The sequence below is a fragment of the Delphinapterus leucas genome, chromosome 16 (assembly GCF_059928025.1).
Source record: "Delphinapterus leucas isolate spDelLeu-1000000601 "Yukka" chromosome 16, BTC_Dleu_Yukka2, whole genome shotgun sequence".
In the NCBI taxonomy this organism is placed as follows: Eukaryota; Metazoa; Chordata; class Mammalia; order Artiodactyla; family Monodontidae; genus Delphinapterus; species Delphinapterus leucas.
The window spans coordinates 17923228-18066900 of NC_143144.1; the positions used below are offsets into that span (position 1 = coordinate 17923228).

The following is a 143673-nucleotide window of genomic DNA, read 5'->3' on the forward strand; positions in this document are numbered from 1 at the left end:
GAAACAAATGTTTGTTTTGGTAATCGACATTTGGACTGTTGGAACATTACCACTTAAGATATTGGTTTGAGAAATATACATTTAATTTGGAAAGCACCAGTTAGGATCAAGCATGTGACACAAATCTAGGCTGTAAGGAAATGAGGTTGAAATTGGACCCAAATTTTTCACTTTCCCTTGTCAGATCTGACTAGGAAAATGGTGCCTTGTTTTACATGTTGCTGTATAATGTTACTGAGTAACAGCATAAAAGAAAAAAGTGATTTACTTCCTTCTAGAAGTGTATGACTTATAAATTATCAAAGATAGCAGCAAGAATGTATTTATCTAGTATTAATATTTAAATGCCATTTTCCTGTTGAATGTACCACATGCTCCATATTAATCTTTTAGATTAGACTTAGTACAAATTGATGTGTTCTAAATGGAAGATTTCTCCTTACGGTTCGCTTCTGATTATCCATGCTAACTGGCAGGAAGGAGGAAAGGTACAGATACTCCAAAACGGCAGGTGATATAGAAATAAGCTTTGGCTTCAGAGAGCGTTAAATTTTTTAGCAGCAGAAAGAAACTAATTACATTTTAAGGGAGAGAGGTGTTCAGAGGGAGCTTGGATGGCAAGAGGGTCATTTATATATTAAATATTGTATTTGGTCATAGATAATCCATAAATAGAAAATCAAACTCTAGTATACTATGGCCAAGGCTGCACACTACAGCAAAAGTTTTTAAAATTAAAACACTTTATTTCCTGTACATCTTAAAGCATATTTTTAGCCCTGGTGAAAGCCAGAAGTATATGTAGATGCATTTGATTTTTCACCATTACGTTTGAGTTTTCCTTTTTCATGAAAATAAACTGCAGGATCCAGGTTCATCAGAAAATTTATGAGCCGATACCCATAATCAAATCACTATGCACTTAACAATAAAATAAAATTATAGCCCAAATTCTTTGCTGCTGGCCTTAGTCCTATTTGATCATTAGCTGAAAAAAATCATATTTTGAAGTGGAAAAAGAAGCCAGTATCCATTCAGAATAGCCCAATAGAAGAAATACTCATTTGAACATTGAGAAACGTGACTTTGTATCCTGAATCCACCCATTGCTGTTTCCATTTGTAAATTTCATTCTACCGTTGAGAAAGATAAATGATACAATTCATGTGAATTTGAAGTACTTTGAGCTCCTCAGAACTTAATAATTCAAAGTATTACAGTAAATTCCCATTTATTCTGAATCCAAACTACCAGAAAGCTGAAATAATGAGAATTTTTTTGTGCAATTTACAAAATGGTAATGTCCCTGGAGCATTAAAAGATTCTAAATTCTTTTGAATCACAGAAAGACTAAATTTTGTTCAGCGTAATTTTGTGGTAAGAATGTTGGATAGAGTCCTAATTCTTTGAAGGTAGGAATTAATCCATATGTAGCCTATGCTAATTATTCCTTTTAATTTCAATATAAAAATAGTACATTTGCATTTCCAGGAAACTGGCTTTGTGTTTCTAGCCTAATATACTCTGAAATGTATAGCAGATCATAAACTTTATAAAGTTTGATAACAGATCACGAGTCCTACTTTATTAGCTATAAATGATTCATGTGGTTTCAAGAAAGAGAAACCCACTCAAGCCGGCTAAAGGAAAAGATATTATTTATTACTATGATACTGGGCTCTTTCATAGAACCCAAGCCAGTACTCAGCCATAAACTGGAACCAAGCTGGAGGTCTGTGGGAAACCCTAGGAATTTATGTTTTTGCTCTCCCTCTCATCTCTACTTCTCTTTGTCTATCTGCTTCATTCACTTCTCGGTCTGCAAACCAATTTCTGCTCTTATTTCCTCCACTAGGTGGAAAGTTGGGCCCTGTGTGGTAACTGACATCATGTATTATGGGATCAGGCACTGGAGAGACACCAACACTCTTTTAGTCCCACTTGAACTGTAAGAGAACAAGACAGGCCTTGCTGGAGTCAGGTATCCATTCAGTCTCCCCATTTCCTCCTGGCCCCCAGTACACTAGAGAGGAGGGGGGAGGAGGGGAAGAATTGTAGCTTAGGTAAATAAACAACTGCTGTGGATAGAGGGAGGGTCAGTTGTCAGAGAGGCAGGCTCAGTGTGAGCTGGAAGATCTATATCGTCAGTGCTCAAATGCTTTGGTCTCAAAATCCCTTTAGAGTCGTAAAAATTATTCCAAGACCCCAACAGTGTTTATGTGCACTGTAGCTATAAATATTTACTACTAGAAATTAAAACTGAGAAATATAAAAATATTTAATTTCTAATTCATTTAAAAAAACCCATTATACATTAACATCGTTAAAATTTTTATGAAAAATAACTATATTTAAAAAAATAAAAAATTAGTGAGGAAAGTAGCATTATTTTACATTTTTACAAGTCTCTTTAACGTCTGGCTTGATAAGAAACAGCCTGATTCTCATACCTGCTTTTACGTTTAATCTATGTTATTTCGGCTAAAGTGTATGTAGAAAACTGGCCTCACATAGCTATGTACGTAGTTAAAAAAAAAAAAAAAAGGAGTATTTTAGCCTTTTAATATAATCGTAGATCTTTTTTGATACTATGCTAAAATCTGACAAGAGATAGATGCAATCTAGAATCTGAAATCATATCAATGGAAATTTTGTACTCTATTACAATAGTATCCATTGGTTTATCTTGCAATTTTACCTGTGCAGGATTTTGTAACATTATGCATGGGTCATTTGGAAAATATTGGCTGACAGAGTTATGTAGATATTCCAAATGTTGATGAATTTCATTATACAATATACAAAAATCACAGCTTCTAGTATCACTACCAATCTCTTCAGAAAAGTTTTTAAGTATTGGGAAACTGTCACATTCATGGTAACAGATACTAGTTTTCCAAAATTCTAATTTTCACTTGAAAGCTTAAATTTCAGCATTGGAAAAAAATACTGTCAATTGCATGTCTTGTAGAAACAGACTGACTTCATCCATTTTTGAGAAAATGTCTGCCAAATAACCAAGTCTAAATAACCACAATTTGCCTGTCACTTGTTCTCTTAAGTAAAAATGTTCCATGAAAAAAGTCTAGTTGAGCTCACAACCCAAGCAACCACGTAAGTGCTTTTCCTCGAGACAACTGTCATACTTTGGTACAGAGAAGTGCTTTATTCATATTCCTAATTATGAAATATAGGAATATTCATAATTCCTATTTCATCAGACAGAACACTAAAAACACATGTAACCAAGCATCAGTGTTTAATAAAATTAATAATTTTTAACTGATCCATCAAGGACATTTAACAAAACTGCCTTTTTTCTCCCACATGGTGGTGAAGAAAACATGACTACTAAGTATAGTCTGTTATTCCCGCTAAGGTGCCAGCAGTTTTATCCATTAGTGCTTTTTTTTTTTTTTTACCATCAGTGTAAATGTCAACAAAGTCAACAAGGCAAATTATCTTTTTAGTGTTATTATGAAAATTGTTTTGTTTTCTCATATTGCTGAAGGGGTCTCAGAGATACCCCTATTACCACTACTGCCAAGGATTTGCGGACCTTGGCACATACTTAGAAAATCAGTTATATACCAACCTGCTAAACATACATTCATATTGGCTGAAATCATTCAGTAATGGAATCTTATTCTTTTGGTATAACATCTTCTTGGCAACAAGAAAATGTACATCCATATTAAATGGGAAAACACCAAATTTAAAAAATTATAAACAAGTTATGATTTTTAAGTAATTAGTTCTTGGGAGAATTTTTAAATGCAGACTGGTAAAGCTGGTAAACAACCTCAGAAATTATGGAGTTCAATATAACCTCCAGTGGAAGAATACTTACAACAATAAATGCTCTGGTTTCTGTTTGATGGATTACTTTGCAGGAACTGAGAAGGCCATGGCTGGAGCCACGTGGTATGGCAATTTCCCAAATCACATAAAATTAAAAATGCAAGGAAACCCTTAATTGTTAAGCTACCACAAATAGATTTGTGAGTTAAAATAATAAAAAATAAAAATAATCATATAAAACTAAATTTTCAAAGGAAGCAGTGGTGATCTCAAATCAGACAGTATTGATTTGAGATCACCACTGTGAATTTACTAAGACTCAGAGATACAGGGCTAAGGAGAGGGTAGGTTAATCCAGACTCAACAATTTACTCGCTGTGTAACCTTGAGCAAGTGAACCTCTCAGGCCTGTTTTGTAAAATGAAAGCAACAGTCCATACCTCACAGTCTTCTTGTATTACATGAGCTAATTACAAGATATTACAAGTGCTGAACAGTACCTGGCACATAGTAGATACTCAAAAATGTTATTTCTGTTTTAAAAGTTAGGCAGTAATATAACAGAAATTCAACTGCTAATCTAACAAGTCGGTCTTTATTACAGTATAAAAGAACCATTAAAACGATAAGAGTTACTAAGAGTTAGTAAGCCAACAAAGGTGACAAAACGTAATAATAATAATAATAAGCCAACAAAGGTGATAAAATGTAATAATAATAATAATACTCTGTTAATCTAAAAGAAGGCAAAAAAAAAAAAAAGAAAAGAAGAGAGGAACAATGAACTGATGGATGGCTTAAACAGAAAACAATAGCAGGGACTTCCTGATGGTCCAGTGGTTAAGAACCCACCTCCCAATGCAGGGGACATGGGTTTGATCCCTGGTCGGGGAACTAAGATCCCACATGCCGCAGGACAACTGTGCCTGCATGCTGCAACTACTGAGCCCACATGCCGCAACTACTGAGCCCGTGCACCACAACTCCTGCACGCCACACTGAAAGATCCTGCGTGCTGCAACGAAGATCTCACATGCCGCAATGAAAACCCAACGCAGCCAAATAAATATTTTAAAAAAGAAAACAATAGCAAAATGAAAAATTTACACTTTATCATATAAATAATCACCTTAAATGTAAATGATCTAAATAAACATCCTAATTAAAAAGCAGAGATTGTCAGGTTGGATTAAAAAGCAAGCGCTTAACTGTCTAATCCTATAAGAAACTCACTTAAAACATAAAGAACAAATGGGGTTAAATGTAAACTGATGTAAAAGGCTGAAATGAGAGGTACCAAGCTAACATCAATCAAAAGGAAGTAAGAGTGGCTATGTTAATATCAGATGAAGGAATTACAGAGCAAAGATAGTAATAAGAAGAAAAAAAGTCATTTCTCAAAGATAAAGGGATCAGTTAGTTCATCAGGAGGACATGAAAATCCTAAACTTTTATGAAACCAATAACAGATTTTTAAAATACATGAGTAAAAACTGATAAAACTGCAAGGAGAAATAAATACATCCACAATTATAGTTAGGGATTTCACTATCCCTCTCTCAATAATTGACTAAACAGGTAGACAAAAGGTGGATAACAGGTACATAGAAGAGTTAAACAACACAACTGGACTTAATTGACATTTATAGAACACTCCACCCAATGACGGTAGAATATACATTCTTTTTAAGTGTATGTACATGCAACACTCATCCAGAGACACCACATTCTGGGCCATAAAACAAAACTCAACATGTTTAAAAGAATTCAGGCTATACAAAGCATGTTCTCTGACACAGTGCTATTAAACTAGAAATCAATACCAGAAAGATCTGCAGAAAATCTTAAAATGTTTAGAAACTAAATAATACTCTTCTAAATAACCTACGATCAAAAAAGAAATAAAAAAGGAAAATTAAAAGTATTTTGAACTGAATGAAATGAAAACACAGCATTATCAACATTTGTAAGATGCTGGTAAAGCTGTACTTAGAGGGGAATTCATGCACTAAGTGCCTGTAGTAAAAAAAAAAAAAAAAAAAAAAGAAAAGCAGTCTCAAATTAGTGACCTTAGCTTCCACCTTAAGAAAGTAGAAAATGAAGAGCAAATGAAATCCAAAGGAGAAGAAGAAAAATAATACAGAATTAAGTGGAAATTGATGACCTTGAAAACAAAGAAGCAACTAAAAAAATCAATAAAGTAAAGGCTGATTTTTAAATTTTTTATAAATTTATTTATTTTTGGCTGCATTGGGTCTTTGTTGCCGTGTGCAGGCTTTCTCTGGTTGCTGTGAGCGGGGCTACTCTTAATTGCAGTGTGCGGGCTTCTCACTGCAGTGACTTCTCTTGTTGCGTAGCGTGGGCCCTAGGTGCACAGGCTTCAGTAGCTGTGGCACACAGGCTCTAGAGCGCAGGCTCAGTAGCTGTGGCACATGGGCTTAGTTGCTCCACGGCATGTGGGATCTTCCCAGACCAGGGCTTAAAACCCTGTCCCCTGCACTGGCAGGCAGATTCCTAACCGCTGTACCACCAGGGAAGCCTGGAGCTGATTTCTTTAGATCAATAAAATTAATGGGGCTTCCCTGGTGGTGCAGTGGTTGAGAATCTGCCTGCTAATGCAGGGGACACGGGTTCAAGCCCTGGTCTGGGAGGATCCCACATGCCGCGGAGCAGCTAGGCCCGTGAGCCACAACTACTGAGCCTGTGCGTCTGGAGCCTGTGCTCCGCAACAAGAGAGGCCGTGATAGTGAGAGGCCCACGCACCGCGATGAAGAGTGGTCCCCGCTTGCCACAACTAGAGAAAGTCGTCGCACAGAAATGAAGACCCAACACAGGAAAAATAAATTAATTAATTAATAAACTCCTACACCCAACATCTTCTTAAAAAATGTTAATAAATCTCTAGCCATACTGATCAGAAAAAATAAAAAAATTAATAAATCTCTAGCCAAACTGATCAGAAAAAATAAGAAATCATCAGTGTTATGGCAATAAATTTGACCACTTAGATGAAATGCACAAATTCTTTGAAAAACACATACATATGTTAGTATATACACATACATTTTCTTATTCTGTCAGCAGAGAGAGCTAGAAGCAAGGATACGTCAGTAACAATGAGCACAGTGAGCAATCAGATCTTGGTTTCTAAAACTATTCCCCAGTAAAAGGAACCAGGGCTCCTTGGAGAAATCGGTGATTCTAGGATTGGGGCCGGAAATACACAGATGAGCCTGGAGAATTCTGTAGTGCCAGAAAACGAGGAAGTACTCAAACAAAAATGCAATGTATGAGGTATGTCAAAGGAATACTGGGCCAAGTGAAAGAGCTCACCTAGATGAGGTAGTGTTTATCACATCTCACCACACTTTTCTTCCTTCTTTCCATACTGTACTCTTTGGAAGGAGGTCACTATGTGTAGCCCCAGTTCATGGAGTGGGGAGTTATGCCCCACTTCCTTGAGAAAGGGGTATCTATGTAAATTATAAATATAACGTATATAAAGGTATATTGGAATTCTTCTCCCTTGTTATTTACTCATTCTTTTATTTTTGTCAGTATGAATTCATGAATAGTTATTTTATACTGTGTGTTATAATCCAAGACTACTTTATTTGGTTGCTCAAATGGTTCCAGCTTGACTACTGGGAGCACTTTCTTACTTTCTGGTGCGTTAAAATGTTCCAGACTTATCTTGTGCCGTCCCTGTGCCAGCAACAGACTCACTCATTTCTCCAAGGAACTCTGGTTCCTTTTAGTGGAGAATAGTATTTAGAAGCAAGATCTGAGCACATTCATTGCTACTGGTATGTCTTTATATCTAGGCCTTCTCAGTGGACAGAGCTAAGATATAGATATGTAATAAAAATGAGTTCATAGTGATACTTCCAATTCCAATCTAACATGAAGGGGTATATTCTACTCTTTCCCTTTCCATACTTATAACTCCCTTCCCCAATAGTGGGAAACCTGGCTCCCATTACCTTCAATATATTTAGTCATTTGCTCAAGCCTAAAATGCACAAAAGATTGTGTCAATGGAATATAACAATGCAGAACTCGATGAGTTCCATCTCTGCAACACAGGCGGTAGAGGAAGGAAGTTAAGCATAGCTCTGGAGTTAGACCTTGAATCTATCATTTCCAAAGTGTTTAACTTTGGACAAGTTATGTCACTTATTCAAGCCTCAATTCCTCCATCTATAAAATGATATTATCTAACTTACTGGGTTGTTGTGAGGATTAAATGGGCCATTGGATGGTGGCTATAGTAGGTATTCAGTAAATGGGGGCTAAATGCTGTTTTTGGTACATTTAGGGAACCTTCTTTAATATACTGTGTAGAGTGAAAAAAGCAAGGAACAGAATGGGATAATCTTTAGGCCTCACTTGTGCCTAGATATTTTCTAGACTATTACCAAATGAACTGTTAACACGGGGATAAAAATGAAACTCACTTTTCATGGCACAAACTTCCTGTGATGTTTAAAATTTTTGCCATGTATCTGTGTTCCTTTTATATTTAGAAAGACAAACTTCATCTTAAAAGTTTATTTGGTTAATTAAAAGTTTGATTTAATATCTCAAATAAAAAGTTTGAAGACAATGTCTGTGAACCTGGTTTTCCTGAGATGCAGTGCTGAGCACCCTCTGTGTCCTGGCCAGCCTGGGAAGTTGGCCCTGTGGGCAGCATCATGGCCATAGTTAGGACCCATATCCTACTGTTTTATGGCATTAGAAAGAAATACTGATCTGCTAGTAATGTTCCCTTCATTATGTTCTCTCTCTCTTTGATTTACTTATTCGTTCACTCAACAGATGTTTACTGAGCACCTAACTTGTTCCAAGTACTACTGGATACACTGGGGATACAGCAGTCAACAAAACCAGTAAATATCCTTGTCCTCATGGAGCTTACATTCTAGTATGGGAATGTTTCACATATCTATTGTTGCTTAATAAACTATCCCAAAACATAAGTGTCTTCAAGCAAACTTTTTATTTCCTCACAATTCTATGATTTAGGAATTTAGGGCCTGGCTTGACAGTTCTGTTCATATCGTGTCGGATGATGGGTCATTCACTTGACTCCGTTCAGCTGATGGCTATGATGGGCTAGAAAGTTCAAGAAGCCTTTGCTCAGTCTGGAGTAAGACTTTACCCATGTCTGGAGCCTTGGGGTCCTCATCCATATGTGGCTTCTCTCCACTAGCTTGGCCTTCCTTAAAGCTTGGTGGTCTCAGGGTAGTTGGTTTTCTTATGTGGCCACCGGCCTCCAATGGAAGCATTCCAAACATGGAAGACGGAAGCCCAGAATCAAGTGGAGGGGAAACAGACTCCATTTCTTGAAGGGTGGGGGGAGCAGCAGTGTCACATCAGAAAAGAGTATGTGGGATGGAAGTTAATGTGGTTATATTTGGAAGCCATCTATCTCAGAGGGATTGACAACTAGTAAGACAAATAAGTAAAAATGAATTCTAAGGAGAAAACTGAAGCAAGGAAGGGTGTAGAAAGTATGAGCTTGGGAATAGAGTAACAATTATAAGTAGGGTGGCTAGGGAAGGACTCATTAAGAAAGTTACATTTAAATTAAGACTTGAAGGAAGGGAGGATAAGTCGGGCAAGAACATTCCAGGCAAAAGAAACAGCAAGTGCAAAGGCTCTGAGGCAGGAACATGCTTGGAATGTTCAAGACAGCAAAAAGGGCCAGTATGTCTAAAGCAAAGAGAATGAGGCATCTCAAGAAGAGCAGGAGATAAAGTAAGAGAGGTAAGGGGTCAAGATATCATGTAGAGTCTTACAGGTCATTTGGCTTTTACTCTGAATTGAATGGGGAGCCTTTGGATGTTTTTTTTTTTTTTTAAATAAACTTATTTATTTATTTATATTTATTTTTGGCTGCGCTGGGTCTTTGTTGCTGCAGGAGGGCTTTCTCTAGCTGCGACAAGCAAGGGCTACTCTTCGTTGCGGTGCCTGGGCTTCTCATTGCGGTGGCTTCTCTTGCTACAGAGCAGGGGTTCTAGGCACGCGGGCTTCAGTAGTTGTGGCACATGGGATCTTCCCGGACCAGGGCTCAAAGCCATGTCCCCTGCATTGGCAGGCGGATTCTTAACCACTGCGCCACCAGGGAAAGTCCATGGATGGTTTTTGAATATGGAAGAGATATAACTGAGTTGTGTTTTCACAGGATGTCTGCCTGCTATACTGAGTATAGACAACAGGAAGCTAAAGAGAAGTGGGGAGAACAGTTAGAAGACTATTGCAACAACTCAGGCAACAGATGACGGTGGTTTGAACTAGGGTGGAAGCAACAGGGATGGCGATAACTGGTTGGATTCTGGATATATTTTTAACATAGACTCAATAAGATTTGTTGATGGACTGGACATAGAGTAGGGAGGAAAGAGAGAAGCTGAAGATGATTTCATGATTTTTGACCCCGGCAACTGGAAAGATGAAGTTGATATTCACCAGATGGAGAAAACTGGGAACATCAGGTTGGGAGAGAACAGCAGAAGGTCATGTTAAGTTTGGAATGACTATTACATTTCCAAGGATAGCTATTTAATAGAAAGTGGAACATACAGTTGCATGTGTGTGTGTGCACATGTATACACGCACATACTTTAAAATGCTTAGAAAATTTTTTTGAAATATATATTAAAAACTCTTAATAACTACATCTGGGTAATGAGAATCTTCAAAAGTGGCACTGAGATGTGAGAGGAGGGAGTAATACATATCTTTTGTTTGTTTTTAAAATTTAATATCCTTCTATACCATGTATTTATATATATATATATATACACACACACACATAAAACTATGTTCTATATTATTTTTATGATTTAAAAATTACACAGAATTTGTGTGGTTGGTGAAATGAATCAAGTCACCACAAGTACGTATCATCAGGAAAGCCCATGTTGGGCCAGGTTATGAACAATGTCCTTTCAAGCTCTGATATTGATTTCTACGACTGGGAATTAACTGCTAATTCTTACCCTCACTTCCTCCTTAAGTTTCTGTGAAATTTGGAGTGTGTAAACAGTCTCTCTAATTCACTTGCCTCATCTTGAAAACAGTACCAAGAGCTCTCAGCGCTTACCTACCTCACAGGAAATTTGAGGTTGGATTAGATAAGGTGTTCAAATACTCTGAATTACCACAAAGACAGGTGCTCACGCAGGCAGGATATTATGAGTCCTGGGATATTAAGAGACACAGTAAAAAGAAGCTGTTTCTGCCTTTTGATCACATAGGCATTTTGATACTCTTGAACTATTACTCTTCATTTAGTCTGCTGTAGAAGGGGGATTTCTTCCTAAACAGTATTCATTTTAGCATTTTTGTTCATGACTTCTGTCAAACAAGATTTCCTCAGCCTTTGATTTTTATCAAGATTTACTTGAGTTTATTCTTCAAAGTATTTAAGTCAGTTCACTCTATCAGTGGGTGGATTAGTTGAGTAACTGAAATACCAGTATTGAATGCCGTAATAATTTGTTACAATATTTCTCTTCACAGGAGATACGCTTACCAGAGTGATGTACTAATGAACAATGAAGCGGCTATGTAAATAGCAGACGTCTTTAAAAGAAAGTTACCTGTAAATGCTGAATGGAAAATAATAAACAGCGACAGCTCTACAAAACGTTCATTCAATGCCTCTTAAGAATTGTTCTAAAGCCATTATTATGTGTCAGGTACTGTATTAGGTGCTAAGAATACAAGAAGAAAACAGATGTCTTTTCCCTTATGAAGCTTATATTCTGCCAGAGAAATGCCATATTGTATTTTAAATTTTGTGCAGCTGTTTTAATATAGTATTTGAGATACTATGTGAAGAGGAATTTGAAGACTGCTGGCAGTATCTCTTTCTGGAGATTATGTAGTTGATTATTAATATTTTGAAAAAAATCACCTTTACTCCCATAAAGGTGAGAAGAAAACTAGAAAGGCACTGCCAGTCAGAATCACAAAGGTGAGTCAGAGGAAAGCTGCAAGTTTCAAGAAAAATGAGCCATCAAAATATGTAAGACGACCTTTCTTAGAACTGGAACTTACAAGAAATCAGTCTGAATATTCTAAACACAAACAATCTAAAAAGTAAAAAACAAAAAAGTCATGTCAACTAGAAGCTGGCACACATGGATATTATGGGTTAGGGGAGTGCTTCTGCCTTGGGAAGGAGGTTGGAGTAGATTGCCTTTGAGGTTCCTTTCCAGCCTAAGGAACTTAAAATAAGTACAGCGATTGTGAAGTTATATATTCTCTAGAGAAAGATTTCTCAAAAACCAAAGACACCCAAGATGCTAGCACTCTGTTTAAATTTTATAATTATTTAATGATGATCTCAAACCAGAGATGAGTAAAGAAAACAAACAGGCCTTGTTAATTACTGAAGAGAGAATAAGAGTATAGGTTTTACCAGATATTCTCTTGCCTCATAGTGAATCTTACCATTCACTGGCCAAACGCCTGTCAGATTTAATAGGTAAACCACTGGTCAATGGTCAGTCCAGGCTCCCCCACCATCACCATCCCCAACTCCCCAGAAATCTTGCTAAAATCTTTCCCATTGCTTTTGCCTCCATGTTCTAATTAATTTTGCCACCGACATATCTGATTTAAGTGTCAACTTCAGATGACTCTTGTTTTGTCTTATGATAGTTTAACTTGCCATTTCTTGCTTCTAAAAGTTATCATAAATATGACCTCCACAGTAAAAATAAAAACTCACATTTTTGAGTGGCAGCCTCTCCAAGTTGACGTAGGCACTGAGTCCTAAGCTAATAAGCATTTGATTCCATCAGTTCCTCCACCTCTGATTCCAACACTGCTTTTGGAGCAAAAATAAACAAATGGGACCTAATCAAACTTACAAGCTTTTGTACAGCAAAGGAAACATAACATAAACAAAACGAAAAGACAACCTACGGACTGGGAGAAAATATTTGCAAATGATGCGACCAACGAGGGCTTAATTTCCAAAATATACAAACAGCTTATACAACTCAACAATAACAAAAGACAAACAACCCAATCAAAAAATGGGCAGAAGACATAAACAGACATTTCTCCAAAGAAGACATACAGATGGCCAACAGGCACATGAAAAGATGCTTCAAATTGCTGTTAGAGAAATCACCTCACATTCATCAGAATGGCCATTATTAAAAAGTGTACAAATAACAAATGCTGGAGAGGGTGTGGAGAAAAGGGAACCCTCCTACACTGTTGGTGGAAATGTAAATTGGTGCAGCCACTATGGAAAACAGTATGGCAGGTCCCCAAAAACCTAAAAATAGAGTTGCCATGTGACCCAGCAATCCCACTCCTGGGCATATATCCAAACAAAACTATAACTCAATAAGATACATACACCCCTACGTTCGTAGAAGCACTATTCACAACAGCCAAGACATGGAAACAACCTAAATGTCCATCAATGGATGAATGGATAAAGAAGAGGTGGTACATATATACAATGGAATACTACTCAGCCATAAAAAATAATGAAATACTGCCATTTGCAGCAACATGGATGGACCCAGAGGTGATCATACTAAGTGAAATAAGTCAGAAAGAGAAAGACAAATGCCATATGATATCACTTATATGTGGAATCTAAAACATGACACAAATGGAACTATCTACAAAACAGGAACAGACTCACAGACACAGAGAACAGACTTGTGGTTGCCATGGGGAAGAGAGGGTGGAGGAGGGATGAATTGGGAGTTTGGGATTAGCAGATACAAACTATTATATATAGAATAGATAAACAACAAGGTCTTACAGTAGAGCACAGGGAACTATATTCAATATCCCAGGATAAACCATAATGGAAAGGAATATAACAACGAATTTATATATGTTTATAAATGAATCACTTTGCTATATAGCAGAAATTAATACAACATTGTAAATCAACTATACTTCAATTTAAAAAAATGCTTTTGGTAAAGACTTGCCTCACTTTCAAACTGTAGTGAGACTTCAAAGGACGAGCTCTTGGGCTGGTTTTCAAGGAGTCGTCCAGGTGAACCTAACAAGAGAAGCCATGGTACCTGACCAGTGGCTCCTCACCTTGCAGCCACCCCAAGCCGTGCTGTTTCCTAAACAGTGTATCAGGTATTGTTCGCGCTCAGCACCACCTCAGTGGCTGCCATACTAATAGCCTTAGTAGCTAACATTTATTGGACACTTACTATTTTCCTGGAACTTTACAGATAGCTTTACAATTTCTCATTGAATGCTTGCAACGACACTCTGAGGAAGGTTCTATTATTACCATTTTACAGGGTCTGAGGCTTAGCAGAGTTAGGTACTGACCTAAAGCGGGTCGGTGAAGGCAGCACCTTTGGGACTGGAACCCAGGGTGGTGCACTTTTAGCACTGCAATGGAAGGAGACTGTAAAACGTGACTAACTACAGGAGGGAGCTGGGCCATCACACCTTTGCTTTTCTCCCCTCCATGCCTGACTGCCCTGCCTAGGGGATCTCACTCTCACCTATTCTTAACATATAAACTTTTATTTTGTGCTTGTTTTATTTTACGTTGGAGAAATATTTTATAATTCAGTGAAAGTTTCTACTTAATGCATCTAGATATTGAGAAGTTCCCCAAAAGGTTCCTCTCTACAAATCCATGTAAAGTTTTGCTTAAAGGACAAGTTAAGTGAGTGATTTACGAGAAACAGAATTGATGAGGGAAACTGTTCTTGACTTGACGGGGACAAATATGGAGACTTTGCAACCATGGAGGCAGACAGGGCACAGTGAACATCTTTGCATTCTTCTGTCTGCTAACTGGAATGGGCATTGGTACAACAGGGAATGTGGCTACCAGCCCCGACAGAGAAGGACCTGTGTGGTTTAAGGAGCTATGTTCTCTCCTTGATTCATGGCCCCGGGAATCAGTTGACGGCTACTGAGTGGGGAAGGAAGCCTTTGGAAGACTTCAAGCACTGAAAATTTTGGTGCCCTCTTCCCGCCACCCTATATAATTAAAAAACAATACTATACCAACCCATAAAATATAAATATTATACTTGTGATGGAATTAATATAGTTTCTTTTTTTCTCATTAAAAAGTCTTGTCTCTTTCTTCTGTGTGTGTGTGTGTGTGTGTGTGTGTGTGTGTTTTGTTGGATTGAGCATTGCTTATTTTTGCCTACTGAGTAATCCAGTACTGAGCAGTCAAAATGTAAGGTTCTAAAAGGCCAATTAACTGCAAAAAGAAAGAAGAGTTAATCTATAGCTCATCAGCTTCTAAACTGAATGTCCAGCAATACTTCACCAAGACTCAAGCAATGCACTGGATCAGCAGTTTTCAAACTGTTCTGGGAAACCCCAAGGTCCTACAGAGAAGATTCTGGGACTGCTAGGAGGTGAAATGGGTGACAAGGTAGGATAGGAAGCCAAGGGCTCCTCACTCCCTTCCCACTCCAGACTAGTTCCACTTTGACCTGTTTTACGTATTAAAAGGCCTACATAAAATTTTATTTGGAAACAGGGCTCTGCTGCTGAAACAAAAGTAAACCATTGTACTGTTGTCATTTCAATGCTGGTTACTGATCAGAAAAATACTTGTTTTTTTTCTGACACTGGAACTAAACCGCATGAATCAATCCAACTAATCGATACACTCTGTGAGGACAGACTAGCCTTCATCCTCGTCTTCACACGCCCAGGCAATGAGCAGAGGTCTACCTATGACGGCGATTAGCAAAGTGTTGGCTGAATACATGTTGTTTTCGTCCCCAAAATAATATATAAACAGAACAAGTTATCAACTGCTTCCCAGGAAGTTCACGGCAGAAAATTAAACAGACTATTTTACACTGGAGTTGATAAGACTTGTGGTACATTTAGTCCTATACTGTCTGAGTTCTCCAGTCTCAGTTTTTTATTTTAGCAATTGATTTGGATTGAAATCCATCTCAAGTGTAATCATATCTCCAAATTTTTACTGAATTTAATTTCTTGGGATGTTTGCTACATGACATAGTAAAGGTGTTGAAGTACACCGGGCATGCTATTCTAATTTCCCTGAGAAACCCTGAGTGATTGATTTTGGGATGATAACAGCTCCGCTCTCATAATTGACTATTTAAAAAACACTTTTGGTATTACAAATGATAAAAACAAGCAAACAAAACACCACCCAAACCAAACAAAATACACAGTTGAATTTCCCCCAGCCGGAAGGAGGAATCATGGAATCCACTCAAACCCCCTGGTGTGGACGCATGCCAATGAGGTTTGCTCTGGGCCCCTGAATGTTTCCTCCCTTCAATCTGTTCACCCCTCTGTGTCACTCTTCACAGCCCTTCAGGCCTCTCCTTCCTTCTTGCCTACTGAAAAGAGAACTTGATAAACCCAGCCATGCTAAGATGCTGCAGGTGGAAGCAATTTAATGTTCCACCCTACCCTTGCAAAAAGGCTGGCAGGTAAGAAAAATCAACTCAATGGTGTCACATTAGTGACCTGGACACCTGTGAGAGGTTTCTCTCTTCTTCAAAAAATTTTTTATAAAGCCAGGGGAGACTTGATCTTCTCAGTACCTTTATATTGACAAAGCATGACAGATAAAATGGCCCCTGCCCTCCATGAACTTAACATGTAGTGGTGACATTTATAGGCTGTTTTTCTTCTAGAGACAATTTAATGATGCGCATGAACCCCAATACTAATTGTAGTTACTTCTTCCCTTGCTACTCTAACAGAGAATAAGCCAGATGTGATCTGGATATACTACGCCCATATGGCAGATTTCTTCAGCTACCAAACAAAAGGTAAATTCTTCAGCCTGACATTCAAGGCCTTCCATGACCTGAGTTGACCTGCCTAGTCAACCTTATTTCTCACTAATTCCCAACCATACACAATTAAACCATTTCAAGCCCTTGGCATACCCTATATTTTTATGCTTTTTAAAAATATATACTGCCATGGAAACAAATACCCCAAAACCTACTGGTTAAAATAATAAACATTTGAGAGACTTTCAAGATGGCGGCAGAGTAACATGCGGAGATCACATTCCTCCCCACAAATACATCAGAAATACATCTACACGTGGAACGACTCCTACAGAACACCTACTGAAGGCTGTCAGAAGACCTCAGACTTCCCAAAAGGCAAGAAACTTCCCCACGTACCTGGGGAGGGCAAAAGAAAACAGAATAAACAGAGACAAAAGAATAGGGACGGGACCTGCACCAGTGGGAGGGAGCTGTGAAGGAGGAAAGGTTTCCACACACTAGGAAGCCCCTTCACTGGCGGAGACGGGGGGGGGGGGGGTGGTGGGAGGGGGTGGGGAGCTTCGGAGCTGCGGAGGAGAGCGCAGCAACAGGGGTGCGGAGGGAACAGCGGAGAGATTGCCGCAAAGAGGATTGGCGCTTACCAGCACTCAGCAGCCCGAGAGGCTTGTCTGCTCACCCACCGGAGCAGGCGGGGCTGGGAGCTGAGGCTCGGGCTTCGGTCGGAGCGCAGGGAGAGGACTGGGGTTGGCTGCGTGAATACAGCCTGCAGGGGTTAGTGCGCCACAGCTAGCCGGGAGGGCGTCCGGGAAAAAGTCTGGAGCTGCCGAAGAGGCAAGAGACTTTTTCTTCCCTCTTTGTTTCCTGGTGCGCGAGGAGAGGGGATTAAGAGCGCTGCTTAAAGGAGCTCCAGAGACGGGCGTGAGCCGTGGCTATGAGCGCGGACACCAGACACTGGCATGAAACGCTAAGGTGGCTGCTGCTGCAGCCACCAGGAAGCCTGTGTGTGAGCACAGGTCACTATCCATACCCCGCTTCCGGGGAGCCTGTGCAGCCCACCACTGCCAGGGTCCCGTGATCTAGGGACAACTTCCCCAGGAGAACACATGGCGCGCCACAGGCTGTTGCAACATCATGCTGGCCCCTGCTGCCGCAGGCTCACCCCACATTCTTCTGTACCCCTCCCTCCCCCCGGCCTGAGTGAGCCAGAGCCCCCGAATCAGCTGCTCCTTTAACCCCGTCCTGTCTGAGCGGAAACAGATGCCCTCAGGCGACCTACACGCAGAGGCGGGGCCCATCCAAAGCTGAACCCCTGGAGCTGTGCAAACAAAGAAGAGAAACAGAAATCTCTCCCAGTGGCCTCAGGAGCAGCGGATTAAATCTCCACAATCAACTTGATGTACCCTGCATCTGTGGAATACATGAATAGACAACGAATCATCCCAAATTGAGGCGATGGACTTTCTTGTGATTTTGTCTGTATAACTTTGCTTTTACCATTTCTCCTAGGGTTCTGTTTTTTTGGTATAGTTTTTTAGCACTTATCACTGGTGGATTTGTTTTTTTGGTTTGGTTGATCTCTTCTTTCTTTCTTTTCTTTAAATTACTTTTCAATTTTTTTTAATTTTTAATAATTTTTTTATTTTATTAATTTTTCCTTCCTTCCTTCCTTCCTTGCTTCCTTCCTCCCTCCTTCCTCCCTTTTCTGCTGAGCCGTGTGGCTGACAGGGTCTTGGTGCCCCACTTCGGTGTCAGGCCTGTGCCTCTGAGGTGGGAGAGCTGAGTTCAGGACACTGGTCCACCAGAGACCTCCCGGCTCCACGTAATATCAAACGGCGAAAGCTCTCCCAGAGGTCTCCATCTCAACGCTAAACCCAGTTCAACTCAACAACCAGCAAGCTACAGTGCTGGACACCCTATGCCAAACAATGAGCAAGACAGGAACACAACCCCACCCACTAGCAGAGAGGCTGCCTCAATTCATAATAAGGTCACAGACACCCCCAAAACACCAAGGGACATGGTCCTGCCCACGAGAAAGACAAGATCTAGCCTCATCCACCAGAACACAGGCACCAGTCCCCTCCACCAGGAAGCCGACACAACCCACTGAACCCACCTTACCCACTGGGGGCAGACACCAAAAACAACGGGAACTATGAACTTAGAGCCTGTGAAAAGGAGACCCCAAACACAGTAAGTTAAGAAAATGAGAAGACAGAGGAACACACAGCAGATGAAGAAGCAAGGTAATAACCCACCAGACCTAACAAATGAAGAGGATATAGGCAGTCTACCTGAAAACGAATTCAGAGTAATGATAGTGAACGTGATCCAAAATCTTGGAAATAGAATGGAGAAAATACAAGAAACGTTTAACAAGGACCTAGAAGAACTAAAGATGAAACAAACAATGATGAACAACACAATAAATGAAATTAAAAATTCTCTAGAAGGAATCAATAGCAGAATAACTGAGGCAGAAGAACAGATGAGTGACCTGGAAGATTAAATAGTGGAAATAACTACCACACAGCAGAATAAAGAAAAAAGAATGAAAAGAATTGAGGACAGTCTCAGAGACCTCTGGGATAACATTAAATGCACCAACATTAGAATTGTAGGGGTCCCAGAAGAAGAGAAAAAGAAAGGGTCTGAGAAAATATTTGAAGAGATTATAGTAGAAAACTTCCCTAACACAGGAAAGGAAACAGTCAATCAAGTCCAGGAAGCGCAGAGAGTCCCATACAGGATAAATCCAAGGAGAAACATGCCAAGACACATATTAATCAAACTATCAAAAATTAAATACAAAGGAAAAACATTAAAAGCAGCAAGGGAAAAGCAGCAAATATTATACAAGGGAATCCCCATAAGGTTAACAGCTGATCTCTCAGCAGAAACTCTGCAAGCCAGAAGGGAGTGGCAGGACATACTTAAAGTGATGAAAGGGAAAAACCTACAACCAAGATTACTCTACCCAGAAAGGATCTCAGTCAGATTCGATAGAGAAATCAAAACCTTTACAGACAAGCAAAAGCTAAGAGAATTCAGCACCACCAAACCAGCTTTACAACAAATGCTAAAGGAACTTCTCTAGGCAGGAAACACAAGAGAAGGAAAAGACCTATAATAACAAACCCAAAACAATTAAGAAAATGGTAATAGAAACATACATATCAATAACTACCTTAAATGTAAATGGATTAAATGCTCCAACCAAGAGACATAGACTGGCTGAATGGATACAAAAACATGACCCATATATATGCTGTCTACAAGAGACCCACTTCAGACATAGGGACGCATACAGATTGAAAGTGAGGGGATGGAAAAAGATATTCCATGCAAATGGAAATCAAAAGAAGGCTGGAGTAGTAATTCTCATAGCAGACGAAATAGACTTTAAAATAAAGACTATTACAAGAGACAAAGAAGGACACTACATAATGATCAAGGGATCAATCCAAGAAAAAGATATAACAATTGTAAATATTTATGCACCCAAAATAGGAGCACCTCAATACATAAGGCAAATGCTAACAGTCATAAAAGGGGAAATCAATAGTAACACAATCATAGTAGGGGGCTTTAACACCCCACTTTCACCAATGGACAGATCATCTAAAATGAAAATAAATAAGGAAACACAAGCTTTAAATGATACATTAAACAAGATGGACTTAATTGATATTTATAGGACATTCCATCCAAAAATAACAGAATACACTTCTCAAGTGCTCATGGAACATTCTCCAGAATAGATCATATCTGGGGTCACAAATAAAGCCTTGGTAAATTTAAGAAAATTGAAATCATATCAAGTATCTTTTCTGACCACAATGCTATGAGACTAGATATCAATTACAGGAAAAAAATCTGTAAAACATACAAACATATGGAGGCTAAACAATACGCTACTAAATAACCAAGAGATCACTGAAAAAATCAAAGAGGAAATCAAAAATTACCTAGAAACAAATGACAATGAAAACACGATGACCCAAAACCTATGGGACTCACCAAAAGCAGTTCTCAGAGGGAAGTTTATAGCAATACAATCCTACCTCAAGAAACAAGAAACATCTCAAATAAACAACCTAACCTTACACCTAAAGCAATTAGAGAAGAACAAAAGAACCCCAAAGTTAGCAGAAGGAAAGAAATCATAAAGATCAAATCAGAAATAAATGAAAAAGAAATGAAGAAAACAATAGCAAAGATCAATAAAACTAAAAGCTGGTTCTTTGAGAAGATAAACAAAATTGATAAACCATTAGCCAGATCATGAGAGATTACTACAAGCAACTATATGCCAATAAAATGGACAACCTGGAAGAAATGAACAAATTCTTAGAAAAGCACAACCTTCCACAACTGAACCAGGAAGAAATAGAAAATATAAACAGACCAATCACAAGCACTGAAATTACAACTGTGATTCAAAATCTTACAACAAACAAAAGCTCAGGACCAGATGGCTTCACAGGCGAATTCTATCAAACATTTAGAGAAGAGCTAACACCCATCCTTCTCAAACTCTTCCAAAATATAGCAGAGGGAGGAACACTCCCAAACTCATTCTACGAGGCCACCATCACCCTGATACCAAAACCAAACAAAGACGTCACAAAGAAAGAAAACTACAGGCCAGTATCACTGATGAACATAGATGCAAAAATCCTCAACAAAATACTAACAAACAGAATCCAACAGCACCAGGATCAAGTGGGGTTTATCCCAGGAATGCAAGGATTCTTCAATATATGCAAATCAATCACTGTGATACAACATATTAACAAACTGAAGGAGAAAAAACATATGATCATCTCAATAGATGAAGAAAACGCTTTTGACAAAGTTCAACACCCATTTATGATAAAAACCCTCCAGAAAGTAGGCATAGAGGGAACTTACCACAGCATAATAAAGGCCATATATGACAAACCCACAGCCCACATTGTTCTCAATTGTGAAAAACTGAAACCATTTCCTCTAAGATCAGGAACAAGACAAGGTTGCCAACTCTCACCGCTATTATTCAACATAGTTTTGGAAGTTTTAGCAACAGCAATCAGAGAAGAAAAAGAAATAAAAGGAATCCTAATCAGAAAAGAAGAAGTAAAGCTGTCTCTGTTTACAAATGACATGATACTATACGTAGAGAATCCTAAAGATGCTACCAGAAAACTACTAGAGCTAATCAATGAATTTGGTAAAGTAGCAGGATACAAAATTAATGCACAGAAATCTCTTGCATTCCTATACACTAATGATGAAAAATCTAAGAGAAATTAAGGAAACACTCTCATTTACCATTGCAACAAAAAGAATCAAATACCTAGGAATAAACCTACCTAAGGAGACAAAAGACCTGTATGTAGAAAACTGTAAGAAAGTGATGAAAGAAATTACAGATGATACAAACAGATGGAGAGATATACCATGTTCCTGGATTGGAAGAATCAACCTTGTGAAAATGACTATACTACCCAAAGAAATCTACAGATTCAATGCAATCCCTATCAAACAATGGCATTTTTCACAGAACTAGAACAAAAATTTTCACAATTTGTATGGAAACACAAAAGACCCCAAATAGCCAAAGCAATCTTGAGAAAGAAAAACGGAGATGGAGGAATCAGGCTCCCAGACTTCAGACTATACTACAAAGCTACAGTAAACCAGACTGTATGGTACTGGCACAAAAACAGAAATAGAGATAAATGGAACAGGATAGAAAGCCCAGAGATAAACCCACGCACCTATAGTCACGTTATTTTTGATAAAGAAGGCGAGAATACACAATGGAGAAAAGACACCCTCTTCAGTAAGTGGTGCTGGGAAAACTGGACAGCTACAGGTAAAAGAATGAAATGAGAACACTCCCTAACACCATACACAAAAATAAACTCAAAATGGATTAAAGACCTAAATGTAAAGCCAGACACTATAAAACTCTTAGAGGAAAACATAGGCAGAACACTCTATGACATAAATCACAGCAAGATCCTTTTTGATCCACCTCCTAGAGAAATGGAAATAAAAGCAAAAATAAACAAATGGGACCTAATGAAACTTAAAAGCTTTTGCACAGCAAAGGAAAACATAAACAAGACGAAAAGACAACCCTCAGAATGGGAGAAAATATTTGCAAATGAAGCAACTGACAAAGGATTAATCTCCTAAATTTACAAGCAGCTCATGAAGCTCAATGTCAAAGAAACAAACCCAATCCAAAAATGGGCAGAAGACCTAAATAGACATTTCTCCAAAGAAGATATACAGGTTGCCAACAAACACATGAAAGGATGCTCAACATCACTAATCATTAGAGAAATGCAAATGAAAACTACAATGAGGTATCGCCTCACACCCGTCAGAATGGCCATCATCAAAAATCTACAAACAATAAATGCTGGAGAGGGTGTGGAGAAAAGGGAACCCTCTTGCACTGTTGGTGGGAATGTAAATTGATACAGCCACTATGGAGGTTCCTTAAAAATCTAAAAATAGAACTACCATACGACCCAGCAATCCCACTACCGGGCTTATACCCTGAGAAAACCATAATTCAAAAAGAGTCATGTACCACAGTGTTCATTGCAGTTCTATTTACAATAGCCAAGACATGGAAGCAACCTAAGTGTCCATCATCGGATGAATGGATAAAGAAGATGTGGCACATATATACAATGGACTATTTTTACTCAGCCATAAAAAGAAACGAAATTGAGTTATTTGTAGTGAGGTGGATGGACCTAGAGTCTGTCATACAGAGTGAAGTAAGTCAGAAAGAGAAAAACAAATACCATATGCTAACGCATATATATATGGAATCTAAAAAAAAAAAAGGTTCCGGAGAACGTAAGGGCAGGACAGGAATAAAGACGCAGATGTAGAGAATGGACTTGAGGACACGGGGAAGGGGAAGCTGGGATGAAGTGAGAGAGTGGCTTGGACATATACACACTACCAAATGTAAAACAGATAGCTAGTGGGAAGCAGCCGCATAGCACAGGGAGATCAGCTCGCTGCTTTGTGACCACCTAGAGGGGTGGGATAGGGAGGGTGGGAGGGAGATGCAAGAGGGAGGAGACATTGGGATGTATGCATATGTATAGCTGATTCTCTTTGTTATAAAGCAGAAACTAACACACCACTGTAAAGCAATTATACTCCAATAAAGATGTTAAAAAATAATAAATATTTATTATCTTATTATCAATTTCTGCAGGTCAAGAATTTAGGAGGTGCTTAGCTTGGTGGTTCTGGCTTGGAATTTCTCCAGAGGCTGCCATCATGCCTAGGTTTGTGGATCCGCTTCTGAGTGCTCATTCGAAAGTTGGTGCTGGTTGTGGGGCAGAGGTCTCAGTTTCTCTCCACATGGGTCTCTTCCAGGACTGATGGGAGTGTAGTTGCTGGCTTCCCTCAAAGTCAGTGATCCAAGACAGAGTGCTTAGGTATAAACTCTCCTTCATATCTTAGCCTCACAAGTCACACGGCATCATTTCCACCATACTCTATTCATTAGAAGTGAATCCCTAAGTCCAAATTCAACGGGAGGAGAATTACGTTCTACGTTTGAAGAAGTGTGAAAGAATCTGTGGACATATTTTAAACCACGGTGATCCTCCTGCTCCACTCTTCTTTCTGTTCCCTGTTCGGAATGCCCTTTCCCATATCTGCAGAGCCCAATCCCACAAGACTCAGCAGCATCCCTGGTCTCTTCCTACCAGATTCAAGCAGCACTCTGAACCTCCGTCGGGGCAATCAAAAATGTCTCCAGACACTGCCAAATATTCCACGGTGAACACAAATTACTCCTGATTTAGAACCACAGTTCTAGATGTTAAGTTCTGTGACTCATGTTTTCACCCCAGTATTAAAAAGTTTTAATATGTTGATGTAGTCACTACTCTAGGAGAATAAAACTTTATTCTTTCAATCTTTATGTTGCTGAGGACCCTGACTTGTCCTGTCCAACCTTCCTTAGGCCCCCCTTCATTCCTCTGGATGATTCTAATAGCCTTTCAATAAAGTCCCCCACCAGTTTTGCTATTGTTGCTTTTGCTTAAGTTATCACCTGTTGCTTTTTTACCAAAAAGAAATGTAATTAATAAAAACCAACTCATACTTCAAGCCTGGCTCAAATACCCATCCTCCCAGATGTTCCTGGATGGAATTTATCTTTTCCTCCCTTTCATATTTCTATTATAATGCTCTCCACGGCCTGCTAGTAGAGTCAGGTTTACATATACCCAAACCTCCCCTCCCAAATACCTCCCAGGGCCAGACATGATGCCCAGAATAGTACAGGCTGGATGTAACTGTGAATGAAACCGATTTTCATGGGGGGCTTTAATACAAAGAGATACTCCAAGGGATCACATCACTAGGGAAAAACAGTTTTCAGGCTAGGCTGGCAAAACTTGCTCTCAATGTTTTTTTTGTTATTTCACGTTTATTAGAGGTTGTAGTACAATGAGGAGGTTGATCACTCACTTTGGACGATGACTGATTACTTTCAAATCCTGTCTCATTCACCATGAGACCTTGGGCAAGTTACTTCACTGTTCTGTGCCTCAAATTGCTCATCTGTAAAACGGTGGCTGTTATAATACTACCTCATGGGGTTTAAAATTAAACAGATCAACTTGGAGCTGCTCTAGCTGATTCAGGAGGTTTAGGAGAGGGAGCCCCAGAGACTCACTCACTTGGCATCACCCCCACTGGTTGCAGCCTCTCAGGGCATCAACTCAGGAACCTAGGGCTCTCTAGATGAGCTCGAGACAAACACCAACAGCCATTTCAGTGGTTCTACTGATAATGAAGTTGAACTGGTAAATAATAGCTTACCCAAGGCAAGATGGCTAGTTAATTGTAAACCAGGGACTAGAATCCAATTCTCCCAATTCATAAGCTGCGTGCTCTTTCCACTAACTCTGCCAACTCTAGTCCTGTTGTCAACTACTCCTACTTAGTTTAACTTATTTTTTTGAACTGGCATTAAGGTCCTGCATGTGGTCCAACATACCCTACCTTTCCCCTACTGCCACTTTTACTTCAGCCATGCTAATCTTCTTGTTGATTCTTAACAATAGGCTAACTGCCTATCCAATCCATTCCTTTCCACAGACTTCCATGACAACTAATCTCCCTTAAATTTGAATGGTATAAAATTAAACTCCTCCAGGAGCCTGTTGGATAAATTGACTTCTATTTCACTTATTTCCCCTAGATTTGAAAAATCTTCCTATTATGACTTGTTCTCACAGCAAAGATATTCATAGTATATAATTCTGCACTGCTTAATTCATCATTTTAGTAATAAAAAGATACAAGGCCTTTTGCTCTTGTCAAAAAATTGCTGTGTAAAAGTTCTCATACCCCTCACAGATCTCTCATAGCACTTAAAATCAGATGCTTAATTGTGTTACACTGACTGTTTTTTTATATTGCCCACTGTTATTTTATGTATTATTTAACCTTTTCAACTAATTTTTTAAGTTCACTGATGGTAGGTAGGGATTGTTTTAAATGTCTGTATACAGATACATCTATGTTATATATACAGGAGTCAAGTTTAAGCAGTAATCCATATCAATATTCTCTAATACAGCTGATCCCACCAACTACAATGTGAACTTCTCCGGAATAAGTATTCTTCTTCTTCTTCTTTTTTTTGTTTTTTTTGCGGTACGTGGGCCTCTCACTGCTGTGGCCTTTCCCGTTGCGGAGCACAGGCTCCGCGGCCATGGCTCACGGGCCCAGCCGCTCCGCGGCACGTGGGATCCTCCCGGACCGGGGCACGAACCTATGTCCCCTGCATCGGCAGGCGGACTCTCAACCACTGCGCCACCAGGGAAGCCAAAGTATTCTTCTTAATCTTATAAACCCCAGGAGTGCATAACATAGGGTTCTTATATTAGGACAGTGAGTATATGGACATATCTTAAGTATCTCTTAAATTCTTATGTACTGTAATTCCAGTATGTTCTCATCAAGCAAAAAATAAAAATGGGACAAGGGTTATAATTTCTTTTAAGAATATATATGTATGTATATACACATATCACACACATATATATCAGCTGTATCTTCTCATTCCTTTTTTTCTGCATTTGTTTCATGCTACATGTCAGGTCATGAAAACAACTGAAGGCCCTGGGCTATGTGTTACATGCATTATCTTTCTGAGTAATCACAACTATCCTATGAGGTAAGTACTATTTCTAGCTTAAAGATGTAAAAAAAAACACCAAAAAAACCCCCAAACTTAGATGAGGTTAAAAAAAAACCCAGCACCATCACACAGCTAGGTCATGGCAGAGCTAGAATTTAATCAAGGTCTAATTCCAGAAATCACACTCTTAACTACCACGCAGTGTGACCCAGGGCAAGTCTCCTACATTACATTTGTTTAGTGGGGTTACTAGGAGGACTCTTTTAAGGATTAAATGAGTTAATTCATGTGTTTAGCAAAATACCTTACACATAATAAATACACAATAATCCTCCCTCATTACTATTATGACAGGGTTAAAAGTCAAACAACACATGCTCCCTGCCCTTGAAAAATCTAACTTGCGGTAGGTGGCAGAATTTTTAAATGGCCCCCAAGATCTCCTGTCCTATGAATATGATATCATGCCTATGACTATGTTACATTATAGTCAAAAGAGATTTTTCCAGACGTAATTAAGGTTACTAATCAGTGGACCTTGAATTAATCAAAAGGGAGATTATCCTGGTGGGCTACATCTAATCACATGAGCCCTTAAAAGGCAGTTTTCTCCAGTTGATTGTGGATAGAAAAGTCAGACAGATTCAAATCCTCCTTAAGGAGAATTTGGATGTGTCAGGTTTAATGAGCTATTACTGGCTTTGAAGAGTGAGGGGGCCACGTACAAGGACTGGAGGGTGGTCTCTAGGAGAGTGACCCTTGGCCAATCAAAAAGCATGAGAAACTGAATTTTGCTGACAACCTAAAAAAGACTGGAAGCGGATTTTCCCAGAGCCTCCAGATTAGAGCCTAGCCTGGCTGACACCGTGATATAAGCCTTGTGGGATCCTAAGCAGAGAACCCATTGAAGCCCATCCAGACTTCTATTCCAAAGAAATGTGAGATAATGAAAGGGTGCTGTTCTAAGTTGATGGTAATTTGTTACGCAGGAGCAACAAATTCATAAAATTAATACATAGGGGAATACAAAAATACAAACAAGGACTTCAGGCTATAAATAGAGGTACATACAAAGCACGAGGAAGGAGTATAACTTCACCTAGATGGAGAGGTTGAGGAGGGTACAAAGTCTTTGTGAATTTAGTGGTGCTACCATTTTGAAGAATGAATAAAATTTGCTGACTGTGGGTTGAGAGGAGAATGCATGAAGAAGAGGAGCAGAAAAGATATCCTAGGCAAAGAGAGGACAGCATAAGAAATGAAGAGCAAGTAGAAACAGCACAGATTGTTGAGACAACGTCCAAAAGATGAGAGCCATAAGAGGAAAGCGCCTAGAAGGGTATGGCAGTTGAAGCTGGGTTGTGATGTTTCCTGTGAACTGTGGAAAGAGGTTTGGACTTTGACTCTGCTAGCACTGGCAGCACATTTTAAAGGAATCTTTTAAAATTAATTGAAAATATCTGGATTGAAGATTTGACAGGGTACATGTATGTATATGTATGTATACACTTCTACTTTTATATGTAATAAATATAAAACATATGTTTTAATACTTAAGGTGAATAGATGGATAACTCTTGATACTTTTTCTCCCCTTTAAGGTAAAACTAAAATTGCTGCAACTAATTAAGTTGAAAATATGTTTCTCAGTTGGCTAAATTCAACAAAAATATATCCATTCACACACACAAAAAATTGTCTTCTTTTGAGTAAACAAAAATAAAATATATCTTGATACAACACTCAGAAAAGTATTCATTTTCAGCAAAATGACCTATTTGGATATCTTGCAACATGTTTATGATACAGCATAATTATGTATATATAAGATCTTTTCAATCTCTCTCTCCTTTAGTAGTTACATTAAGAGATTACCACATCTCTCAAAGCAAATTGCTGCAATTTAAAACACAATTTTACCAAGATTTGGAATGACTTTGCCTATCAAACATGCCAGGATTGGTATTTTTTCCTATCTTGAGATAAATAAAAATGTTAATATTTCTTTAATAGTTAAATTTATGTTATTGGAAACTTAAGGTATTTTGCTTCTGTGAGCACATTGATTAGCAGTCCTCTCTCCTTAGAGAAAGGGACGTTTCTTCTAAAAAGGAATGTTAAATATTTCCGGTCACACTACAGATTTAGAAGTAAAATGCTGAAATAATATATTTGAGCCAGGATTGCTCATTTCTCTCCCTCTTCCCTGAGGTGCTCCATGGGAATAAATTAAGTACTGAGGGAGGTGCATTAAAATGAGTCTCCTTGTGGCTAACAGCAACTGAGTATCCTAGGTCCCTAATTTATTATAAGAGTAACTTAAGCTCTGGGGAAATTATGCACCACTAACCTAAAAACTAAGGATACTTCAATGGATTTTCAGAAGAATACAGTGTAAGAGAATTATATACAACATTGTAATAAATGTAAGTTATACCAAGGCTTGTGAATATTAGTCTTACAATAATTAGCACCAGCTGCTGGGTAGTATGTCTTTCTCTGTTTAACCCGATTTCACAACACTGTTTACTTCTACCAGGCTATAGCCCAGAGGGGGTACCTAAAGGAAAAATCTAGAAAATGCTTTCATGAATCACTTCTTCTAAAATATAGAAGTTTTAATCACATGACCTTGGCTTCCTTATCAATCTCTAATACTTAAAAATATATATATATGTATCCATGATATAATACTTTCTAATCCAGAAGCTTGACCTGCATTTAATTAAAAAATAAAAATTATAAACAATGCCAATGATATAAGTATGTCATAGAAAATAACATATCTGACCATATTTTCAACTGAAGTCTCGTCTCTTAAAAATTCAAAGGGGCTCCCCTGGTGGCGCAGTGGTTGAGAGTCTGCCTGCCGATGCAGGGGACACGGGTTTGTGCCCCGGTCCGGGAAGAAAAATCAAAGGTAACACTTTTCTAGTATTAACTTAGAATATGCATGATACAGAATAAACCATTTTTATTATAACTATTATTAGCAATGAAGCAGTTACACATAAACATGTAAACATTTACAAATAGTAATGTCTTTGAAATGTAAATGCAAAAAGTCAACTCTATCTACATTATAGTTTAAGACTAATAGAACACCAAAGACAACTATGAGAATATAAATGGTCATCAGTTAAAGTTTAATTACTGCTCAATAATTCACTCTTTAAAAAGACAATGACTTTTGATAAATTCTAACCACAGGGACAGATATTTTTCCTGCCAAAGCACTTCTCTTGCTCATGGTGCAGCATTCTATCTCTGTCTAGTATGGTTGTTCCTCGTTCAAGGTAACACAGGTGATTACATTCAAATGGCATTTAACATAAACTGCACCAAACTGCCCTATAATTTCATTTTGTACTGAATTAATTAACTTCTCAGTAGGTGGCTGAGGAGCTGAACATAAGCCTAAAGAAGTACTTGACTGCTTACCTACCTTACATGAACTGTCTCTAAATCAAGGAAGCTTCCATTTTAATAAACAGTACCCGGTAAAATACATTTAGTAGGAACCTAAAGGGTAAAGATAAGGCATTTATAATAAATGGATTTAGTTTTCCACATACATGCACGTCCATTTAAAAGAAGTCAGGGGGGCACTGCAGAGAGTTAGGGAGGATTTAACAAAACTAACCACGAGTTGGCATGTCTGATATTTTTAAAGACTGTTTACCTTAGGAGGTGTGCATTTATAGTAACAAAATGCTTTCTTTGTCCTTGCAAGATGTTTAAATAAAAAGCTCATTACTTTGTAGCAATTAAAATACTATCTTAATGATGTTTTAAGTAATTTATATCACAGAGCTTGAAATGTAATTTTCTAAGATATTATTATCAGATCATCTGAATTATAATAAAATACCTATTCTTTCTATTATGTATCTCCAATTATAACATTATTATCAAGATCTGACAGCTAACTCCTTGTTTCAAGTTTATTAGTCTTCATATATCAAGAAACAAATGAAAAGGACAAACAAGGAATGTAAAAAGCCAGCTCATAAAAAGCTGAAATGTTTTTATTACATGGTATATTTTTCTCTGTCATAAACTTCCGGTTTAGGAAATGAGAAAACAAATAGTTCTTTTGACAAACTCCTTGACAAAGTGTTTAACTCAGTATTTTTAGATTTTTGTTTAACTGTGGAAGGAAGGGAGAGGGAGGGAGGGAAGGAGGGAAGGATCCTTAACTTTTTATTATACCTTTCGAGGGGAGTGGAGAGTGGGGAGAACTAACATCTAATGAGTACCATGTCAAAAGAAGTACAGCTGAAGACTACAGTCGGATTTTAAAGGCTTTGTAACATACAGTAAGATGGGACCCCAGAAACAGCCTAAATAATTTTGGGGGGAGGTGGTCCTTGGTCAGGCTTCGCCTAAATGTTTCTAGGAAGATGGGCTTCAGGCTTGTTTCAAAGTGCCCCCTAAGGGCACAACTGCTAGGTAATTTCTCTAAGAACAAATTCTGTTTCCTGTACAACTTAGATCCTTCTTGATATAATACGCATAAGGAGAAACGACAAGCATATAATTTAGAAGTTTTAACACTGGTTGGTTCTAAGGAAGGCTTTAACTAAAAAAAAACAAAAAAACAAGAATGCTTAGATGCCAGTTTCAGAAACAATTTTTCCTGCAGCATCTTCTAGCTCAATAATTTAGTGGCAACGACAGTTAAAATGCTGTCAAAAACAGCAGTGAGGTTTAAAAAATAAACAAAAATAATACCCATTAGATTTTTAATGTCATTTACTGAATCGGCAATCACAACTGAGATTTACGAGAGCCTTCTAGTTAGAAAAAACAAATTAATCCTACCTTTTTAGGTTTTCATACACTTGATTGTCTCTAAATTCTATCAGGCAAGCATATAGGATTTCCTTCTCATCAAATGCTATGTCTATCCTGGTGTCGCCAGTCACAAGAGACCTTTTGTATCATTACTCCCTTGAGTCCCAATTCTTACTAGGAGTCCTGGGTAAACACAAAAGTAACCTGGCAGTTACATCATTCTACATAAATAAAAAAAGACTCTGCTATCTAAAAATAATGAAAGGCTCCATTTAAATTAATGTTATTTTTTGTCAAGTGTTCATTTTACTTTAAAATAATGTAGTTCCGATCCAAATAGAGTTCTTACAAGCTTTAAAAAGATCTCTAGAGATTATACACAGGGCAGTAATTTAATTCTTATATTTTCATTTGTTGCAATGACATTTAGGGTTCAGTGTGAATTGAAATTTTTAGTGCTGTTGCTGACACCTTAAGGAAACTGTTTTATTTTACTTGGAAATTCTGATTAGATTTTTTAAAATTGTCTAGCTGTTGTTTACAAGAAGCATAATTACTAAGAAAATGGATTTTTTAGTTCCTTTGAGGTATTCATTCTGTTGCTATTTATTCATCACTTGATTTCATAATCTTGTTTGTGTCACTATGATTAGTTGCTATGGAAATTACCTCCTATGGAAATGATTCCAATGTCATTATTGAAAGAGTATGACTTTTAATGACAAATATCAGTAGCAGACATGAACCCTTACTAGAAAAAGGAAATCTAATTAAAAATTTTTAGGTGGATTAATTCTGAAAATTATTATCATGGCCAACTTTTCTGATATTTTGAATCGGCCACGTGCTTTTTAAATAAGTACTGAATGAATCTTAAGGTGTTAATCAGCTACTCACTTCCCCAAATGCCAATGTCACAATAGAAATTAGTACCATGCATAGAAAAGTGGAAGTAAAGTACATTTCATCTACCTGTTCCTTAAACTAAAAAATGTTTTGCTTTACTTATGAGAGTTAATGTCAACAGGATTTCAGGGCTCATCAAGGAAACAACTTTGAACAGCACATTACATATTCCCTTCAAAAATGAAGAATTTAATATTCAAAAATGTATCTCAGGAATCTGAAAGGTCACTGAGTTAACTAGTGAGTTAAACAACAGATGAGAGCCAGTGGACCATTAGATGAGAATTCCAGAATGCTAAGAAGAAATTTTCTTGGGTGGATTCTATAATTTGTGGTTTGAATAAAACTTTTGAAACATTCCATTAGTATTAAAATCCTCATAATGAGAATATGGCTCTTATTTAACACATTTTAAATTACTAGACAATCCCTCCCCAAAGAAATTTTAATGCTTTCTTCTGCCTAGTGCTTGTTCACTGCCTGGTACTAACTTAGGAATAAATTAACCCTTCCAATAATTGGGATATTGTCTAGAAACTGCCTCCTGCACTCTGCTAGAGAAATCCATTTCTTCATTATAAAACATTTTTTTTACAACTAATAGCTTATTAATTATTGATGTAAATCACTGTCATATTTACCTACATAATTACATATTACTACATCTATAGTGCTTCTGAATTAAGCCTCACAGTTACAGATTTTGTTAAATGTCTTAGACATTAAGGGTTTTCTACACGTGTGCCTGCAACCATGATCTAGGGTCCAAAATGTCTTTCATAGATTTCTGCCGTGAAGCTGGCACTGGCTTGGCTTCAAAATTGGTTCTAGTGTCTGTGTGCTCACCATCAGTTAAACTATTTCTCCTGGCAGGAAGAAGTTTTCGAGGAGCAGCCATTGGTTTCTGTAAGTGATGCATTAGGGTCGATAATTTGGTATCCAAAGGTGAGGTCTGAGATACACTTGTCTTTTCCCAGTTGTCCTTAACCAATTGATCTGTGTTGCTCTGTGTTTTTAAGCTGAATGCAGCTTTACCAGAAGGAGGAAGGGGAGCTCGTCTCTTTTTCCCTTTCCCATCATGTAACTGCTTGCTTGCAGGAGATAATACCTTTTTCTTGATGACAACTTGGTGATTACCATCAAAGAGTGTGGCCCAAGGAGGTGGTGAGGATTCTTCATGCTGACCAATAAGGAACTCTCCATTTGTCTGTTCAATTTTTTTTTGTATTATATCAGTTAAACTTTCAAGTTTTATAGGTGAATCAATGCCTGTAATAATTTTAAGAAAAAATACATGGAAAAAAATTCAAAAGCAGTATAAGCTTTGCCCAAGAAAGTTATTACAATATGTTACCTAAAAATAGTTATCAAAAACAGACTAGGATAAGCAAGTTTTTTTTTTTTTAATGTGTTTACTTGTAAAAATAACCGAACTAATGGAACCAAAAAATAAGGAGATCGGGCTTCCCTGGTGGCACAGTGGTTGAGAGTCCGCCTGCCGATGCAAGGGACACGGGTTCGTGCGGTGGTCCGGGAAGATCCCACATGCCGTGGAGCGGCTGGGTCCGTGAGCCATGGCCGCTGAGCCTGCGCGTCCGGAGCCTGTGCTCCGCAACGGGAGAGGCCACAACAGTGAGAGGCCCGCGTACCACAAAAATAAATAAATAAAAAAATAAGGAGATCATGTACTGTGCACTGCACACACACACACACACACACACACACACACACACACACTTAAAGATATTCCTAAACAAATGTGTAAAATCCAGCTTTCAAAGGAGTGGAGCTACATCAGAATTTTTTTGAATTCTACAGGTTAAGTATTTATAAAATATCTTTTGTTGGATTTAAAATCTATTCTGACTTCTAGGTAAGAGTGGATTCCCTTTTATAAAACCCTGATATGTAAACTAGGAAAATGTAACTGGATTAGTATTCTTTCCTGTAGACCAGCAGTCTCTGTAATAGGGGAAAAATCCAAAACAAAAAACCCATGGAAACAGAGTGAAGCCTTAATACCATTTTGGTTATGATCCTTGGGAAAAACAGAACACAGATAAACGTCTATTACATGATATACTCAAATGTGTAAACTCAAATGTTTCATTTTAAATCCAACATTTTAAGGTATACGTAAGTGCAGGGACACTGGTGGAAAAATACACCAGAATTTAGCTCTGACTTGTGCTTATTCACAACACTATTCACTGAGGCAATCCCACAAAGACAAATAACCTTCAAAGTGTGGGAAAATGGAATATTAATGAGTCTAGAAATTTAAAATTTTCCTAAGTATTAAACTTAACCAATTTTTTGGCCTGAGATGAAAGGGTCCATTTATTAATATTCATTTATCAATGCTACTTTAAAACAAATTTAATAAAATATGGAAAAAAATTACTGAACATAATTATATTTTAGAATCTCAAGTTTACACTTCAGAATTTTCATCAGCTACTTAGCTAATATTTATTTTCAGTGCACCCTTATTCATTTTGAAGCCTTAACATTTTTGTTTGATCTTAAGAATTCAAACTACGAAAAATGTGTATTCATTAATTTTGTATTAATTCATCTATTAAACATGAGTTCCTTAGACTATAATCATAGTCTTTTTTCATTCATTTTGACTGTGCCCTGAAAATTTTAGCATTTTAATGTCAACAGAATAAGCTGCTTGAGTAAGGACAATGTTGTTTTTGTTACCCTGCAGCTTAGAAAAGACAAACCCCACTTACTCATATCATGGTAGACTGAGGTTGCCTCTTTTGTCAAGAACAAAGGTGGTTTCCGTGGTGACATACTCTCAATTTTCATAAGTTCTTCACAACAATGCTTCCATTGGCCTAAGAAAGACAGAAAAAGGCACGCTAGTTTAAAACATAAATGTGAAGATGTATATTTAATTTTCAACAGATATTAACACATTTTTTGATTTGAAAAGTAAGTGAATTTATAAAGCATTATCTTAAAGAAGCTATAAAATCCTAGTACTTCCCATGATTTCAAAGTCTAAGTCTAGACATAAAAGTACTCTATTTTAAATATAAATCTCTATGAACAGATATTAAGCTAAGATCTGTAGGCTATTAAATACTATACTACTTCACTAGATGGTCAATAACTAAAATCTCTATTTACAGCAAAGGTTTGTATAAATTCTCTCATTTTAAATATTAAATAAAAACATCCAGTATTTAAGACAGTTGAAAGGTAAAAATTAACTGAAATATAGTTACCTAGCAGGAAGTAGGAAAAAACGTAAGGAGTTAGTGGTTCTCAAAAATGATTTTAACTTTGAAAATTTTAATTAAGAAATAAGAGTTGCTTATATAAAAATGATCTCTTAAGATGATTATCATGCCCTTTCAAAAATCAGGAAACTAGAAAAATGCTGTATTTTCATTTTAGTTAGGATATATAAAAACCTGTTACTATAAAGACAGATCACTCAAAATTCTAACTGGATCTAATCTGTTTTAGGAAGGACACGTTAAATAAAGCCATTAGGCATTCAGAATAATAATAAAAATACTCTTGAATAAGTTGTTTCAATTAAGTTAAAATTCAAAAGTGTGGACAACATTAATTTTTCTTGTAATTATGTTTTACTATGTTCATCTCAAAATAAAATTCTCAGATTTATTTCTCCTGAGTGGGTGTAAAAAAAATGTAACCTTTCCGTCTTTATTGTGGACCTGCACGCTGGGTAACAGCTGTGCTAGAAACTATGTGTCTATATATTCATTATAAAAGTAAGTTATGGAGGTTTACCATTCTTATATTCTATCTTACATTAGCAGAAAAGTAAATGTAATATACACGTGCCTTTTTATAATGATTTATGATCTATATTTCTCTCATTAATTCTCAACCTCCATATTCAATATCCAACTTATTTTCCATGGCTTAAAAATTAAAGACACTTCATGTTTAGTCAAATTATCTATTTTTGTTGATTTAAGTCTAATTTACTGTCATGTTAATAAGGTAATATATGCATAAATTTAAAATCCACCACCTAATAGTTAAGAAACATAAAAAAACCTTTCAGTATGCTTAGAAACATAAAAAATAGTTAAGAAGCATGAAAAAAACCTTTCAGTATGTTTTATTACAATACTAAGTATAGAATATGGTAAAAATTTCAAAATAACTCACACAGCAATCTATAAAGGGAATAAAATCTTGAGTTTGAGGCTTCAGAGGTTGCCCTGTAGAATTTAAATCTAGTAGGATCTGAGATCTGATAACTTATTCCACCTTTCTACTTTTTTAGATGAATATGTAAAAGCCAGCCTTTCCTTCTTGGGGGCAGGAAAAAAAGGCCTTATCTACTGGGAAAGTAATGAAACACTTTAAACCAGCAAACAATTCTCGGTCAAACCTTAGACAAGTTATGTAGTGCAGTACTTTTTTCTATATTGATAGATGAAAGCTTTTCATTGTTAAACTGATAGCAGAATACTAATCATGTTGAAAACTGGAATATAAAGCCACATTATCCCATGTATTACAGTCATAGGTATAAATGTGGTATGTTCACTGGTCAAGATGTTACAATTAAACATTTACTTTACCAGTAAATAAATTTTACCATGCACAGTTAAATGTAATACTAATATGCTAACATAAAAATAAAGGCCCAATATGAAATATTAAATGGATACATTTTGTTCACATAAAATCTGTATATTGAAGATGTTTCCCACCATATTTATTGTTACAGTGTTCCCAGTCAAGTTAAGCTGCTTATTTAACTCAGTATTTATATTATTAAATATTTGAAAAAATTTATCTTTGACTCACCATTCCTAGCTCTACCCTATTTGATCGTCCAAAGCAAGTGTCATTCCTCTTTTACATGTTTGTTAGCTCTCCAATATTAAAAATTAGCTATTACGTCCCCCTTGCCTCCCAACCTTCACTCCTTAGGCTGTTCTTCCACAGGCTAAACACACCGAGTTCCATTAGTGTTTTCTCATGATTTCCAGTTATCTCACCCTCACAATTTTATACACTTAAGCTAAGTCAAGTAATTGAAATTTGTTCTAAGTATTAAATTACTGTTACTTTATTCTGCCCTGGATATCTATCCTTTACTTTGTTCTACACATCATATTTCACCTAAGATCATAAGAGGCTACACTTATCACTAGGAGGGTAAAAATTTTAAAGTACAAGTCAATCTTCAGGATAGTATAAACCCTTCCATCTTTGCTTCATACCTTCATATCTTACACAATGAATTCTAAACAGCAAATGTAATAGAATTTATACTTTAAAAATTAGACAGATTGGCAGATTTTATCCCCAAAGCATTAAATACTAAAAAAGTAGCCAGACCTGAGAACCTAATCGTCATCACTTTCTTATTACTTTGACACTATAAAAATGTCATGAGATTCTTATCCCTCTAAGTCCCTCTTTTAGCATGATAAATTATTTTACATAATTTGGGGAATGAAAACATGAGATCATCTAATAGTAGTTGATATCCAGACTATAATATTCTGGCACTTTTACTTTCCTTTACTCCTCCTTCCTGTTTTTGTCCACATAAAAATTATAAAATACCAGAATCATTTTTAAAAGTAACACAGTCTTTTTTATAAGACAGACTCTCTAAATCAGAGCATTTAGGAAAGCGGTTAAAATTTTAGCTGTGATCAGCAAATGAAAGGAAGTTGCTGTCTTTTAAGTTACACACCTAAGATCAGCTGAAATTTTAAAATAAAGAAATGTAGCGCATGCTAATAAGCCTGGAAGAAATATTTAAATATCTACTGAGTGCCAAAGGACAGTATTTAAGGAAAACAAGTTATAAAGAATCCAAGAAAGCCATGCAGAGAGTCCTCTGGTTCCCTGCAATAAACCTGTAACCTTTTCAGGCCTCAATTTTCTCATCTTTAGAGCAGTGGGAAAAAATTTCTACCTCACTGGGTTGTTATGAAAAATAAATGAAGCCATATGGTATGTGGAAGGTAATCAATAAATTTAGATCCCTTTTCTTCCCCCTCCTCAACCATCAGTGTAATAACTGACCAGGCCATGGATCAGAGAAGGCTTATAAAAATTAATCTGAGGACTGCAGATATTAACTGTTTTTAGAGTTCTCGGTAACAGCTCCTAAAATGTCCTAAAATATCTCCAGGATTATTTCTAGGAGTTGCAGAAATAACTTCCTATTGTTTGGAAATGGCTCTACTTTTCAGTTCTGTAGAAAAGTATTCTAAAGACATAAAATTCTGATTGAATCTACAGTAGGCTTAGTTTGCTTAGAAACAGCCATTATCAATAGTCTACATCTTCAATATACAATTTTAATATTTTCCTGTTGATAAAATTCCTCCTTAAATTGAGAATATTAGAACTTCACATATTTTACATACTAGGACTCTATTACATTACTATCACATTGTTTTTATAATCCATGCCATTGAACTGTATTATTGAAACTGGAAAACCATATGTGCAGTTAAAAAAAAAAAATCTCTTTGGATGATGTCCAAAATGATATAATAATGAATTGAGAGTTAACAGAAGCCTACATAAAAATGAATCTCCTTTTGAACATTTCAATATTTTATGATCATCACTACCCTAGAGAAGTTTTTTACTCCTCATGTAGTTTATTATTCCTTTGATCAAACACACTGCCTTAAGTAGTTTGACCGAATATTTTGGAAAAATGTGGTCTAGTTGTTTTAGAGACCAGAACTTAAAAGTAACAGGTAAGTATACTAGGAATTCAAAGGTATACTATACTATAATCAGTCATGCACTGGGGAAAGATGGAGAGAAAAAAGCATCAATGCACTGATGATATACTACCATTTTATTCAAGAGCATAACAAATTCTTGATACAAGCTATACAATTATAATATAATCTTAATATTTAGATTGCTATGTACATCCCTTCATGCGACATGAATATACTACTAGAAAATCCAAATGTCAACTTACTAAGATCAAAGAGATGCTGCCAGAAGGCTTCCATCCACTTCTGAAGATCTTCTCTGTTGTCAGCTGCAAAAATATGAGTTGTAGCCTGTCCAGCAACAGGGTTGATGACAGAGAAATTATGGATTCTTTTCTTTTTATCCTTATCCATTGCCCGAATTCTGGTTTCCTAAATATTAAGACAAAACTGTTGTTTTACAAGAGACTATTTCTGTAATGATCGAATAAATGTTTTATTGCTTAGCTACCATATTTATACCAGATGTAATTACAATCTTATTGCTGATTGTCTGAAATTTAAAATATGTAATTTTGAGAATTTTCAATATTCAAGCTCATATCTAGAAGGTTATTTTAAAAATGCTTGATATTAAAAATACTGAGTAATATTTCAAAGTATACTACATATAGCACTTATGTTAAATTACATGAGATTAAAACATAGTCTCTGTGTCTATCTCTTAGTTTAAGTAGGAGTTTGCTGTCTTTTATATACGTCTTAAAATTTGCAATAAAACAAGTACAGTATGTTATAACTCTGAGTTATGTTAACTGTGTTTTCAACAGTAATAAAATAGAAGAATCAGTAAAGTATGTTTCTTATTCTAATACTCATGCATAGTATACAGTGTTATCAGTTAAAGCAGTAAAACCATAACTTAATGTTTACTACAGTAAACAATTAGGCTTTCATCATTAACACTTATTTCATATGTAACATTCATTTACAAAGCTCACAGGTAAAGATCCATAAAGTAATATAACCTTTATAATGGTAAAAATTATTTTTTTAAATGATGAATGCAACACTTTACAACAAAGGCAATGGTTTCATACACGGTGATAGTCTAAACCTTTTTTCTGAGTGGTACTAGGTATGACATTGTGTGATCCTTCTTGTGTCTATGTGTAGAAGAGACTATTCCCAAGTCACACACAGGCACTGCTAAGTCACATGATAAGCGAGCAACTACATGTAGTTTCCAAGGAATCGTGGAAAAGAAAGTTTGGAATAGACCTATCTATTAAGCAAAGATAGTGATTTGGCTGCCTGGAAAATGACTGACATCACATTTTCTACAGCAATGCTGTTCGTTAGAAATACAATGTGAGCCATGTAAGTAACTTAAGATTTTCTAGTAACCACATTAAAAAGGGTAAAATGAAACTGGTGAAAATAATTATGTAATAATTAATTAATATATTATTTTAAAATAATGTATTTTTTGTAACCCATATATTCAAAGTATTATTTTAACATGTAATTGATTAAAAAAATTTGAGATACTTTACATTCTTTTTTCACACTACGCCACCAAAATCCAGTCTGTATTTTATACTTACAACATATCTCAACTTGGACTGGCCACATCCTAAGTGCCTAACAGCCACTGGTGGCTAGTAGCTACTGTATCGGGTAGAGCAGCTCTACAGCAGTATGGTTAAGCTTACTGTAATGCGTGTAGAAGAATACTTGGCTGGCAGTTACAAAAGCTGATTCAGAGTGGGAAAAAATTCTTCACTTCATCGAGTTTAGAGTGAAGAAAGTCTGTGTGCAGAGTCACACACCAAAATACACATTTAATGATGTCTATGTGGACATTATACAAGTAGGAAAGAGTTTGGAAGAAAAGCTGTTCACTCCCTGAAAAACAGGTAAATATGGGCAGGTGAACACCATACAGGCTACATAAGAAGTTCTTTTCTGAAGGAAGGAACTCCTATTCAAAAATCACTTGAGAAAAAATGTATGCTATATAAAGTAGCAACATAACTTTGAAATTTTCAAGTATCTCAAAATATAAGGATTGATAACTTAGAGACAGTCTATCCTGTCATTTTTTAAAAAGCAGGAATGCGAGTGTCTTCAGAGGATTGTTAACACTTATGGCCGACACTGTAATTTTATCATAAATAGGGTCTTTTTATACTCCTTTATACTTTATACTCCTTGGTAATAAACTTTGTGAATTAACTTTTTAAAGTAATTACTTATACAGTATTTAAAAATGCTGCCTAAATGGCATCTTTGGAGCCTGATAACATGTAATCAACCTCTTTAAATATAAAAGTTTATTATCACTAGCAGAGAATGACTTAAGCTCTCAGAAGAATCTTTGGTATGCTTCTTTCAGACTAAATGAAAGCTGACTCAGAGACGGAGGGCTGGGGGGACAACCCTCTATTGCTGTATTGAAAAAAAAAAAACCTGAATGATAAAATATGAAGTATTCTTGTTGCTGAAATTGTGATTCCCTCCACCCAAATCCATTTTAATACAAATTTCTGACTACTTTTTGTATGTAGAATTAAAATAGATTCAGCTTTTAAATAAGTTGAAATTTTTACAGATGAATAGGTACAATTATTAATAATACCAGGATACCATTTCAAACAAAAAGTTATGTAGAAAATCTGACAAACTGGGTCATTTATATCCTTCTAATAGAAAATAATACAATAGTATATAAATACTGTACACTCCGTTAACTCTGGTAACCATAAATACTGCTAAATTTTTACAACACGAGAGGTTTTTAAAAGGTGCAAATGAAACACAGATCATCTGAATTAACCTCTATATTTTATCATCCAAAATAATTTAACTAATGGGAAATTTTTTCAACCAAAAAAACTGCATGTCAAAGAAAAAGTGAGTAAACAAAGTTTCTGATAATGTCAGAAAGTTCGTGCAATTTTTTTTTTCACTGTGGGCAAAGTATCAATCATAGTGCTCAGGACTTCACTTCCCAAACAAGGAATAGATTAGAAAACACGAGATGAATTTTAGGACTGTTATCATTATGGGCTCACACAATGTAAAGATAAGTATCTCCTCTCAGCAGGGTATGAAATCAAAAAGCAACTTGGTATTCTTGCCCCCATTATTTACATCAACTAAAATACTGCCTGGTACCCACTAAGTGATTGAAAAATATTTGATGAATAAATGAATAACAAAACAATAACTCAGATAATGCTAAAAAGTTTTACACTGATAGACTCAGATCCTAGAGATAATCCGCTCTTTAATTTATAGATGAGGAAACATGTTCTGAGATAAGTGTTCTCTGCAAGGTCAGTTTCTTGTTTTGCTTTTGCTAATTCCAAACCTGTTTAGTTGATTTGGGAGGCTTCAAAATCAACTCCTGTTGATACGTAGATAGATTTGAGATTATTCACGATGAAATTTTCATCCTTGGCTGGCTCTACTTTTGTCAATTGGCACATATTGAACTACAACTTTCCACTGCATGAGACGATGGTTACCCCGAGAAGGCCAAGTGAAGTCAAGAAAAGTACAATCTGAGAAGTCAATTTTGTAACAAAATATAATTAACTCTGAAGTCAAAGGAAAGTTTCTTTTAGGTTTTTCATTATTTTTGAATTAAAACTGTACTTCAACCTCTCCATTTCTGTAGTAATGGAAAATTACCAGATCAGAACTAGATTTATAAATTGTTTCCTACTTTACTTTTGACTATATGACTTTAAAAATGTCTACTACATACCCAGATTATAGTTTCTAAATACTCTTTCCTACTAAAAGGAATCAGAACTCTTTAGAGAAATGGCCTATCCCAAGCCTGGGCCAGGAAATATATAGGATGAGCCTGGAACATCTTGTCCTACCAGAAATCAAAGATTACTAGGGTTGTACTAAAAGGACTCAAAAGTAAACTTGAAGAGGCTTCCAGTAGCCAAGGATGGGACAATCTGAACATCAATAAGAATTACAATGGTAATGGACTGATGCATGAAAAGTCTTTAAATCCACAAATTCATAATGATATTTAAAAACTAACTCATTGGTCACCTCTGAAGGATGCTAGGGAACCGCCTCATAGATTTGGTAACTAGTATATAAATGCAAAAAATCAAACCTTTATCTTGGGTTTCTTGTAAAAACTGTCCTTCAACCTAACAGCTGATGAAGTAGAGGTGTCCCAGCTAATAAATGAAGAAAGAATGTTAAAATAGCAGCAGTTTGCAATCCCTAATGAAATAAAGAATCTAAGCAATGTTCATCAGTGGATGTTAACATGAGTGGAAGACCCAGATGTTATTATACACCTCCTGATAAAAGTACTAAGACATATCCTTACTAACCAACCAACCAACAAACCTAAATCTGATTCAGAAATAGAAGAAAAAAGACAACTTGAAGATGCAATCAGGAAATTCTAGACTCTGAAAAACTCTGTAGGATAAATGACCAAATTTCTTCAACAAACAAATTGTGTGTAATTGTGTGTGTATATGTGTAGGGGAAAGAGAGAGCGAGAGAAAGAGGGGGTTAGAATAAAAGCCAACAGACTAAGAGATTTAAGAGAACTAATCAATCAATGCAATGTATGGTCCTTATTTGGATCCTGGTTCAAAAAGTTGTTTAAAAAATTACAAGACTGAGACATTTGAACACTGTCTGGATTTTTGATGATATATTGACTTTATGTACGGCTATAAATTTTAAGTACGGCAGTTGTAATATTTACAAGTAAAATGATATGATTGCTAGGATCTGCTTCAAAATAATCCAACGGTGGAGGAAATCTGTGAGGGTACAGATGGGTTCGTTTATACCATTCTTTCTATAGATTATCTTGAAATTTTTCAAAAAAACAATTAAGAAATAAAATACAAGTACAAAAAACTAAGAGCCTGCTTTCTTATCTATAATGCAGAGATAATATTTCACTCACACCTTCCTCACAAACATGTTGTAAAGATAAATGAGTTCTTTGAGAGGCGTCTGGTCTAAAGTCTTGTTAATCAGGGATGAAGACAAAATTGTTGATGGCTAAAAACAAGCTTTAGACCTTATATGTATTCTAATGACAAAGAAAGCATGCCTTCTACAATATATGACAAGGAATGTTTGAAGTATATAAAGCATAACCATAAATTAAACCAAGCATTAGGTCTGATTAGTATTAGTGATATAATTATTTTCAATTTATGTCAATGAAATCAGATGTAAACTCTTAAAGGAAAAGACTGCTTAAAAAATTCTTTTTGCTGTATTTAATAAGGGACAATCTGAATAGGTGATACATGCATTAAGAGGACTAACATAATATGAAGAAAATCCCATGTGCTTCATGGTAATTTTACTTGCTAGGGTCCATGATAAATGTAATGGTTAAAAACAATTTCAAGACAATGTAACAAAGGACTATCACACCAACTAGTGTTATTGACTTGTTTGGTACAGATTTTATTATTCATTAAAATGAAGTGATGCATACTATTTAGATCAAGAAAAGACTATTGATCTCAAAGACTCACATTTCTTTTCCATTCCACTCCCCACCCCACTGGCAATGGATAAAACTTTGGCTAATAAAATGCTTTCTACAACGTACAGGAGATTCAGTGGCTCCAGTTAAGTACCCCTTATTGAGAATGTCTAGCTCAAGAACATTCATAGGGAAGTTTTTTGAAGTTGAAGCAATCACTTTGAAGTAAATCATCCTTTCAAATTTGGATTGAAAAGAGGAGGGGGATAGCTTTTAGGCTTTTCTTTCCTTAATGTGACTATTTCCACAGATGGCTCCCTCTGAAAATTAATGAACTGACTTAGCCTTACAGGAAATGCCATTTAGAAGGACAAGAATTATAGTCAGAGAACAGATCCTGTGATCAAAATAGCAGAACTATTATTTATATACCTTAGCAACTGTAAAATTCATGTTTTCACATAATTTTTAAAGCAGCATTAAGCAAAATTATTATTTTCTAAATCATGAGAGGAGAAAGACAACCAAAAGAAAGAAACTTTGTATTTAACGTTTAACATAATTAAGCATAAAAAGATCTTAGAGACCCAGCACTGGAAATACACTAAAAACTGAAACAAAAACACTATCCAACCAAGTTGGCATTTATCAATGATCCCCTTTATTTAAGAATACTCTAATAGTACATGTCCCTTAGAAATTTACAAAGTAAGCAAAATAATTAAAACATCTACCTTATATTTAAAAACCAAGTAATTTAAAACACTGAGTAGATTGAATAGATTAAAATCTATGAGTTTATCATAATATTGGAGGTGGTGTGGGACAACAGAAACGACACTCATGTGCTACTTCTGCAGGGGGTAACTCCGCTCCAATACATATTGCCAATAACAATACAATGTCAACATGTAATAACACAACTCCTTACTCTGAAAATTGGTCATTAACATTAAACATTTACCCAGGCTTTTCAGGAAAGACTGTAATTCATTCCTAGTTGATAAGAAAAAGTCCTTTACAAAAGAATGCCAGCTAACACATACAGAAGGAAGGACAGTAGTAGAAAAACATGTGCAATCTCCAATATAATGACCGATTCAGGTAAGGGCAATCAGTTCACTAAAACCATTATGTGAAAGATTGCTGGACAATAAAGATAGTCACACTATGTCTAAGTATCACCTCATTGACTTGCTAATTGTAAAGACAAAAATTTACCGTTATAGTGGAGAGAGCTAGTGGTAACCACCTTAACCAAGTCATTAAACCTGGCATTGCCAATAGTAAGACACTTGACATCATATGCCTCTGAACAGAATTCTTCATAAAGTATTTGTTATTATCCATGAAATATTCTCATAATAATATTTAAAATGAATTTAATCAAGCCCCTAGACCTAATTTACAGTTTAGAAGAAGTACAAAGGATGCACAAGCTTTGAATAGTCCTAGATTGAAAACAAGAGCTAAAAGGACATTTTGGAGACAACGGGGAAACTTGACTATGGACTGGATATTAGATGATATAAGAGAATTACTGTTAATTTGCTTAGCTGTGATAATGGTATTGTAATTATATATATATATACGCATATACATAATTTTATATATATATATATAAATTTATATAATTTGAGAGGCTCCTGTTTTTAAAAGGAAGATGTTGAAGTATTCAGGGATGAATTATCAATGTTGGAGACTTATGTTCAAATGGCTCAGCAAAAAATATAGATAAGAGACCTTATAAACTTGCAGCTAAACAAAACAAAACTTTCAGCTATAAGATAAATAAGGTCCAAAGATCTAACGTAAAACATGGTGACTATAGTTGATAACACTATTGAATAAGTAACATTTTCTAAGAGAGTAGACTTAATGTTCTCATAAAAAAGATTTAAAAAACTATAATCCAATAATGATTATAGTAATGATTACACAACTGTATATTATTTGTCAAAGTTACCAAACTGTACCCTTAAAACTGGTGAATTTTATTTTATGTAAACCATACCACCATAACAGCTGATTAAAAAATTAAATAAAATATAAAGTGCTTAAACCCCTCCCCCAAAAAGAAAAATAGATAAAGCAAATATGACAAAATGTTAACAGTTAAATCTGGGTGGTATACAAGTGTTCACTGTAGTATTTTTTTCAACTTTTCTATAAATTTGAATAATCTTATAAGCTGAGAAAAATAAGTAAAAATTACTTTAATACAAGATATAATTAGATAACAGTCATGTTTTTAGAAGTAACAAACAGATTTCTTGACTGAGATGGTGTTTGACATAGTTAAATAACGAGACCAGTGGCATTTAGTATTAAGAGTGAAGTTTTCAGGTGAATGGAAGGGCTCAAAGGAAACCTGAGATAAAAGTAGGAAATGCTCCAACAACACATTAAAAGGATCATACACTATGATCAAGAGGGATTTATCTGAGGGATGCAAGGATTCTTCAATATACACAAATCAATCAATGTGATACACCACATTAACAAATTGAAGAATACCATATGATCATCTCAATAGATGTGGAAAAAGATTTTGACAAAATTCAACACCCATTTATGATTAAAAAAAGCTCTCCAGAAAGTGGGCATAGAGGGAACCTACCTCAACATAATAAGGGCCATATATGACAAACCCACAGCAAACATCACCCTCAACAGTGAAAAATTGAAAGCATTTCCTCTAAGATCACGAACAAGACAAGGATGTCCACACTCGCCGCTTTTATCCAACACAGTTTTGGAAGTTCTAACCACGGCAATAAGAGAAGAAAAAGAAATAAAAGGAATCCAAGTTGGAAAAGAAGAGTTAAAACTGTCACAGTTTGCAGATGACATGATACTCTACATAGAAAATCCTAAAGATGCTACCAGAAAACTACTAGAGCTCATCAATGAATGTGGTAAAGTTGCAGGATATAAAATTAACACACAGAAATCTCCTGCATTCCTATACACTAACAACGAAAGATCAGAAAGAGAAATAAGGAAACAATCCCAATGACCATTGCATCAAAAAGAATAAAATACCGGAATAAACCTACCTAAGGAGGCAAAAGACCTGTACTCAGAAAACTATAAGATACTGATGAAAGAAATCAAAGATGACACACAAACAGATGGACGATATACCATGTTCTTGGATTGGAAGAATCAACATTATCAAAATGACTATACTACCCAAAGCAATCTACAGATTCAGTGTAATCCCTACCAAATTACCAATGGCATTTTTCACAGAATTAGAACAAAAAAATTGTACAATTTGTATGGAAACACAAAAGGCCCTGACTAGCCAAAGAAATCTTGAGAAATAAAAATGGAGCTGGAGGAATCAGGTTCCCTGACTTCAGACTATACTACAAAGCTACAGTCATCAAAACAGCACGGTACTGGCCCCAAACCAGAAATATACAGCAATGGAACAGGATAGAAAGTCCAGAGATAAACCCACATACCTATGGTCAACTAACCTATGACAAAGCAGGCAAGGATATACAATGGTGAAAGGAAAGTCTCTTCAATAAGTGGTGCTGGGAAAACTGGACAGCTACATGTAAAAGAATGAAATTAGAACACTCCCTAAACCATATACAAAAATAAACTCAAAACGGATTAAAGATCTAAATGTAAGGCTAGATACTATAAAACTCTTAGAGGAAAACATAGAACACTCTCTGACATAAATCAAAGCAAGATCTTTTTTGAACAACCTCCTAGAGTAATGAAAATAAAAATAAACGAATGGGACCTAATGAAACTTAAAAGCTTTTGCACAGCAAAGGAAACCATAAACAAAAAGACAACCTACAGAATGGGAGAAAATATTTGCAAACAACGTGACTGACAAAGTATTAAACTCCAAAATATACAAATAGCTCATGCAGCTCAATAACAAAAAAAAAAAACAATCCAATCAAAAAATAGGCAGAAGATCTAAATAGACATTTCTCCAAAGACAAAGATGGCCAAAAAAGATGAAAAGATGCTCAACATCACTATTAGAGAAATGTACATCAAAACTACAATGAGGTATCATCTCACAATGGTCAGAATGGCCAACATCAAAAACATTTACTAACAGTAAATGCTGGAGAGGGTGTGGAGAAAAGGGAACCCTTCTACACTGTTGGTGGGAATATAAATTGGTACAACCACTATGCAGAATGGTATGGAGTTTCCCTAAAAAAACTAAAAACAGAGCTACCATATGATCCAGCAATCCCACTCCTGGGCATATACCCAGAGAAAACCATAATTCAAAAAGATACACGCACCCCAATGTTCACTGCAGCACTATTTACAATAACCAGGACACAGAAGCAACGTAAATGTCTATTGACATTTGAATGGATAAAGAAGATGCGGTACATATATACAATGGAATATTACTCAGCCATACAAAAGAATCAAATAATGCTATTTGCAGCAACATGGATGGACCTAGAGGTTATCATACTAAGTGAAGTAAGTCAGACAGAGAAAGACAAATATCATGATACCGCTTATATGTGGAATCTTAAAAAATGGTACAAATCAACTTATTTACAAAACAGAAATAGAGTCACAGAGGTAGAAAACAATCTTATGGTTACCAGGGACGAAAGAGGGGGAGGAATAAATTGAGAGATTGGGATTGACATATACACACTACTATATATAAAACAGATAACTAATAAGGACGTACTGTATAGCACAGGTGACTCTACTCAATACTCTGTAATGACCTATATGGGGAAAGAATCTAAAAAGAGTGGATATATGTATATGTATAACTGACTCACTTTGCTGTACAGCAGAAACTAACACAACATTGTGAATCAACTATACTCCAATAAAAATTAAAAAAAAAAAAAAGAAGTAGGAAATGCAAAGGGAAAAGTTTCTGAAGAGAAAGGGCAGGAATCAGTGCTGGAATCGGCACTGGAGGAAATTAAGATGGAAATATCGCAAAGCTACAGAATGTAACACTTTGTCATCAGTTTAATCTTTGAGATAAGCAACTAAATTATATTATTCTTCCCAACCTTAACCTTACCTCATGGTTTAATATTAAAATTCTTTTTGGTAGTTTAGACAAAAGTCATATTTGATGGAAGAGATATTTATGTCATCAGTCCTCAGGGTCAAATACAGCCCACGCTGTCCCGCCAAGTCTAAGGTCGAGTCTATACAAATTACTAGACAAACCATTTTCCTGTGAATTTGTAAAGCTCAATAGTGGAGCCACCACTGGGATTTCTAGGTACGCTGATTTCAGTCATCTTAATAATGGAGTCGATTGACTACAGGATCCCATCGGTTGCCAGGCCATCACCTTTATTACCACAAGGAAAAATGAGTCAATTGAAAAAGGTCAATTTAGTCAGGCCATGTAGATCCTGTTAACTAGTTTTCTGGAATTAGACTCTTGTCATCAAATAAGAAAATACAGATGCACTGACTACAATAACAGAGGAGTTCTATTATAACTGTCCTCTTAAATTTAAATGGTAAAGATTCAATACATGCCTAAGTCATTGCCTACAGGTAACTTGGCTTTGGACTCAGAACTTCATTTCAGAGTTACTTTTTACTTTCAAAACTGATACAAAGTGGATATGGAGATAGGGAAAAGTCTAATTTTGCCTTCCAAATCTTGTCTTGCAGTATGTCTATGAAGAAACAGATAAACAATCCATGAATTTTTATCTATTTTTTTCTACCCATTAGGAAAGAGTAAGCCATATAATTTTACTTACTAGCTAAACAAGTTCTATCTGATCTCTGAGTATGTTTTGTCACTTGTAAAACAGAAATAAGATACCTGTAAATCAGGGCTGACCTACATGCTCTGCCTTCCTTAAAGGGCTGAGATAGGTAAAATGAACACTTTGAAGACTGTTTTCAAATCACACTTTTAAAATATCATTTGCTTAGATTACATTTTAATTTGGTTTACAGCTATCCATATTCCATTGTGCATCATGTAAGAAAAAAATTGGTAGGATTCCATTTTTACTACCTAGTGAAAATAAGGTTAGACAAAATCATCTATGTAGAACTCCAGCCAAAAATACTTAACATGAATCTAGTGAAACAATTAGTCAAAAACAGATTTGGGGACTTGCCTGGACTTTTCAAAAATGTTAGTGTCATAAAAAAAAAAAAAAAGGCAAGAGAAGGGCACAATTTAGGTAAAAGGGAAACAAAAGACATAGTGATCAGATGCAATCTGTGACCCTTGATGGGGTCTTGGATAAAACAAAAAATAAAAATAAGAAAGAATATTTTGGGAATAACTGGGGCAATTTGCTCTGTATCTTAGATAATATTATTTTATCAACAATAAATTTATTGAGTGTGATAATAATATTATGGTTATGAAAGAAATGTCCTTGTTTTCAGGAGAAATATGCTGACATATTCTAGGAAAGAAATGTTATGCTGTATGCTGCTTACTTTCAAGTGGTTCGGAAAAAAAATTTTTTTAACTATCTAGAGAGAAAGCAAATGTGGCAAAATGTTAATAGCTGAAGAATCTAGGTGATGGGTATCAGGTTTTACTTTTCTCTTCTTTCAACTTTTCTGTACATTTGAAATTTTCAAAAGACTATGGGGGGGAATGAACACTGCATAAACAAAACAGAACAATGAAAAAATTGTATCAATTTTCCAATAATAAAATTATACTTTCATTAACCTAATTTTCTAAATGAAAATAAATTCACTATGTTATAATACTGAGGTATATTATTTAAGAGCAACATTAATCTTTCTTATACACAAAACAGACAAATTAAGTGGACTTAATTACATAGTAAAAAGGTCTCACTGAAGGATTTCCTTTGAGTAAAAAGTAGTGTCATTTCTAAAAGCAGGATAGAAACAGATCAAATGTTACTATTGCAAAGATCACAGAAATTAACTAAATCCTTATACACTAGCAGACCAGCATCTACATATTTTTTCAGGACATATAACTTTACATTTTTCCTCAAAAGATAACTTAAAGGCAAGTAGAACATGTATCTTACAGTTAACAGATGTGATGGCTCATATTTTATCATATACTTCACTTCAACCACTCTGAAGGTAAGCAAAGTAAAAAAACTAAAACGATTAATTGCAGTCCATAGGCAGAAAACATGACATTCTACTCTAGAAATGCCATTTTAACTCTAGAGTAGGAATGCTATAAAAAGAGGGGACAAAAATCCTCTAATAAACACTAGACTTGGATGATAGATGAAAACAAATTTAAGATTGTGAGATAAAGAAAATAAGCCTGCCTTAGACTGAAAACTTTTCCTACAGATTTTTGGGTGAAAACTTTCTAACTAAAATTTTATAATTTCCTTTGTATCAAACCAGTATATTTATGTGTATGTGGTATTCTAAACAGAATGTGAGGCTTTCTTGTCCTGGCAGAAGGTTGAACAACTGCCCATTAGCTCCATAAGAAATCAGAAAGTATACTCAGGAATTTCTTTTTATGGGTTCATTTAAGTATTAACTAGAAAGAGCATCATCGTTAACATGAGCTAACAATTTATGTTTTTATAATCTCTTAATTAAATAAATTCCTAAAAAATTTAAATACCCTGTTAATGTGGAGTTACATTCTCTGCTTTAAAATCTATTTGCTAGTATAGATTCCAATTACTATGTTTTCGGAGGAAATATATAGTATTTCCTTTACCAGATAAGCTCTATAAATGGAAAGAAAAATAAGAATATCTTTACGAACTAACCTAGTTTTAGCAGTCCTTCCCTTTTTGTAAATAAGATGACAACAGTGTGAATTGTAATAGAAAAGAACAAACTTCACAAAATGTTATACCTTTATTTTCAAAATAGCATTTTATTTACCTTGTTAATGGACACTACCAAAGCTGGTTCCACTTTACCTTCGATTTCTTCTGGAGTGTAAAAACAATAGAGTTTACCCCCTCTTAAAACACAATACAACCTTCTCCAACTAATCAGACCTTCTACCATTTGCTGAAAAAGAAAAATCAAGAAACTCTCAACTTTAAATCATTATTTATCATCTTAACTCTAAATTCAAAAAAATACTTGAATTAGCAAAGTTAGTTTTTTGAAATGTTTTAATGTGATAGAGTTACCCATTAATTTACTATACAATAAGTCAATAGCCCAAAGTAAAAAAGTAAGTTTGTATCAGAGAAGAAAGGTGTGGAATTCTCAAAAGCATTAAGCAAAAGAGGTAATAATTATCACATAACTTTTATATACATAAAATCATAAATCAATGCAGTTTTAGAGAAGCTAGTCTATTAAAAATTAGTGATTGGAATTCCACAGCAATTCACGTAATGACGCAGGAAAAGTATAAAAATAACTGAATATTCAAAATAATTGAATATTCAAAATATTCCCTTACTGTTCTCAGAACACTGGAAAATGTTGACTTCCCTGTAAGAATGCAAATTTTCTTTCCTCTTAATGGAATCTTTTTTAAAAAGCTATTGATCCATTGAGGCCCATAATTAATTATTTACTGAATACAAATAACGATGGTTATAAATAAATTAGGAGTAGGTGGCACAGAGGCAGCTTTGGAAGCCCAGAGGCCTAAACTGTGCCAAAAGCTGTCGGCCAGAAAGGCCTTCATGTGAAAGGTGTTGAGCAGTCCTCATCAGTTTCCACAAGGAGTCCTCTGGTACTGATTATCCTGTTACTGCTATTAATGAAGCCGAGGAACCTGGAAGAGTAGCCCCTTAGCCATCAAAACTGCATCAGACCCCTCCCCCTCCCTACCTTCTCACTCCCAGCTGCACCCTCCCCCCACATTTGATGTCTAACAAGGAGAGAACTGTCATTTAAGAGAAGACTTTATTAAAAAAAAATACTTCACAATTTCAGAATGCCAAACAACTGCCAGGATATTAAGATCAAAATTAGAGCTATAATTGTTGCAGGATATTTAAAGTTCTCTAACCTGCTGATTAAGAAATCCTGCAAAGGCATCCTCAGCCATACAAGCTGGTTGGGCGACTAATCGGCAGCACATGTTGCCATACAAGGGAAGCCAAAACGAAGACTCTTCTATTTAAACGAGAAAAAAATCAAGTTATAAATATATGTTTATTTCAGGTCATTATTATACATTTTGATTATTTTTACAATTTTTTTTGCTTTATGTAAGAACATATGTAAAGGTTCATCCTGCTCCAATGACTGCATTCAATGACAAAATCAAATAAAAGAAAGCAGTCAGGACAGGATGATATTAAACTGATAGTTTACAGCATGCTATCACCTGGAGTAGACATGGAACTTTTAGTCTCTTGATCTCTTGTTTGATCTTAAAGTAATTAATCAATGGAGGTAGTTCAGGGCATATAAGTAAACTCATGTATTTTAAAAAACATCCTAATAAAGTGATTTTTGTTTGTCAAATTCTACTTTTTGCTCTGATTTTCATTATAATAATTAGCAAAGTGATGCTCTGAATAAAACACTTCAGGGCACAACTTTATGATAAGAATTTAATAATAACCCTTTTGACCTTTCCCCTTGCCCCTTCCCTTACTGAACAACTCAGGTGTAAGCCATTATGTGGAGTCCACCACAATGGGTATCTGTGCCAGGAGTTGGGCAGGGGGTGGGCAGGAAGCAGTAGTGTGCCAGAGCTGGGTGCTGGGGCCAGTCAGGGTAAGGAGGGTGAGTGGGAGAGCTGCCTGGCATGAGGAATCAGAGCCTGAAGGGGCTGAGGAGGATGGATCACATGGGGAATATAGAACCCAAAAGGGGTCTCTGCTCAGTGGGCGGCCTGGCGTGGGGAGGAGGGGCCCAGGTAAAGTAAGGAGGGTATCTGTGTGCGGTGCTGCCCAAGTGAGGTGTCCGAATCCAGGGAAATTAAGAAGAGTGCGGGGGGCGGTCCAGCCACGGGAGTCAGTTTGAGAGTAGCGAGGGGACCATTCACACATTTGGTGACCCAGAACAGTGTGTCAGAGCCTGGGGAGATGGAAATGCAAGCAGAGAGACAGCAGGGTATGGGGTGTCAGAGCACAGCAGGCTGATGGTGTTCACATGGGCTGAGGAGGGCAGCCCTTGGGGGGGCTGTGTGAGCCTGAGCAAGGTAAGGAGTATCCCTGTGGGGCCAGGGGCAGCCCAGAAGGGGAGTCAGAGCCCCGGCAGGAGAGAGAAGCAGTTATGTGAGAAAGATGGAAAATGGTTGCTTTTAAGGAGACTGACCAAAGAATAAAAAGCATTAAAGATAATAGAAGACAGGTTTCTCACTGTCAGAGGAAGGAATTACAAATGTGCAGAATGAACTCTTTGGTATTGGATTAGAACTAGACATACTGGTGTGAACTCATGGTTTTCAACATACAGAGATTAAGAAATGCATGACATACAGAGTGAAGTGAGTCAGAAAGAGAAAAACAAATACCGTATGCTAACATACATATATGGAATCTAAAGAAGAAAAGATGGTTCTGAAAAACCTAGGGTCAGGACAGGAATAAAGACGCAGACATAGAGAATGGACTTGAGGACACGGGGAAGGGGAAGGGTAAGCTGGGATGAAATGAGAGAGTGGCATGGACATATACACACTACCAAATGTAAAATAGATAGCTAGTGGGAAGCAGCCGCATAGCACAGGGAGATCAGCTTGGTGCTTTGTGACCACCTAGAGGGGTGGGATAGGGAGGGTGGGAGGGAGACGCAAGAAGGAGGGGATATGGGGATATATGTATATGTATAGCTGATTCACTTTGTTTTACAGCAGAAACTAACACACCATTGTAAAGCAATTATACTCCAATAAAGATGTTTAAAAAAAAAAAGAACAAATGCATGACAGGACTTCCCTGGTGGTGCAGTGGTTAAGAATCCACCTGCCGATGCAGGGGACATGGATTCGAGCCCTGGTCCGGGAAGATACCACATGCCGCGGAGCAACTAAGCCCGTGCGCCACAACTACTGAGCCTGAGTTCTGGAGCCTATAAGCCGCAACTACTGAGCCTACAAGCCACAGCTACTGAAGCCCATGCACCTAGGGCCCGTGCTCTGCAACAAGAGAAGCCACCACAATGAAAAGCCTGCGCACTGCAATGAAGACCCAACACAGACAAAAATAAATAAATAAATTTTAAAAAAGAAATGCATAACAAAATATATATACATGTACGTCCACTGAGAGGGCCTAGGAAAAGTGACACCTAATAGTGACAGTCTAATAGCAATGAATATACCTATAGCTCAGATCATGTCTTCTAAATATTATTTCTATTAAAAAGAACCAGTCTTCCTTGGAGAAACGGATGACTCCAGGACTGGGGCAGGGAAAGTACATGATGAGCTTGAAATATCTTGTTATGCCTTACACAAGGAAGTACCCAATGAATGAGAAGGACATGTAAAAAGACACAGAAGCCATCTTGAATGTGCTCCCATTGGCCAAAATGGAGACAATCTGAATCTTAAACAAGATATTAGCAGATTATAATGCACTGAATAAAACTGTAAAATATGAGTCCATGTTGATATAAATAAATCAATGAATAAGTTGAAAGTCAAATAAATATACTTAGTTTCAAAGTATCCCCCTCCCACACATAAAATATGTATTAATTACAAAGAGGAAAACAAAAAGAGTAACTTAACAGTAGAGAAGCTTAACAGACACCACCCTAATCAAGTGAACATCATCAGTAATGGGATGAATCAAAAGATGCCACCTGATAGAATGCAATGAGAACGCAGCATCACCTCTGTGATATTTCTGCCAAAGACGCATATCCTGAGTCTCAGTCCAAGAAAACATCAGACGAACCCAAACTGAGGGAACTTCTACAAAATAACTATGATGTTTAAAAATGTCATTCAAGGTTATGAAAGCCAAGGAATGACTGGAGAACTGATCTAAATTGAAAGAAACTAAAGAGGCATGATGATTAAATGCAATGCGTGAATCTGCACTGGATCCTTTTGTCATAAGGGACATTATTGGAGTAACATTTGAATGGTGTCTGTATTAGTAGAAATAATAGTAATGTGTTAATGCTGACTTGAATAGCTGTAGTGATGTAGCCAGATGTCTTTTAGTAGGAACAGGTATTAACATATTTGGGAGTAATGAAGCATCAGGTAAGCAACTTGTTCTCATATATTTTGGGGGGAAAAATCTTGATATTCAACTTTTAACTGTTCTGTAAGTCTGCAATTGTTTTAAAAAGTTCTTTCAAAAAACATTAAGATAGTCCTTTAATGGAGTGTGCAGGTAGGTATACAACCTTTATAACTGTATGGAAGGAAAGCACTGCATAATTTATTCTGTGTATTGGGGTATAAATAAAAATGCAACATACGGTCCTATGTTCACACTGGACCACATAAAAAATATCTGTAAAGTTTTCACTGCACCCATGTTGGTAACTGCCTATTAAAATGACTAACCATTGGCTGTTACTATCATTGACCAAAAGGTCTTAGTAAGTCTGGAAAATAAAACATTTTTTGTAAAAATACAATTATTTAATATATAGAGGCAGTGTAGCCAAGGCTTGACACATCAGTTAAATGAAAAAGACCAGCATAAATGAAGAGCACAAAGTTAACACAAAAACAGTTTTTTAACAATTTACCTGCTCAACATTCTACTAAAGAATAGCATACCACAAATTGTCTGGGACTATTCAACTCTTTGTTAAAGCTGCTGTCTTTTAGAAACAAAGGGTTTGATCTGAGAGAAATAAGTGTATAAATACAATAAAGTCAATGATTTAAAAATGCAGACATAAATAAATGAGAATCTCCTTTTCTAAAATAGGCAGGAAATGAAATAAAAATTCTATAAAAGCATGCATCTATGTAATACAATTGAAATCACCCTTGTGATTTATGAGTTTAAAGTTTGAAAGCGAATTTATTTATTTATTTATTTATTTATTTATTTTTGCGGTACGCAGGCCTCTCACTGTTGTGGCCTCTCCCCTTGCGGAGCACACAGGCTCCAGACACACAGGCTCAGCGGCCATGGCTCACGGGCCCAGCCGCTCCACGGGATGTGGGATCCTCCCGGACCGGGGCACAAACCCACGTCCCCCGCATCGGCAGGCGGACTCTCAACCACTGCGCCACCAGGGAAGCCCCAAAAGCGAATTTCTTTACATAGCAAACCCAGATTTATGAATGGCTTTTTTTTAAGTTAGGATCCACCTCCTAAAGAAACAGAATCATAAATGATTAGTTTTTCAGACCAGTCACAATCAATAATGTATCTGGAACCTAAATACCACATGTAACAGTGTGCTTCTCTAGTAAAATAAGTTCAGATTTCATGGCACACCAAGAAAAATAATTCCTTCCTCACTGCAGACCTTGAAAAGATATACTGGATGTAAAATTCTTTGCTCTACAGATCACATGCCACATACACTGCAATCACCACTTACTTCCTACATAGGTTTCTCTACAGCTCATGACCACTGTGGAATAAAGCACAGTCACAGCTTTTTCTCCCTACTTCTGACAAGAAATACAGCATCTAGGCTATTCACTTAACTTGCCCGAGTATCAATTTCTCATTCTTAAAATACTACCTATTAAGTACTAGGGTTGCTGTGAAATCACATAAGATAATGTGTGCATGACATTTATCGCTGTGTCTGGCATGTAAAAGATGCTTCTCATAATTTCATACCCAGGGCACTCTCACTCCCCAAACCATATCCTTTCCATTTCTCAATGCTGTCTTTCTGCTCTTGTGCAACACATTAATCAAAATACTTAATTCTTCTTTTCTAACCAAAGGTGGTATTAGGACAAGATGAAATGAAACAGGAAGTGAAAGAGCAGTTTGACTTTTCATTACTTAAAGATTTTATCTAATTCATCTGTAGTTTCAGATGGGGAGCAAAATGGAGTTTAAAAACAACAGCAACAACAAAAACAAAACACAGGCAAGAGGAAGAATCGATAACATCTCAGTTCCATGTGAGTCAATCTTTACAATGTGGTTTCATTGTTTTGTAAAAAGTATAAAAATTTCTTGATGACAAATATAAGCCTTAAGATATCATTTTGGCTTTTTCCTTAAACTAGCACAAGTAATAAAGTTGAGTTATAAATTTCAAAAATCTTGTATTTCCTCTTTATTTTATAGTATTTGGTAGACACTGACATAAATTTATTTAGGAAACCCTATTAAACATAGATTTATTAATGAATAAATCCGAGGGTGGATTTTTTCTGTATAAAATTTTGTTTCTTTTTAATTACAAGCTTTCTTTTTTTTTCAAAATATAATTGATTTACAAGATATTAATTTACACACATTTCTAGAGATATACCTATCACATCAAAAGGGTTAGGCATATAGGTTAGTGTTCTTGAAATTTTTTTCTGTGGAATCTACAAGTTCCAATGTCAACAGGTGTTGGGTATTATTGCTGTAAGCACAGGTCTTTTCACAGTTTTTAACATGCTAGTCTTTATTATGTTTCTCAAAGAAAGAAGTATACCACATAGTTCCCATGCTTATTTGCTCGGGAGCATTTTATTAAAGGAGAATCTAGTAATATCTTATAGAACACTGAAGACGTGACACTGCTAAAATCGATGATTTCTTTGTGAATTTTATTCCCTTCCACAACCTTTCAGGTGACTTGGTTGAAAGAATGGGACCTTTCATCACCAATTCCATTATTCACACATCGATAGTATTTTGAGTCTTTAGGTGCTTTATCAGTAATCGTGCCTAACCGGAATGCATAGCAGAAAGAGCACAGCCTTTCCTGGATTACTTGAAGTCTGGCTCGACCACTGGCTAGCTACATAATCTGGCATGTTACATTCTCTAAGCTGTATTTTACTCATTTGTAAAATATAAATGATAACAAAATGAGGAACTTGTGAAAGCACACAGCTAGCCAGTGCTAGAGCTAGAATACGAATCTAAGGCTGATGGCTCCAGTCTCCACTATTAATCACTTCACTGTGATGCTCCCTTATAACTACATCTCACAGAGACTAAGAATAAAAACTGCTTTAACAGTGTTCATTTATTTATTTATATTTTATTGTGGTATGAACATGTAATAGGAGATGTACTCTCTCAACAGATTTTTAGTGTACAATACAGTAGAGTTAACAAATGTTGTAATGTTGTACAGCAGATCTCTAGAACTTATTCATCTTGTATATCTGAAGCTTTAGATCTGTTTATTAGCAGCTCCTCCTTTCTCCTTCTCCTAGCCCCTAGGAACTGCCATTCGACTCTCTGCTTCTAATAGTTTGTCTATTTTAGATACCTCATATAAGTGGAATCAGGTAGTATTTGTCCTTCTTTGACTGGTTGTTTCAGTTAGCATAGTGTCCTCAAGGATCATTCATGTTGTCACATATTGCAGAATTTCCTTTTTCAAGGCTGAATAATATTTCAATGAACAATGGCACATAATAGGCACTCAACATATGGTGATAATATTGGTAATTCTAGAGAACTAACACAAATGGAATTAAACAAACTTAATTTGCCAAGTATTCTGATAAAATTGACAATGCTAATACTATTGCAAACTTCAAGTTTTGGGTGATAGAAGGCTTGATTAGATTGTTCAGACCAATCTTCCCACTGAAAACTACTAAAAATGCTGAACCAAATATATTTTAAAACTTTTCCCCAGAGCAAGAAAGAGGTAACAAAACTATAATAAACTTCCAGTACAAATCTGATGAGAACCAGTGAGTTAAATGAGCACAGAAGCTGTGTTTGTCCTGAGAGCATTTGCCAATCCCAGAAAATCTCAATTTATGACTTAATGATCCTGCAAGACGAGGGAAGCAGAACAGAAATCACAGTCTAGGACCTGAACAATGTAGGCAGATTAATGGGACGATTCTCCTCATATTAAACTGATATCCCAAAGGAATCACCAACAGGGTAGTGGTGAACCATGAGTAAACCAACCTAACTGCCCAGGATTCCCACTGCCTGGAGGTAGGGATGAAGGGATGCAGAGAAACTCAGACATGGTCTTTGGATAAAGTGAGGCCAGAATGATAGTCTCACCAGGTGCCTGCGAGATGCAAAAAGAGACACCGAGCATTAATTTATTCCTCTATGTAGACTTTCAATTACAATGACAAGCACATGAAGATAACTAGACGTGCAAGGAATTGAGACATCATGACTGAGAACCAGTTAAAAAAAAAAAAAAGAGAGAAACTGATCAAGAAAGACTTTATATATCTGAATCATTAGCCATAGACTATAAAATAGCTATGCCTACTCTTTTAATAAAAACCTAAAAGATAATATTAACAATATATGCAGAGAATAAAAAGTGAAAAGTGGCATAGCAGATTTGAAAAAGTCAAACAGAACTTCTAGAAATAAGAAGTACAATAAGTGAAATGAAGAACTTGGTATACAGATTTATCAGCAGATCAGACAGAGCTGCAAAGAGAATAAAGGAAACAGAAGATAGTGCATTAAAAATCCAGAAAAGCAGCAAAGACAGACAAAAAGATGAGGAATACATCATAAAGGGTACTAAACATAGAGGATACAGTCAGAAAGACTAACATAGGTTTACTAGGAATGCTACAGGCAGAAAGGCAATAGAATGGATCAGAGGCTGCCTGAATAGACAAGTAAGATTTCGTCCAGAAATAATGAAAGACATCCATCAATTTAAAGAAGTTCAAGGATGTCCAAAAGCAGCATAAATAAAATTAAATTCTACACCTATAGCACGGTGAAGCTTCAGAAAACCAAAGACAAAGAGAAAATTAAAAGTTACCTTCACAGAAGCAACACACTGACAAATGATTTTCGACAGCCAGTACGAGATGCCAGAAGGTACTGGAATTATATCTTTAATATTCACAAAGTAAAATATTAAGGTTTTTTCATCATGTAAAAAATATCTTTCAAGAATGAAGCTAAACAAAGTCATCTTCAGACATACACAAAGAACTAAGAAGTATGATATTAGCAGAACAAACTAAAATAAATTCTAAGGATTACACTTCAAGCAGCAGGAAAATAATACCAGATGTAAGGTATAAGACACAAGCAGTACATGGAAACATGCAGGCAAATCTAAATAAATATTAAGTGTATAAAACATCTTGTGAAATTTAAACACCAAACAGAATTATAATATATAACAACAGCACATAGGTCAAAGAAATGGAGTTTATTCTAAAGTCCTTGCAGGAGCTGAGAAAAAGGTAAAATTATCTTTTAATTTTAGACTTAAGTATGATTAATAAAATTTCTAGAGGTAATGTCTAAAAGATGAGAAAAAGAATTATAACTTTAATTAGAACAAGGAAAAACTGAAATGATAAAACTATCAATCCTTAAAGACGCAAGAAAGAGAAAACCACCATGGAATAAGTAAGACAAACAGAAAACACAGAATATGATGGTAGATTTAAACTCAAATACTTAATACCATATAATATGGGTTATAAACCATTTGACACTGAATGTAAAACACTGGTTTGATTTATCTTGGTTTTTAATATACAACCATCATAGACCAGAGATATCTCTCACTAGCCAATGCTTTTGTCAGTGTTTACACATATATTGACATAACATATACTGACGTAATGAGTGATCCACAGAATCACTCATGCCTACCTTCTGTTGGTAGCAAGCAGAGGATATATGGGAAGGTAGGGCTAAATTAATCTTAAACCTTTTTCTCTAGATGATAATTTGTAGTTATAGTTTATTAAAAAGAAATATATAGCAAGGTGAAGAAGGGAGGTAAGTGATTAGAAGATTTGTAAAACAGTAGGAGCGCTGTCCACGCTCCAAGATTATTTTTACCTATGATGAAAAATATAGAGTAGTGTTGGTAAAGTAGTTTGGAAATATGATTTGGGTTACTTATTCTTTTTCATTTTTTGAAGTATAATATATAAAATTATATACTACCTTCCTTATACCTTTTGTTGTAAAGATAGATGGCTCTTCATGCTTTTACTGGCTTCCTCAATTTCAAATTTAAAAATAAGATACATCTTTGACAACTAGAAGAGTGGTAAAGTCACCAATTTCAAGTCAAAGACAAGGATTCAGAATATGCAAAACCTTTCTGTTCTCACCAAGCAAGCCTCACAAACAAATCTCTAGCAAACAGTAGAAAGAGAAAAATAAACTTTCTGCTTTTGGGGAAAAGGGACAGACATATTTTCAAGAATCCACAGAGTTACTCGTGACTACATTATTTAAGCCAATAATCACTTCAGGGGAACATATTAAAATTAAAAATTATTACTGTCACCACACATATATTGATATAACATGTATAATAAGTAAAATATAGACTGTACTTACCATCCCCATTAATAGACAGATTATGGGTCTTGAAGCTATTCTCAGCACTTTCCAAGCTCAGGGTAGTATGAGCTAGCAAACTGTACTTTGCACCACTAATAGTGAGAAAAAAGACATGTTTTAAGTATTTTAGTATATTTTCCACTACATAAAATATTTAGATGTTCAACAACAAAATAAACAACCCGATTAAAAAACGGGCCAAGGTCTTAAACAGACATTTCTCCAAAGAAAATATACAAATGGCCAATAAAAACATGAAGAGATACTCAAGATCATTAATCCTTAGGAAAACACAAATCAAAACCATAATGAGAAACCACTTCACACCCATTAGAATGGCCATTATTAAAATAAATAAATAAAAAGAAACAAAGCAACGAGTGTTGGCCAGGATGTGGTCAAACTGGAACCATTGTGCACTGCTGATGGAAACATAAAATGGTACAACCACTATGGAAAACAGTGTGGTCATTCTTCAAAAAATTAAAAATAGAATTACCATATAAAGTCTGATGAGAATTTTTATTAATTGGGCCAGGTGATATGTTTCATAAACCTTCTTTGTCTCTTACTAAATATGTAATAAAATCTCTATCACAAAAATATATATATACATGTAGCAAGAATGCAATGCATGCACGCACTTCTTTAATAAACAATGGCATACCGCACGGAATGCTGTTCCCTGGGAGAATGCCTCTTGGTTTTGGGTATTTTTTTCAGTTTTATTGAGAAATAATTGCCATACATTATAAGTTTAAGGCTTAAAGCATTTGATTTATTGGTTTGATATATCTTGGTTTTTAATATACAACCAATATAGACCAGAGATATCTCTCACCAGCCAATGTTTTTTGTCAGTGTTTACACAGGAAAATTTATGTTTCTTTCTCCAAAACTCAACAAAAAATTTTTAACAAAACAATGCATGAGTAGAATTTTAAGTTACATTCTGAATACGATTGGTATACTTCAGACTCCTGTGTAGATTACTGGGAAAGTCCACTAAGTATCAACAAATCTCCACTGTTTCTAGAGCTAAGAGGCACTAGCCTCATTCTCAGTGTGGGCCATTCTCTGCTATTTTCACTTATCCTGAACAAATTTCTGTAGTGCCTTCCATAATTAGCTCTTATTTTTCCCTACTGTTACATAAAAAGTGCCCCCCCCAAAGTGGAGGAAGTATTTTAAAAAACTGTGGAGAAACAATAGGAGCAATTGAGAACAGCAATTAGAATGAAGAGTAAATACTACTACACACAAAACTGCCTATTAACAATCATATGAGTTGTTTGGTGATCAGGGCACAATGTGTTAAACATGATCTCAACATGATAATTTGTCAACTGATACGTAGGTTTTATGCAACTACATTACAATCGTTGCTACTTAAAATAATGGTAAATAGACTCCTTATCAGCATTTTAGTGCAAAACATGTTATTTTCAGGAACAGATTATTGCCAGTAAGTGGATAAGTGATGCTGCGTGTATCTGACAAACAACAAGACGGCCGTGTGGCTGGAGTACAGTGAGGGAGAGTGAGACAAGATGTCTAAAAGGTAAGAAGGGGCAGACACTCTACACTGCAGTAGGGCATGCCCTGTAGAGCATGATAAGGACCCTGGATTTTATTCTGAGTGAGATGGGAAGCAAGTGGTAGATTTGGAGCAGAGGCATATGCTATGATATGACTTGTATTTTTAAATGATCTCTCTGGCTGCCATGTTGAGAACAGACCACAGAGGCCAAGATTGAAAATGGTAATGCCAACTAGAAAGTTACTGCACCTCACCAGTCCAGAGCTGATGCAGGCCTGGAACAGGGTGGTAGTTGATGGGGTGGTGAGAAGTGCTAAGATTCCTGATATAGTCTTAAAGTTGACCCAATGTGGTCATGGGATGTAAAAGAAAGGACAGAGTCAAGGACAACTCCAAGGCTTTTGGCCTGAGCAACTAGAAAAAGCGAATTTTCATTAACTGCAAGGAGGCTGACTGAGAGAATGGATATGGGAAGTAAGAATTTAGTTTTGAACAGATTAAGTTTGAGAATGGGTTGTAGGGTAGGCAGGTGGATATATGAATCTGCAGTTCGGAGAGGAAAAACTATTCAAGAAATTAAATTTGGGAGTTAACAGTAAATAGATGAAATTCAATGAAAGTTAGTTAAATAAAATGTGCGAACTGAATATTGGGACACAAGTACTCCATCATTTCAGATTAAGTTGAAGAGCAATGAACAAAGGAGACAGGCAAGGGACTGTCACTGAGGCAGAAGAGAAACCCCGAAAGTGGTATCCTGGAAGCCAAGTTCAAAAAGTGTTTCAGGAGAGTGATCAGTTGTGTTGAATAATGCTGAAAGGTCCAGGAGGAGGAATAATGATAAATGACCATGGTATTTGGCAACATGTAGATCACTGCTGACCTTGACAAGAGCAGTTTCTGAACGATGGATGAAACTTGACTGAAATGGTTCAAGAGAGAATGGGAGGACAAAAAGTGGAGATAGAGAATATAAAAAACTTTTCTGTAAAGGATAGCTGTTAAATGGGGCAGAGGAAATGTGAGGTATTTCAGCATGTTTGTATGTTTTTGGAAATGATGCAGGAGAAGAAACACTGAAGATGTAGTAGAAGTGGGGGACATGTGCAGGAGCCTACTTCTGTGTACTTGAGAAGATGGGATCTAGTGTACAGGTAGGTGGCCTCAGATGGAGCAAAGGCAGTTACAAGGAAGGAAAGCAGCAAATAAATATACAGATGCAGGTAGGCTGATACATTTGGTTGATGGAGGATATGCAAGTTCTCTTCTGATTACTTCAGCAGCATCAATGATATAGGAAATGAAGTCATCAGCTTTGAATAAGGAGTGGAGAGGAGTGGGTACTGGAGGTTTCATAAGAGAGAGTGACACAATGTGAAATACTCTGACGAGAGGTAAAGTGGAGGGCTACGGACACTTAGTAGGACTGCACATACTGGAACTCACTTAAGGTTAGTGATCCCTCTAAAGTGAGACCAGTCAGTATGACTGTTTTCTCCAGGTTCCTCATCTATTCCTCGTGAGTGCAGGTGCAGAAGAGCTAAAGGCAGGATTTAACCAAGGTTGAAGTTTTTCCAAGGTTAAGTATGACAAAAGGAGAGAAATGCTAGGAAAGAACAAAATGGTAAATCATAGAACTTTAGCTAAGTTGGAGTCAGAGTACTGAAAGGAGAAAGCTGGAAACGTGGGAGGTGGTAGATAGTGTGGGACACTACTACAGAGACCAGACAAGACCTAAGGTACAATTGTGGGGTGGATGGCTAAAACAGGCATGAGAACAAGATCACTGGAGGCAAAGAGGTCATCAGACTTAGAGGTCAAAGTATTAGATGGACAGTCTATATGTATTTTAAATCCAACAAGAAAAATACCTGAAATAGTGATGAGAGGCACAGACTGGGAGAGAAAGAGAATGAAGATACTTTGCGTTTTATTTTTAGGAGTGATGTAATTTATTCTCGCTGACCACTAAAAACATTAGAGTACGCGTCACTTCAGGAATAGCATCATTTCCATACACAGTGCAGTACGAAATACTGCTTTTAGTGCGCACAGGAAGTAGCTATGTTATAGGCTGTGCATTTGTACTGAGTGCGCTGGAGAGGTGACAACCTGTGCGACAAAAGAGGCGAAAATTATGTGATGACCCAAGTATATGTTTAATTTTTTTCTCAGGCCTTAAAAAGTAATTGTAACTAAGACACCTTTTCCTCAACTACTTTAAGGTAAACATGTAATACATTTGCCTCTATTTCCAATGAATTACACATCTTAAAATAACAATACAAAAAACATTATTGATAACCTCCCCTAAGAATAAGCTATGAGAGAGACAGTTGATAGTGGTCATTAAAATGATCATGTGAAGACTGTAATAACTCAAGAAGAAAATGTGTGTGTGTATATACATGCATGTATATGAATGTGTAGTATAATTATGAATATCTATCCCCAAGGCTAGGAATTTTAAAACCTGGAGGAAAAATATCAGTTCAAAATTATAAAAAGTATTTGATTTAGGGTGAACTATGAATACATTTTTTTCTCTTCTAGATTCTATTTCTCAAGTTTATATTACTTTTGTAATGAAATAATAAATGCCGTAGGATTTGTGAAGTGGTAGTAGGATGAAAACCTCCCCCCAAAATCAGAGACATGCAAAGCTTTGTAATACTACATCTTCCTATGTGCAGTTTAAGGCACTTTAACATGCAATATCTTTAACAGTTCACAATAGCTACTTCAGGTAGGCAGGGCAGATATTTCGGTCCATATTTTCAAATGACGAAACTGAAGTTCAGAGAATGTAATTGACTTGCCTATAACTAGCAAGTGGTACACTGGAAACAGAATCCCACTATACTTTACTTACTACCTTCATACTTCCTTAAGAATTTTGAGTGCAGGAAACATGACTTACTAACGTTTAAATCCAAAGTACCATGTGACATAACTGCTGAATTATAATTTCTAAGATGATTAAATGAATGAATAAACAAAATTATACCCAATAGGTGAGTAATTCCTTAGTTATTCTTGAACACTGCATTATCTTTCACACTACCAAACCATTAACACCACTGTTCCTCAAAACATAAATAATCCACTTATTCTGCACAAGGATATTTGTTTTGTAACTTCAATCTAATTTAAAATGTAGTATTGGGGCTTATTTTTTTTAATACACATTTTTGTCCAGTAAATAATCACTCTCAATTTTACTAGTTTTCACAATTGTTTAAAATTACAATTTATACAATGAAGAATAATGTACTAAATGGTTCTCAAGGAGCATAAAATAGTTAATTCAGCTATTAGAAACACTGGGAAAATCTAGCTACAGGAATTTCAGTAAGCTAAATTCCACAAATAAAATGAGTAAATGAATCACACCAGGGAGCATGCTAAAAATTACCAAAAATGTTCACTGTCTTCTTTCAGATCAAACAATACTTTATGATGATATTTCAAGTTACTTCATTTTTAAACCATGAGTAATTACAATGCCAATGCTTCCAAAATCAACAATGATCTCAGTTTTAAAACATTCTTGTCAGGATAACGTTTTCTTACTAAAACATTACTCTCATTCTTTTTAGCCAACCCTAATATTGAGTTCCCAAAAGTTTAATCAGCTACATTTTTTTAAAAAAGCAAATAGGCCAATTGTTGTAACATTTGATGGAGCGGGGGTTCCAAAAATGTTATGAAAAAATAAATGACTATCTTAAACGGTAGTCTGAAAAAAATGCACTCTTTTGTCAGGAAGAACAGCTATATTTGGGCACATGCCATATAATTAGAGAAGATATAGTTTGCCCATTTTGGTTAAAAATTAAAAGCTATATTAGGAATCTTCTCATTGAACTAGATCACTATTAAAGAAATAAAAATTGATCCTCTTATGCATTCTGATTACTAATGCTATTCTCAAACTCCTATCAGGGTGCTGAAGTGGTCACTTAAGGAAGTATCAGGTAAGAGTAGTTCTGGGCTATGAGTTTAACCTAGTATACTTGGCATTCACACCAGAAGCTCAAAAGAATGCTGGTATTGGAAGAATATAATTTGGTGAAATGTTATAAAAGGTTTTACCCTATCTTTTGATCAGCTTTAATGGTATAAATAAGCAAATGGCATGCAAGTTTCATGGGAAATGTTGATAAGGAAAATTGGTGTTTGGATTCACGAAATAAACCAAATAGAATGACAAATCTGAACAGGAGAATGAACACTTCAAGACAAATATGTCAGTCCCTATTACAAAGAGCTTAATAGCAATAATGTTATTCTCAAATACACCTCTAGGCTTTGAAGAGGAGTACAGGTTAAACACAAGTTCCAACATCACTTAGAGTATCTTCTATGAAATGATAAACATTGGTTTTTCAATTTTAAAATATGTCTACATTTTATAATCCTATGAAGGTTTCTAAACTGAAGTGCTTCAGCATGAATTTGAAAAAAATTTTCAGAAAAAGCACTGGTCTCAGAACAGTAAAAATAGTAACAATAATAGTAACAGCTACATTTATTACATGCTTACTACATACCAAGCTCATGAATTACCTTTTTGAGTCTCATAATAATCCAATGGCGTTAGATATTATTACATTATTATTATTCCCATTTTACAGAGGGAAAAATAAAAACCCAGAGTAAATTAATCTGTCTTGGGTCACACAAATAATAAATGACAGGATAGAAAAATCAAGTATTCCCTGCCAAACAATGAAATTTTAAACTGTTTGAGAAGCCCAGTCATTGTTTTTACATGCTTGAAAGGTATATGAAACCCTAAAATGTCTCTAAGGAGCCTTCTAAAAATAGATGATTATGTCTAAGCATCCTTACCTTTCATGAGAAAACTGAGGCCCAGGAAATAATGTAACTTGTTCAGGACACTACTGGTCCTGTTTTTTTTTTTTTTAACATCTTTATTGGAGTATAATTGCTTTACAATGGTGTGTTAGTTTCTGCTTTATAACAAAGTGAATCAGCTATACATATACATATATCCCCATATCACCTCCCTCTTGCGTCTCCCTCCCACCCTCCCTATCCCACCCCTCTAGGTGGTCACAAAGCACCAAGCTGATCTCCCTGTGCTATGTGGCTGCTTCCCACTAGCTACTTTACGTTTGGTAGTGTATAACTGTCGATGCCACTCTCTCACTTCGTCCCAGCTTACCCTTCCCCCTCCCCGTGTCCTCAAGTCCATTCTCTACATCTGCATCTTTATTCCTGTTCTGCCCCTAGGTTCTTCAGAACCATTTTTTTTTTTTTTTTTTTAGATTCCATATATATGTGTTAGCATACGGTATTTGTTTTTCTCTTTCTGACTTACTTCACTCTGTATGACAGACTGTAGGTCCATCCACCTCACTACAAATAACTCAATTTCATTTCTTTTTATGGCTGAGCAATATTCCCTTGTATATATGTGCCACATCTTCTTTATCCATTCACCTGTCGATGGACACTTAGGTTGCTTCCACATACCAGCTATTGTAAATAGAGCTGCAATGAACATTGTGGTACATGACTCTTTTTGAATTATGGTTTTCTTAGGGTATATGCCCAATAGTGGGATTGCTGGGTCGTATGGTAGTTCTATTTTTAGTTTTTTAAGGAACCTCCATACTGTTCTCCATAGTGGCTGTTATCAATTTACATTCCCACCAACAGTGCAAGAGGGTTCCCTCTTCTCCACACCCTCTCCAGCATTTATTGTTTGTAGATATTTTGATGATCAGTGTGAAGTGATACCTCATTGTAGTTTTGACTTGTATTTCTCTAATGATTAGTGATGTTGAGCATCCTTTCATGTGTTTGTTGGCAATCTGTATATCTTCTTTGGAGAAATGTCTATTTAGATCTTCTGCCCATTTTTGGATTGGGTTGTTTGTTTTTTTTTTGATATTGAGCTGCATGAGCTGCTTGTAAATTCTGGAGATTAATCCTTTGTCAGTTGCTTCATTTGCAAATATTTTCTCCCATTCTGAGGGTTAGCTTTTCGTCTTGTTTATGTTTTCCTTTGCTGTGCAAAAGCTTTTAAGTTTCATTAGGTCCCATTTGTTTATTGTTGTTTTTGTTTACATTTCTCTAGGAGGTGGGTCAAAAAGGATCTTGCTGTGATTTATGTCATAGAGTGTTCTGCCTATGTTGGTCCTGTTTTTTTTAAATAAAGAATTTTGCTGCTTAAAAACGTTTTAAAACTACTAACTTGGTGATTATCTCTTTCAGTTCTAAAATCTATGCTTCAAACTAGAAATACAATTGTTCATTCAATCATCAAAAAGACAGAGTTCCATTACCTTATAGTTGAATTAAAGCATTTTCCAGCAAATACTTGATAATCATCTTAATCTACAAAAGTTTTAAGACGGCCTTAATTCTAAAGGAAGAAAATGAAAGGGTATCCCTCCCTCCTTTTTAACGACATTTATATTAGCAAAGATTTACATCTTCTATGCCTTCTTTTTTTCAGTGGATGGGACCCATTCAACAATCATGAAATCAATTTAATGATTCATAAACGGAATTAAAAGAAACTGAAAATAACTAGAATAAAAAAAGTCAAGTGACTATACTATAAATAGCAAGGGCTAAGTATTGCTTCACGAAATCTGTCTGCTTATGTTACTGTGCATTCAGTAATAATGTAAAATGTATTTCTTACTGTGGATCTCAATCAAAATAAACTGAAAGCCACAATGCTAGAGTCCCAAGTCACTTTCACATGTAATATATCTGATATGAAAAGAGTTATTTAGTTACATTTTGATGATTGATATTTCCAGGATCTACACCTAAAATATTTTGCTTTTTGTAATTACAGTAAAATTACTTACATGCTGAAGAGCCAACCCTACCAAGACATGCAAAGAAATTCTAGGAATGCAGCCTGTACAACAGTTTTCCCAATAAACATAAAGATAAAAATACTTGTAAAGAAGCAAACACAATGTTTAAAGAAAGTATCTGAAAGAAACCAGGGCTCCTTGAAGAGATGGTGATTCCAACTGTGGGCAGAAAAACAAAAGATGAACATGGAACATGTTCCCTGGCCAGAGAGCAAAGAAGCTAATCAGAGATTAGGTTGTGTCAAAAGGACACAGAGTCAGCTTAAAGGTTCCCCACTGATCAAAGATGGGACAAATTGGCTTCAAAGAGAATAACTGTAATAGATTGAAACACAAATATATAAAAATACAAGAGTTCAAATAAAACAAAACATTAATCACCTCCATGGTAGAACATCAACTTACTATTCTAAAATGAAGGAACCAAGTATTTTTTTCCTCCTTCTCCTCCACCAATTTTTTTGCATTTATATCCAGAGAGTTAACAAAAGAAAGCTCTTCTTTGAGAGAATTCTAGGTTTAAAAATAAATGCAGAACTTTCCTGGTGGCGCATTGGTTAAGAATCCGCCTGCCAATGCAGGAGACATGGGTTAGAGCCCTGGTCCGGGAAGATCCCACATGCCATGGAGCAACTAAGCCCACGCGCCACAACTACTGAGCCTGTGCTCTAGAGCCCACAAGCCACAACTACTGAAGCGCGTGCGCGCACCTAGGGCCTGTGCTCTGCAACAAGAGAAGCCACCACAATGAGAAGCCTGTGCAACGCAACGAAGAGTAGCCCCTGCTCTCTGCAACTAGAGAAAGCCCGCATGCAGCAACAAAGACCCAGCACAGCCAAAAATAAATAAATAAATATTTTTTTTTAAAAAGAGAGAAAAGAATCAAGATAAAATATAAATAAATAAAGGACAAATTTAGAAAGTCACCAAATTATAACCCCTAATGAAATAATGAATGACCTGCAATAGCTGCTAACACCATTAGATAAAAGATTGATAGGGAACTTTATAATGGATGGATCAGGCTGACAACACCTGAACCCACTGGTCAGGTTTAACACGAGTAAAAGTGAGACAAGACCTCCAAATGGGATACAGTAGAAAGTACATTGTCCTAAAAGAGAACCTGAAACTAATCAGTCCTCTAGATCTGACTACAAGTTGTAGGAAACACAGGGGATAGAAAAAGATGTTTAAAAAGACCACAAAGATGGAATCAGATAAATTCAAAATATGGGAAATCTATAAGATCTGGCTTCTTCAATAAATAATGGCAAGGAAAAAAGTAGATGGGAAATTGTTAAAGATTAAAAGAAACTTAAAAGACTCACCTAAATGCAATGTTGTAGACCTTGTTTGCATCTTCACTTGCACAGATCAGAAGAGAACTTCCTCAGAATTGGGGCAATTTGAACACAGACTGGACATCAGATGATATTCAGAGCTTATTTTTTATTTTGTTAGATGTGATAATGGTAATGTGGTTTTGTTATAAAGAAATAAAATATTTTTTAAAATCTTTAAGACTAATGCATGACATATGCAGAAATCCAATTAGTAGACTTATATGTAGCAAACAACTTAACATGTAGATAGTCCCTTTTCAAGAAAAATAATTCATCTTTCTGCTAGATACTGGAATTCAAAATCACTAAAAGCACACTGTCACCCAACTTTCTACTTTCTTTTTTAAAATTAATTAATTAATTTATTTTTGGCTGCGTTGGGTCTTCATTGCTGCACGCGGGCTTTCTCTAGTTGCAGCGAGCAGGGGCTACTCTTTGTTGCGGTGCACGGGCTTCTCATTGCGGGGGCTTCTCTTGCTTCAGAGCACAGGTTCTAGGTGCGCGGGCTTCAGAAGTTTTGGCTTGTGGGCTCTAAAGCGCAGGCTCAGTAGTTATGGCACACGGGCTTAGTTGCTCCGCGGCATGTGGGATCTTCCCGGGACCAGAGCTCGAACCCGTGTCTCCTGCGTTGGCAGGCAGATTCTTAACCACTGTGCCACCAGGGAAGCCCCAACTTTCTACTTTCAAAGGAAGGTATTAAGGATAGCTCAGCTGGGTAAATGTCAGACAACCAAGTTATATTCCTGCCTCAGGATGTTTTTTCCCATTTAAAATGTAAAGATATTCTCCATATACAATACTTTGAAATGTCACAAATACATAGTTATACTGTATCACTGTAAATATTGTATTAGAAAACTTACTAAATAGCAGAACTGAAGGACAAGCACATTTCATGATCTTCTTGAAGCACTGAACTTATTTTCTTCCCTGTAGCTTTGCTTATAGATGTCTTCAGTTTCTTAGCTAATTTTTTTGGTGTGTTGGTTATAGAAGAGTCTTCTGTACAGCAACTATATACTTCCACCTTTATCTGAAAGTCTGGCCCTGCTTCATTACTAAAAACAAGGACAATCATAATGTTAGAAATTTAACTCAGTAGAAAATAAAATAACATCCTGTGATGTTTTCATAACATTTAAAAGCAGCATTTGGAACAGGTTTATGTTAATATATGTTAACGAGATAGAATATCCCAGTGTTTATTTAGTATCTAAATGACCTGAGAGAGTCACTACAACTTCGAGAGCTACCAGCTTCTGAAGTAGGGCAATCTTAACTCAACTTAACCAATATTTACAGGCAAATTATTTAAAGGAAAAGAATAAAATGCCCTGGTCATTTTGTTGCCAATGCTATTTCTCCTTTTCATTCCTATAATATAGCTGTTTTTAAGTTATTTACATTACATGTATGATTTCCTGAAATCACGATTCCTCCAAAGGAAAAAGATTTGAAAACAAAGAACACAAAGAAAATTAAAAGAAACAAAAGCTTTCTTCTGCTGAAACCTTTAGTTTTCACGCCTTTTTCATAAAGAGTCATACAGTCCACTCAACACCGCGCCCCTCCTCCCCGCTCCACCTTTGTACCTAATAACTCTGAAATAACATTTCACTATTTAGTTGTACAGGAGAAAACAAACAAAAAAATGAATATAAAGAGATATATTTCAAGGCATGAACTCCTTGAGGGGGAGTGATGTCTTGGTAATCTTTGTATTCTTAATCTAGCGTAAAAGATATTCAGTATGTATTTATTAAACCAATATGCAGAAAATCTGCAATGCCAAGATTGGCTTTGCTCTTTCTCAGACACAGCGAACTATCTTTACTATAAACGATTGTGGTGATGTTAGTAACAGTAAAATGTACTTCAAATCGCAAAGGAGGTCCATCAGCAGTAGATGTTGTCTGTAGAGGACAATCCATCAGCCTCAGAGATTTTAAAAACACAGCATAGACTTTTTAAGATTTAAATAGCCAAACTATAGTTTGAATAAATCCAAGGAATAACTTCCAAATATTTTTATAGTTTATTATTTGGCAACTCTGAAACATACAGTATTCCTGGTAATGACTAACAAATGTCAATATTTAGAGAAAAACCAGAGATTCATAAATATTGAATACTTATTAAAACAATCATAACAAAAAGCACATTTTAAAATAACATTTAGAACATCTGTGAGCAGTTATTTTTAGAACAATTTAAAATATTTACAGAATTAAAAAAAAATTATAAATCATGAGTTGTCTTCCCAAGTAACTTGCATTGTTCTTTCTGTGAAAAAAATTATGATTTTTGTCTTTGTGGTAAAAACAAACAATAGCAAAGTGATGTGAAGAAAAGAGTCCATTAACAGGATGATTTTGGCAAGAAAAGATGCACTAGTAATAGTTGATAATGGAAATAAGTATATTTAGATAAATAATAAATATTTATTTTTAAGTCTCAATTATGTAAACATTTGGCAATATTTGGGGCATCATAAATAAATTTCTTTGGTTCAGTAGAGCTTATAAGATGGCCTGCACTACTGCTGACAACTCAGAAAAATGTATTATATTTTTCTGTGCTGTACAATTCCTTATGGGACACTGAACCAAAGCCACAAAACATGGTTTGCAATCATTTTTTTAATGCTACATGAGTGGCAAAACTAGTACTTTCAATCTCAACTGTATATAGCTCCATAGAAGATGGAAAAAACATGTATATTGATTTTAATAGTTAAGTAGTTATTAATATTTGGATGCAAAGATACTGTCTTTGAAACCCTGTAAGAAATAAAAATCACATACTGATTTAGGCCAATAGAAAAAAAGGCCAGGAAAAACTTATGTTAGTTAAAAATGATTTCTATGGCTACCTGAGGAGTTCTTTCTGGTTCTATATTATGACCACAATAAAATGAGCCTGTAAAAGAGCAGGGGCAATAAAAACAGCCCTGAGGATCACCCAACTTTTTATTGTTTTGGAGTGAAAACATGAAAGTGCACCATAAGAAAAAGAACATCTCAAAATTTTACCAAAGTACTTTGCCTATGGTACATATTTCAGAACTATCTCATAAAGTTGTTATACTATTTTGGTATTTCTGTAACCAAATCTCCTATATGAGATGTAAGAACCTCTTTTATGCCCAAATTCACTCTACATAAAATAATGTTATAATGAGATTCCACTGTATTCATAGTGTTACTACTAATATTACATGATTCCCACTTTATTTTACACTGGAAAAATCTCAAATGCAGAGATGGGCTTATTTTGAATAATGCAATGTTCAAAATCAATTTAAACATTTAAAGATTTTAATGCTTCAAAAATAATCCAATAAATTTGCCTTCCTTTGAAAAAGGTAGAATTTTAGATTCTTTTCATTCAATGAAGATTAAAAAATACTTACAATATGGTCACATTTTCAAAACATATATCTGTGATTGTTTTATCCACAATCACCATGTCAGTATCAAAAACTTCAGCTCCCATTTTGAATAAACAAAAAATGGCATAGCGCTGTGATCCTAGAGAAGAAAAACAACATAACACAATGATTCATGTGATGAATCATGCCTATATTATGTTAAAATCTGCTTGAAAATGAAAATAATTAGCCTAAATATTTGCTAATAGATTCTTATTTTCATACATTGTACACTGTAATCCTTTAACTTTTTATAGAGACTGTTTTGCCAATATATATTAATAGCTTGCCCAACTAAGGCACAACAATTAAAGTAGGGAGTATCAAAAAATAAAGTTAAAAATAGAGGCCTCTCAGCAGCCTAAAGTACCCACCAAACTCACAAATTTTATTCCTAGAAAACTCTTTAAGCTTTAATTAATAGCAAATTTATTATTTTATGTACATACTATTACCCCTGTCATTTGGTTTCCAAGTATATTTTAAGAAAAATAAGTTTTCTATTATGAGAGGTTAGGAGCAAGCACATTAACAGCAAAACATTTTCCACCAAACTGAAAGGGAGGAAACCACAAAAACAATAAAAAGTAGACATGTGAACACAAAAACCATAGCTGCTGGGCCTTCTAATTTGATGATGTTTTTTAAAAGTATTAGGTGATTAAAGGACTGAAACCTCATTACTGAGAAAATGTACCTCTTCAGAAAAACTTAACTCTCTACTGTAATCAGAAAGATGTACTTAATACCTGCATGTATTCCTTTGTAAAGTAATTTATATTTCCTAACTGAATAACAAATATACTAACCTGATTTTGGATTTTCCATATAAAACTAATTGTGCTCAATGTGATTCAGATTTTAAAGCTATCACAATAGACAAGAAAGATAAAGGATTATCATATCTTTTCTGCTTTGCCTCTAACAGCTAAAAATCATTTGAGGTTAATTTCCATGACCCACAATGCATGGATTTGTTAAGACTATATGAAGCCATAAAATGCTGAAGGGGAAAACAATCAGATCAAGCTAAAAATCTTTTCCTCTTACATCCTGTTAAATAATCTGAAGTAAGAAAACAACGCAGAAAGATCTCCAAGATCTCCGTCAAATAATGTTGCCTTTACCATGACTCAAACATTTCCTTTTATTGCACAATTCCCTTCTCTATTACCTGTTACTCACCATCCTTGCACAGGTTCCTATCAACAAGATTCTGCTTATTCTGTCAAATGACATCCATTTATTTCAGTGGAGAAGCAGTTTTTTCTCCTAATAATCTCAAATTTACTACATATTACAGAAGATATTTCAATTACCATTAAAATCATACATACGTTCTTTACTGCTGAAGTGATCAGAGTCTTTCCACATTAGTGGTATACGAATATCTATAGAGGAGGGGGAAAAGAAATGACAAGTAATAATTTTGGTAAATTTCATTTCTTAGAGTGAAATAAACCTCTGAATTCCACAATGGATTCTGACCATTAAAGCCAATATTTATTTATTGTTTAAATATTCAAACACAATAATGTTTTCTCTTAAAAACAGCTTAGACTAGGAATATAAAATCTGTTATATTTATTTTACTAAAAAAACCCACCAACTACTACTCAAGAAATTAATTGATTAAGAAAGGTCTGTAATAAGCTTATGCCATAAAATTTTCTTTTCATGATTGATGTTTTTGAAATAGGTGAAATTTGGGTAACCTAGTGTTCAATTTCTATTTTGGGTAAGCAGTAGCAGCAAATGTAGTTAAATATATTTCAAAATCATAGAATAGTAGAGGTAGAAATGACTTTAGAACTTTTGTCCACTATGCAAACTTTAAAGATGAAGAAAATTAAGTTGTCTAAGATTGACTTGTCTAAGATCATTGGTTTCTGGGAGAGACCCAGCTCTTAACAAACAAATCCAAGATCTCTCCATTAAGAAGATTTAACTTGTCTACAAAAGAATTTGCAGATCTTTGTATATTCATGTTACAAACTAGCATTTTCCTTAAGAAAACTAAAAAGAGGAATGTATTACTTCTTTCAGGCCAAGAAAAGGGCGTACGTTCTAAAAGTGAGCTAAACATATTCCTCTCATTCACACGTTCTTCAAACTCCAAAGTGACTGTGTTAACAATCTTTATTCCGGAAATTAATCTAGAGCTTTGACACAGTCAAAATTTTGCCTTCCTAGTTTTCTCCATTCTTCCCTTTACTTCTAATACTAGGTTAACATTATGTAGTAACAATTTTCCTGACATTCTTATGTTATCTGCCTAGTTTCAAAGTTAGAGAATTAAGGTATTACCAAATAGATTAAGATGTGTGATTACAGCATAACACAGCACAGTAGAAATCTCAATGATAAAGTGAAGTTAGTTTTAATTTTTAATTTTGTACTCAGTACAAAAACAATATCGAACCTTTCTGGAAAATTTCTGTTTAAGACATTTCCTTATTACACTTAGGAAGTTTATTTGCATATTTTTCATACCTATTAATTATGTCACTTTCAAATAATTATAAATCTTTCTGAACATAAGCTATTTGGCTACCTTTATGATGTGCTTCACTTTTATATCCCATGATCTTTTGTCTACATTTTTATTTGTTTAGAATTCTAAGGTTCTTAGTGCCTATTTCCAATTTCCTTTCTAGAACATCTTTGTATTACTCCATCCCTATTCTGCCCAACCAGGTAGAAAGCTTGGCTAAACACTTTACATACATTTCATCCAACAATAATTTTTAAAATATATTTACTAATTTATGGTTGTGTTTTCATTGTCATTTGTCTCAAAGTATTTTTTAATTCCCTCTTCGATTTCATCACTGACCCACTGGTTTTTTAGTACCATGTTGTTTAGTCTCCATGTAATTGTTTTTTCTTGTTTCTCTTTGTGTGGTTTATTTTCAGTTTCATGCCGTTGTACATGGAAAAGATGCTTGAAAAACTTTCTATCCTCTTAAGTTTGCTGAGGCTTGTTTTGTGTCCTAGTATGTGGGTCTATCCTAGACAGTGTTCCATGTGCACTTGAAAAGAATGTATATTCTGGATTTTTTTGGATATAATGTCCTGAAAATATCAATTAAGTTTAAATGACTGTAAAAACACAACCATTCAAAATCTGTGGCATGCAGCAAAGGCAGTCCTGAGACAGAAGTTCATAGCAATACAGGCCTTCCTCAAAAAACAAGAAAAATCTCAAATAAATAACCTAACCTACCACCTGAAAGAATTAGAAAAAAAAAGAACAAACTAAACCTAAAGTCAGCAGAAGGAAGAAAACAATAAAGATCAAAGAGGAAATAAATAAAATAGAGATTTAAAAACTATTAAAAAACCCCAATAAAAACAAGAGCTGGTTTTTTGAAAGGGTAAACAAAATGGACAAACCTCTAGTCCGGCTCACCAAGAAGAGAGAGGACCCAAATAAACAAAATAAGAAATGAAAGAGGAGAAGTAAGAATGGATACTTCAGAAATAAAAAAAAAACCATAAGAGAACACTATGAACAATTATATGCCAACAAACTGAACAACCTAGAAGAAATGGACAAGTTTTTAAAAACATAGAGCCCACCAAAATTGAATCAAGAAGAAATGGATAATTTGAACAGACCAATCACTAGAAGTGAAATAGAATCTCCAAAAAAAACCAAAACCAAAACCAAAAACCCTAGGGGCTTCCCTCGTGGTGCAGTGGTTGAGAATCCGCCTGCCAATGCAGGGGACATGGGTTCAAGCCCTGGTCCGGGAAGATCCAACATGCTGCGGAGCAACTAAGCCCATGCGCCACAACTACTGAACCTGTGCTCTAGAGCCCACAAGCCACAACTACTGAGCCCACGTGCCACAACTACTGAAGCCCACACACCTAGAGCCCGTGTTCTGTGACAAGAGAAGCCACCACAATGAGAAGCCCGCGCACCGCAATGAAGAATAGCTCCTGCTCGCCTCAACTAGAGAAAGCCCGCGCCCAGCAACAAAGACCCAACACAGCCAAAAATTTAACAAAAAAAAATTAATTAAACAAACAAACAAAAAACAAAAACAAAAACTCCCTGCAAAACGAAGTCCAGGACTGGATGGCTTCACTGTGGAATTCTACCAAACATACAAAGAACTCAGACCAATCCTTCTCAAACTATACCAAAACACTGAAGAGGAGGGAACACTCCCAAAGTCATTCTATGAAGCCACCATCACCCTGATACCAAAATCAGACAAAAGCACTATCAAAAAAGAAAATTATAGGCCAATATCTTTGATGAATACAGATGCAGAAATTCTCAACAAAATATTAGCAAACCAAATCCAACAACACATAAAAAAGACCATATGCCATGATCAAGTTGGATTTATCCCAGGGTCACAAGGATGGTTCAACATATGCAAATCAATCAATGTGATACACCACATCAACAAAAGAAAGGACAAAAACCGCATGATTATCTCGATAGATGCAAAAACAGCACTTGATAAAATTCAACATCCATTCATGATAAAAACTCTTACCAAAGTGAGTACAGAGGAAACATATCTCAACAAGTTGAAAGCCTTCTCACTAAATTCTGGAACAAGACAAGGATGCCCAATCTAACCACTTTTTTATTTGGTCGCACCTCATAGTTTGTGGGATCTTAGTTCCCCAACCAGGGACTGAACCCGGGCCCACGGCAGTGAAAGCACAAAGTCTTAACCACTGGACCACCAGGGAATTCCTTCACCACTTCTATTCAACATAGCATTGGAAGTCTAGCCACAGCAAACAGACAAGAAAAAAATAAATAAAATATATCCAAATTGGAAGGCAATAGGTTACATTGTCATTATATGCAGGCGGCATGATAGTACATAGAAAGAACCCTAAAGACTCCATACAAAAAGTATTAGAACTGATAAACAAATTCAGCAAGGTAGCAGGATACAAGATTAACATACAGAAATCTGTTGCATTTACTTACGATAACAATGAAATACCAGAAAGGGAAAGTTAAAAAAAAAAAAAATCACATCAAAAAAATAAAATATTTAGGAATAAACCTGACCAAGGAGGTGACATATGCTGAGAACTATAAAAACACTGATAAGGGAAATTAAAGATGATTTAAAGAAATGGAAAGATATACCATGCTATTGTTAAAATGGCCATACTACCCAAAGCAATCTACAGAATTAATGCAATCCCTGTCACATTAACCCCGTCACTTTATACCAAACTTGAATAATTGTAAAATTTATACAGAACCATAAAAGACCCAGAATTGTCAAAGCAATCCTGAGGAAAAAGAACAAAGCTAGAGGCATAATTCTCCCAGACTTCAGACAATACCTCAAAGCTACAGTAATCAAAACAGCATGGACTGGCACAAAAACAGACATATGGATCAACAGAACAGAAAAGAGAGCCCAGAAATAAACCCACACACCAATAGTCAATTAATTTTCAACAAAGGAGGCAAGAATATACAATGGAAAAAAGACAATCTCTTTGGCAAGTGATGTTGGGAAAGCTGGACAGCTACATGTAAATCAATGAAGTTAGAACACTCCCTCAACACCATACACAAAAACTCAAAATGGCTTAAAGACTTAAATATAAAACAGGATACCATAAAACTCCTAGAAGAGACCATAAGCAAAACATTCTCTGACATAAATCATACCAATGTTTTCTTAGGTCAGTCTCCCAAGGCAATAGAAATAAAAGCAAAAACAAACAAATGGGACCTAATCAAATTTAAAAGCTTTTGCACAGCAAAGGAAATCATAAACGAAGCAAAAAGACAATCTACGGACTGGGAGAAAGTATTGATATTTGTAAATGATGCGATCCACGAGGCCTTAATTTCCAAAACATATAAACAGCTCATACAACTCAGTAACAAAAAAAACAAACAAGTCAATCAAAAAATGGGCAGAAATCTTAAATAGACATTTCTCCAAAGAAGACATACAGATGGCCAACAGGCACATAAAGATGCTCAACATCACTATTTTTTAAAGAAATGCAAATCAAAACTACAAAAATTACCTGACCAGTGAGGTACCATCTCATGCTGGTCAGGATGGCCATCGTGAAAAAGTCTACAAGTAACAAATGCTGGAGCGGGTATGGAAAAAAGGGAACCCTCCTATACTGTTCGTGGGAATGTAAATTGGTGCAGCCACTATGGAGAACAGTATGGAAGTTCCTCAAAAAACTAAAAACAGAGTTGCCATGTGATCCAGCAATCCCAGCCCGGGCATATATCCGGACAAAACTATAATTTGAAAAAATACATGCACACCAATGTTCATAGCAGCACTATTTACAACAGCCAAGACATGGAAGCAACCCAAATGTCCATTGAGAGATGAATGAATAAAAAAGATGTGGTACATAAATACAATGGAATACTACTCAGCCATAAAAAAGAATGAAATAATGCCATTTGCAGCAATATGAATGGACCTAGATATTATCATACTGTGAGGCAAGTCAAAAAGAGAAAGACAAACACCATATGGTATCATTTATATTTTGGATCTAAAATACAACACGAACTTATTTACAAAACAGAAATAGACTCACAGACACAGAGAACAAACTTACAGTTACCAAAGGGGAAAGGGGGTGGGTGAGGGATAAATTAGGAGTTTGGGATTAGCAGATACAAACTACTATATATAAAATAAACAACAGGTCCTACTGTTTAGCACAGGGAACTATATTCATATCTTGTAATAACCTATAATAGAGAAGAATATGAAACAGAATATATATATATACACACACATATATGTATAACTGAATCACTTTGCTGTATGCCAGAAAGTAACACAACATTGTAAACTGACTGTACTTCAATTAAATATACATATATTTACTAATTTAATAGTCAAGTGACAGGATTTAATTGTTTACGTTTTCTTTTCTTTTTTAAAATATTTATTTATTTATTTGGCTGCACCGGATCTTAGTTGCACCACGCGGGATCTTCATTGCTGCATGTGGGATCTCTAGTTGTAGCATGTGGGATCTAGTTCCCTGACTAGGGATCGAAGGCAGGTATTGGGAACATGGAGTCTTAGCCACTGGACATTTGCATTTTCTTGACTAAGAAAAATGTTAATAAACTTACTGGCCAGTTCAGTGAATATGTTTGTATCCATGGCCCATTTTTCTTTTTCATTTTAAAAATATATTTATGGTTTGTACTTTTAAAAATTAATTATTTAGGGACTTCCCTGGTGGCGCAGTGATTCAGAATCTGCCTGCCGAGGCAGGGGACACAGGTTCGAGCCCTGGTCTAGGAAGATCCCACATGCCGCAGAGCAACTAAGCCTAGGTGCCACAACTACTGAGCCTGCGCTCTAGAGCCTGCAAGCCACAACTATTGAGCCCGTGCTCTAGAGCCTGTGAGCCACAACTACTGAGCCTGTGTGCCACAACTACTGAAGCCCATGAGCCTAGAGCCCGTGCTCCACAACAAGAGAAGCCATCACAATGAGAAGCCCCCATGCACGGCAACAACAAATAACCCCCCCTCGCCACAACTAAAGAAAGCCCACGTGGCAATGAAGACCCAATGCAGCCCAAATAAATGAATGAATGAATCTTAAAAAATTATTTAATATTTGTAAGATTTTTGAGTATGTGAGGTAAACATATAAATATTCTTCTTATAAAAACAGTTCTAGCTCCATTTATATATTTAATAGACCTTCTCTTCTTCACTGATTGAATGATGCCATCTTTATCATATATGCCATTCTGAGTAAGTGTTCTTTCCTTGGCTATATGCTTTATAGATCTAATTGAATCGTCATCTATCCTGATACCAATACCATACCATCATAACCATTGAAACATTATAATATACTTTACCATCTGTCAGAAATATGTCCTTCCAAAAACATTTTATTCTCTCTTGCTAATTTCTTTAAGTAAATCTTAGAAATAATGTGTCAAAATTCCCCCTCCAATGTTTTATTAGAATTCTAGTATCCAAAGTAACTTGGGAACTGTTAACTTTACAATATGCTATTTACATAGAGTAGCATAATACAGTTACCCTCATATTTTTATTAAGGTTATTCATGCGGTATTTAATGTTTTTGTTTTTTGCTGCTTTTATTGTAACTCGTTCTTGCTGGTGTTGAGAGCAGCTACAACTTTTTATGTATATGTCTTGAATCTAGCCACTTTTACTGAATTCTTTATTAATTCAAACAATGTTTCAGTAAATTTCCTTATATTTTCTAGGTCTGCAATCTATTATCTTCAAATAGTACTCAATTTATCTATTTCTTTTCAGTAGTTTCATCTTTCATTCTTACTATTTTAGCTAAAATTTCTAAAACTCTGTTATAATATTAATATAACAGACATTGCTATTTTGTTCTTGATTTTAATGGGCTCACCTTTATTGTTTTATAATTATGACTTGGCTGATGTCCTGTCAAAGGGCCTGCTTCTTGCTTGACCAGAATTGCTGACTCACTGCAGTTCACAACTGTTCTTTTTCACAGCTATTCTTTTTCTAGTAGGGTGGTATTAACTATTTACACTATCTTGGAAGGAACATGGACCCTTACTTACTTTGCTGTACAACCATGGCCTATTGGTCAGTCTTGCCCTTTCCCATGCCTAGCTATGTCAGATCCTCAAGAGGAGAAGGTGGACATTTCTTATCTATTTCCCAGGTGGTCACGTACTGTTCAGATGGCAAAAGATGTGTAACTCATTAGCTACATTTTAAAATTCAGTCTCGAAGAGTAGAAATTCCTTCCAGCTTCTTGCAAATGGTTGACTCAGTTTTAATTTACAGTACTCTTACCTTTGTCTTTTTTTTAATGTCTTAATTGACACTTTAATGGTAAAGCGAAAGAGCCATAATAGGATAGCTAACTTGATGCTATCAGGTCCTAGAAGTCTATCGTTTTCAAAAGTGAAAACCGAGGTACTTTGTGAACTGATTTGGCTTTAGTCATCGAATTAGTAGTTAGTGAATAGGCTGAGACAATTACCATATGCAATTATTTGGTGTTGAGCAGAAACAATCAGGATAAACCTCAATTATTCTTTTTACTTTTATAAAGATCTGGCCAGTGAGTGAAGCTAGAAATAGAAATCCCAGGTATCTCCTGGAAATCAATGTAATCTCAGAAACATTATGAAACTTTGTTGCAAATATTCATTTTGATCAAAAGTCACATTTTCATTCCCATGTCAAAAGAAAATGGATTTATAAAGGTGAATTAGTTTTTAATGTTCTTTGTTTTTATCTTTCACAAATATACAGACAAGATATAATTAAGCCTAAGCAAAGATGTAAACAAATTACATATGTATCCCATTTTCTGAGGCTTTTGGCTCCTTAATTTAATTTAAAATTATCTTTTAAAAAGAAGAAACACATGCAGAAATAAGTTTAATTTCTATACTCGAGTATTCATGGTCAAGAAAATAGTTTTTTCTCTACTTTAAATGTTTTTATTTAAACACTCTTCTAAATGGAGTTAATGCTAATTTCATGATTGCTGCAGTCAATAAACTATTATGAAATGACAGTAGAGGCTAACTTTATCATGGCATTCAGTCTTCAACAGCAATTTAACACATCTCATTTGTGTACTGAGTGGCACTACATCAGAAGCAAGGAATGGAGGATTATGTTTAAGTATTTTTAGAGAACCCCCTTTAAAGATCTATAATATTTTGTTTTTTCACATTAAAATGTATTGAACATAGTGAACAACTAATATGTAAAAGTGCTATGCTTGGCATCAAAAGGATAAATAAGATATAAAACATGTTTTATTCCATTCATAATTGGAAAGATGAAAACATAAATATAAATAACTATAAAACAAGCAATGGATTTTTATATATAGCTCAGGTATTTTTCTGAAGAATTTTTGCTGAGGGTAATTCCTCTGATTTAGGACAATTATGTCATATGTAAAATTCAGGTATATCCTTCCTGTAGGAGAATTTTTAACATGAAGACATTTTTAAAAACAGTTCCTTGGGAAAAAAAAAGAAAAAACAACCAAACAGTTCCTTGGGTAAGAGGGCCTGAAATACAGCAGCAGCCTCCCTGAGGCTTTTAACCAATGAAACAAACTAGTTATTACTTAAGGACCACTGGAGGTCTGTTGTTTCCAAAACGTACCAATGAGATAATATTTATAAAAGGTACATTATCTAACTAGCATACACATGAGTCAGCCATGTATTTATTCACTTCAATCTGTGGCATCTCCAAGCCATTGTCTTTAGCTTCCTTAACACTTTGGAGAAACTGAGACAACACAGCATAAGTGCCATCTAGTGGTAAAGTGTCTCCTAACTGCATTAAGAATTACAGAAGGGAAAAACATTTCTAGCAGGGAACAGGGAAGGCTTTATAGATGAGCAAATAGATCCTGAAGATAATATAGTTATTTCAACAGCTAACTGGGTATTAGGAACATGGGGTGTGTTGACAGAACAGGGAGAGAAATGTCTCGTTAAAGCAGACAGCTTATGTATAGAAGTAGTGGAAGATATGACTAGAAAAATATTTGGGAATAGAAAACTCTAGGGGGAAGTCTAGTCTCTATCCTATGGGCAATGGAGTGTAGTCATCCATCCAATCAATATTCACTGAGTGATAACTACGTACAAGCACTGTGTTAGCTCCTGGGTATATAGTGATGAACAAAGCAAACAGGGTTCCAACCCTCATGGAAATTCTGGAGTAGACAAACGTTAAACGCAGTATTGAAACTTCTGAGCAAAAACGGAATGGGGAGTCTAAAGACTTGAGTTTGCAGCCCAGCTCAACCAAAGTCATTTAACCTCTAAGTCTATAGAAAAAGGGAACTACCCTACCTATTACACAGTGTTGCAGTGAGGAAAAAACTTCATAATATATGTAATATACATGAAACAGTTTTCTCAAACTGTAAAATTCTACACAAATGTAGAGCATAATGATGAAAACAGTGTTTTAGAACAAATATTCTGATAGAGGTATGCAAAATAAAATGAAAAAAGAAAATGGACATAGGGAATTAAAAAGCCCCACTAACTCTAGGAAGTTACTTTATAGAATTTATTCAGCAATAGAAAAATGATCCAATATAGCATACCTGATATGGCAATCTTTCCCTTACATGCTGTTCGTGCTTTACTTTCAAAATTCACATCACTGTCAAAAGAAAAAAAACCCTAATGAAAAAAAGGATCTTCTCTAATAAGCAATTGTTTTAACGAACTTTCACAAATGCCTAAATATTAAAAATAAACACATCCTTGAATAATAATGACTTCCAGTTAACATAAACTATTTGACTCAAACTTTATGATGTTTAGTCAACAGTAGCTGGCTTTAAAAGAAATATATAGAGCCATTATCTTTGATTTTTTTCATACAAGCTTTACCTTCCCTGATGATTATATAATGGCTTACTCTACAATGAAAGGCTTTTGTGACCTCTTACATTTAAAAACAAGATGTGCAATATTTGTACAGGTCCTAGGAAGTATAATACCTTGCATCACCATTTCATAAATTATATTTCTAGCTTACCAGATTATAGTTGCCTGAAAAAGTTAATGAACTTCCCAACCATGAACATGCTGCCCAAGGGTATCTTATCCTTATAAAATCTAACAAATATTTAAAAAATTACTCTCTGCTACATATTCATGTGTGGTAATATCATATTTCATTTCCTTGAAGTTCTAAAAAGCTAAGCATACACTGAAACAATAAATGAACTAAGTTGGCAAAGGAAGGGAGTAGCCCTCTAGAGAGAATAAAATGTGGAGAGGAAAACATTATCATGACAATAGAAAAGGTCTCAAAGGAAATTCTTGGGATATAAGACACTTCCAGTTCTGACTGTAGACTATACTATTATCATAAAAATTTTTTTCAGGGACTTCCCTGGTGGTGCAGTGGTTAACACTCCACGCTCCCAATGCAGGGGGCCTGGGTTCGATCCCTGGTATGGGAACTGGATCCCACGTGCATGCCACAACTAAGAGTTTGCATGCCACAACTAAGGAGCCCACGTACCACAACTAAGAAGCTGGTGAGCCGCAACTAAGGAGCCCATGAGCTGCAACTAAGGAGCCCACGAGCTGCAACTAAGACCCGACACAACCAACTAAATAAATAAATAACGACACAACCAACTAAATAAATAAATAAATACTTAAATATTAAAAAAAAATTTTTTTCAAAATAGTTATCTTCTATTAGACCAAATCAATCTCATCTCTGAATAGTTATCCAATATCCTATTTCCTAATAACCTGCATTTAGAGATTAGCATTCCATTTCTAGAGCAATGTATCCAGGGGTATTCTTCTTTGCACTCTTTTTTGGCCTCTATTTAATTTGGTTAGCTAATTAACTGCCAGTTAATTTAACTAGGTACTTCAAATACGTGGTAAGATAGAAACTTTTCATTTGAATACTGTTCTGATTCTAAAAGGGCTTTTGTAGAAAGGTTGGGTGGGAGTTTGAAGTGTATCTAACTAAGTTTCAGGAGAGTGACACACCTTAACACATTTCAGTAGCCTTGTTAAAAAGATTGCAAATATATTCATTATCATGCATCCAAATTTGAAAACAAAATACATCATCCCACCTTTTTTTACTCTCTTAGTGGATTAAGCACATAAGTATTAAAGGCGAAATATATTCCAAAGGAGCAAAAAGAATTTACTGACGTATTGAAGTCGATAAGCTTATATGGGACATTTATATGGTATTTACAGAATCAAGCACTAGGTGTAACTAAAGTAATGTTGTAGACTTAAAGCCATAAATTTTCAGGATCCTATCTAATTACCTTATGGTCACACTGGTATTTAAGTTAAAAGGAAATTCACTCAGTGAAAAATAAAAGTACTCATTATTTCAAAATAATGTTTTGTTGAATCATAAATTTTAAAAAGAGTCAAGTTCGGTATTTTATACTCAAGTTCAGTTTGTCACGTTGGAGAATTTTAGCTGGCTTATTAATTCATCAGAGTGAAAAATTCAATTGAATAGTCTACTATGTTGTGGTGAAAATAATATACTGAAAGGCCCACTAGAAACCAAACACAAATCTCAATTTCCTCAAATTGGTACAAGAAATACAATATAAATACAGTTGGTTGGCATTTGTAATACTTCTAAAAACACGTTCTATATGAGCAATGCATAATATAAATTCTTAAAATATTTATTTCAGTGAAAAAATACAAGGAAGCTCTAATACAGTGAGTAACTTGAGTATTATGGAATAGGTCATAAATTATGTTAAAATTGAAATCCATTAGGCATTATTAAATTGGATTAAACTTGAGGCTTTGGCAGACAAATGAAATTCTAAAATACTAGAATCACCAAAAGCAAACTTGCTGAATATTTACCAAAAAAATTTTTCCCCTCCAAACTATTCAACCACCTGGCAGAGTATAGCTTTCTCCCCTATAAGTATAAAATTACTTACATAGGCATTTTCAGGACCTGTCAACAAACTTATTATATACAAATATTATCAAATTGTAATATAAATCCAATTAACCATATAATCTTACAGAATGATTCTTTCTTTAAAAAAATTGAGAGATGAACTAAAGTAATCCAGACTCATGTTTCAGAAGCTTGAATTATTTTCATTTCAAATAACTCAACTGCTATTTAGGGTGCTAAAATGTGATGTTTTTCTAATTAATCCAAATTGACAATAAATTGTTAAACATTATCTGTTTAATAATGTGCTACTGTAGCTAATAGTTTGCTACAGTTAAATCAATAGTTGTTTTAAAATCTGCAATGTTAATGTCAATTCTAAATGCTACAGTTAGAGAGCCAGTCTGAGGAAAAAGCAAATAACCACAAAATCATTCAAACGAAAGCACAGCTAAATAATAGTGTACCTTATTCTTTTTTTTTTTGTACCTTATTCTTATGAACCCAGTTTAGAGCATTATTTTGGTAAGACTTGTAATTTAAAAGATAGAGATAAAAATATATAAGACAAACTTTTAACTTTGTTTTATTAACTTATATTTCTGCCTGTAGGTAAATAAAATGACCAACAGAGGGTGCCAATCAGCCACTTTGTTGCTCAAAAATCTGTATTAAAATTGGCCAAGTAAATACATATTATCCTATTTTATGTTGTTCCATACGGGAATTTAAAATAGCATTTCTTTTCCAGAATTAACAAGATACAATGAGAAATAACACAATGATGAAAGAATTTTATATTAACAAAGCATTTAGAAGAATTCTAAATACTATTCTATTATTTCAAAGCAGGTTATAAAATTCTTCACCTCTTGTGCAAATAAGTGAAAACTAAAACACACAGAAATGCTTAATGTGGACTTTTAAACCACCCTAAAACTATGTGGTATAAAATTAATACCTTCATAACTATGTTAAGCTGGGAAGATGAGTTTTCTACTTCAAACCTTGAGACAACAACCTCTTTTCAACAGACACCAAACAATATAAAGTTTAAAAAAAAATAATTAATGTCTTAACTATACCATGTTTTATTGTAGAAATACCAGGAGTACATAATTTTCACTGGCAATCCACATTTTTATTTTTGTTTATATTGTAGTATATAAGCAATTAAACTAGGCAATTGGAGTATAAGAAACTAGTTTTTGTGGCGTTATTAAAATCAGAGTTATGGTGAATGATACCTAAAATTAGGTACTATAAATGTCTTTGACTAGTATTATTTTCACAAAGCCAAATACAGTTTTAAGAAGTTAAGGCAAGAGACAGACTAGTGGGTTGGGGCAGAGGAGAATATTATTGCTAAAATGTAAGCTCTGCAAGAATAGGGATTTTTTTGTCTATTCTGTTCACTGCTCAATCACCAGTGCCTGGTATACAGCTCAGTACATTCTAAGGCATTTAGTAAAGACTTAGTGAATACTAAATGAAGTAAAATAGGATATGCCTTTTTGGTGGAGCAAGCAGTAGATTTAGACTAAAGTCTTAGGTGTGACTCTTATCCATCAATAACTGGTTAATGAGTTGCTGTTAACCTCTTAGCCTCAGCAACCTCACCTGTAAAATGCAGGAAGTATCTACTTATCTCACAGCTACCGAATGCAATAATATTTTTAATGTATTCTGAATCATTCTTAGAAATGCTACACAAATACTAGGATTACTTTGTGAGTGTTTGTATTTTGGGCTTCAGTATTAACTTGGAGCTTATGTGGAACCTGGAGCTTATGTGGAAGAGGTACTAAATCATTTGTTAAAGTGATCAGAGTATGACTTTCCAGTCTGTGTAAAATAATGGTAGCCACCTAAACTAGAGTCTCTCCAGGAAATCCTACAAAAGGTTTCACGTCAACAAGGAAAGCAAAATCATCTACAGCCCACACCGACAGCATAACTGGAAAAGAGACTATCACAAACTTCAATTTACACGTAAGAGAGGAAATTGACAACTGAAAGCATCAAAACCAGTTCCTGGAGGGCTTACACAAGTAAAGAGTCTGGTATTGCAAAACGCAAATAAGACCAACTTATGATCTCCTCTAGAAGATCATAAGAAAAGAGAATGGATATAAAACCAGTGCTACCACAGCACTGGTAGGGGCTCCAAAATAATTCTGGTTCAGAAGTTGTTAGTCTTGTGGAGAAGACAGACATGCAATAAGCGAGGTATCCTTTGAAGACTTGGCCATGGAAAAAAAAAGGGAGGAGGAGGAAAAGGGGAGAGGGACACGGAGGGGGAGGAGGAAGAGGAGAAGAAGGAGAAAGCAGCTTAAGTTAAAAACCCTAAGAAACAAACCAGTATCAAAGGATCAGAAAACCAACCAACCAACATCCCAAAAGGAACCATTTATTAAAGAAACTACTTTTCATAGTTCCAATAATAGAAAACACTCTTGAACTAAGAAACCAAGTAAGCCTTTTTACCCAACCCCCTCCCCACCACCATCACTTGGCCCAGGAAAATGCTACATCCTACGTATTTCATTTTGTTTCATTAGGAACAACAACAAAAAAGGATCCAAACACCCATAGAAAGCTATTATAAAGTGAAAGTAGAAAGAATCAGAATGCTTCAGCTGATAAAAATACCCCACCAAAAACTTTCCAAAAAATATAGAATAACAAACAAGGTAACACGATACTCCAAAATGAATTAAGTGTAGCTAAGTAAGCTATTGCAAATATGAGAGAAACCATGAATCTGAAATCTAACACCTCACATTAGTAAAGGATAAAGAGCAGGTAAATAATGCAAAAAGAAGAAAAAGAATAAGAGAACAAGGAAAGAGGCTGGAAAAAATAAAATCATCTCTAAAATGAAGAGTAAATACAAGGTGCCCAAGGACAAAAATATAAAACTGAAAGTACACTAAGAGAACCCAAAGAACCAAAAGAACCAAAATAAAATAAAGAGTTTAAAAACATCAAAGAAAAAATGAAAGACATAGAAGACAGGCAAAGAAGATCCAACTTGTGTGCAACTGGAGTCCTTAAATAAGAAAACTAAAACAATGAGATAGGACAGAATTAATGTTTTCTGGAGGCTTTAACTCCAGGAAAACCTGAAAATAAAAGAACTGAATCTACATATTTAAAAGGCACTAAATGAGCTAAAATGCTCAGCCGTAGTCACATTCCAGTAAAATTACCAGCCTTTAAGATAAAGAAAACATCTTTCAGCTTCCAGATAAAAAGACCAAGTCATTTACAGGGAAAAAAAATCAGTCCACAAAGGAAAAAAAATTAGACATTAGGTTTGTTGATAACACGACAACAATGGAGCAAGGTATTCAAGAAGCTCAAGGAAAGAAAGTGTTGGCCAAGGATTTTGTATCCAGCCAAGCTGCACTTTAGGTACCAACACTAAAGAAAAGCACTTTAAACATGCAAGAATGTGAAGGAAACTGCACTCAGGTTGTGGAATCTACTAGCTCATGAGCTTCCTCTAAACAAGAGATAATTTTGGAAAGTACAACAAAAGGACAGGTAGTGAACATTATATATATTTAATTGCAAATCAAAAACTAAAACATAGGTGAAGTTACAAGTACAAGATTAGTATGTAAACACTATCCACCTACCAAAGGAGAAATACAACCCTAAAAAAAAAAAGAAAGGTAGAAAAGGAAGACATGGGAAAATAGAATAAGTTCATTGATTTCTACACAGAAAATAGTAAGTGGAAACAAAATGATATCATTTAAAGCAGAAAAACAAAATAGGAAAAGCCTAAGAAAAAAAGAACTAAGGTCATTATAAAGTTATCAGTATATAGTTTTTAAATATAAAGTTCTAGTAACTTCTATGACCAATAAAACTCTTCTTAAATTAAATAAAGAAAACAGACCAGGCTTCCCTGGTTGCACAGTGGTTAAGAATCCATCTGCCAATGCAGGGGACACAGGTTCAAGCCCTGGTCCACGAAGACCCCACATGCCACGGAGCAACTAAGCCCATGCGTCACAGCTACTGAGCCTGCTCCCTAGAGCCTGCGAGCCACACCTACTGAAGCCCACGTGCCTAGATAGGGCCCATGCTCCGCAACAAGAGAAGCCACTGCAATGAGGAGCCCATGCACCGCAACAGAGAGTACCCCCGCTCGCCACAACTACAGAAAGCCCACGCACAGCAACGAAGACCCAACGCAGCCAAAAATAAATAAATTAATATTTAAAAAAAAGAAAACAGACCACAGGGTAAAAGACAAGCTATAATTATAATACACGTAAGTTAACATAACATAAAAGAACATGTGACAAAGCTGAAACCAAATATATCAGTAATATATATGTAAGTATGCTTAACTCCTCTAGTAAAAGGATTTTCAGATAGGCTCATAATGTAAAACCGAACTCTGGGATGAATACAAGAAACACACCTTCAACCAAACAATTCACAAAGGTTAATAAACTAAAGAGATGGGCAAAGATACACCAAACAAATGCAAACAATAAGAAATCAGGGTATATGATCTTGTTCTCAGGAAACTGTAGAACTCAGATCCAAAAGCATTATAGGACAACAACAACAAAAGGACACTTTTATAATGCTAAAGGCTGCAACTGGCAATAAATATATAACAAGTACTAAAGTACCAAATGTTTCATAAAACATTAAGTACAGGATATACAAGGGTAAGACAGCAAAACCTTAATAACAAAAATCTTAACCTATCTCTTTCAGTCAAAGATAGTTCAAGCGGTCAAAAGATAAAAACATAATCAATAACATTAATCTTTTGCATATATATAAATATATATATACATATCGAACTTCGTACTCTGAAAAATGAAATATAACTTCAAAAGCCCATGACAGTCATGAAAATTGACCATATTAAGTCAGAAAGGAAATTTCAAAATATTTCATAAAGTAGAAAAAACTAAAAATTTATTTGCTCAAGATGCAACAAAATGAATTTATCTTCTGGTAATGTTGGAATAGCTCATATCAGAGAAATTCTCCCATAGAAAACAATATAAAATATGAAAAACTATTAAAAAACAACTACCTGAAGGGACTGGCAAGCAACCAAAACCAGGAAGAAATTAGAGAAAAGTCAACCCCAGAGGAAAGAAGTGGCACCATGGTATATTCATACAGTGAAATATTACTTACCAATAAAGAGGAACAAATCACTGATATACGCTAGCTACCTGAAGAATCTCAAAAGTATTATGCTGATGAAAAGGATAGGGTACACACTGGACAATTCCATTTGTATTAAGCTCTAGAACAGGCAAAACATATGGTGGGGGGAAAAAAAGCAGAACAGTGGCTGCCTCTTGAAGTGGGGACAGAGGCAGGTACTACTAATCCAGCTTTGGGGAAAAAGAAATACAACATATCCAGAAAGCATGATTTATTCAAAGAGGGAAAAAAAGGCAACCCCAAACTGACACAAGTAACAAATGACTGTTTATGAAACTGATAACATAACCATACAGAGAGAAAAAGATCATTTTAAGTAACTTTTAAACATAGTCTCCTAACCCTTTATCCACAAGAATGTATGTATATTTGTATGTATACACACATACACACTCACAAAAAGGAACTTTCTTTGAACTGCATCATAAAAAATAAGATGAATTGACAGATAAATAAAAGGATATAGGATAAAGTAAATATAGTAAAATATTAACTGCAGACTCTAGGTGATGGATATATCAGTCTTCACTGTACAATTCTTTCAACTTTTCTGTATATTGGAAAGTTTCCATAATTTCTGTATGTTGGAAAAGAACTACAAGGACATCTTGAACTTACCCAGGTGGGTTTATGTCAGCAATCATATTGGTACTATAATTATGAAACTATTTTATATAATCATAGTATAAAACAAATAAGAAACATATAAAACAAATAAGGAAATATATTACTGTTGGTTAGCAATTAAGATTTTCAGCATAAGAAAAAGAGATACAAATATAAAGTAATTCAAGAAAACAAAGCCTATAAATATCAATATAAACTCATGATTTTTAAAAAAGTCTTTCCCATAGCTATGTCCTTTTCAAGACCTAAAAGAAGTGATCCCTAATAACAATGAGCACACCTAGTGCCCACATCTTGGTTTCAAAGTACTATTCACCATTAAAGGGAATCAGGAGTCATTAGAGAAATGGCCGACTCTAGGTCTAAGGCACAGAAAATACAAGGCAAACCTGGGTCACCTTTTGGGCCAGAAAGTAAGAAAGTTCTTAAAGACTTATATAGAAGCAGGTCAAAAGAAAAAAGAAGCCAGTTTGACGGAACTTCCATTGAACAAAATTAGGAAAATTTAATCTATCAAAATGATTAATGACTATAAATGATAAAACATTGAATAAATAAAAATCCACAAATCTATGGAAAGAGAAAGAAGAGGAATGGCCTTCCTTACAGAAGAATATTAGCTAAAAAGTATAGAAAAAAATAATAGAATTAGATAATCACTGTCTTGTAAAGCCCTAATAATTTAGGCAAGGATCATAAATGGATACAGTCATTAAGTGAAAGCTTGTTGGATAACAGAATATTCTCCCAGCCCCAATGTAATAGCCCAAAGGTTACTTATGAATTGCAAAGGGAAAACCATTATATCACAGAAGAGAAATGTGGCAACCGCCATCTAAACCAAGGGATCAAACTCAGCATCATTTAGAGCAGTAAAAACAAATATCACATCGTACCACACTGGCAGCATATACAGTACCCAACCTAACCAAGAAAAATTCTTGCAAAAAAATGTTTAACCTGAGTCTGATTAAGTCTGATCCAACTTCCAGTTACAGCAAAAACAGGGAATGTGAGAAACGGTTCAATAATACCAAAAGAAACAATTAGATGATGGGGTTTGTGGGAGGCCACCCCAAAATATGCCAAAGTGGAATGTTGACTATTTTGAATTAAAGTCACTTGAGAGGACTTTCCTGGTGGTGCAGTGGCAAAGAATCCTCCTGCCAATGCAGGGGACACGGGCTCGAGCCCTGGTCCGGGAAGATCCCACATGCCGCGGTGCAACTAAGCCCGTGAGCCACAACTACTGAGCCCGCGTGCCACAACTACTGAAGCCCACGTGCCTGCAGCCTGTGCTCCGCAACAAGAGAAGCCACCGCAATGAGAAGCCTGTGCACCACAATGAAGAATAGCCCCTGCTTGCCGCAACTAGAGAAAGCCCACGTGCAGCAACAAAGACCCAACGTAGCCAAAAATAAATAAATAAATAAATTTATTAAAAATAAAATGAAATCAAGTCACTTGAGAAACAGCCCATGCAAGAAGAACACCCTAACCCTCCTTTGTTCCCCTGAAAGCAGGAAACAAAGCTCCCATGGGAAGATATCCTCCCTATGCTGGAGGATGGAGGGCATCCTTATTACCAGAGATACAGAGTTTGGGGCAGAGGAAGCTGTATAAACAAACTTCATTACTTCTTCATTAATTTGCTACTCCAAGCCCAAACCCTTTTGTTTTGTCAAATCTTCACAAATAATTTACTCTTTGTCTAAAAAGGTGTATAAACAACATGCTTTGGTCACCTCTTGAGTCTTATACCTATGGGACCACCATATGTACGAAATTAAATTTGTTTTTCTCCTATTAATCTGTCTTGTACCTATTTAATTATTAGACCAGTCAAAAGAACCAAGAGGGGTAGAGCAGAAATTCTTCCCTCCCCTAAATAGACAAATATACAGCACAGAATATTTTTAAAGGATATTTTTTAAAGTCTAGACTCTTCAAAGCATCAATGGCAAGGAGTTTTTAGATAAAGGTAAAATGATTAAAGAAACATAACCAAATGAATCTTGGCTGAATTCTGGTTTTGGAAAAGGAACTATAAAGAATTTTCTTTTGACAACTAGGTAAAATTGAATATGGACTGAATATTAGTGGACGATTATGCAATTACTGTCAATATTTTATATATGATAACCATATTTTGGTTATATAGGAGAAGTTCTTGTTTTTAGAAGATATACCCTGAACTACTGAGATATACATGCCATGTTGTCTGCAACTTATTTTCAAATGGTTCAACACAAAAAAAGAAAAATGTGTATGTGTGTACATGCATGCATGCATATGTGTGTGAGTATGTGTCTGTGTGTATGAGTACCAAGATAGAGAAGGAGAGTGGATGAACATATATGGCAAACTATTAACTGGTCCTTCCAGGTGGAGAATATACATGATGTCTATACTATTCTTAAACTTTTTACATATGAAATTTCATAATAAAAAGTTGGTTTTAAAAAAGTGAACGAAGTAGAAAATAGTAAATGATAATCTGGAACATGTCAAGCACAGAGGCCAACAAAAACAGGAAGAACCTAAGAACATGGAAGAAAGTAACAAGAAGAAAAATGAGTAACTGCCATATAATTAACTGTTATTAAATTATAAGCCCTATTTGCTCATGATACACATGGAAGGGAGGAGGAGGCAAAACGTTATGAAGCACAAATTATATTGCTCTTAAATAGTTATATAGCACTGTTAGGTGTTCTGGGGATACAAAGAAGAAAGAGAAAAGAATCAACATTAGTTGAGTTGCCTCCAAGCTCCAGGCACTAAATCCTCAAAAATGACCGTATGAAATGAGTGGTGATATCATCTCTATTTCTTCATCTAATAAGTAAGAACCAACATTGTCCCTGCCCCTAAAAGTTTATAATTTAATTGATAATACATGCTCATAAATGGAATATAGACTATTAGAATATAGTATACTACAGTGAGATATTCATGGTTCAGATGCTACTAGAACTAAAAGGAGGCAAATAATCATTTTTTGAGTCCTTACTATGAGCATAAAGGAAGAAGTGATCTTTTTCTGAATACAATTTCAAGGGAAACTTTGATGATGCAAGTAGGGTATTGCAGAGCAAAAGAGGTCTTATGAAATGGGAATGGAAGATAGGGCACTTCGGTATAAGCAAAAGCACTGGAGACAGAAAAATTCAAGAACTGTTTTGGGGATACAGATCAAGCATTTGGCTGAAATAAATCTGTAAAGTAGAAAGTTAAGAACTAATTTGTAAACTACTATGAAAGTAGTTTGAGATCAGACCACGAAGATCCTGGAATGCAATGCCTACCTAAGGAATTTTAGTAAATGGAAACCATTAGCTGTTTTTTAAGAAGTGGACCAATATAAGCAAGTCTTTTAAGTAGGTATATATGGGAGATAGTCTCGTTTACCACTTAAAAGACTGGCATATTGACAGACTGCTGTAACCAAGTAATCCTACCCTTTGAACTAATAAGGCAGTCAGCTGTCCGTGCTCCACTCCATACCCTCACTAGCTACTGTCTACTCAACCTAGGAAACTTTCCATATTCTACTTTTTTTTGAGTCACCCTGACTCTATTATGAATTTTACACAAACCTGGGTATCTTTCGCATATTTAGATGTAAAAAATAGTATACCAGAAGGTGTTTCATAATTATGAATTTTACACAACTCTATTATGAATTTTACACAAACCTGGGTATCGTTCACATATTCAGATGTAAAAAATAGATAGTATACCAGAAGGTGTTTCATAATTACATACATTTAAGGAGAACAAAGCTTCTGTTACATTATTAGAACATTATGGTAATGGAACATTTAACCAATTACCAATATTCTCAGATAGGTGGTTAAAAAAAGAATAAATGATATGACTATATCACTGATTTCTCAAGTGGGGTTCCTCAACTAAACCAGAGAATGACTATTTTCTCAATTCTCCCAAGAATGGTACCAAACTAGTACTATTCTAAATACACGGAAGTTAAGTCATTGTATACAATGCATGTCTTGGGGCATTACGGCTTAACTCTTTCCTGGAACCCCAGTTTAAACAGGCTGTAAAATGAAGTAAGACTATTTGCTTACTTTAATAAACTCATAATAAATTGAGAAATAAGTGAAACTGTTTGCAGAATGGTTGTTACTGTATCAAGAGGACCTTGAGTAAATACCTATTAAAAAAACCCAAAACTCATGCACTAGTTTTTATCTCATTTATCTCATCAAAAGTTACTTATCTGATCACTTCTCTATCTGCCTGTTCTTAAATATTTTCCCTAAAAATTTATTATTTCAGTTATTTTGTCTCACCATCCTTTTCAATACTCTACTGCCAGATAACCTTCCTAAACACCCATTTTATCATGCCTCTTTCTTACTGAAAATAAAATGGTAAAAGATAAATAATGAAATAAATGTAAAGCTCTATAACAACTTAACAGGACAGCTTGGGGTAGTACAAAATACATGGGCTTCTCTGGGGAGGGTTAAGCGAGGCTCAGGCTTTTAAGTCGTTTGGGTTCACATCCTAGTCACAGAGTCACTGTGTGCCCTTTGAAACAGTTATCTAATATTTTCCAATTTCCTGTTCCCAAATCTTTAATAAAGAGGTTTATACCTCTCTCAGTTTGTGATGTGGCATTTGTGAAACCCTAGCACAGTACCTGGCACCTAGAAAGGCTGTCAGTTAATACCAGTTAACCTGATATCATTGTAAACTTTCTTGAATTTTGCTACCCACTTCCTTTTCAACTTTGGCTTGATCTTCAGCCTCAACCAAACACATCTCTTCAATGTTCTTGAATTCATGCTCATTTTTCACCCTAAGCTTTTGTTTTGCTATTTTTCTTACTTTTAATCTGCTTTCTTTCTACTCAACAAACCAAACACTACCCATCCTTTACGATCTGGAAGATTCAGACCCAATTCTTCCATTAGACCTTTATCGATTCTACCATTTCATACTGATTTGATTCTTCTTTGAAAGAGTCTAGATGTATTGTCTGTATTAATTTTTTTTACATTTTATCACAAAACTTTAGAGAAGGAAGACTAGTGGTAGGTAGGAGACTCGTTAAAATGCTATTTTATTTCTGGTAGCAAAGTAAAAGTGGAGCACTTTTCTATCTTAAAGACCATCAAAACCAAGCTAAGGAACAGACTACTGAGTCTCTAAAGGTAAGGTATTTGAATGCTGAATATACAAATATACTCACATTTCGACAAATTCTGTTCTTTGAATTTGGATACAGTAGCACAATACTAAATAAGTGTTCTACAAGTAGTAGATATTCAATAAATATTGGATTGACTAATCAAATGGCATAATTTACATAACTTTCTTCAAGGAACTAAAAAAACTATCATGGATTCTCTTTTATCTTTAGATCATTTTTATGTAGTAAGAAGGAAAGTACTATAATTTCCAGTTATGTTTGATCAGTAACCTCAGGTTATATCTGCACATAACAAAATGAAGTTGTAAACAAAATAATTCATATAGAATATTCAGATTTTTTAAAGAAATAATTCAATAATTAATGGAGGCAAGAAGTGATGAACAAATATAAATGTTCAAATATAAAACAAATATAGCATCAAAGCTATTTTCATCTATCAAAGATAATCAGTAAAGAAACTGAAAATTGTACACATCTTCAGTTGAGAGTCCCAGATATTTTTTCTTATCTTTGTTATAAAAATCCAACAGGAATTAAGCTTATTTAACATTTTTCCAAATCAGCAACTTCAGGAAAGTTGTTAAAGAAAATGGCCAGTTCACAATTCATTATAAATACTTAAAGAACATGAATATGAAGGGTAGACATGATTCCCAGAGGAACATTCCATATAACTGTGAGAAATGATATAATATTGAGTGTTTAGTCCCACACTGTACTTAAACCAGTGCTTCTAAAATTCTTCCACTTAAACAGTCCCACCCCTTGACAACATATTGTTATAAAGGCTGGGGAGAAGGAACATGTATCCCGATGAGTAGCATAATCCAAAACCATGCCACAATCCTAAATTCCTCATGCTTTATCTTAAAAATTCATGCTATAAAAAGATATGCCATATTTATTCCTTGGCTTTGCATATCTTGTGATACAAAATCATCTACTCTAAGTAATATATTTGACACAGCTGGTGAAGCACTGACTTAGTCCAGTGTATGTGTATCTGAAAAGTATTTTCCTGGATTATGATACTGGAATAATTTCATTTTATAATGCCAGGGATAAATAATAGTGAAAACTGTTTGACATACATTGAGTACTAATTACATAAAAGGTATTATTAGGTTTTTAATATATATCATCTTAATTTTCAAAATGTAAATATTATTATGTCAAGTGTAATGAAGGAAATAAGGCACAAAGAGATTAAATCGCTATCCCAAGGGAATAAAGCTAATAAATATTAGCCACTTCGTACATAAGTGTTTATTTTACGATTTCATCAATATTCTATTTTTACAAAAATCTTTCTCTGACCTGTGTTTTTACCTTACTTTTCAAGAATTTCATGGAGGTGTACCATGAACAGCCCAATCAATGGCCACTAATGTCTAAAAAGAAACTTTTAGTTAGTGTTACAGCTTTAAGACCGATCAACAATGGATAATGTGAAACCATTTATATTAAAAAGGAAACCAATATCTAGCCACTAAATCGAGTCAATCCTAAGGTCCAAATAAGACTTGGCATTGTAAATAGGATAGGATGTAAATTTCATACACAAAATCCAGACCTGATCCAAAAAGGCAGCATGTAGTGACAGAGAGAACAAGGGCCAGAAGTTACTTAGCAAATGGTAAGTAACCTCTCATTAGCTTCTGTCACTAGTTAGAACACTCACTAGTGTTCTAGCGTCACTAGTGTCACTCAAGTGTCCTTGAGTAAGTCACTTGCCTCTCTGGAACTTACACTCAACATATGAAAGGAATGTGTTAGCAGATTTTTAAGTTCCCTTCCATTCATATCTTTAAGTCTATTCATAGCTTTAATCCCATTCATAGCTTTAATTCCATTTATATCTTTAATTTTGCTGCCCACTCATTTCAATTTCTAAGTTTCCATTACTCTCAGCTAGTATCTTTTTATCAGTTTATTTTTAAGCAATTAGTTTTTTTAAATTTACATTTCTATACACTCAGATATCAGTCTTAGTCCTTCTTCTTAAAATATTTCCTCACTCCTTGCTTCTTAACCACTTCATTTTACAATCTGGAAGTACTGAACACAACAAAACTGGCCAGTAAAAACTGCTGCCTTAATAGTAAGTTTACTCTGAGCCCTACTTAAAAATGTTTATGATATCAGAGGCTACTTCAATGTATTTTTTAAAAGCTTTGGTGATTTGACATTTCAGGTTAAATTATATGGTGTTGTTTTTTTCGTTTTCTGGGTTTTTTTTTTTTTTTTGCGATATGCGGGCCTCTCACTGTTGTGGCCTCTGCCCTTGCGGAACATAGGCTCCGGACGCGCAGGCTCAGCGGCCATGGCTCATGGGCCCAGCCGCTCCGCGGCATGTGGGATCTTCCCGGACCGGGGCACGAACCCATGTCCCCTGCATCGGCAGGCAGACTCTCAACCACTGCGCCACCAGGCAAGCCCTATATGGTGTTTTTAATGTAAATATTTAAGTACATTAAAAGCCATAGGTAAACAATGTCACTAACCATCTTCCAATTTGATTCGCAATCTGCTCTTCTAATTTCTGCAGCTCCAATGTGTAAGCCATTATTCGAGCATTGCACACCATGAGATTCTTAACTGCATGCAAAATCTGGTCTTTCTGAGTGCTCAGAGAAAGGAGTTTCCATACCCCTTCTCGTATTCGAATTTCTAAATGTAGTTTTTCTTGAATGCTGCAGTCCTTAAAAAAAAGAGAGAGAAAAAGCATTTTTAAAAGGTAGCAAAACCCAAAATTATAACATTTCTTTTTACCCCTAATAGATGGAAAATGTACTATCTAGTATTATATTTTTATAATACATTGGGAAAGTAACAAAGTTTTAGTGTATGATAGTATAAAATCTTTTAAAGGCTCTGTGCGAAATCTTAATTTCTTGCTTTATTAGGAAGTCTTTACAATCTACTGGATAAACAGAACAGAAACAAAGGTGAGAAATAATATATATTCTTACTGTAACTGTACAAGGTTGAATAGTGTCCCCCACATATTCCTGTCCTCCCAGAACCTTAGAATGTAACCTTATTTGGACATACTTTTGCAGATGTAATTAGTTAAGATGAGGTCATACTGGATTAGTGTGGGCCCTAAATCCAATGACTGTTGGCCTCATAGGAAAGCCAAGTGAAGACACAGAGGGATACATACAGAACTCCATGTGAAGATGCAGGCAGAAACTGGAGTAATGAGTCTACAAGCCACGGAACACCAAGTATTGCCAGCAACCACCAGAAGCTGGAAAAGGCAAGGACAGATTCTTCTCTAGTCCCTTCAGCAGGAACATGGCTCTGCAGGTACCCTGATTTCAGACTTTTGGACTCCAAAACTCTGAGAGAACAAATTTCTGTTGTTTTAAGCCACTCAGTTTTGGTAATTTGTTATGGCAGCCTCAGGAAACTAATACAAGAATATAATAACCAATGTGAACAATACAGCACATGCATGTATTATGTAAGTTGCACTGTGAGATGGCAAGATGTAACCGATGACACTAAATTAACCAAGGAAAAACTTTCTAAAAGAACAGATGCTGAATAAAGGAACTAAGGTTTAACAGCAGAGAGGTAACAGGCTATTTGTTAGGGTAAGCAATGTAAATAAAATCTCAGAAGCAAGAGAGTGAAAGAACTATGCTAAGAAAATGTCAGAAGCTTTAGCTACCTGGAACAGAGATCTAGAACACAGTTTTTGGATATATTTATTTTAGTTTTAAGAGTCACCATGAAAACTACTGAATCATTTTAGTTCTGAAAGTCTTTCCTTCTGTACAAGGATCTTAAAATGGCCTGGCTCTATAAACAAGTTTCATATGTAACATCAAAATTCTATAAACTGAAATGTATTGTTCTGATTTAAATTCAGTGACTTTTTAAAAACTATAAATCACTAGATACTCTTTAATATACTACAAACTTGTAATAATGCTTCAGTATGTCTATTTCTAAAAATGAAGAGATCATCCTAGCTTCTGCGGTTAGAAAAAGCAAAAAAATGAACGCTAGTTTACCTTTTAACTGGAATAAAATTTATATCAAAAATCTGAATGAATCTAATAACAGAATTTCCAGATATTGAAAGGACAATCTTTTCAAAAAGGAAAGCTGAAAGTTAGAGCAATAGTCTATGATGACCCGAAAAGAAAAACTGCAGATGATTTAGCTTGATTACCCAAATCAATCAGTGTGCTGTTCACACGCAGAAAACAGATCTGTTTAACTACCTCCTGTAATTACATCATGTAATCGCCACATAAAAACCTTCTTTTGTAGTATAACTCAAAACTGATGTACTATATAAATGTAGTCATTTGCTGCTTTTCCTTCTTTACACATGACTGAATTTCAACAACTCCATCTCATCTTTTTATGACTTGTCAGTCCCAAAGTAAATTCTTCTTTAATGTAATTAGTAATCAATTATAAGAATTATCTATGTGACCCATATGTCTATAGAAATAAACTCTGGCAGGCGGGTTAGCGTTGGAGAGTCTACTTAGGGAGAAACTTGAAAGTGGGATGAATAACTTTACCCCACAACTCAAATATAAACGAATACCATCTGGTGCCATTAAATTCAAGTTTGCTTTTTAAATACTACAGTCAGGCAGCCAGTTTAAATACTACAGTCAGGCAGCCAGTTGAAGGACTAGCACAGTCCTTCTTAAAGCAGGCTGCACATTAGAATCACCTCAGGCAGAGAGGAAGGGCCTTACAAAAGTACCTAAGCTTATGACCTACCCCAAAACAATTAGGATCTCTGGAGGTGGAACCTGCACTTTTATTTAAAGCTCCTCTGGTGATTTAGTGCACAGCCACAGCAGAGAACCAGGGCTGCACTACTTGAAATTCCCCAGCCATCTGGAAAGTTGCAACAACCTTTAGAAACCAGTAGGTGGCCAGAGACAACACTAAGGAATCAGTTCGGACTTCTAAAGGTTTCCATCTGGTAAATGAAGATTGTCTTTCTTCACTTATTGATAAAGACTTCATAAAAGTAGAGAGGCATGGGATATAGTGGAGAAAGGAAATGTAAAGTTAGGGTTTAAAAAAAATTACAGTATTTTTAAGATTAAATATTCAGTAAGGAAATGAGATATAGCTAGCAGATATTATATTAGAATTCTGTCCTTTAGAGCAGTGGGCAGCAAACTATAGCCTGGCCAGTACCTGTTTTTGTAAATAAAGTTGTACTGGAGCACAGTCATGCCCATTTGTGTTGTCTATGGCTACTTTCAAGCTACAAAGGCAGAGCTGAATAATTTCAAAAGAGACTGTGTGGCCCACAAAGCTGAAAATATTTACTATTTGTCCTTTTACAGAAGTGGTTTGCTGATCCCTAACCCAGCCAAATGAACATACTTAGTAAACTATGACCTTACCTCCCCTGCTCTACAGTGAGTGGATGTGGATCTGGGAGGGCTGACAGAAGATGGATAAATTAAGTGTATGCATTTTTTTTATTGGAGTATAGTTGATTTAAAATGTTGTGCTAGTTTCTTTTTTTAACACATTCAGGGTGAAAAAAAGGACCATTGTATTAGCCAGTTTTGTGTTCTCCATACAAGTTCTTTTAGTATAGTATATACTATAATACATAGTACACATCTATACTTTACATGCAGAGAAAACATCTCTGGTCAAGCAAACTACTCTAGCCAAGAAAAACATAATGGAGTCAAAGGATTTGTTTTAAGTTAAAAAGGGGTACAAAGTGCTCCTAGGCTAGGAGTGATGCCTAGTGCGAACCACAGAGAGAACAATGATCATGTAATGAGGGTGGCATTCAATGGTGATGCTTACTGACCTCAAAGAGGAAGAGTAGGGAGCGAAAATCATCACTGCCTCAACCATAATGGCAGAGTCAAGACTGACTAGGGCCCGTGACAAAAGCATGTTTCCCTGTATGCATCCCTCTTAGAAGTGTGTGAATTCAAGCCTCCAAGAAGAGCGGAGAATGGGGAGAGAGCCTTCCTTTTGTTATTTCTTCTTCAATTTTCTAAATAAGGGCTTGCTATCAGGTCAAAGAGAAGCCTTATCTCGTAGGTATTTAAAGTCAGGCAGGTAAAAATAAATGGATAGGGCAAGGCTAAGAATGAAACAGATGACTTAAATGTGCAAACTTAGATAATGTAGAAAATGGAAATATACTAGATTTTAAGAGCTAGAAGGGCACAAAGGAAGTACAAAGAAAATGACTTTAGTGTTGGAATTAGGCACTGACTAAAAAAAAGAAAAAAAACAAAAGAAGTTGGGCTGCTGGTAAGAAAACTGTAGTAATTCAGATAGAAACTATCACCCACCTAATGGGTATAGTTAAACCATGTTAGCTAAGAGAGCAAGATGAAAAAGATTGCAGAAGAGTATATACAGTATACATTCTTTCCAAAAGAAATTTTGTGTATTTTAAGAGTTGTTTACATACAGAGAAAAGTCTAGAAGTTGTTAACAGTGCTCATTCTGGGGAATGGAATTGGAGAAAGAATTCTTAAATTCATGTTTCTGTCTATGTTTACTTTTCTGCAATGAGAAAATATTATTTCTCAAATTTTATTTTTATAAAAATTTCAAAAGCTTAAACATTTGTAAGAAAAGGTAGGTGGCTATGCCAACTATTCAGATGAATGGGACAAAAGATAATAACAAAAATAAGTCATCTCTCAAGCATGTATGAGTGCTAGGTACTGTGGTAAGTACTTTAAAGAGGTTCTCAAATTCCAACAAATTTCTGTGATAAGCAGTTTACCATTCTTCAACTGCAGAAACTGCAACTTAGAAAAGACAGGTAACTTATTCAAGGCTGCACAACAGAGCTGGATTTTACCTTAATCTGACTCCAAAGCCAATATTCTATGCTGTGAGTAGTCACAGATGACTCCAAGGTTTGAGTAGAGGTGTTACACTAGTGAGTGACCATCTCAAAATCTTTGGTGCTATCCCTATCTGACGGCAGGTTCATTAGGATCAAAGGAAACACAAAGAGTCAGTGTTAGTCAAGTATAAAATTCTCTTACTGACCCTCAATATTCCCGTTAGGTTAAAACCTATTAATATTTTGCAATTTTTCTCCAAGATCCAAGCAGAAGGAATTCCACAACTCAATTATTTTAATTTGTTGCTGCCTAAGAATCTTTAAGTAATGTACTTTCCTACATGTAAATAATCCAGCCGTTACGTATATTTAAATATTTCTTTTCATTCCATGTAGCTAAACTTCTTTTATGACCTTATCCTCTTATCTCTTTTGTACCATACAAAAACATTTACTGGTGCACACAGCTCAAGAAATATACTTGATCGGCCTCACCAACACCTACATGGTAAGTGCAAGAACCTCAATATCACCAATTCACTAGAAATCAAATTTAAAAAAATAATTAGTACAATCAAAGGGAAACGGAGCAGGACCCTGTGGTCCTTGCCCCCCATGTCCTCAGCCTGCCTTTTTGCCCGTGGAAAAACTTGAGTCAAACGATAAGTTTAATCAGAGAAGTGAGAACATGCAGAAGCAAAGAAAAGCAGTCAAATGGGACAAAACAATAATAATTTAGTCAGTAAGCCAAGTCGAGGGCCTTCAGTTCCTTCTCAAGGGCTATAGGTAATATTCTGAGCCACATCCTGGGAGCTGTCTGATAGGTACTGAAACCCCCAGCAGGTGGACGTTAACTACATGGCGACCAGACTGCGCCGAGACATAAGCTGCCAGAATCCGAGAACTAGCCTCAAAGAAATGGGAACAAACCAACCCTGGAACTGAAGGTTAACTGTGCTTAAAATAATCACGACGACGCTGGTCAGACCACTGCAAGACCAATTTCAAGACGGCTGTCAGTGCTGGTTGTGCCGTTTCCACATGTGGCCCCTCCCTCTGTCTACAGAAGCTCAGGTCCAGAGGTTGTCAGCGGGGCAGAGTCAGCCTTTGGACAGGCGTCCAACACCGCACCCCACCACCCGACCCCAGCCTTTGCCGGCATCCAAAACAAAGCAAACTCCTTTCCACCAATCTTGCCTCTTTATTGGCTTTTGAGCAGCCAGCAGCCGGGCCCCAATTTCGGTAACAAAAGTACATAACAGGATAGAACAGAAAAGAAACACTCTGCATCGAAATGTTTGAAATTTTTGGAAATGCTGGCATAACAGCATAAATTACTGATAAAGTTACTGCCCTCTTCGCATAACGACTCAAGGTCTTGCTTTCCTTTTCACAGCATTATGGAGACTTCCTAACAATTTTCTATCTGCTGAGGGTTCTAAGGTTTACAGAAAAGAAAATGAGTTGCTAAGCAAAGGTAATAGGTGGGACCATACAAAATTGTTAATATTCTACCAATTTTGACCTACAAAACTCGGAATTTCATATGGTTTAATCTACTTTAAAAATAGGGAAAACACGGTGGAGAGTAAACTGGAAGTGGAGATCCAGCTCAAAGAGATCAGAGTTCTAAGTCCCATCTTTTAAGTTTTCTTTAAAGGTTAAGAGTGGAAAGTATAAACTTTTAATAACGGCCAAGAAATAATGTTGGACTATATTAAGTAGAAAGGTTCCTAACACACATTTTACATGGATAAATACCAAACACCAAACTTCTCTCCTATCCAATTCAAAAAGAATCCACTATCAGACCAACTTTTTCTCGAGTTCAGAGGTTGCAGTTTACTTCTCCAGCCCTCTCCACCAAGTTTATACTGTGTGTAGACAAAGCTCCTGCAGTGATTGTGCTTTGCGTCAAATCGAGTAATAAGCCAAGTGTCCTCCACAGGCCTCGGGTGGGCTTCCGGGATATCCCGGGGCTCCCATTCCCCCTGCGTCACCCACCCTTCCAAAAAGACAAGCGTCCCAATCCTGGGAGGAGGGGCGGCGGACAGGTGCGCCCCAAAACGCGCTTCGAGACTCCGGCGTCGCTTCCCCATTCCGGGCCTGTTTCCTCCCTAAGAAAATTGGGGGAGAGGGTGGGGAGACGGGAACGGGGAGATTTCCAAGCTCCATTAGGGCCTCAAAAGTGCAGTCGCCTAGTTCTTTGTTCCTGGCCACGGCGGAACACGAGACGCGAAGGGGCGGGGGGGGGGAATTTCCCGTCGTCCAGGCAAAACGACCGCTTGAGGACCTGAAGCCGGCTCCCTTCCTCACTCACCTGCTGAGCGGGAAGCCCCGCCGGGCGGAGCTCGGGTCCCCTCAGGATCTGCCCCTCCATTACCAGCGCCACAGCCTGTGCCGCCGCCACTCTTCCAAAGGTAAGATTTGAAAAGCCCGCCCCTGGCTGGAGCAGCGGAGGACGCCAACCGCCGGGACGTCCCGGCCGTACCAAGTCCCGGCGTAGAGGGGGCGAGGGGGCCTGCGAGCCGGCGCGCGCACGCGCAGTGGGCGCGCCCCGCGCCGCCCACGCCTGAACGTTGCGGAGACCCGAGTTCTCAGTGCCCGCTGGACAATAGGGAGCGGTGGGCCGACTTAACGCAATGCTTGGGGTGTGGGCGGGCCTGAGACAGGAGTGGGCGGGGTCGTGGGGAAAGCAGTGGTCACTGAGAGCACCTGACCTGGTGCACGATTTCGGCTGCTGGTTTTCAAGGCCAGCCTTTTGCGCAGGGAGCTTTCGGCCTGCATCCCACCGTAGGCCCTCCAAAGCGCTCGGGGTGGACTGACCCAAGGCTGCAGTCCCTGGACTCCCACAGACAACCCGTGGTCTCACTCCCAGAGAACCAAATGACACTGCCCTCAGCGATCACTCACACACAGCGCAGATTGTCACCCGGGGTCACTTAGAGATCATGGCCTTATTAATCAGGCTGGTGAGACACTGTGTCAGGCATTTCACAAGCCCTTTTCTTGTGTCCACAGTGTTTCTTTGTAATTCCAGATGCCCCTCCCCCCCAGCCGAGTAGTCTGTTATTTCTTGAAAAAAACCTCTTTCATTACTCTTTCCCCACCAACACCCAAAGTGACAGCTGAATGAGGTATCATTTCCCCAGAGTCCCATTTCTTGCTGTCACTAAAGACCAATATAAAGACCCTTTAAATCATATTGGGAAACTAATTATTGGGAATTAAATATAATGGCAAAGCATGGAATCTTTAAAAATCAAAATTGAAGTGCCAAAGATTTCAGGCCTTTGTAAACTCTTTAAAAACCCACAGTCCTGGACTTCCCTGGTGGCGCAGTGGTTAAGAATCTGCCTGCCAATGTAGGAGACATGGGTTCGAGCCCTGGTTGGGGAAGATCCCACATGCTGCAGAGGAACTACACCTGTGCGCCACAACTGCTGAGCCTGTGTTCTAGAGCCCATGAGCCCCAACTACTGAGCCCATGTGCCACAACTACTGAAGCCCACACGCCTGGAGCCTGTGCTCCGCAAGACAAGCCACTGCAATGAGAAGACCACACACCACACCAAATAGTAGCCCCCGCTCGCCACAACTAGAAAAAGCCTGTGCACAGCAACAAAGACCCAACACAGCCAAAAATAAATAAATAAACAAATTTATTAAAAACAACAACAAAAAATATCCACAGTCCTTCCCTTGAAAAGGCAACAGAAGTCTCTGGCTTCTGACAATTTTTTCTCCTGAGGGTAGAATCCATCAAATCAACCATCCCAGCTCACCTCATAAAGGCCTAGGTCACTTTTCATTCCATATATAAAGTGACTGTTTATTTGCCTGAGACAGTCCTTGTTTGGGTCTGTCGTCCCAACGTCCCACAAATCTTGTCTTGTCCTAGGCAAAGTGGATATTAAGTTATGTGGTCACATTATCCACAAGACTTTTTTAAACCAGTTAGTTTGGAGATGAATTTGTGAAAATGTAAAGAATGCCCTTTCTCTCAAAAGGGTAGTTTGCCTCTTCAAGGCCCTGGACCAAGTGACACTAGAAGCTGCCCATCTAAGAATGGCTCTCCCCTTACATTAGGAATGTATGGGTCATTAGGGATGACCCATATCCTTACACACAACTATAAAATATGTAGAGTTCAAAACTACCAATACAGAGTTCAACTCATTCTCTACAAACACAGATCTGAATTCTAGAGTCATTAGGTACCCTTCTCCCCTTATGCACACCTCTCTCTCATGCTTACCACTTTGTGGTATATTATCCCCTATTCAAAGTGAGCCTTATGAGCCTAGTATAGTACCTGACTCAGAAATACACACAGGGTACTCGTTATCAGCCATATATTATTTCTCATATACACAGCTCTCAGACTCAGAACAAAATACTTAGAGAAACCATCACTTCATGGAAACAAGACCAAGCCAACCATTGTTTTGTTTGTTTGTTTTTAAAGAATTGTTTATTTACTGAACCTGGGGCAGATTAGATACACAACAAATTTTAAATTTACATCTTTTAACTCAGTTTTAACTGTTTAAACACACACACACACACACACACACACGCGTGTGCGCAGGCGCAAATTGGCATGCAACAGTTGTCCTAAGGTAAAACACAGTCACCTTAAACTGATGCAAGTTTTTTCACCCAAGGTTGAAAAATCGTTTATCCTGAACATGAAAATCTGTAACAAATTTAATGATATAAAACTCGTTACTTGTAGTTTTCCCCTTGTGAAATTCCAAAAAAAAAAAAAAAAGAATGTACAAGTAACTAATATAGATCAGTCACAACGTAATCGTGGATCATCCCCACACCAAAACCAGATGCTCCTTTAATTTTAAAGGAGACCATCATCAGAGACCACGAGAAAGTCATTTTGTTTTATACGAAACAAAATTCACACGTGCCAAAAAAGCAAGACCCAAGAAAAACAAAAACAAAAACCTTAGTACTGACAGTGATGTTCAGTACCCTAATTAAAGTAGCAAAAATGCCACTAATCAAAAATAAAATAGCAAGCCAACAAATTTTAAATTGGACACTGATGTAGGAATATTTGATGAGTAAATACTAGGTATATAATTGGAGATGCATTTATACTAGAAAAAAGAGACCTAGGAAAGGTCATATTTAGTAATTATCTGTAGAACAGACAGTGGCTATTAAAACTTTTCTCTTTGGAGAAGAAGATACAATGAGGTTCTATCTCTTTATTACTCATCAAGGGATGTACCCAGGAAGTGCTTAAGACACAACTATTATATGGTGATTAAAATACCTCAGAGTAGGAATGCTATTTCTTTATTTATACTCAGGTCCTTTCTTATTACTGCTAATTTCATCAAACATAGTTTTCTCTGGTGTATGTGATGTACATAAAAATTGAATAATCTACGAAAACTATCAAATGATCAAAGGTTTCACATGCAGTGGTTTGATCAGCTTGAGGGTGAATGAATGAACGAATTTAACAACTCCTAGAAAGTAAGAAGTACTACATTTCACCGTCTCAAATGCTTGACAGGTAACACTTGGGCATCTCTCATCTGAGAGCTAACAGCGCACCCACTTGGGCTCCCACAGTAGGTGGTTTCTCACTCAACTGCCCAGGTGTAGGAGCTTCAGCCAGAGGTTGAGTGATGGAATTACTGTCCTATCAATATCACTTCCCATTATAAGTTCAACATTTAATACTAATTATTAGTTATAGCTAATACAACAAATAAATAATATTTAGTAATTAATAAATAAATAGAAAATCAGTATTTGACATAAATAGAACAGCCAATTTAGATAATACTAATAAATATTAAAGTACATTTTTCTTCTCTTTATTCACTGTATTCCTCTTTTTAACTCTCTAAAAGGCCAAAAGAAAGAAAAATACTGAATTTGAAATCAGCTTTCTTACATAATAGACCCATTACTTTCAAAAATGTGATTTGCCCCAGAACAGGTAACTGTTGTGGTTTCTGGTATCCTCCTGGACATTCTTTTTTTTTTTTTTTTTTTTTTGCGGTATGTGGGCCTCTCACTGTTGTGGCCTCTCCCGTTTGCGGAGCACAGGCTCCGGCATGTGGGATCTTCCCAGACTGGGGCACGAACCCGTGTCCCCTGTATTGGCAGGTGGACTCTCAACCACTGCGCCACCAGGGAAGCCCTGGACATTCTTTTTTTAAAAACCCTATTAAATAATCATATTGGAGCTTCCTTTACTCATCTGGATACTTACATTATCTTGTAGGTAATGAATTTAGAATGAACTTCATAGACTAGAGCTGTATCTTGAATTATAAACATAAAAAAGAAGGAACTGAAGTAAAGATGCTAAGCAGAAGTGCAGCATTTGCTTAAATGAATAAGCCATCATCTATAAACAGCTGAAGCATCATATAATCATAAGGGGGATATGGAGTACGGAGTCTGAGGACTTATTAGGCCTGTGACCTTGGGCAAGCCACTCAGTGTCCTTATCTATAAAACAAGTATAATAATACCCAACTTCTCTTTTAGAAGTTGTTGAGAGACCCAAATGAGATAAGATTTGTGAGAGTGCTTTGTAAACTGGCTATCCCACATAAACATGAGGCATTGCTACTGCAGGAAGAAAACACCAGTACCTATGAGCTAACGTACAGGACCTGAGGAACACTGAGAACTGAATGAGAAAAGCTTATGTGAATAGGGTTGGATATATTCAAGATATATTACCCACCACTGAAAAATAATACCTAGATTATATAGGGAGAATTCCTACAAATCAAAAAAAGTCCCAGTGGAAAATGATCAAAAGTTATGGTAGGCACATATTACAGGACAGTAAATCCAAATGGCAAATAAAATGTGAAAAGTTGCTCAAATTTATCATTAGCTTTAACCTGTAAAATTGAGATAATATTTTATAGTCACTAGATTGGTAATAATAAGTTTGATAATACTAAGGATTGGTGAAAGTGAAAATCAAGAAGATATTCTACACTGGTAGAGGGGATGTAACTTTGTTCAATCACTTTGGAAAAAAATTCAGAACTATCTTAACAGAGTTGAAAATGGGAATACCCAGCAATTCCACTCTTAGATCTATATATCCTTAGATAAACTCTTGCAAATGTGCACCAGCAACACTGCTTGTAATAACAAAAATATTAAGACAATCCGAATGTTCATTTCGGGAGAATGGGCAAAAAAATTGTGGTGATTTACCCAATGGAATATTATATATCAACAAAAATGAATGAACCATAGATACATGTAACATCATGGCTGAATCTTAGAAATACTGAATGAAGAAAGCTAGTTGAAGAAGAGTACATAAAATATATAATTTTTATAAAGATGAATAAGAGAATCTAAACAATACATTGCTTAGGAATACATACATATACTTATACATGTATTTACAAGTTTATATTTAAAAAGGAAGAGAGTGCTAAAAACAAAACTCAGGATAGTGACTCTCTGGGAGAAAAGCAGTGGGATGGGATGGAAACAGCATGCTTTAGTAATGGTAATGCTTTAATTCTTATGTTGGGTGATGGGTTCACATGTATTCATTTTAATGTTTACCTGGTAACTTACCTAAATATTACATATATTCTTTTGTGTGTCTTAAACATTTCATAATAAGAAATATTTCTAAAACATTTAAAATATTCTTGTACAAGTTAAACAATGGTAATAATGTATGGTATTTTAACAGATACTTACTTGACAAAATAATAATACATTTTTTGGCTTACAAAATTTAATTTACATTTAATTCATTTCCAGTACATTTTATACTATGTGAAAGTTAAAAGTACAACCGTAATGCATTGGTGCCCATGCCCAGTGAGAGACAAGAACTGGCCATGTGGATTTATCTGTGAACACTTAAGAGCCGCTGTTTAGGAGCTTGGGTGGGGGGTTGGGTGGGTGGAATTTGCAAAGGATGAGAGGTTCTGTCAGCAGGTGGGGACGAAATTAAGTGCAATTTGAGTTATTACTGTTAACGTGACATGCATATTACACACAGGCCTAAGGACATTCGAATGGCGTTAAAATCAGAGGGCTCCATACTGAGCAAGCAAATCAGCCAGAGGAATTGGTTTTAGGACTTGAATCAATGAGCCACAAACTATAGCACACAAAGACCTTGTCAGGGTTTATATAGGCTTGGGCAGTTTTAAAGGAATCATCATCATGATCTTCAACTTATATTCCCCATCCTATGACCTGCCTGCTCTCTAGGCTTCACATAAGGCCCCTTTTCACAGCCACCTGTTCCCACTTGACAAAAGAAAGGCATCACTTTTACCCATTCCTACTGCATGCCCCAGGGTATAAAAGCCATCTGGGAGCCAAAGGGACAATTAAATTTATTGGTATTGATGTTGCTATAAGCAATGAACCACAAGCTTAGGGCTTACATTTATAAAAATGAAAACCAGATGTGGACTTGATGTTGAAAGCTGGCTCATTCTAGCATTATTTAATATTCACCCATGGATACATAAACTAATTGGAGGGAAGAAGAGGCTCATCCATCTCATTATGAGGTTCATTGCCAGGAAAATTTCACTTTTGATGTTTAATATTGATCCATTATAATTTGTAATATACTTATTTTGTTTTTAGCAATTGTGTACTACTAATGATTTTAATAATGCAACCCAAAAGAAAACTCTTGACAGTTAAATATAAAATTCCAATTAACATGCATATGTTTGCTGCAGAGAAACATGACAGGATGAGCAATAAAGACCTCTCAAGCATAAAAATATTTTATATGAGCATAAAATTCTGTGGAGGAAGTGGAATAAAAATACAAGTTCAAGTAGGAAAAGGAACACTAAAATTTCCAACTTATAGATTAAGTTGTTCATATATTTAAATGGTGGATGGGTCTTTGACATTTTGGATTCCACTGGATACACTAAATAAATATATTTTAAATTTTAAATTATATTTTTTTAATACATCAGCAATTACATCCTTTGTAACTATTTAGATGTATGCTACAACATAACAGATGCCGCCTTAAAAATATGTAAGGGGTAAAAAGTTTTAAAAAATTCTTTTAGGTGTTTTGCACGAAAATGTTTGAAAACCGCTGACTTACATATCTAATAGCATCACCCTACAATACTCAGACCCATCTATGTTTAACAGAGGGCATACCTGCAGACTCACCTCCTCAAATTTTTCTAATTCTGCTTCTTCCACTCCCCATCTTCCCTCACAGCCTCTCATATGCACCCCTCATTTCCAAGACAAACCCAGCTCCTTCTCTAGGTAACTTTTTTCTTTAGGCGCATTAATGCCACCAGTTAGGCTAAAGACAAACCCTTCTCTTCCTGCTTTGGTTCTTTTAAGGTTCTCTTTATGGATATGCACCATTGTTTTCTCCGTCTCAAGAGTATCCAGCCAACATACTAGGCCTGTGCACTCTCACATAACATTTTGAATCAGCTTTTCAAGTTCCAAAGAAATAAAAAAGAAGCCTACTGGAATTTTTATTAGAATTGCACTGAATTTAGAAGGAAATGATATATTTAGGTTATTGGGCGTTCCTATCCGTGAACATCACATATGTTGCAAATTTAGATTCTTTAATGTCTTTAAAGTTTTACAGTTTTTTCCACATAGGCCTCGCATATCTTTTGTTCCATTTTTGGATTCCATGTATCTCTTCTTGCTATTGGAAATAATGCTTTAAAAATATGTCTTCGATTTGTGGTTAGTATATAGAAATAAAACCGATTTTCATCTGCTGGTTTTATATCCAGATGCCTTGCTAAATTCTCTTATTATTTCCAATAAATTGTCTGTAGGTTTTGGGGGGCAGTATTCTATGTAAATGACTCAGTGTGAATAATAACAATTTTGTTTCTTTCTTTTCTAATTTTCCTTATTCTTTTTATCTCAGTGCAGTGGCTGAGACAGGCAGCCATTATAGTGTTAAATGATGTGGTAATAGTGGGCATATTTGTTTTCTTCACGATTTTAAAGGAAATGTTTCTAATGTTTAACTCTTTATCTCACTAAGTATACATTGTTCACCTTGTAACTTTGGATTTATTTTCTCCATTCTTAAGCATTAACTCTTCAAAAATTGCCTTTCCTCTGTTCTCTCTATTCTGTTATTCAGGGACTACAATTAGACAGAGGTTAAACCTTATTCTATCGTCTTATTTATTGTGTTCAAATTCAGCTAATCTCGACTTTTTTCCAGAGAGGATTTGCCTATGCTTCTGCTTGGAGCCAAAAGGCTCTAGGTACCTAAGACCAGTCAGGCCAGATTCTTAAGTTTAATATAAGGTTCTCAGGTACAGATCCTTCTACTTGCCAGTGACAAAGCAAAATGCTTTGTGTGAGTGCATATGCATGTGTGCACATATAGCTTACAGCTCTGGTTTCAACTCAAGGCTTTTTTGTTTGGTTGGTTATTTTTGTTGTTATTCTAATTTTAGTCCCTTAGAGATTTTTCTTCTTTCTGGAGATCTCAGCAATGCTACAAAAGTTATATTTTATGCAAAATTTATGTTTCATGCAAAATTACTCAATAGGGAGAGGAACCATTATTCATGAAGTCCACCATGCTGCTGATATAAAAGTCCACAAGAAAGGGTATTTGAACACCACAAATATAAGAAGTAAATAATTACAGAATAAAAAGCAGTCAAATTGCACATATTTGATTTTAAGGAAAACTCACCATATTATCTTTACTTTTCTCCTTCTGCACATGTAGCCACTGAAGAAGCTGCTCTGTGTCCTAACAAGGTCATATTCTGATGCTCACTTTGAATGTGTCCAAAAAGGAAAATGGAAAAGACAGCATTTTTCAAAGGTTAGAACAGAGAGCCATGGAGAATAAATGGACTGGGAAGCCCCTTCCGGGTCTAATCGAGGAACATTTCTCTCGTCTTGGGATAAAGGATCCTTACTATACCTGCCTACTGGGATTTCACACCTGCTACACACCAGCAACTGCTGTGTCTCCTATTTTTCTCCAGGGAATAGTTATTGAGGTTACCCTGAACACAAGTTTACCAGTGTATACTGGATGTTTAGGGAACTGATGACTTGCCTTTTTAGTTCAGAAGTTTTTTGGATCAAGCAGAGCCACACTCAGACATGAAGCATGTTTCTTCCTGGTGTAGGGACTACACTGTATCACCCATAGATTCTGCTCTTTGAACTTGATGTTCTCATTGAAAGACACTTCTGGGTTTTCTCCTTCAGGGACAGGTGAGTACATATTGCCTATAGGAAGAAGAGTGAATTGAATGTTTAGTGCCTAATAGGACTGACTGTTGTAATCAGTGACATTCACAAAATAGTTTTGGTTTGGTTCCCTTGCTCCTAAGTTTGCCTGTTTCCAGTTGACTGTGCCTATGAGCCATGCTTTGGCTGATGAACCGTGAGCAGAAGTGTCTGTGCAGCAGCTTTAAGAGCAAGTATGTGATTTGCTATAATTTTCTTTCCCCCTGTCCCAGTGACAGGCAACCTTACAGATAGTGGATGGTGCAAAATCCTGGGTTTCAGAGTGAGAGAACTGGAGAACCCACAGACATCTATTGATGGACATATATTAGGAGCAAGAAATATATCTTTGTTGTTTTGAGCCTCTGGATCTGGGGATTGTTTGTCACTACAGCATTACCTAGCCCATCCTGATTGATACAAGTACCAAACTAAGAGATGGTATTTAAACTATAGTCTTAGCCCTGCCACCAAATATCTATGCACCAAGTCACTTGACATCTGTAAATGTAAGTTTCATCACTTGTGATATAGGATTAATCATTCTTCCCTTGTCACTGGATTTTTTTTTTTTTTGGTATCCAATATTTGTGAAAGTGTTTGAAAAATGTAAAGCATGTGCAAATATATGCCAGTAGTATCATTAACAACACTGAATTGGTTTATTCTCCCCTATATAATCCTAATCCCAAGAAGAAAACATTAGGGAAGTTATGAAAACTCTAGATTTAAATCAGATAACAGTGGAATGAATGACTTGATAATTTCAGCACGAAGTAGTAATATTTCCATCTAAAGTAGCTAAATAACTATGCACACCTTCTTTTACAACCATAAACTTCTTTAAAGAGTCTTTAATGCTTTTGAAATTTATTGTAAGTTAAAAAGTTGTGACTAACAAAAGTAAAACCAAAGGTAATTTTAGAAGAAAAAAGTTTATTTTGACCTTAGAAAATATTACATTTTTGTTTTGTGTGATGTCAAGGTGAGCACTGAGTTGGCTTGTTTACCACAAATTGCAGAGTCAAGCTTATTAAACTGTTTTGTTTTCAAACTCCATCTGCCTTTCCTTCACCCCGCATTCTGAGTTCCAAGGGCTTGACCCCTGTCTTCCGTTGAGATCCTCACATTGGAAAGAATGAATCACAGAGTCTTGTAAAAATGCTGTTTCTATTATTTTCTGAAAACCTAAAGGCAGGAGAATCCTTTGACCACTTTGCAAAGTGTGTGAGCCTGTTGAGCTCTTCTTCACTGGTTAACAACGACCGTAAACTGTTCACTAGAGCTGTCCGTGAGAGAGAATTCTGGGTCTTATGGGAATGTTATTTTTGGCTTGCCATTTGCTGTGTTATGAATGGCCAGGCAGGTAGGGTGGGGCTCCATGCTAATTCTATAAAGTGCTTGGTTGTCTGGTGCTATCACAGTAATGATGATGATGTGTGATGAATAATTATACATGAAATGCTGAGTTACTTCTTCAAATCATTTCTCTGCTACTTACAGAAAAATATTCATTTTGTAAAAGATGCACTAAACTCTTTAGTTGAAATAAGTAAAATATAGAATAGTATATAGTATAGCATCAACAAGAAACTTGTCACTTGTAACTCAAATAATGTGGCTCTGAGTTCTTGAAAGGACATTTGTGCATGCCAAAGCATGTAGTCATTAGATGTACATCTGTATTTTTTATGTCCTAACAATATCTTCATCTTTTGGAGTTTCATTTTGTTGCTTTGTAGATGTTAGTATAACAATGTCACTCTTTCTCCCTAGCATAGTATTAATAAAACCCGAGATTTTACATGCAGGTTTAATGTGTAGCTTCCTTAATGTGTAGCTCTAAATACTTTGAAGAATTCTATGTACTAATCATACACTTGATTTTTACTTGAAAAATATCTAACCAAAATATTCTTTTAAATGTTGCTGTACTGAAAAAGGATATTTATACTAAATAGAAAAGATGAGGTAGTTTCCCTGTTGAAAGAATTTTCTTCCCAATGCCTAATACCTTATTTTTCTGCATAGTTTTTATTTAATTGAGTTCTACTTCGCATCTTTGCTTAATAGTTTCTTATGTTCAAGCTAATTATAGAAATTACATACAAAATGATACGTATTTTATTACCTAATGTGAAATTAGTTTCCCCTTTTGAACATTATATTTATTTACTGAAACTAAATTTGCCTCTGTTAACTGTGTTTCAAATTCATAAAATTAAAAAAATTAAAATAATGGTTAACAAAATCGGGATTACTATAAGTTACTTTTTAACATACTGCAGTTTTAACAAATATAAGTTTTATAAGTTGAAGATGTCTGTAGAATTTTCAAAATTCTTGGTGCTTCCCTGGTGGCGCAGTGGTTGAGAGTCCGCCTGCCGATGCAGGGGACACAGGTTCGTGCCCCGGTCCGGGAAGATCCCACATGCCGCGGAGCGGCTGGGCCTGTGAGCCATGGCCGCTGAGCCTGCGCGTCCGGAGCCTGTGCTCCGCAACGGGAGAGGCCACAACAGTGAGAGGCCCGCGTACCGCAAAAAAAAAAAAAGAGAATTCTTAAAAGCCCTTAGTGTATCTTTTTTTTCTATGCCTTAATTCATTAATAGGGGAAACAAACTAATTGTTGACTAAGCATGTTAATCACCTTTTTTATTCAAACTGATAATGTCAATCACCTTTTATTATTCAAACAAAATATTTCCCCCTGAAAAAATGTAGGTTGTCCCAGAAAATTCATCTTAATAGAATAACAGATTAAATTTATTAAATAAATAGAAGATCTTACAATACATATTTTGAATATGAGAATGGTTTATTAATTATCACCAGATGAACAAGATAGGTGCTATACTATGTTTTTCTAAGGTATAGAATAAAATGTATTGTGTAACAATGTTAGCAAAAAAAGATCTGGGTTGATGTCAATTCTTTATGGCTTATCAGGTCAGAATTTTTGTGACTATTCCTAAAATGTACTATAGGACTTTCAGAGCAAAAAAGATTCAATCACAGAATTTTAGAAATTAGAACAAGGCTTAGAGATTATCTATCTAGTTCTAGTCCACAATTTTATAAAAGAGGATAGAAACAATGTAATGATTGTAAAATGTTATAAACATAACAAAGAATTTACTTCTTATTAAATACCTTTAATATGCTACTGAGGCATACTGGCAATCTCTTCCTAAAGATCTTTAGTAATATGATAAATTGCTAGCTTTCATTTATTATGTATTTGTATAAACACTGATATATACTATAAGGCATCTTAAGGTGCAGTTCCTATATCTGACAAAAGAACATTTCATAAAGTGGTTTTCTGATGTGGCCTTTTTGATGATAACATTTACTGAAGGACATGAATTGGTTGTTAATGGTTGGCTACCACAATATTTTTCCATCACTTTAAAATGACTGCTTACAGTATTGGTAAAGGTTTCACCCAGGTAGCAATTTATGATTTCCCCAATGGCCATCTCCTCATGTTCATCAACATCAACAGAAATATATGAAAGGCTCCTGCTATGGTTTCTCTTTCAGGCTGTGAGCCTAAAAGTTTACATGTCCTATTGGACATGTAAACAGTTAAATGGAAAGAAAAGAGTGAGAAGGAAAAGATGCCTAGTATTGAAGATCCTGCTGTGCCACTTGTTTTCCAGTCTTCCATATCCAATTGTCATAGTTTATGTAAGATTCATTAATCACCAGGAGCTCAGGGGTCGTGACAGCTGTAATGTATTTTAAATAAAACGCTTCCTTGACTGCACTATGGTACAGCTGCACTAACCAAAAAACAAACATATTCATTTGTCCACTGAGAAAGTAATTTTTTTCCTCCTAGCAGTAGCAGCAATTTTTCTTTTGAAAAATAAAGCATAATCTAGCTTTTAAGATAGAGCTCTTGATCAGTAGTCACATCTCTCTCTCTCTAAAGTCAAGAGTCAGCCTTAGTGTTGTTGAATTCATTTTCAGGTTTTATTAGAGAAAGGTTTCTGTTAGAAGTATAACCAACATAGGATTTTACCTGCTTAATTTTATGTACTTGATTTTTCAGATGCAAAGTATAAGAAAAAGCCTTGCCACCTTCACCCTCAGTCTCAATTCTCCCATATACTTTATAAAATTCTGTATGTTGAATTAAATAATTCCTCGGGATCATTATTATTTATTTCTGTGGCTATAAACCCCAAATTAACAAGGTTAATATCAAAAGGTTATACAAAACTAGATAAAATGTCGGTCTGATGCCATGGTAATCAATTTAAAAAATGAGACTAAAATCTGAATCTATTATTATGATCATCATATTTATGATTGTATGAATAACATTATTCACTCCAGAGTGTTAACAAGATGTCTTTCATGTATCATTAAAATAACTTGTGTCAAATACTTGGCTAAATTATTGAAGTACTTTCAATGTTAATAATTTCATACAAATGTCTAGCAAGAACAACCAGTCAAAATTAATTAATGATCAATTAGGATAGATTATTTCTCTTGGCTCTATTTGCTTTCCTAATAATCAACTTGCTTTTTTTCTAAAATAGGTCAACATGAAATGAGTGCTAGTCATTTCACACTTTTAGTTTTTAATAAACCAAAGCTGTTTAAAGAAATGAGTGATTCTCTTGTAAGTTATTAATCCTTATGGATATTATAAATCATGTTTTGATCCTTTAAATTTGATATGCTCATTTTCTCTTTAATTATCATATACTAATATGATAATACCACAGTAATTTTATTAGTTCTACTTCTAATAAATTTTGTAAAATTGATTTACTCTAAAATTAATCATATTTGACTTCAGAGTACAAACATCATTCTCATTATTACACTATTGATTAGGGGAAACTTATTTTCAAGATGTTTAGCTAAAAGTATAAAAGGGGACATTAACATCCTTAATTTTTAAATTATTTTGTACTCTGGTTTGGATTTTTATGACTTCATGTTTGGTACACAAATCTGTCATTAATTTAGGCTAGAGTCCAAGAGATTAAGGATCAAACTCTTTGAATTTTCTTTTAGCAGAGGATATAATACTAGCAAGAGTCATACTATCTAACAAGCTATAGTAAATAATATAGATCTGAAATGTTGAATAAGAATTAAACCTTTGAATCTTAGGCATGTTGAAGAGATGCTGGGTTTTTGACAGAGGCTTAAGCTCTTCCATAGTTTCTATATTTGAGAAAGTTCATTCCCTTTATGTACTTATAGAATTTACCACTTCATTTAGCAATTGCTAAGTTACAGATGAATAATAAAATGGAAAAAATTGTGAAAATAATTGCAGGATAAAGATAAGCAGAATCATTAACCTGAAAACACAATTCTTTTTTGAAAATTCTACCAACCAATTATCCTTTTTTTTTAAAAATTAATTTATTTATTTTTGGCTGCATTGGGTCTTCATTGCCGGCATGGGGTTTCTCTAGCTGCGGCAAGCGGGGGCTACTCTTGGTTGTAGTGCACAGGCTTCTCACTGCAGTGGCTTCTCTTGTTGTGGAGCACAGGCTCTAGAGCACAGGCTCAGTAGTTGTGGCGCTCGGGCTTAGTTGCTCCGAGGCATGTGGGATATTCCCGGACCAGGGCTTGAACGGAGTTCCCTGCATTGGCAGGCAGATTCTTAACCACTGTGCCACCAGGAAAGTCCCCCAACCAATTATTCTTAGTGTTAAGTTTATCATTTAAGTTAATTGGGGCCAATTCCTTTCTCACCTACATTACTTTAAAGTAGCACATATTTTCCTAATGGCTTTGATTTCATGGCTTATTTTTCTACTCTTAAATTGTATCTATGGACCTTAGTATGCTGAATAAATGGTATGCTTAGGAAAGCATGCCATTTTTCTAAGTGTTTTCTACATGTTCTAAATATTTACCACATTTAAAAATGGAATTGGAGTCTGTTTGCTTAGATAATAAATTAATCATTTCGAGAAACTTATATAAACTATGAATTAGAGACTTTGCAAATAATTAATTTGGAATTTAGAGTGTCTTGGTGGGAACTAATGGAGATTCAGGTGGGAAATAAAGCTCTCACAAGCCATTCGTTGGTAATGGCTTGGGCATACAGTTGTGAATAACCCAGATGTGATTCCTGACCTTATGGGGCTTCTAACTGGAATGAAATTTCTAACGTGTAAGGCCTCATTTCTTGAAATGTGGTTCTGCCTCAGATGCATCTGGTGTGTTTGCTCAAACCTGATGTCCAGGCCTCACTAGGTCTCCTGATTTTCTTTCCACATGGACATTGATATTCAAACTTCTTGCTCTAGCACTATTTTTTCAAATGTATAAAGTAAATGATACAGCATTTGATTGGCACACAATTATTTTAGTATAATTGAAAACATTTCTATAGTATTATACAATGATCAAGGATAACAAAAAATTAATATTTGGATATTAGTATTGCAAGTTGCAGTCATAAGGTACTTTAAATATTTGCATTTGGGGAGGGTTACAAAACGCTGAGAAATTTTGAATTCACACAAACTAGTCATGGAAATTGTACTACTTTTCAACCACTCACCTTGCAATTGCAGTATGTTCTTTACTCAATTAAACAGTGATGGCAGACGTAACTTCACTCTTCAGTGTCAGGAAAATCAAGTTAACTTTACTTATATGCTAACAGATAGGTAAATCTCCAAGTTGGATTATTTTAAATGACAGTTTTAAAAAAATAATTGGAAAAAGTGTTTAAAAAGTGAAATTTGAATCAAATATTTCTGAAAGTACTTCTGTGGGACCCCAGGGTTGAGGGGGGCACTACCTGAAAACTACTATACTGAGCATTGTGTCAGATTTTGTTCTGTCTACCTAATATAAGACAGTGATTTACCAATAATTTTAAGTTGATCAATAGAGCCAACCAATATAGATTAAAGCAAATGCACTGTGTTTTTCTCTGGCCAATTAACTTATTAATTAATAACTCAGTACAAAAATTAAGCTGTTACTATAGGGATAGTGTATGAGGCTAAAACTATTCGAAAAGACATGTCTAAATATTTTTAAATTATTTATTATAGCAAATATTAAACATAATCCGAAGTAAAAGAAACTAATTAAGTGAATTCTCATGAACCCATCACCTGACTTCAACACTATCAACTCATAATCAGTCTTGTTTTATTTAAGTTGCTCCCTCCTCCCAACCCCAGCCCTCCTGGATCAACCTTGAAGCAAATCCCAAATTCCATATCATGTCTTCTGAAAGTATTTCAGTAGGCTCTCTAAAAGATAAAAACTTTTTTTAGGGACATAGCCACAATCTCACAATTACAGTAATTCCATACTATTATCAAATATCCATTCAGTGTGTTCTTACTTCTCTTATCGTTGCACAATATTTTTATGCTTTGTAGGAATCAGGGTAAAAATACGTTCCATACATTGCAATTGGCTGATGCCTCTTAAGTCTCTTTTAACCTCTTTTTCTTTCTTTCTTGCAATTTATTTGTAGAAAAAACAAGGTCATTTGATCTGCAGAATTTCCCACAGAGTAAATTTTGTTGATTCCATCTCCTGTTCCTCTGTCCTCTGAATTTCTTGTAAATTGGTAGTTGGATCCACAGTAGTGGTTCTCAGTGGGGGGGTAGGGGGACAATTTTGCCCCCAGGGGACATTTGTCAATGCCTGGAGACATTTTTGTTGTCACACTGGAAGTGAGTGCTATTGGCACCTAGTGGGAAGAGACCTGGGATACTACTAACTATCCTACAATACATGGGAAAGGCCCCCTGCCCCAATAAGAATTATCTAGCTCAAAGTGCCAATAGTGCCAAGGTTGAGAAACTCTAGAGGCCCAGTCAAGTTCAAGCTTGATTTTTTTCCCCAACTTTTTCCAGTTTGTCGAAATATTTTTATCATCTTCACATTTCAGACAGTAATTGTTGGCATTAATTACATCAATTTTAATGATTTTTAACATGATTTGAGATATACCATAGATTTTTTTAAATTTTGAATGACTTTAAAGAGAGTTCAAAACTGCAATTATTTGCATGCCGTGGTCTCCTGGAGGTTCATGGAAGCTGGTTAAAAAAGCTCAGATTTTTCCCATGAAGTGTCATTCTGCTTCAAGTTATATTAAGTCTATGTGTATAAACTTTTAGATATCTCTTTTTCTTTCATTTCTCAGAGCTCCTCGGTAAAAATGATCACCCACTCTTTTTGTTGTCAGGGTGTGCCTCAAACCAAATGAACATGTTTTGAAGCTAAACAAATAGTCCATCCATTAAATTAAGTTTCTTGGAAAAAAAAAAACTGCAATTAGGATTAGCATTCACCTTGCTTCCCTGATCAGATTATATTTTTATTCACTAAAATATAATTATACTCATAAGAGTTCGATATCTCAATGTAATTGTGATTGGGGTACAAGGCACATTTTTTAATACTACTCATTCCAAATTTGTCCAGCTGTCCTGCTGATATCTATTTTCTGAACCCATTATGAAACCTGAGAAAATTTAGTATGTATAAAATTGTCTGCAAAATTTTGAGAAAATTCATGCAAAAGGCAGTGACAAGTTTGCTTCTCATATGTACAGCTATAATTAAATTTGAAAATAAAAAAGCCATCTGTCCTGGCTTTTGAAAAAAATAAAGCAACATCATTAAGAAAAAAAATTGGAAAGAATATCTAATTTACAAATGGTTCAAGTCTTTAAAAGTTAGTCACTGAAAAATACACTAAAGAAATACATTTTTTACTGGAAGTAGCCAAGTTTTTTTTTTTTTTTCTTGTGAAGTACAGAAAACTTCTGAGTCCCAATTCTGCCAGTCAACTGAGTACAGCTTTTATGTCTTTACACTCTATGTTCTTCTTCTGTGAATTTCTTTTAAACAGTGAGCAATGGAATGACATGCATTTGCAGAATGTGTGGTGGATAAAAGAGCACACTAATCTTAAATTCTAATCTCAGAGATCGAAAACAAGATAACAGTGAATAATTCTATAAAATATTAACTGATTTTATGTTGAAATTGTACCAAAACCCTATTTGTGAGATAATAGCTCAATTATCTTCTCAGTAAGTGCATGAATGCTCTACTTAACATACATGAATGTTTGGGTCTCCTGAAAATATGGACAGCAAAAAAAAAATAGCCTTTATAATCTTCATAATTTTTTATTTCTTTGGAAATGGTATATAATTTATAAGAAATTTATCTTAAATATTAAGAAATTTATAAAAAAATAAATGTGTAAAATGAAATATTTTGTTATACATGATTTGTTGTAGGGGACAGAAACTGACTCAAAGAGTCTTAAATAAATTAAATATTTTTCCTCATGTACCTGAAAAACCTGTGGAAAATCAGTGTTGTAGACCCTGCTAGTGGTCTACCTCCCCCACTACCATTTTTTTTGCTTGCTGGAAGAGCCTGTCTCTCACTGTGGAGGTGAAAAATGACAGATCTGCCCTTACCCAGTCTCCCTTGACCTAGATATGAGCATGTGACCCAATCCTGGCCAGTGAGACATAAGGAGAAGCCAACTTAGGGCCCTTAAAAAACTTTCCTTCTTTATAAAAAGAGAAAGTCCTTAAGGAGAATCCACTTTTCCTTCTTGTCTTTGGACATGGTTGTGTGAAGATGTGATGCTGCAGTGATTGGACAAGATGTGTGGGCCAAGAGCCCTAGTTTGATCTATTGAGTCATTGCTAGAACAATCTACACCTGAACTCTTTGTTATATGAGGAAAAGAAATGCTCATTGTAATGGAATGCTTTATTTATAGCCAAAAGCATCCTAGTTGATACTGATTTCAAGCATTGCAGTGTTCAGAAGCTTGAGGGATATTAACAAATATTTATCTGTTCTTTTCACAACTCTTGTTTTCCTCAGTGTTGGCTTCATTATCAGGCTCCAGGTAGTGGCCCCAGGCAGGTTCAGACTAACATCATATTTACTGCTATGGTTTCAGCCTAAGGATAACTTCCTTCAAAAGAGTTCTGAAAGCAGTCCTAGGATTTAGTCACATGAATCTGACTTGAGTTCTATATCCTTTCCTAGAACAATCCAGGATATTACATAGGTGCTGAGGATACAGAATTTCAGAACACAATACCTGTCATCCCAGTCTAGTGAGGGAGATAAAGGGAAATCCGTGATTACAACATAGAAGATAAATGCCATGTGCACTGCGTGTCATGGTTTTACAAGAGAACGGCAAAGGAGAGGCATCAGTTTCTGCCCAAAAACTTTCCAAGAGTGGGTGAGATGAAAACCAAGTTTTAAAAAATTGAGATGATGAGAACACCATGAGCCAAGTCAGAGGGGCAGCTAAACTCTTGATGCATTTGGCTAATTCTAGGCTACTTCCAACTCTGCCAGTGGCCTTGGACAAGTGTTCTAGCCTCTCTGTATTCACATCAGGAAATTAACAGGGGGTGGGCTGGGAAGTAGGGAAAGGGTGGATAGGACTTTTCCAAGGTTCTTTACAGATTCAGAATCTGATTATTCTATTATAACTTCTTGTTACAAATATCTCCAATTGATACAATAAAGACCTAAAAACAAAGAATTACTGATTTTGATCAATCATGAAATGAAATGACAACTTACCCAGTTTTCTAATTATTGCTAGAAAAAAAGACTTAAACACTGAATAACATAATTAAAATGATCACATTTGGAAAATGTTCCCCTAAAATTAACTGCCTTATAGTTAACAACTAATTTCCCAGGGATGCATTTTACTGTTTTTCTCTCAAGTGAGTTCTCCAAGAAGCTATGTTGTTAAAGTCAAAAATTCATTTGGTGCTTTCCTGAGTTGTTTTGTTTTGATAATACATATTCTGAAAGCTAAAATTCTCTTGGCCTTCCTTTGAGGCTTCAAGGATCCATTCACACTCATTTACCTACATGCTGGAACCTGTTTACTTACTGTGAAAAGCTGAATTACTAAGCCCCTATTGCACCACCACTGCACAGTACAGGAAAGTTCAGAAAGTGAAGAGGAGACAGTAAGGAAGCAGAAATAATGTAAGGAGGTTGAAGTTGAGGAAAGAAAAGTTCTTCTGGGGCAGATCCTATGGTGACAGGTTAAGAATACCTCAGTCAGATTACTGATCATCCTGAATTTATCACCTATTTATTCTTTAAAAAGAAAGAGAGAAAAAAGAGAGAGAGCATTTCATCTCTTAATACCTTTTGTTTAATAAATATGGATTTAGGAACTTCCCTGGTGGCGCAGTGGTTAGGAATTCTCCTGCCAATAGAGGGGACACGGGTTCCATCCCTAGTCCGGAAGACCCCGCATGCTGCGGAGCAACTAAGCCCGTGCGCCACAACTACTGAGCCTGGGCTCTAGAGCCCGTGAGCCACAACTACTGAAGCCCGTGCGCCTGGAGCCCGTGCTCTGCGACAAGAGAAGCCACCGCAATGAGAAGCCCGCGCACTGCCAATGAAGAGTAGACCCCGCTCACCACAACTAGAGAAAGCCCGCGCGCAGCAACGAAGACCCAATGCAATCAAAAAATAAATTAAAAATTTTTTTAAATCATTAAAAAATAAATACAGATTTATTCTTCATCTTGACTATTGACTTTGGCCATGTTATCAAAGAAGGACTTTTGCAAAATAACCCCCCCCGCCCCGTTTTTTTTTGGCTACACCAAACAGCATGCGGGATCTTTGAACCTGTGCCCCCTGCAGTGGAAGCGCAGAGTCTTAACCACTGGACCTCCAGGGAAGTCCCAAGCCCCCCTTTTAAACTTATGTTATTCTAAAATGTGTCTTAATATTAACTTGGAATAGAGCTATATTTATATACAATCTAAATTCATCATAGAAAACATCTTCCTCTATAGAAATAAAGAAGATTCTCATCTCTTTCCCACCTTCTTTTCACTACTCTAAAACATCAACAGCAATGGAAAATCCCACTGTCTATTACATGGGACAAAAGCTAATGTTTGTTGGACAAATATTGAAAGATTTCAGTTTTGAGGCTTAACATTTTTAGTGTCCTATATTTCTCATTAGCTTCGAAAAATTATGTTCAAGAAAGGAGGAATTTATTATGCTTCTGTTATTCTTTCAGAAATTAGAATGGTAGGAATAGAAATAAGCTTTGAAACTATTCGAAACTGTATAGATCTATTCTGCTGCCATGGGCCTGTTTATTCCAAAGTTTGATAGCAAATTTATAAGAAAACAATAATGCCATACTTATTAACTGTGTGATACATTAATTTGAAAATATTCATTATGACAAATCATGAGAGGAACGGAATGCTCTATTTGTTTAAGTGATCAAAAAACTCATCTGGAGGAATAATGGACTTTCTCTGGGAATCTGACAGGAAACTACGAGAGGGCGCACACAGCTTGTTTAAAGCACATCTTTGTGTTTGCTTTTATTGGAAAGTTTCAGCCTTTTGTAGATGAACCCAAGGTAATTATTTTGGAAGACAGTGTTCTTAGGTTGTACTAAGCTAATGGGATAGTCAACTTGCTGCAGCTGGTGAAGTGGAACATCCAGGACAGGAAAAGGAGAAATTACTACCATTTAATATGTGTTGGGATCAAAGAACTCATTTTAATTTACCACTCTGCACAAAAGGGACCTCCCCCTCCTCTGAATTCCATTAAGGGCAGTCTGTTAAGATGTCACTCCGTAAACCCCAGACAGTATTGTTCTAATCTGTTCTTCTCTCACCACCTTGGCTGCTACTACTTGCTATTCACATGCTTGGGCTGCACCTGGAGGGCAAGATCGTGATGGTGACCACTTAAGGTCACACAGGCCTTCCTTTTCTGACCCCTACAACCACCATCACAGACACCCCGGGCACCACATCGCCCTAAGGCCATCAAGGAATTTTTACCACAACTATTGCTTCAGTCATCTTGGGCGCACCACCAGCATCAAAGTTCTCTCTCAAATTAAAAACTTTTGCTCTGTGAAGGATACAGTTAAGAGGATGAAAAGACAAGTTACAGATGAGCGTGACATACTTTCAAATCACATATCCTACAAAAAAGACTTGTATCCAATATATAGGGAGAATTTCTTAAACTCAACAATAAGAAAATAAACTCTATGAATCAAAAAATAAATAAATAAAGCAGAAGACTTGAATAGACACTTCACCAAAGAGAAGGCGGCAAATATATACATAAAAAGATGTTCAACATCATTAGTCACTTGGAAATGCCAATTAAAACCACAATGACACATCACTTCAAACTATTAGAGTGGCTTAAAAGAAAAGACAATGTCAAGTGTTCTGCCACTGGAACCATCAAGCATTGCTAATGGGAATACCAAATGGTAGAAGCACCCTGGCAAACAGTTTCGCAGTTTCTTACAAAGGTTAACATACAGTTCTTATCCCTCAGTCACACTCCTACGTATTTACCCTAATGAAATGAACATCTATGTTCACACAAAAACCCATACACAAATGTTTATAGCAGCTTTCTTCATAATCAGTAAAAACTGGAAACAACCAAAATGTCCTCCAAAGGGTGAATATTTAAACAAACTTTGGCACATCCAAACAATGGAATACTGCTCAGCAATAAAAAGGAACATGCAACAACTTGGATAAATATCAAAGACATTGTCCTGAGTGAAAGAAGGCAGTTTCAAAAGGTTACATACTGTATGATTCCATTTAGACGAATTTCTCGAAAAAGAAAAACGCTACCAATAGAGAAGAGATCGGTGATTGCCAGGGGCTGGGGTGGGAAAGAAGGTGGCTTGCAAAGGAACAGCATGAGAGAGTTCTGGGGTCATGAAGCCATCTATGTCCGGACTTGGGTGGTAATAAAATGAATCTATAGTTGTGTTAACATTCATAAAACTGTATCCCTCAAAAAATTCAACGTTATTGTATGTTCATTTAAAAAATAAAATTAAAAACAAAACAGGAAATCCTTCAGCACCTCTCCTCTTCCTAAAAATAAAAGAATAGCCAAAAAAAAAAAAAAAAAAAGACTAGCCAAGACAATTTAGAAGAAGAAGAGGTACAAGGACTTACTGTACTGGATATCAAGACTTATTATGAAGTCATGTTAATTCAAACAATATAGTATTATTGACACAAGAATAAATAAACCAATGGAACAGACTAAAGCCTAGAAATAAACCTACGTATATATGGACATATAACTTATGAAAACGGTGGCCCTGCAGATCCAAGGGAGAAAGGATGGTCACTCAAATCAATGGTGTTGGGACAGCTAGGGTGTCCTGAAAGAAAATTCCACTATAGTTATATTGTAGATCTAAATATGAGGCAAAACAATAAAGCTTTAGATGATAATATAGGAGAATATTTTAATAACCTCAGAGTAAGGAAAGAGCTTTTTATTTTTTTTTTTAATTAATTAATTAATTCTTGGCTGCGTTGGGTCTTCGTTGCTGCATGCGGGCTTTCTCTAGTTGTGGTGAGCGGGGGCTACTCTTTGTTGCGGTACACGGGCTTCTCATTGCGGTGGCTTCTCTTGTTGCAGAGCACAGGCTCTAGGCATGCGGGCTTTAGTAGTTGTGGCATGTGGGCTCAGTAGTTGTGGCTCGTGGGCTCTAGAGCGCAGGCTCAGTAGTTGTGGTGCATGGGCTTAGTTGCTCCGAGGCATGTGGGATCTTCCTGGACCCATGTCCCCTGCATTGGCAGGCGGATTCTTAACCACGGCACCATCAGGGAAGCCCAGGAAAGAGCTTTTTAATCAGAAAGGTAGGAATGCTGATATTTTTCATCATATCATGATAGCAAGAAATTGGAAATAATTTAAGTGTTCAATAATTACTGAATGCTTAAATCACAAATGGAAAAATATTACCATGCAAGTAATATTTTCAAATAATAGTTAATAATATGGGAAAATATTAAGAGACAGGAGAATGATCCAAACTATGCGTTAGTTATTGGAAATATATTGGAATAAATACAGAAAATATTATCTCTGGTCTATCAGTCAGGTTCCTGACAGTTACGATTGGCACACTCAGAGCAGGTATTTTGAGGAGAATTTAATAAAGGGACTATTTACAAAGATGTAGAAAGGATTTAAAGAGAATAGTTGTTAGAACCCAGAAAGTGGCTATGTGGAGAGGGCCATCTAACAGAAGCTGAGGCCTTTTATAGAAAGATACACCCAATCCATGGAGATCTAGCAGGAAGTGAACAAGGAGAATAAATGCCTCAATTTCTCTGTTTTCCATCCTTCCAGTCTCTGGCTGGTGCTTCCCATTAGCCAAGTCTAATAGGAGTCCAGAAGCCAAAGGGGGCTGGTTAATGCAGCCTATGCAGATCAGGCTTCCAGAGCTCAAAGTAGGGTGGAAAATGGATTTTCAGAGACAAAGGGAGGGTATCTAGGACATCAGGGGATAGGATACTAGAAATGATGATTTTCTTTTTTTATTTCTTCCTCTACATTTCCTTTCATAGTTATGTTATTTCATATATTACTTTTAAAATGTAAAAACGTGCTATTAAGTCCTAGATATATTTTCTTATTATCTAAACAAAGAGTGTGTTTGGTGTTAGCGGGGTATGGGTTTCCAAAGGAGATAGGAAGGTGTAGATATACCCTTTCATTATAAAATCCTTTATCATAGCATCGGAAACACCTCAATGCCTATCGACAATCAAATGGATAAATAAAATGAATCCTGTATGGCAAGGAGTAGAATAAAGCCTAGATACCTTACCTCAGCTTACAAGGTCCTGGCCCTGCCCACCTCACCAACTTCATCCCCCTCTTCCTTTTTGCTTTAGCCATTGACCTTCCTGTTCTTCAAGTGTGTCACTTATTCTCCCTTAGAGCCTTTGGCCTAGGTGTTCTCTCTTCCTGGAATGAAGATCTCCTGACCTTTCTGTGGCTGGCTGCTTCTTAGATTTCATCTTAAATGACACCTCTTTAGAGATGGCTTCTTACTACCCAATCTAAAGTAGCTCTCAAATCTGCTTTAATTAGATATATAATATATATATTTTTAATATGTATGTATTTTTCATTTCATCCATCATGTTTTCATATATAATACAGTACACAGCATTCATATATATGTATATACATATATATATATATATATATATATATATATATATAGCTTATTCAGTTATTGTATGATGGTTATTTATAGTCACATCCCACCAGAATGTAACCTCCCTGAAAGCAGGCATTTTGTTGGTCTTGAACACTATCATCTCTACCTACAGTGTCCAGCCCATAATAGATGGTCAATTTCTATCTGTTTAATGAATGTATGTACACCACACATGTCCCTACGTGCAGGGAGGTGGAGAGGAGAGGACCACCAATCTGTTTATCATTGTAAGACCAAATGAAATAAGACAGAACACTTTTAGATTTGTTTTGAAATCGACTGTTGAAATGGTGATAAGAGATTATTTAATGTTATACAAAATTTCAATAGTAATTTCCCACTTGCCAAGAGAAAATTGTTTGTTTTTACAGAGCCTACTATTTCTTTTGAATGTTAACTACCCAATTATGCCTCAGAAGTTGGTTTATAGCGCTGTGGCGAGTCTGAGTCTCCATTTAATATACAGGAACAGATGTTCCATGCACGCCAGGGACAGGGGAATCTGTCCTGCTTTCTCTCGTCTCCCTCCTACAGCCCCACTGACTGCTCTCCACACTGTGGCCACATCCACTCTCCAAACTGCGCAACACAGAATCAGGCAGCACGCTACCAATTTCCTGACATTTGATCGTCATTTTGCTAAAAAACAAGTTTAGGCTAATAACAGAGGTGAAATCCTGATACAAGTCTGGAACAACCCAGGGAGAAGTAGAGGCTGAGGGGTAAAGCTGAGGGGCAGAAAACAATTTGCGAGAGTTAAGAGACCAATTTAGAATGTGTTATTTTGAATCTAATTACATGTCCAGTGGTGACTGCTGACCAAGGACTGAAATCTTGATTCATGTCAGTAGAGTCAGAATTTATCTTTTAGGAATTCTACTTAAATAATTCTGAAATTATTTCACTATTAAATTGTGCCTTCTAATATACTTTGTTTCAATGGATCTAATATATTTTGTTTCAATTTTGACTGATGTAGTCATTAGGACTTACTGATGATTTTTTTCTTAGGAATTCACATTTAAGACACATAGAAGAGTGTTTAATTTGTTTAGGTCCTATTTTCCACAGTAGGGGGGCCTGGAGTGTGAAAAAGGAGCTGCCCATAGGGCGGCCCTGGGAAGTGGAAGCTGTCAGGGGTCAATGCAGAGAAGATGGACAGCTAAGAAGTGATGGTGCACCCAGAAGGGCTGTCCAACTCAGAAGGGGAGAGGACTGAAGGCATTAGCCCTGTGGAAGGGATGGGACAAAGATGAAAAGGTAGGAACGTAATAATACTGGTAGCCAGGAAGGGTTCTAGATACTTTTTTTTTTTTTTTTTTAACTGGGTGGAAGCAACAGAAGGCTTTCAATTTCCTATGTAAGAACATTGTGGCAGATACTCCCTGTTACCTACTCAGCAGCCTTTTCCACCTTGCTAGGGGACAGACTTGCTCAGTTAAAGAGGGGAGATCCCTGGTCTTAGGAAAGATAGGTTTCTACTTCGGGCCTAAGGGTGAATCATGAGACTCTAGACCAGTGTGTCATTCAGGATTTGGTCAGAAAAATCCAGTTCTGGGCCCACTACATAATAATACTATAGCTGTAATAGTGATAAATATTCTAAGCCTCATTTTTGTAGTCAACCTTTTTCAGTCATAAGATTGTTGTAAAACAAAACAAAACAAAATTAATCGATGTAAGTGAAATGTGATAAAATATTATTTACTTTCTATTCTCTTAACAAACATTCATTGAGTACCATCTTTCGGTTGTGCTTCTGTGCTAGGAGCTTGATATATAAAGCTTCAAGATACAGGCTGTAATCACAGGTTTCATCTCTAATGTGGGGAGATAGATAAATATATGTAACTATATGTGTGTATTTGTGTGTGTGTATGAAGTTCATTTTTTTCTTTTTAAGAATGCTTTCTAGACAAATGGAAGTAAAAGCTCATATAAAAGTTTCATTTTAAAAGACTTCAAAGTTTTGTTCTCATATTAGTGGAGACCCAGCCCAATATTTGTCATCATTTATATCTATTATTGTAGTCAGTGGGACTAAATGTTTAAGATGTGATGCTGAGGCTCAATCTTTGTTGTGCCATTTGAACCACCAAAAGTTAAATCATCAGTACACAGTTGGGTGTGATATTCTGGTTTGTTTTTATAGATGTGAAAATTAGTCATTCATATGTAGTAATAATGGTCACTCTCTGGAATTTTAGCTTGCCATAACACACTACTACTTCATGATGACAGTGCCAGATAAATGAGCTTTGTCTATTAACAAAGAAAAAGGCTTTTGGCTTGAAATTACAGACTGTGCAAAGTAAAGGATTTGTGGATGAATTGAAAATGATTGTGCCAAAACTGAAGTCTTTTAAAGAAGAGAATGAGTTAGAAAGATTGCTCCTACAGCTAAACTTTCTCAACAGTTCAAGCAGAGCCTTATCTATTTAATTTTAAATTAAAATAGAAAGTGTAAACTATCCCTTTTGAATCTTCAAAAATAAAGAGTCCTGGGTGTTAACTCAGTCATTAAGAGTTATTTGGTTCGCAGGTTCTACAACTGGTTGACCTGAAGAGATTGAATTTTAAGACTGGACTGACGAGGTACTTTATTTGTTAGCTCTATACCCACGTCCTCAGAAGGAGGCTCAGAAATCGCCCACGTCCACATTCTCTCTTAAGTAGCCTACTTCTTTTTGAAAACCATCTCACATTCCTACCTGTGTTTAGTTTAATCTTTATAATAAATATGCTATATAAATGCTACCTGAAACATGGAGCACTTAAAACCTTCCTGGAATAATTGAGATGTTCTCAACAAAACTGAATAAACAACACAAAGAAGTGGATAAGACTTCTTGAAAATTCATTTTGGCAACTTTATAGGAATTTAAAAACTCTAGATTGCCTTGTTTTTTATATAATGGCCCTACTCTGCTTAATTGGAACCTAATTATTCCTGTTTTTAGATCATTATAGTTCCCTGCTTCCTTCCTTTTCCCCTTTTGTCCTCAGCAAGAAACTAAATGATACGACTTTTAACGTTTTCTTTATAGATAGTTCTCGTTATGAATAAGATGGAGACAGAAGACAAAGCCATTTATGGAAATGAAGCTCATGGATGACTGGTTGATAATGGTTTCCTGTTAAGTGGTAACCCTGATAAGAGCGATGACCTTGCCCATCATGTTCAACACCACATCTCCAGGACCTGGTGTGGGAGCTGGTACCTGATAGATGTTCAGTAGATACTAATTGGATAAATAAACTAATTGGATAAATAAACTCAGCTCTGTCTTGGGTGTTGCTAATATGCATGACACAGGCTAATTGTATAATCATGATAAAATCACTGTAATAGGAATCATGGAACTTGATTGGCCAATAACTAGATATAACTCTGGGCAAGAAACAATGCTTTGTTTGTCAGGACATGGATTTTTAATTTTAAAATGAGGATTTTGGACGACATCACTACTCTGAAAACTTTTTTGTTAGTTTTGTTTTAGTAAACATATTTTAAAAAACATATTGTAAGTGGAATATCAACACACTTTATACAGCTACTAAAGGCAGAACAAATTTGGTTTGAAACAGGGCCAGAACCGCCCCTGCTTGGCCATTCTACCCCTATTGCTTCCTCTCCCAGGATGAGCCTTGGGTCATCTTTTTTGGAACCCTAAGGCTCCAGAGAATACAGTTTGATCAATGAATTTCAATAATCAATAGCCAATGACTTAATTATTTTTAATATTCTAGTTTGAAAATTTTACGACCAGCATGAAAAGATGTCATAGTGAACAAAGAACACACAGTTCTCAATAATAGCTGAAATCAAGCTCTAGCCCTGCATTACTGTGTAACTTCGTGGTTCATTTTCTTATCTATCAAGCAGACTATGCTGCTCAATAGTGGTGTGCTGATCAATGACCAGTTAACCTAGGAGGTAATTGTTCTGGTTACCTATTGCTACAAAACAAACTTCCCCAAATTTTGTTTGCTTGATGGTATTCAGCTGGAAAATTTGGGCTGGTCTGGAGGGTCCAAGTCAGTTTCATTCACATTTCTATTTCCTTGACAGGAATGGATTGCTGGGAGCCTGGACTCAGCTGGGACTGTCAAGTAGAGTGCCTACTCCAGGCCTTTCCAGCATGGCAGATTCAAGGCAGGCAGACTTTTACATGCTCAAGGCTCTAAGAAGAATGTGCCAGCAAACAAGGCATAAGCTATGTGGCCTTTTATGACCCAGCTTTGGAAATCACATAGCATCCCTGTGCCAGTACTGTACGTCTGAAAGCTGTCACAAGCTTGTCAGGTTCTAGGGGAGGGGCTAAGACCCCACCTCTCAGTGGGAGGGGTGTCAAAGAGTTTGCAGCCATGTTTTAAACCTACCAGAGTTATTCTACTCTTCAGTCTCTGTCTTATTACTGCAGAAGTAAAGGAAAATTGGTAGGTGTGAGTAATATATTTCTCTCCACAGTCTTAGGAGAAGAATATTACAAGGGATTCCACACTTTTTCGAAAATTCCATGTTGGAATTAAATGTACCACACCAAGCCAAATGACTACTGGGTTTCTTGAGTTCCATGCTTCAGGCAAGCCTCAGACCTGTGCAACAGAATGTTTTGGCAGAATTCTTTGCCATTGGTATCATTCACTATAAACAAGGCTTCTCTAGTTAGGACATACTAAACCACTCAACCATTGTTTGGATAATGGAAACAGCACATGCACATTTGGAGGGCTGCTTCTAGAATTGGGATTCTAAGAGTTCCTGGCATGTAGGTTTTGTTATGCAGCTAGAACCATTTGGATATTTTTTTCCTGCCTCCCAGTAATATTAGAAACAAATAAGTTGAAGCCATAGAATGTATGTTATCTGGGGAAACATACTGAATGCACTTTTGGACACAACTCTTTTCTTAAAAATGTCTTATAGAGTGGAAAGAGAATGTGAAAGTGTTTAGGAGGCTAAATTTCTTATTTTCCTTTGTACTGTTAAAAGGACTTGGCTGGACTTTTTCTACACAAATGAAAGGTAACAGGGAGTACTGTTTCACTATCAAAAATGATCTTTTTTTTTAACCTCTGTTAACTCTACACGTTGCCTGGAGAATTCTTCTCCTAACGTGGAATATATAACTCAAAATGTTTAAAGACACATAATGGAAAATAATTTCAGGAATCAAATTACATTGGTGGAAAATTGCCACAGAATTGTTTCACAAAACTAATGTGAGAGTTAGTTTTAAGAACCAAGAAATATGAGAGATTTTCTTAGTGTCTTGCACAAGACCGCTTTATACCAAGTGGATCTGCAGTCGATAAGGACATAAATACCAAAATGTCTCTCCTAATCATCACAGTTGTCTCTAAAATTAACAGTACAGGTCAAGCCCTTTGTTTAAATGAAGGTAATGGGTCAACTAGAGTTCTTGCTATCCCTCAGAAAGGTAATAATAATCATTGGCAGGTGCTGCAGTATTATTATTTAGATAACTTGCCATTACTGAAGGGAAGGGAGGGCAGTGTTCTGAAAGCTTGAGGCACAGAGAAAGTAACTGTGGCTAGAGCCAGGAGAACTGCTGGGATGGCTGACCAGAGAGAGGCATCAGGAAGGGAACCCCGCACCTCAGGAGGCAGCACTGGGATGCTGTGAGCCAGACGCACAGAAAGGAAAGCTGGGGTGAGAAGCAAGGTGGAGGGGTACACCCATGAAAAATGCTGATCGTGCTGTTTTGTATAAGGGTGTGCCTATCTCTGTAAGTTTCCTGGTTAGGAATATAAAATAACCTAGTTAACAACTTGGTTATGGTTAACTTAATCTCTATTCTTCAGCCTTACCGGGTAAAGTGTTAACAAGATTGTAAAGATTCAATGAAATGACACACCTGGCAACGTCTTAACACAAAAGGAGTTCTTGATAAAATGATAGTTGTGTCGTTAGAAACAGAGAGCCCATCCAGCTGACTAACTTGAGGGGCATTTTGTAAAGGAACTCTTTATAAAGGCCTGGGAAGGATGTGGTGAAACCCCAAGCTTAGTACAACTGTACTATTCACCTGAGGCCTGAATAAATAAGAAAAGGGGGTATTTACCAGAGCCTGGAGACAGAGAATAGTTGGAAAGGGATGCCCAAGAGGAGCTGGGACTTTCAGTAGACGGATGAAGCCAGTGTGTAGCAATCCCACAGGAGGGAGCCGGGGGAATAAATAATCCAACTGGAGCCAAAGAGTAAGGGAGCTCACTGATGACATCCATATGGGTCAGCCTCCCAGGGGTACAAAGCAGGGTGCATGGAGAGTGGACTTGGAGGGGCAAATGGAAAAGGGACTCAGCATAACCATAATTATAACTATTTTTTTCACATTATTCCAATATCTAGTACCAGAATCCTCAACACTTAGCACAGTGCCTGGGACCTGGATTTTCAATAATAATCTGTTGAATGAATGAATAAATTCGCCACCCATGATTACATCAGTTAGGAATGAAGTCAGGTTGATATTAAAAGAAACCCAACTACAGTAGCTTAAAAACACAAGAGTTATTTTTTACATAAGAGATTTCCAAAGAGGTAGTATTTTTCTGAGTACATTTTTACCTTGAATAAAATCTGCTATAACCAAGGAAGAAGGTCAGCATTCTCTTGATCAAATAGGATGGACATCAAAGACCAAATTTTCTCACTTGAGAAAAGAGAGTTATGGGAGAACCACATAAGTTATCTCCCTTTATCTGTTTCTTAGTCTGAGTCTGAACTAGCCAAATAAACTAGTCATCTGCAACAACTATTTGGATAGCGGAAGAGAAATAAACATTGACTGGGGTATTGTGTTTGTATATGTGTGTGGGGGGGTATCTTCCATTTTTAATTTTCTAAACCCCTCCCCACCTCACTTTTTGTGCAGCTCACAAACCAATCATGATACTGAATCAAATCCCAGCTTGTTCGCCCAAAATAGTTCTAAAAATGGCCCTATCAGAAATGGCTTGATTGAATTTTTGTCTTTAAATTAAAAAAAATAATAAGTGAGAAAAAAAATCAGAAAAGTACAAAGGACAATACCTCAAACTCTCATGTCCTCACCAGTTACAACAGAAAATTAACATTTAAAAAATACTTGCTCCTTTTAAAAGTAAAACTTACAAAACAAAATCCCCCTCTAGACCAAAGCCAAGTGTGTAAGAAAAGTGGACAGGATGCTAAGGGCAGGGGCCTTTGCCCAGGATCTCTTCCTGGGTCTCTTGGGAAGATAGCCTTGTAAGTTACCCACATACCAACATGGAAGTTGGCCATATCAGTGTGAACTGGGAAGTTCTCTCTCTGGGAGATATATGCAGGAAGAAGGTTTAGCTTTCCAGTGCTCTTCTAATTTGTGTATGCCACTGATTGGGTCCAAGGTTTCCTGATAGAGGAGGTGGGGAATGGGGTGGGGGGCTGGGGGTCAAATCAGAAGATTACCCTGTGGAAGTCAGCAGGCCTGGGAAGGATGATCTTATAGTAGAGGCTGTGGGATCAGACTCAAAGCAGAGCCAGCTGGGGGCTACGGGAGAGACCCGGGAGGTCCTAAGCACCATCAAGTGCTAAGATAAGACCAAGTCAGCCTGGTAGCACCACTGGGCCAGACCACATTAAGATCAGACGGTAAAGGACACCAGTTGCCAACTTCAGCTGCAGTGCCAGAGGGAAGGCATGACCAGGCAAAAAAGAGAGGTGGCCAGCAAGGGTCCAAGTCCCTCCCACCGCATTCTACCACCATTAGATGGCTTAATCTACCCTAATCAGATGCTATTGGTAGAGCATTAGGGTAAGTCTGAGGGATGGATCACTTTACTCAGTCACACAAAAGATGCTATTTGAAACTATGGATTGAATGTTATTGCTTTAAAAAATATGCTTCATTTTATAGTAAAATATTGACATGGTCCATAGATTTATACAATGTACAGAAAAAACTCTTGCTTTCCCATCCACCCCATTCCTGATCCCCCAATAGCATTCCTCTCAAAGAACACAATTTTAATTGGCTTCTTGTGTATCTTTCCAGAGTTTCTTTATGCTATTACTAGAAATGTTAATACATATTTTTAATCTTATTTTTTCATTTTCTTAAAGCAAAGGGAGCATAACTATTTTTAGCCCTTTTTCCCATTTAAAATGTATCACTGGGATTTCTGTATCAGGACAGTATATAGTGTACCCATTCTTTTGTTTGCTTTTTGGAGAGTAGTGTAAGGATACTTCATAATTTATTCAACTCTTTCCTTATTGATGAACATAGATAAAATTTTGCTATTATAAGCAATGCTGCAACGAATAGCCTTACAAATATGTTATTTTGTCTACATGCAGGTATATCTTTAACAAAAACCGAGCGAGTTGAAATTTAAATAAATGTGTTAAGTGGATGGAAACATTTATGACACAGAAGATTGGAACATTGCCAAGTCTGATTGTCCCAGGCACCCAGTGAGAAGTATCTTTTAGGGGATCAGATCAGTTAATGGAGAAATAAAGAAGCAACGTAATCTCGGTACATTTAAGAATTTTGTTAGTAAGTTGGCGACTCTACCTCATATCCATAGATACATGTAAGCAAACATTAAAAATAAAATTGGGCTGTCTACACACCCTTGTAACAGTTGCAAGACAGAGATCCACTGAGGCCAGTCCTGAAAGGATTTACAAAGAATGACAAGGAAATTGTCTTGGAAATCTAAGAACAGGGGCCAGGTTAGGGCAGGTTCCTGTGCAAAGGGCTGGAGTCTGGATCTGGAGCCCAGGCATCTGCCAAGAACCCCACAGCAGGAGCTGGAGTCCCTGCTGCAGAGCTG

At 36.1% G+C, this 143673-nt stretch overlaps 1 protein-coding gene across 1 annotated transcript; it reads right to left on the reverse strand.

Moving 5' to 3' along the window:
• Positions 1-21594: 21594 nt before the first annotated feature.
• On the reverse strand, positions 21595-109943 carry RTKN2 (rhotekin 2). Its single transcript, XM_022560629.3, has 12 exons — positions 109807-109943; positions 103165-103361; positions 87308-87366; positions 77522-77575; positions 76167-76284; positions 73618-73812; positions 63000-63094; positions 53627-53733; positions 52534-52665; positions 39431-39596; positions 35202-35309; positions 21595-33729 (listed from the first exon to the last, which is right to left on the reverse strand). Exons 1-12 carry the CDS (start codon positions 109864-109866, stop codon positions 33194-33196), a joined length of 1827 nt encoding a protein of 608 aa, XP_022416337.1. The 5' UTR covers positions 109867-109943; the 3' UTR covers positions 21595-33193.
• Positions 109944-143673: the final 33730 nt, after the last annotated feature.

What these genes read in the sequence shown, in the direction of transcription:
- RTKN2 (XM_022560629.3), bottom strand. Translation starts at nt 109,866, where the DNA reads ATGGAGGGGCAGATCCTGAGGGGACCCGAGCTCCGCCCGGCGGGGCTT. An exon ending in CAGGATTTCTTAATCAGCAG is followed by an intron (nt 52,666 to 53,626) that starts GTTAGAGAACTT and finishes TTTCTTTTTCAG; the next exon opens with CAAATGGTAGAAGGTCTGAT. An exon ending in CTCAGTCTACCATGATATGA is followed by an intron (nt 33,730 to 35,201) that starts GTAAGTGGGGTT and finishes AAATTATTACAG; the next exon opens with GCATTGATTCACCTATAAAA.